We start from the raw sequence: 144,179 nt of genomic DNA on the forward strand, positions 1-144,179 counted from the left end.
CTATGATCCTTGCATACAAACATGCACCTTCCCTCCACTGAAAAGGTTACGATCGCTGACGGGCGGCATAGATCCAATCGCTCCCACCACATTAGTCACCATGGGAGAGGAGCGATACAGTCTAAAACTAAGTGTGGAGTGTGTACAAACTGTATGATCTCTCGACTACAGATCCCAGATCTGCTAGTGCAAGTAGTGAAATAGAAGTTATGAGTTCAACTGTATCTTTTGACATCTTCAGAACATGCCCAGTATTCAAAGTATACAATTTAAATTTCGAAAAAAAAAGAATCTTTGGAGACTTTTCCCTACTTAATGTTGTCTAGCCTCCTCTCTGGGAAATGGTCACGTTACAAAGTATTCAAATATGTATTTAAAAAAAACAACAACGGCGTCTTCCTTTTATTAAATTTTCTAGAAAAAAAAGTTTTAAATTAAAAATAGTTCACCAAATAGTCAATGACTTTTTTTGTTGTCAACATCTACTTCCTTCACTAACTTGATAAGACAGGTTTCTTGAACTTTGTCCTTAAGACTGTCCTTGTTGAATATGGGAATGTCAAGGGCACCTTCAAGCAGATTTCTCGAAAAAAAATTAAAACAATTGTCCATTGGCATTGAGGAGTAAATCAATAATGATGTAATATTATCACAAACATTTGTTATGGATCGATCTACATTCTTGTTGCGTCATGCGTGACGGCTTTGATTTGATCGCTTACATTTGGTGTAGGGATACATACACACACATACCTTGTTGTACATACCTTGTTGTACATACCTTGTTGTACACACCTTGTTGTACAAGACTGAAGCAGATCTAACTGTTGTAACAGTACAACAGTAGGTTAGGTCTATCAAGTGTCGTTGTACAGAAATAGGCCTGCTCTATCTATCTATCTATCTATCTATCTATCTATCTATCTATCTATCTATCTATCTATCTATCTATCCATCCAGAAATGAATAACAAGTTAAATATAAAATATAATTTTTTAAGCACTAAGCTTATATTGGGTGAAATAGCATGAACTATTTTAAATTAATCATATGATAAAATTATAATGCCTGAAAATGTAATAACATACCAACAATACTATATTTACCTGCTGTTTACAAAGAATAAATTGTTTAGTTTATCGGTGGACGAAACATTTTAGTGTGAAATCCAAAATGGTTATTTTTGTCTTTGTTTGATTACTGAAGTATTTTATCATCTTAAGGAATCTTAGAGGCAGTTTTGGTTGATCTTTATTTTGGTTGGAACTTCTTGACTAAGACATAATGTAAACTGTTACTCACATGGTCTTGCCACTTTATTACGTCTGCAATTTGGCATGTTGTCCTATTCGCCTTTTGATATAAGCGATGTAAAAAAAAAAGTTGCTTAATTCAGAATTTTAAATCGAGCGACCTTCGTTTTGTGTGAAAATTATTGTATGTTACCTTACCTTGGTTTTGTGTGAAACATATAGTATGTTACCTTATGTATAATTGCTAAATGATGTTTCAGTTTTTGTTTACAGTAATATGTGAGTTTGTTACATTATGTGAGATTTATTATATAATGTTTGAGTTTTTTTACATAATGTGTGAGTTATTACCTAATGTGTGAGTGTGTTACGTCATGTGTGAGAGTGTTACGTCATGTGTGAGTGTGTTACGTGATGTGTGAGTGTGTTACGTCATGTGTAAGTGTGTTACGTCATGTGTGAGTTTGTTACGTCATGTGTGAGTTATTACATAATTTGTGAGTGTGTTACGTCATGTGTGAGTTATTACATAATGTGTGAGTGTGTTACGTCATATGTGAGTGTGTTACGTCATGTGTGAGTTTGTTACGTCATGTTTGAGTTATTACATAATGTGTGAGTGTGCTACGTCATGTGTGAGTTATTACATAATGTGTGAGAGTTTGTTACGTCATGTGTGAGTTTTTACATAATGTGTGAGTTATTACATAATGTGTGAGAGTTTGTTACGTCATGTGTGAGCTATTACATAATGTGTGAGTGTGTTACGTCATGTTTGAGTTATTACATAATGTGTGAGTGTGTTACGTCATGTTTGAGTTATTACATAATGTGTGAGGGTGTTACGTCATGTGTGAGTTATTACATAATGTGTGAGAGTTTGTTACGTCATGTGTGAGTTTTTACATAATGTGTGAGTTATTACATAATGTGTGAGAGTTTGTTACGTCATGTGTGAGCTATTACATAATGTGTGAGAGTTTGTTACGTCATGTGTGAGTTATTACATATTATGTGAGTTTGTTACGTCATGTCTGAGGTATTACATATTATGTGAGTTTGTTACGTCATGTCTGAGGTATTACAAATTATGTGAGTTTGTTACGTCATGTCTGAGGTATTACAAATTATGTGAGTTTGTTGCATTATGTGTGAGTTTTTTACAGTGGCGTAGCCAGGGTATTTGATGCACAGTGCGGCAGCTTCTCTGATACCTTCCCCTAAAAACTAGAGTCTAGGGCACTCTAGAGGTATATTTATATAATCTAGATAGAGATGAAACAAATGTACTGAAAAATGAAGACAAAAAAAAATACCATGATAAATTTGTAGCTCATAAAAAATTCATGTAACAATGAAGTAACAACATGTAATATGTTCCTTCGAAGAAAGTGGGTGTGTAAAAGTGCGTTGCCTTGAGAGATCTAAAAAAGCCTAGTACATTTAATTCAAGCTAGTCTTTAGTTTACATTTAATTGGGTAAAGAATACAGGAGATTGACAAAGTAACTAAATAAATACATGCTTAATGTAGCCTTCATTTCATGTAGAGTAACTTGTTTGTTTACAATGTGTAGTTATTATTGAGAATGTTTATTCCACTCTGATGCCCCTCGACACGTGAGGTCCGCACCACCCGCATATGGCTAGCTACGCCTTTGGATTGTTACATAATGTGCGAGTTTGTTACGTCATGTGAGAGTTTGTTACGACATGTGTGAGTTTGTTATGATATGTGTGAGTTTGTGTTTTATTGATGCAACTCATTTTATAACATTTTCCTTTTGCAGTTGTGAACATTTCCGTGAAGCCTGTTCAATGAAGTCACGTGATATCAGTTTATTCTCTTAGCAGACGTAGATCTAGAAAACGGAGACCACTTGGCTGATAGTTTATTACTTATATGTTGTATTTAAAAACAACAACCTTATGCAAACTACCGTCATTTGTAAGTACAACCCTATCTCAACTAAAACATTTAAGGTTTATTTGTTTTTCTGACAGTCACCGGGCTCCATTAATAAAGTTCAGTGATTAGTAGATTTAATATTTGACCTAGTTATTTTATAGAATGAAGGTTGGCAGGACATTGCACTGTAGTTTTCTCAGAATATGTATTTGTTTTTGTTGTTTTTTTTTTGTTTGCTTCAGGTTTTTATTAAAGAGAAGGGTTTAACTTTTGAAAAGGGGCTAACCTCAAAGCTTTCTGGATTGGGGGGTTTAACTCAATTTTCTCTGGAGAAGGTTTTAAACTCAAAACGAGTTTGGTGACTGTAGTTTGCCTTATTTTGTTTTTGATGAGTGGAGTATAGCCTGAGCGCCAACTGGAGGGTTTCTGTAGTTTAAACTATTTTTTTTTATTGAAAAGTGGTTTAAGTGAATTAACATCAAAAATTCTCCTACAATTAAAAAAAAATTTAAACAAAGCAACAGTCTCAAAATCCCCCCCCCCCCCAAAAAAAAAAACTCTGAGAGAGGGGGATTTCATTTTGGGAGTGGGGAGGTTGAGAGACCCCCTCCGGCTACACCCATGCTTCCTAGTAATCATTACACTTTAATTCTTAGTTAAAGCACACGATTACACTGTCTATTGTTTGATATTCTGACTTGTTTATTTGTTTGTTATTATTCTTGTTCTACATCTCTCGTTGTATTGGCCATAAATCTCAAACTGGAAATTCAAATGAAAGTTGATGATTTCAAGTTCATTCAAATAAGACTATTAGTGTAGGTCTGTAGGTCTGTAGGTCTGTAGGTCAGACGTTCTTATTGTTTAGTCTTATCAAAAAGAAGAGAGGATTTATAGGAAAATCAGTGAATAATGGACGTTCAATATGTTTTTTATGGGTTTTTTTTTGCAGTGTCGGCAAAACTTATACCAGGTATTCTATGTCTAGGTGTCATGGTTGAGTGACACTACTGATCTATAAAAACTGAACCCATTTGATCTAATGAACATAGCTTCAATACTCAGAATACAAAAGAAGGTGAGCTATATACATAGTTAATAGTTTTATACAGTACATAATAGAAAATATATGTTGATGGGGAGCATGCGCACATACTTGACGTGAAACAGAATCGTCTTTGGTTTGGACGTGAAACAACACTAACTTTTAGATCGTAATGTCAATCTTTTGTTTTTACAAAGCTTTTATCAACTCACTCTGTCCGTCTGGTAACAATTGTGTACACATATAAAACTTGAGTTCATTACATATGTAGAAAGCAATGGCTTAAATATCAACTTGTTGAGTTTTGAGGAAGAACCTAAAACCTTTTGAACTTTCTGAATTGTTCATCTCGTAGAGCACTTTTTCATGAACATAGAGCTGGGGTTAGGGTTAGGGTTGGAGAGAACTTCACGTACACATACAAGGCTTGTGGATGTAGCTTTTGGTTCGCTGGTAGAGACATCATTTTTCGTTTGATTTTCTTTTCTTCCAGAACTGAGTTCATACTTTTTTTTGACTCTTTATAACTCTGAGTGTCTCTATCCACATAATGTGGTCAAGGTTTATGTCTTCACTTTATAACTCTCAGTGTCTCTATCCACATTGTGTTGTCAAGGGTTATGTCTTCACTTTATAACTCTGAGTGTCTCTATCCACATAGTGTGGTCAAGGGTGTGTCTTCACTTTATAACTCTCAGTGTCACTATCCACATAGTGTGGTCAAGGGTTATGTCTTCACTTTATAACTCTGAGTGTCTCTATCCACATAGTGTGGTCAAGGTTTATGTCTTCACTTTATAACTCTGAGTGTCACTATCCACATAGTGTGGTCAAGGTTTATGTCTTCACTTTATAACTCTCAGTGTCACTATCCACATAGTGTGGTCAAGGTTTATGTCTTCACTTTATAACTCTCAGTGTCACTATCCACATAGTGTGGTCAAGGGTTATGTCTTCACTTTATAACTCTGAGTGTCTCTATCCACATAATGTGGTCAAGGTTTATGTCTTCACTTTATAACTCTGAGTGTCTCTATCCACATAATGTGGTCAAGGTTTATGTCTTCACTTAAGTCAACATCAATGTCCACTGTTGTAATGTCACATCTACATAACAGAAGTGAAGGCGACCAATGTTTCTTGTGCTAGCCTCATGTTGGCCATAGAGCTTTATCTGTGAAATTCATTCATCCTCCTAATGGCAGACATGACCTAGTCAATGCAGGCGTCATTGTCTGAGGATGGTGAAATAAAAGCTAACAAGTTTGGTTTGAATACAAAAAACTGTCTCAAATATTACCTTTGTTTTCAGATCCCTAACAAAACGATGAGTTCCAATGAGAATGATCAGACGGATGAACCTGATGGTAAACTTACCGACCAGGAAGAGATGCCTAATTACATTTATAAGATTCAACAACTCCGTGCTTTATTTGGACAATGCAACGATGGAGTACATATAGCTAGGGCCTTCTATGAGATATCAAATGTACAAGGTAAGTGGTATGGCTTTAGACGACTCAAAGTCATGAGTTGTTTCTTGTCTGTGTTTGGACACAGATTATTAAAAGAATACCCTCAAAATAACCCTGGTGTCCTACTTTTAAATTACAGCCTATAAAGATATCAAAAAAGACGAATCACACTGAGAACTGATATGGTATCTCTAACAAGAAGAATTTGTATTGTCACTCAAGTAGGAAGAAGTGAATATTATCACTTTAGGAAGAAGTGAATATTATCACTTTAGGAAGAAGTGAATATTATCACTTTAGGAATAAGTGAATATTATCGCTCAAGAAAAAAGTAGTGAATATGATAATTTAAAAAGAAAAGATTATACTTTAACTAACAAGAAGAAAAGAATATCACTCATTTAAGAAAAGGTTATCTCTCAACTAAAAGTAAAAAGTTTCCCTTTCAGACCTTGTGGTCTATAGGGCAGATGACGTAAGTAGGGAACATTTTCACTCAAAAAAGTGAAGATTATCTCTCAAGCATGAAGAAGTGTAGATTATCACTCAAGCATGAAGAAATGTAGATTATCACTCAAGCATGAAGAAGTGTAGATTATCACTCAAGCATGAAGAAATGTAGATTATCACTCAAGCATGAAGAAATGTAGATTATCACTCAAGCTTGAAGAAATTTATTATTTTAGCTCTTTGTCACTGCCGGTTAACTTAGGACTTAGGAATTTTGAAACCTTCGTCGTTTGTAGTCCACTATGGCCCCAACGACAATATTTTATGGATGGGGCCCCTCTTCGATGAGTAACGCCCAGACTCACATTTCGAAACTAATTGTGTACGTGTCATGTTTTCATAACAGCACACCTGACCACAGTGTGACTGCCTCAAAGACATTTAAAAAAGAAAAAAAATACTGAAGAAATAAATATCCTTTAGCAATCAAAGCATACGACTGTTAACTAAATTGAGATTAAAGCCTAACCAATGTTCTTCTGTTTACCTTGTCTGTTTATTTGCTAAGCTGTATTGTTTTTCATTGAACAGTAGGCCATTCCTCACCGATTTGTCTATATTGTGGGGTGTGCCCTGAAGAGAAGCAAAACTTTCAAGAGTTGAATGAACACTTTAAAAGCACAATAGAAAACTGCACTGTGCAGAATACACATCTCAAGAAACTAGAAGATGAGCTTCAAAAATTAAAAGTAATGTAGTCACTTTCTAAATGCAATCAAATAAGTTCATGGTGAATTCATTTTGGTCAATAGTTTAATAATTAACACAAGAGTTATTTTGTTCAAAGACAATTCATTCTTTATATAACTGATCACTTTTTGTAAGAGTGATACTTTTCTGTTAATGAAGGATAGATTGTAAAAAATCAATTGTATCTTGCCCCAAGCCCCCTCCGAAAACTTTCTCATTAGGTGTATGTTTAAATAAATCTACTCAGCGTATACACATTCTAACTTCACCTTCACTTTCTCTTATCCCTTGATCTGCTGGATGGCTGGGGCACCAAACAAGATCTGTCAATCTTCTTTCTCCATTCTTCTCTGTCATTTATCTTTGATATAATTTAATTCTGATATTCTTTCCGAAAATATTGAAATTTGCTTTCTTACCTGCCTGGGTGGACCACTTCGGGGGCCGATTTTGTGTTTCCACACAAAATGTCTTTGTAACCTTGTTTTACAATGCGTCCATTAAAGTCATAACTTCATGGAGCCTTCAGGAAACATCCTGGAAGCTGATCTAAAAAAACGGCTTTAACTAATTTAGGGGGGGGGTATAAAATGTTGTTGTTTAATCTTACATTCATTAGTTATCTTGTGGAAGTCGATCCTGTGGGTATTGGTATACATGTGCTAGATAGCTAAGGCTGTTAACATTGCCAAATACCTGATACTCTGTCCTTCGCAGGACTTGATCCTTTGTGTTTAGCAGAACATTTAATTTGTGCAACTTCAAGTCAGTCAACCGAGCGCCTAATGACAAAATTTAAATTATCTTATATTAGTTATTTTAATGACCTTTTTTAAGACCTTATATATGCAATTGTAATGAATCAGTCTTTGTTATTTTAACGATTTTTTAGCTAATATTTTAATGAAATTTTTGTTACTCTTTTTATTATTAAAGCAACAATGGGGAAAGGAAACCGAAAAAATCAGACTTTTATATAATGCAAAATTGGAAGAGACCAAAACAATTAATGCTGATTTAACGAAACAAACTTCTGAGATGTCTATCAAATGGAAGTTTTTAGAGGAACAAGATTTGGAGCTGCGAGAAAAGTTAAGTCCAAAGCCAATTTCTCTTCAGCATACTTCTACAAAAATAGATGACCTTTACATCATTCAAACTTTTTAAAATAATTCCAGTGACATTTTAAATTCAGAATTTGAAAAACATTCCCGGGTCTGTACACTTGTCTTCAGACTGTACAAGAAAGTGTAGTGAGAGCTTCTTAGTGTTCTGTAACTACAACAGCCTCCAGCAATATTCTTAGACCTTTTATTTAATAGAGACCTTTTTATCATTTTCAACGTATTTCTATAATCTAGATATGTGTAGACAAAGTGATATATCTTCTAGCCAACTTACCCAATCACCCAGGATTCATTGGCTCCTACTTAGGAATACATTAAGGATGGCGGGGACGACTTGGGCTGAAAATTTTGTTTAAACTGAGGAGGATTCGAGCAACACGTCGACCTCACTCTCTTGCCCTAAAGCCCAATCTTTTCCAGAAGCACTATTTGTTCAAGACGTCCGGGGACGAGATTGGGTGCAGTGGATGACCAGAGACTTTCTGTATGTCTTGTTATGATTTAAATGCAGCTGGAAACAATAAAAACAACAGCAATCAATTGGACCAACTTTTCTTATTTGTCCACACTACAATGTCATAAAGTCGACACACAAATAATAAATACCAGAAAATAATATTTCCTGAATACAACCCCTTCCATTAACTTGTGCATTCTCTTCATGGGTTAAAAAATGGAAGCTGGAAACTGGGTGGACATTTTAAAAATGACTCCAACGACTCTATTTATTTCCTTAAAATAGACATTGTACATTTTATACATACATATCTTTGAGGGTAAATATTACTTAATTGGTAACACTGTTTTAAGTTTTTGACTGATAATTTTTCGAAATATAATCATTTTAACATTAAATTTGGCTTGGCTTTTTAACACAACTTCAACGGGAATAGCCGTACTTTTTGACAATGCATGAAATAAATTTATGTGTTCCATGAGCCAAGACTATTTGTTCCATGAGCCAAGACTTTGTGTTCCATGAGCCAAGACTTTGTGTTCCATGAGCCATGACTTTGTGTTCCATGAGCCAAGTCTATTTGTTCCATGAGCCAAGACTTTGTGTTCCATGAGCCATGACTTTGTGTTCCATTAGCCATGACTTTGTGTTCCATGAGTCAAGACTTTGTGTTCCATGAGCCATGACTTTGTGTTCCATGAGCCATGACTTTGTGTTCCATGAGCCAAGACTTTGTGTTCCATGAGCCATGACTTTGTGTTCCATGAGCCATGACTTTGTGTTCCATGAGCCAAGACTTTGTGTTCCATTAGCCAAGTCTCTTTGTTCCACGAGTCAAGATTTTGTGTTCCATGAGCCAAGATTTTGTGTTCCATGAGCCAAGACTTTGTGTTCCATGAGCCAAGACTTTGTGTTCCATGAGCCAAGACTTTGTGTTCCATGAGCCAAGACTTTGTGTTCCATGAGCCAAGTCTATTTGTTCCATGAGTCAAGACTTTGTGTTCCATGAGCCAATACTTTGTGTTCCATGAGCCAAGACTTTGTGTTCCATGAGCCAAGTCTATTTGTTCCATGAGCCAAGACTTTGTGTTCCATGAGCCAAGACTTTGTGTTCCATGAGCCAAGACTTTGTGTTCCATGAGCCAAGACTTTGTGTTCCATGAGCCAAGACTTTTTGTTCCATGAGCCAAGACTTTGTGTTCCATGAGCCAAGACTTTGTGTTCCATGAGCCAAGACTTTGTGTTCCATGAGCCAAGACTTTGTGTTCCATGAGCCAAGTCTATTTGTTCCATGAGCCAAGACTTTGTGTTCCATGAGCCAAGACTTTGTGTTCCATGAGCCAAGACTTTGTGTTCCATGAGCCAAGACTTTGTGTTCCATAAGCCAAGACTTTTTGTTCCATGAGCCAAGACTTTGTGTTCCATGAGCCAAGACTTTGTGTTCCATGAGCCAAGACTTTGTGTTCCATGAGCCAAGACTTTGTGTTCCATGAGCCATGACTTTGTGTTCCATGAGCCAAGTCTATTTGTTCCATAAGCCAAGACTTTGTGTCCCATGAGCCATGACTTTGTGTTCCATGAGCCATGACTTTGTGTTCCATGAGTCAAGACTTTGTGTTCCATGAGCCATGACTTTGTGTTCCATGAGCCATGACTTTGTGTTCCATGAGCCAAGACTTTGTGTTCCATGAGCCAAGACTTTGTGTTCCATGAGCCAAGTCTATTTGTTCCATGAGCCAATACTTTGTGTTCCATGAGCCAATACTTTGTGTTCCATGAGCCAAGACTTTGTGTTCCATGAGCCAAGTCTATTTGTTCCATGAGCCAAGACTTTGTGTTCCATGAGCCAAGACTTTGTGATCCATGAGCCAAGACTTTGTGTTCCATGAGCCAAGACTTTGTGTTCCATGAGCCAAGACTTTTTGTTCCATGAGCCAAGACTTTGTGTTCCATGAGCCAAGACTTTGTGTTCCATGAGCCTATACTTTGTGTTCCATGAGCCAAGACTTTGTGTTCCATGAGCCAAGACTTTGTGTTCCATGAGCCAAGACTTTGTGTTCCATGAGTCAAGACTTTGTGTTCCATGAGCCAAGACTATTTGTTCCATGAGCCAAGACTTTGTGTTCCATGAGCCAAGACTTTGTGTTCCATGAGCCAAGACTTTGTGTTCCATAAGCCATGACGTTTTGTTCCATAAGTCATCACTTTGTGTTCTATAAGTCAAAACTTTGGGCTTCAATTAGAAAATTATTTGTCTCTTTTTTATTGTATTCTTTAAAAAAAATATTGGAAAAAAACCAACAACTCATTAACGTACATTCAATTAATGACAGATTAGAAGAAATGCAGAGTCATCACGAGATAGACATTGAGAAAATAGAAAGGTTAGAAAAAGAAAAATCACAGCTTCAAATTGAGTTCAACTTGCACAGGACTTTGAGCGACGCCTGTAAATCAGAGAGAGACAAGCTGAAAGTGGAAGTCAATCAAAGTCGAGATGTTGTGGAGAATCTAAGAAAGGCGAGCAATAGATTATTTAATAAATACTAGTCGACCGGCAGCGTAGCATACGCCGCTATTTTGCCTTAGGTCACTGCAACCTATACGGCCGCAGTGGGCCTCGCACTTTCATAGGACCAGCACTTTCATACTATCCGCGCTAATTCAGGGTGTATAAATTATTAAATTAAACCATTTTATAACTTAAAACGAATTTCCCGCGCCGTCCTGTCAATTTACCAGGATCTCCTGGAAATCTCTCGAAATTGCAAAATATACAAAAAAGTCCTTAAAAAATACGGAAATATATAGATGAAAATTGTCATTTTGGGGTGTCATTCAATATTGAAAACGCCAATCCTACGCGCGATAAATAAAAACGGCATTATGCATAAGCCTTAATTGTGTAATCTGGTGAAAGAAGCTTCTCGCGCCTCAAACTAATGAAGAATTTCTTGAGGTCAACAATTCTCAAATATAGATTAAAACATTTAGTATTTTTTTGCTATTGAGCGTGATCAATGTAGGAATTATTATGATATACTGTATTATATTGTATGACTTTGCTACATGCAAGGCTCGTAAAGTAATTCTGTACGTAGTAAAGAATGAAAAAATGCAAAGACAAATTTGTTTTCTAATACAAACTCTTAAATTTCACTTATTATCCGCTTCCCTACCCAAACTTGGCCCCGCGAAATCCGTTTCGCAAAGGGCCCCACAATGGTTAAGTCCCACCCTGCTATTTAGTGACGGGTGAATATACATAGTAGATTATTTGTTCTCTTTCGATGATTTCTTGGCAACAATGGCCCGGCGCTGCTATTTAGTGTTTGTAAAATGTTTGTAAAATATTTTACATGTTTCGGATGTTCCTTCAGAGTTGAACTTCCTAGTCCAAACCTTTCGCAGGACGAAGGGGGATGGGAGCGGGCAGAGTTTGAACCCGGGACTATCGATGAATCTAAACGACAGTCCAGCGCGCAAACCACACGACCAGGCAGCCATCCGTAGTGACGGGTGAATACTACTTGTTCTCCACCTCTTGTTTTTCGTGGAGTAACTCTATCCGCAGAAATAAAAGAGTGATCTTTCCTTCACTTCTTCTCGTCCAAACTCTTGAGCCATGAAGAGAATTATACATATAGATTGCAATAATTTAAGGCTTACCCCCCCCTCCCTTTTATTTGTTTGGCCAGTGACTTCTAGTATCTATTTATTTGAATTGGACTGGCCTGTAAATTCGAGTATAAACATCTTCCTCTTCCCAACTCTCCGTCTTATTGACACTGGTCTTCTGATTTGTATTATTTCCAAATATCCAATAGGCTTGATCATTTTGGGTCTGGGTCTTTTTTACTTTTTGCACCATGCGAATCGTAATGCTCCAATAATAATGGGGTGTACCTTCCCCCCTCTTACACTTCGAATAAAACTTTTTGCATTTTAGAAATACCCTTTTGGCCAGTATATTCTAGTACGTTTAAAACAGCCAACGTTAAAACACCTTACCAAACACAATCATTTCTGAGCTGTCCATTGGATACCTCTTCCCCAGCCTTTTGGTTTCGCCCTGTCCCCCCTTTCAAAACCTGAATTTGAATAATCTGTTAATTGGCACGGCACGCTTTATAATGCTGCGGCACGCTTTATAATGCTAGGCACGCTTTATAATACTAGGCACGCTTTATAATGCTAGGCACGCTTTATAATGCTAGGTACGCTTTATAATACTAGGCACGCTTTATAATGCTAGGCACGCTTTATAATGCTGCGGCACGCTTTATAATGCTGCGGCACGCTTTATAATGCTAGGCACACTTTATAATGCTGCAGCACGCTTTATAATGCTACGGCACGCTTTATAATGCGACGGCACGCTTTATAATGCTACGGCACACTTTATAATGCTGCGGCACAATTTAAAATGCTACGACACACTTTATAATGCTACGGCACGCTTTATAATGCGACGGCACGCTTTATAATGCTGCGGCACACTTTATAATGCTGCGGCACAATTTAAAATGCTACGACACACTTTATAATGCTACGGCACGCTTTATAATGTGACGGCACGCTTTATAATGCTACGACACACTTTATAATGTTACGGCACACTTTATAATGTTATGGCACACTTTATAATGTTATGGCACACTTTATAATGCTATGGCACACTTTATAATGCTACGGCACACTTTATAATGCTACGACACACTTTATAATGCTACGGCACACTTTATAATGCTACGGCACACCTTATAATGCTACGGCACGCTTTATAATGTTACGGCACACTTTATAATGCTACGGAATGCTTTATAATGTTACGGCACACTTTATAATGCTACGGCACACTTTATAATTCTACGGCACACTTTATAATGCTACGACACACTTTATAATGCTACGGCACACTTTATAATGCTACGGCACACTTTATAATGCTACGGCACACATACACAAACACTTCCGGCCTGACAATTCAAATTTCACATTTTTAGCTTTCTCCGTCACCACCCTATACAAATGAACTGAACTGACCTTTCTTCGGTTTTTTTATTCATTATTTAAGTCAAGTCTCTTTGTCAAGATAAAAAACAAAACAATAAATTACCAAAAGTTAATTAACTAATTGTTTAATTTTTAATGGACTATTGTGTTGTCATGTAAAAGAAATAATTGTGCAAAATTTCCGTTTAATCCGAGATTAGGTGTGAGAGAAATAACGTGTACACACTTTTCACCAGACAGACAGTTAATAGAAGCTTTGTTAATAGTGCTTCAAACGGAAGAAAGTTTAAATACCATATTGTGTCTAAATTACGAATAAATAATCGCTAATATCAAATTTAACCGCTATGATTACGATCTTAAAAGGTCTTTAGTTGTCCTAGGCACTCGGCAACAATAACAGATTCAATTTTCGTATTTTTTTTGTCTACGGCACGTGTGAGAGTGATAGGTCAGTCAGTAGGTACCTGAATTAGTGATAGGTCAGTCAGTAGGTACCTGAATTAGTGATAGGTCAGTCAGTAGGTACCTGAATTAGTGATAGGTCAGTCAGTAGGTACCTGAATTAGTGTCCTTAGGAATATAATATAAGATTTTTATTATTATGTTAGAAACGAACGAGTATTCCTTCTCTGGCACTGCCAGGGTCGAGTTTCGCTAAAGAGAAACATAATTCTTTGTAGCCCCTTATCAGTGTCCACTCTCCATAGAGTTGTCTTTCTCTTGGGGTGTTTTTGGGACCAGTGTCTTGTACGGACCTCATGGTAAAGAGAACAGTTTTAAAGGACAGGGTCAGCCTTCTCTGGTGACACTCCACATGTGCAGTTTTCACTGCTTTCAATTTTGAGCTTCCGGTACAGATGTTGTCTCATTCTGAACTATAACTTACACATACTAAATAGAACATAATAAAAAAAAAACTAAGAAAGACACCGAGAACAAGGCACATTTCTTATACCTAATGGTAGGATAAATTCTTACAAGTGCTTCGTCTTCCCTATTGCCCTTATAGCATGGGATTAGTTGCCTTAATGAACATAGCTGAATTTAAGTCTCTAGCATGCGCAACTATTTAAAATTATGGTAGTTTGTAGATTCAGATATGTCAGCTAATATACATATATGACTCATATAAATAAACAAATAAATGAATAAATATATATATAAAATGATCTTTTCACTTTCGCGGGAGAGGCTGGGGGGTGGGGGGTTAGTTTTGTTCCAAGATCGTCTACTTAAGTCAAGTATCGGCAAAGTAAAGACAAGGTTTGAATGTCATATACGTACACTGTCTATTTGTGGATATTAACAGCATAGCAGGACCTCCCCTCAAATTTTAAACCTTGCTTGGAACCATTCCCATTTTTTAAAATGATCTTTACTTAAAAACACTCCTGAAATAATCATTCATTTTTAGAAATTCTATACAGTTAAAAGACACATAAAATTGCTACGTACAGAAATTAAACTATTTAATTTCGCTGCCTACACAAGGCGCAGAACATTTTGGAAGCATAATGGGTAAGACGTCCTTCTAGTTTTAAGTCAAACTATTTGCATATAACGCACACAAACATCGAGATAAAAAACGTCTTAGCGGAACGAAATCTGGTAGGTATTTAAGAGAGATTCCTTGTTCTGTGACCTAGCTATTATTGAACCAGGTGATTATTTCCGTCAATCCGAAACTGGAAAGTCTGGCGATTACGTCTTCCATTGTTGTTTCCTCCAATACTGAGCCTATGCACCGGGCTGCCACGGGTAAACCCGTTGCTCAACAAACAAAAACAAAAACATGGAGTATTTCTTCCATTCATAATGTTTGAAAACGAAATTGAAACCCGCGAAAGTCAATAGACCACTGTATGTGTGTGTATATATGTTTACCTGCGGACAAAGGTTATGCTAGCCCTGGATACGGCAAAATATGTAGGTCAAAGCTGGGGTTGCGTAGTTACAGGAAATACTACATTCCTCATTAATCATCGGACTCGAAGACAAGCCTTATTATATATAAATATATACTAGATAGATATTACCCGCTGCCTGAGGGGCTTAACTTGCGTATTGCTGATATAGTTAGTGCATTAGAAACAAAGAAAATAATAGTGTTATGAGTAAAGCGAATGCATGAATTCATGAATAAAAAAATATTATGAATGGAGCTAAAAATAGCTAATTGACCTGAATTCACTTTTTCTATGAAAACATTGGCGAACGAATATAGATCTATGTGAAAATGCTTTAGAAAAACAAATTTGAATGTTAATTTGATTAAAATATGAAATGAATGGACTATAATTAATATGTTCATGTGTTTAATTATAAAACTATCTTTGCGAAGAAACGTTCTATCATTCTAGAGTTGAATTAGAGTTTTAGACCAAGGAATAGAGAGATGTGTAACATTTCGTGGAATGTCTAAGGAAAGAATGTACGTCAGGACTTCTAAATTCGCAGATATAAGAAAAGAATTTATGTAAAAATGCTTTTAAAACACAAATTTAAAGCTTAATTTTATTAAATAATGAAATCAATAGACTATATTGTATATTTTAATGTGTCAAAGTAAAAAACATTCTACGCTTTCATAGAGTTGGTCAACTTTTTTTTTAGGGTCTTAAGTTTGTTTTAGGGCTACAATACATACACTACGGTCTAAGTTAAAGTTAGTACCCAAGTTTTATCAAGATTGGTGAAACGGTTTTGATTTCTTTTCGACACATACATACATAAATACATAAATACATACACCTTACTTTCTACTTTATAATATATATATATATATATATATATATTAAAGTTGACCTTTTTAGTTGCATTACTTTTATCGGTTCGGACACATAGTTAGCGCACCATTTTGGGACAAACTTTGATTCAGTTTTTCTTGGTTTCAGGATGCAATGAAGAATACTATTGAGATGATTTCTGCTAAAACTAAATGTCGTCTATTGAAAGAGAAAATCAAAATTATAACAGCTGTTCATGACAAGGTATTAGTATTAGCCATACATTTCTCAGATGTATAACTTTCTATGAGTCATGTTATAGCTTTCTATGAGTCATGAGTTATGTTATGACTTTCTATGAGTCATGTTATAGCTTTCTATGAGTCATGAGTCATGTTATGACTTTCTATGAGTCATGTTATAGCTTTCTATGAGTCATGAGTCATGTTATGACTTTCTATGAGTCATGTTATAGCTTTCTATGAGTCATGAGTCATGTTATAACTTTCTATGAGTCATGTTATAGCTTTCTATGAGTCATGTTATAGCTTTCTATGAGTCATGAGTCATGTTATGACTTTCTATGAGTCATGTTATAGCTTTCTATGAGTCATGAGTCATGTTATGACTTTCTATGAGTCATGTTATAGCTTTCTATGAGTCATGAGTTATGTTATGACTTTCTATGAGTCATGTTATAGCTTTCTATGAGTCATGAGTCATGTTATGACTTTCTATGAGTCATGTTATAGCTTTCTATGAGTCATGAGTCATGTTATGACTTTCTATGAGTCATGTTATAGCTTTCTATGAGTCATGAGTCATGTTATAACTTTCTATGAGTCATGTTATAGCTTTCTATGAGTCATGAGTCATGTTATGACTTTCTATGAGTCATGTTATAGCTTTCTATGAGTCATGAGTTATGTTATGACTTTCTATGAGTCATGAGTTATGTTATGACTTTCTATGAGTCATGAGTTATGTTATGATTTTCTATGAGTCATGAGTTATGTTATGACTTTCTATGAGTCATGTTGTAGCTTTCTATGAGTCATGAGTTATGTTATGACTTTCTATGAGTCATGAGTTATGTTATGACTTTCTATGAGTCATGAGTTATGTTATGACTTTCTATGAGTCATGAGTTATGTTATGACTTTCTATGAGTCATGTTATAGCTTTCTATGAGTCATGAGTTATGTTATAGCTTTCTATGAGTCATGAGTTATGTTATGACTTTCTATGAGTCATGAGTTATGTTATGACTTTCTATGAGTCATGTTATAGCTTTCTATGAGTCATGAGTTATGTTATGACTTTCTATGAGGCATGTTATAGCTTTCTATGAGTCATGAGTTATGTTATGACTTTCTATGAGTCATGAATTATGTTATGACTTTCTATGAGTCATGAGTTATGTTATGACTTTCTATGAGTCATGTTATAGCTTTCTATGAGTCATGAGTTATGTTATGACTTTCTATGAGACATGAGTTATGTTATGACTTTCTATGAGTCATGAGTTATGTTATGACTTTCTATGAGGCATGAGTTATGATATGACCTTCTATGAGTCATGAGTTATGTTATGACTTTCTATGAGGCATGAGTTATGTTATGACTTTCTATGAGTCATGAGTTATGTTATGACCTTCTTTGAGGCATGAGTTATGTTATGACTTTCTATGAGTCATGAGTCATGATATGACCTTCTATGAGTCATGAGTTATGTTATGACTTTCTATGAGGCATGAGTTATGTTATGACTTTCTATGAGTCATGAGTCATGATATGACCTTCTATGAGTCATGAGTTATGTTATGACTTTCTATGAGGCATGAGTTATGTTATGACTTTCTATGAATCATGAGTTATGTTATGACTTTCTATAAGGCATGAGTTATGTTATGACTTTCTATGAGGCATGAGTCATGATATGACTTTCTATGAGGCATGAGTTATGTTATGACTTTCTATAAGGCATGAGTTATGTTATGACTTTCTATGAGGCATGAGTCATGATATGACTTTCTATGAGGCATGAGTCATGATATGACTTTCTATAAGGCATGAGTTATGTTATGACTTTCTATGAGGCATGAGTCATGATATGACTTTCTATGAAGCATGAGTCATGATATGACTTTCTATGAGGCATGAGTTATGTTATGACTTTCTATAAGGCATGAGTTATGTTATGACTTTCTATGAGGCATGAGTCATGATATGACTTTCTATGAGGCATGAGTCATGATATGACTTTCTATAAGGCATGAGTTATGTTATGACTTTCTATGAGGCATGAGTCATGATATGACCTTCTTTGAGTCATGAGTTATGTTATGACTTTCTATAAGGCATGAGTTATGTTATGACCTTCTTTGAATCATGAGTTATGTTATGACCTTCTTTGAGTCATGAGTTATGTTATGACTTTCTATGAGTCATGAGTTATGTTGTGACCTTCTATGAGGCATGCTTGCATGTTTATGGAGTGACATTAATTAATCTTAATATTTCGATAAAAACTAGGAAAGAAAGGAGTGGTCTACCCTTGCTGAAGTCGACTCTGCAGTCAGAAACAAAACGCATTTCGAGACTGAACTTGTGCTAGAACTAGAAAAAGTAAAAGAGAAGTACGCTACAACTTTACATGCAAAAATAAACGAAACTAGATCTTTCTGTGCATTAAAGGTAAAGCTTGTTTCTTCCTAGCTATTCGTTACATCAAACAAACAAACAAACAAACAAACAAGCCTGATGCTACTCAAAACATATCACAATATCACAGTGACAATAGCTTTTAATAGGGTTTTTAGTTTTTAAGATTGAAAAAGGAAAAAAAGGAACAGATCAACATCACAAATACATTATCGACTTTTATCTAAATGTTGACACTATTCAATCCTTAAGTTTGAACGATCTCAAAGTCATCATGACCTAATAATGAAAACCTCGGCGCAACCAACATACAATACAAAGGTGTCCGAAGTTTGTACAAATACACACAGAGCAAGCGTTATCCTTAAAATTCTGTTTGTATTTGTTGATACTCGGATGTAAGTTTGTAGCTCTGTTACCAGCAACATTCTATAGAATGTCTGGCGTTTGGGGTGCAAAGTACGAAAGGATTCTCCATTTCCTACTTAGAATGACTAGTTCTGCTTTAGGCAAAGTATAAAATGTCTTAATTTTTAAATTTAATAAAATAATTTTTAAAAAAGCATAAATAAACATCAAGATTTCTTGAGAATAGAAATACCTTTGTAAGCCCATGTCTTCTTTACTCTGCTAGGTGCAATTTCAAGTGTCAATTAATTACGTAATTCTTTAGTTCAAATAATTATATTTTAAAATAGTATTGCACATGAGTAATTATACATTTTTATATTATAAAGTTGTTTTTTTTAACTAGACTAAAATGAGTAATTAAAAGAAGTTGGAAGAGTCAACTATCTATATTGCAAAGCTAAAGAGGTTTAAAGTAATTCATAATACTAAATACTCTTTTTTAAAATAGTTTAATTACTTTCTTCTCAAATGCAAACATAAATCAATAGAATGATGTTAAAATTAAAGGTCTCAACTTATCTCATGAAAAACTGATACTAAATCTGCGGTAAAGAAAGGTCTCAACTTATCTCATAAAAGGCTGATACTAAATCTGCCGGTAAAGAAAGGTCTCAACTTATCTCATAAAAGGCTGATACTAAATCTGCCGGTAAAGAAAGATCTCAACTTATCTCATAAAAGGCTGATACTAAATCTGCGGTAAAGAAAGATCTCAACTTATCTCATAAAAGGCTGATACTAAATCTGCGGTAAAGAAAGATCTCAACTTATCTCATAAAAGGCTGATACTAAATCTGCGGTAAAGAAAGATCTCAACTTATCTCATAAAAGGCTGATACTAAATCTGCGGTAAAGAAAGATCTCAACTTATCTCATAAAAGGCTGATACTAAATCTGCGGTAAAGAAAGGTCTCAACTTATCTCATAAAAGGCTGATACTAAATCTGCGGTAAAGAAAGGTCTCAACTTATCTCATAAAAGGCTGATACTAAATCTGCGGTAAAGAAAGATCTCAACTTATCTCATAAAAGGCTGATACTAAATCTGCGGTAAAGAAAGATCTCAACTTATCTCATAAAAGGCTGATACTAAATCTGCGGTAAAGAAAGATCTCAACTTATCTCATAAAAGGCTGATACTAAATCTGCGGTAAAGAAAGGTCTCAACTTATCTCATAAAAGGCTGATACTAAATCTGCGGTAAAGAAAGATCTCAACTTATCTCATAAAAGGCTGATACTAAATCTGCGGTAAAGAAAGATCTCAACTTATCTCATAAAAGGCTGATACTAAATCTGCGGTAAAGAAAGATCTCAACTTATCTCATAAAAGGCTGATACTAAATCTGCGGTAAAGAAAGATCTCAACTTATCTCATAAAAGGCTGATACTAAATCTGGCGGTCAAGTAAAAGCAATGACTCGTCTACCACATCTTCAATTCGTTCTCCTTTTTATTTCGTGTCCAAACTTTGTCTTTGTCTTTTCTTATTATCAATTCTCTTATGTTGAGAAGAAAACTCACTTAAATTTACCAGACACATTCAAACGTATAGGAGGATAATATAAGAGACAAAGCCTTCTTACAAACAAACAAAAAGGAAAGAAAAAAAAAGACAAAGTGACCTTTACAAAACTCCGTCATCTGCCGGCCCCAAGCCCGAGTGAGAAAGGAGGAGGTTTCGGCATGGGGCTAACGACCCCACCCAGTAAAGCCACAATTGCTACAGAAGCGGCAAATTTGACACTTAAAGAAAATTACCGATGACGGTGTTGGGCCAAACCCAACAGGATGACCAATGCCCGATACATTGCAAGCTCTTTAACGCAAAGAAACCGACCCTAATTGGTACATAGAACATAAAAACCCTAAACCAATGCGGTAAACTGGCCCAACTTTTAAAAGAGTTTGACACCTACCGACTGGACATCCTTGGGATCTGCAAGATGCGGTGGACAATAAGTGTGCAAATAATCAATGATGACAAGACCATAATATACTCAGGACACGATAAGAAACACATTGGTGGTGTAGGTATCATCATGTCTAAAATAGCAGCTTCAGCGCTAATTGCTTGGAAACTAGTCAGCGACCGAATTATTACAGCTCGACTCCAAGCAAACCAAATCAAAGTCACTACCATCCAAGTATATGCCCCTACAGAAAATAACATCAAAGATAATTTCTATAATCAACTTCATACCACACTTGATGAAACACTCACTCATGACATAATTCTACTGATGGGAGACTTCAACGCCAAAACCAACCGAACTGGCTTTGAATACGTAATGGGGCCATATGGCTCTACAGAAAACATCAGTGATAATGGCGAGCGCTTGATTTCTCTCTGCGCATCCAACAGCCTTTCAATTAAAAAGCACAAACAAAAACAAACAAAAACATGGCGATCACCAAATGGAGAGACCTTCAACGAGATAGATTACATTTGCATCTCCAAAGGATGGAGATCATCTCTATTAGAAGTGCGGACTCGCAAAGGAGCTAAGCATTCCTAGAGGCCAATACGAGGAAATCGCAAACATAGACAGACAAGTCTAAAAACATTAAAATTTGAATTACAATTTTTTTTATGAAAAATGTTAGTAGGTTATACGCTGTCAAATTAATTGTATGTTTATCCAGTTTCTCAGATAAACTTTACTTTTTAGAACTGTTCATTAGTCGCACACACACACACGCACGCACGCTCGCACATACACACACACACACACACAAGTAACAGCATGTCCGACATGTTTCCAATAGTTTTTAAGTGTCCTGTTTATTTGATCTGGACGGGACTTACTGTCACATCAATCCACATGATAGTAAGAATTAAAATGAGACAATACTTTATTAGAATTATTTTTAACATCATTTCTAGGTTGTAAACTAGCGGCCACTGAGTGGATGATAAAGTTCAATTTCAAGAAGCGTTTTTTTTTTATGTCAATAAAGAAATAATTGTCAACATTTGAGATCAAAATGAATTGAACTGAAGCGTTGATGAACATAATAAACTAACTTCTTATGTTGTTCACGGCCATCACCGCGAAACATTTTATCAGCTTTTAAATCAGATCTAGTCAAGTGGTTCCTTCTTTGTAGTCATATTTGATTTCATTACAAAATTTGACCTATTTACTTTTCACTTTTCATAGAACAACAATGAAAATTAATGTAAGCGTTATACTTTGTTCTAGCAGAACCTAAAAAAACTGGAACAAATTTCTTTTGAAACAAACTTCACCTAGAGCAGACTACTCACTACTCACCTCTGTCTAGCAGAACTTAAAAAAACTGGAACACATTTCTTTTGAAACAAACTTCACCTAGAACTGACTACTCACTACACCTCTGTCTAGCAGAACTTAAAAAAAACTGGAACACATTTCTTTTGAAACAAACTTCACCTAGAACTGACTACTCACTACTCACCTCTGTCTAGCAGAACTTAAAAAACTGGAACACATTTCTTTTGAAACAAACTTCACCTAGAACTGACTACTCACTACACCTCTGTCTAGCAGAACTTAAAAAAAACTGGAACACATTTCTTTTGAAACAAACTTCACCTAGAACTGACTACTCACTACTCACCTCTGTCTCACGTCTTGGCAGTGTCTCATCCCCAACGTTTAGTTCCCTTGATTACGTCAGACTATCTGGTCAGACTATCTGGTCAGACTATCTGGTCAGACTATCTGGTCAGACTATCTCGTCAGACTATCTCGTCAGACTATCTCGTCAGACTATCTGGTCAGACTATCTGGTCAGACTATCTGGTCAGACTATCTGGTCAGACTATCTGGTCAGACTATCTGGTCAGACTATCTGGTCAGACTATCTCGTCAGACTATCTCGTCAGACTATCTGGTCAGAAACTCTTAAAGCCTATAAAACCGAAACATCCACTTTTTCTCATATTTACAACATAAACAAGCATATACATTCCATACTAGTATTGTGCATCTTTTTTTGTTATCTATCTCTCAGTTAGAAGAGTTCATCTCAGGAGTTGAAAAGTTCAATGCAAAAAAATCTGAAGCCCGAAATGTTGAATTCAGTCAATTACGACAACAATGTGAAGAGTTGGAGAAGATAGTAAGTCAGTGATTGGTTGGAAAAGTAAGTCAGTGATTGGTTGGAGAAATAAGTCAGTGATTGGTTGGAGAAGTAAGTCAGTGATTGGTTGGAGAAGTAAGTCAGTGATTGGTTGGAGAAGTAAGTCAGTGATTGGTTGGAGAAGTAAGTCAGTGATTGGTTTCTAAACGTTACATTTGAGTTTCATGTTTAAACATAAAGTTTCGGTCACATGACTTTCCATAAGGGAACAGAAATGTTTGCTTTGCTAAGATGAAGTCAATCATTGGATGTTGCAGTGTAGAGATGCAGGCATAAAATACATTAGACCAGTGATGCTCAACCTTATTCGGGGGCGGGCCATTTTAGTTTCTAACACTCGTCTCGCGGGCCATAGCCACAAAAAGGTAAATAAAAAAATGGAATAGATAATATTTTTAAAAAATTAGAAACCCATTAATAAAGAGAGGTTAATCCTACACCAACGTTTAAATATCCGGCTGCATAGATAAGACGAAAAGCCCGAACACTCAATCTAAAATGCTAAATGTTCGACCCTGAGATGATTATGTAACTTGTTTTTTGGAGGATTTATCACTGAAAAGTTTGTCCTTACAAATAAGTGATTTTAATAATTGTTAACGATTGTTTTGGAGATTTACAAAAGTTTCTGCAAGCAACATGGAGTAGAAAACATTTGTCTGAATCACTTAAAATGTGTCAAGTAGGTATATATCTAGTTTTGTAAGTCAATCAGTTCCACTTGCAGCTCTGTCTGGGCACTGGACACATTGGCCGCTGATGGTTTTTCAATCTGAGCACGATCATCATCCCATGGTGCAGACTTGCCACATAGATTTAGTTAATGATTAACTCAATGAAGCCACAGAGGCTCGGTTCCATTCCACTGATAACAAGCTGAAAGCTCTAGGCCAATATCCCTAGCATCGTGTTTTGGGAACATTGCTGAAAGATTAACAGAAGTCTCGTTTGTGATTTGGAGGAACGCAAACTAAAGAGGGCGGGTTCAGGCAACAGTCAAAGTGCATTTGATCAAACGATAAATATAGAGGTGAAGCTAGGTGCTGAAACCAATGATCATACATACATATTAAACATAAAGAAACAGCAGCACCAAACGATCAAACGACGCATACAGTCAGAAGCTGATGGTTTCCAGGCAGGCACGGTAAGACGCAAGGGTGAATCAACGCTGACAGTATTTTTAGATCTTAAGTAGGCCTACGACAGAGTCTGGAGACAAGGATTGTTGCTTAAATTGATGAACCTCGGAGTATGCTTAAATATGTACTGGTGGCTAAAGAACTTTCAAACAGACAGGACAGACACGCTACGGATCTAGCTTGTCATGCAAAGAACATTTGAGCAAGGTTTACAGCAGGGCTCGTCATTACCATGTACGCTTTTCTTTACATAAACGATCTGACAGAATGATTGAAGTGTCGATCTCTGCTCTTCGCTGACGACCTGCTAATCTGGCAGACCGAGAGATCCGCTGCAGCTCTCACGGCGGAAATCCAACCTAGCCTCGTCACGATTTCATGCTACACCCGAATGTGGAAAATGGAAATAAACTGTTCAAAGACAGTCCAGACCCTATTCACTTTGAGAAAAGACATCCACCAAGAAGCCATAAATCAAAAAATCGATGGGACCACGCTCCAATCTGACCCACGACCCAGGTATTTGGGAGTTACCCTGTTTAGGTGAGCTGGTTAGGTCTGATCATGTGCAAGAAGTACGACAAAATATTCTCATCAATCCTCAACTCTAGGTGTAATCTAACAATCGCGTCTCAAACCAAGAACGCCGCATTATTTATTTCTGTGTTTGGTTTCATAAAGATGTTTATATTCTTTAAAAACAGCTAATCTTTCTTTATAAAATTAATATGTTGGCTTATTGTCGGTACAAATCCATTACTTGAACTTATTTTTGTGGAGAGTGGATTTTTTAACACTTTTTGGTGGGTCGGATGGAACAACGTTGAGGGCTGGATGTGGCCCGCGGTCGTATTTGGGGCATCACTGCATTAGACAACCAATGTGTTTATATGTCCCTTGTTTCTGTATTACAAAACTCAAATGAATTTATTTGTTTTCTATTTATGTATTACATTACGAAAGGTCAAATGAATAAATGGGTTCTCTATTGCTACATTACGAAAGGTAGAAAGAATGGATGATTTATAATTGCTACATTACTAACATTAGTAAGACTTAATGTTCCCTATTGCCCTATTACAGAAGATCGATTATGAAAAGTGCCGCTCTGCAAAGATTGAGCGTGAAAACGAACTGAAATTGAATAGGATAAGTCTTGAGAATCTCACTCTGGAAAGAAATAGACTGCAATACGATTTAAAATGCCATACGGAAACAAGAAAAAGTTTAGAAGATGAACTGAGGGAATACAAACACTTGCTGGAGGCTGCAGTAATAAAGTAAAATTAACAATAAAATACTTATTTAAAAAGCCTAAGGGAAATAACTATAAATTTTATAGACTTAGCTTTCAATATTGTAAGATTTATTTCCCTTTAGCAATATCAAACTAAATTATTTAATTACCAATAATTAATAACTTGGTCAATTTTCGACTGATTCATACTTTGTTAGAAATAATGAATAATTGCTCAAAGTTTCCAATTAATTCTAAGGATAGGTTGCTTTAGTTGATCTCATTGATAGGTTGCTTTAGTTGATCCCATAGATAGGTTGCTTTAGATGTGATCCCATGGGTAGGTTTCTTCACTTCAAAGGTTCCCAACTTATGGTTCAAGACCTCAGTGGTTTAAATAACTATTTACCAGGGTTGGCGAAAAAAATCGGATTTTTTTTTCTCAGTTCTATCTTAAAATTGATATTTTTTTAAAATACTAGTCGCCACATTCTTGGTCGCTGTTCATCAATGGTGTAGCACTTTCATCTGTTGACTCAATCTGATCCTGCTGGGTGTTCAGTAGCTCTTTCATCTGTTGACTCAATCTGATCCTGCTGGGTGTTCAGTACCTCTTTCATCTGTTGACTCAATCTGATCCTGCTGGGTGTTCAGTAGCTCTTTCTTCTGTCGACTCAATCTGATCCTGCTGGGTGTTCAGAAGCTCTTTCTTCTGTCGACTCAATCTGATCCTGCTGGGTGTTCAGTAGCTCTTTCATCTGTTGACTCAATCTGATCCTGCTGGGTGTTCAGTAGCTCTTTCTTCTGTCGACTCAATCTGATCCTGCTGGGTGTTCAGTAGCTCTTCATCTGTTGACTCAATCTGATCCTGCTGGGTGTTCAGTAGCTCTTCATCTGTCGACTCAATCTGATCCTGCTGGGTGTTCAATAGCTCTTTCATCTGTTGACTCAATCTGATCCTGCTGGGTGTTCAGTAGCTCTTTCATCTGTTGACTCAATCTGATCCTGCTGGGTGTTCAGTACCTCTTTCATCTGTTGACTCAATCTGATCCTGCTGGGTGTTCAGTAGCTCTTTCTTCTGTCGACTCAATCTGATCCTGCTGGGTGTTCAGAAGCTCTTTCTTCTGTCGACTCAATCTGATACTGCTGGGTGTTCAGTAGCTCTTTCATCTGTTGACTCAATCTGATCCTGCTGGGTGTTCAGTAGCTCTTTCTTCTGTCGACTCAATCTGATCCTGCTGGGTGTTCAGTAGCTCTTCATCTGTTGACTCAATCTGATCCTGCTGGGTGTTCAGTAGCTCTTCATCTGTCGACTCAATCTGATCCTGCTGGGTGTTCAATAGCTCTTTCATCTGTTGACTCAATCTGATCCTGCTGGGTGTTCAGTAGCTCTTTCATCTGTTGACTCAATCTGATCCTGCTGGGTGTTCAGTACCTCTTTCATCTGTCGACTCAATCTGATCCTGCTGGGTGTTCAGTAGCTCTTTCTTCTGTCGACTCAATCTGATCCTTCTGGGTGTTCAGAAGCTCTTTCTTCTGTCGACTCAATCTGATCCTGCTGGGTGTTCAGTAGCTCTTTCATCTGTTGACTCAATCTGATCCTGCTGGGTGTTCAGTAGCTCTTTCTTCTGTCGACTCAATCTGATCCTGCTGGGTGTTCAGTAGCTCTTCATCTGTTGACTCAATCTGATCCTGCTGGGTGTTCAGTAGCTCTTCATCTGTTGACTCAATCTGATCCTACTGGGTGTTCAGTAGCTCGTTCATCTGTCGACTCAATCTGATCCTGCTGGGTGTTCAGTAGCTCTTCATCTGTCGACTCAATCTGATCCTGCTGGGTGTTCAGTAGCTCTTCATCTGTCGACTCAATCTGATCCTGCTGGGTGTTCAGTAGCTCTTCATCTGTCGACTCAATCTGATCCTGCTGGGTACTCATCATGTTCATCATGATTCTCGTTTGATCTTTTATTGTATCTGTTTGTTCTTCTGTCTTGTTGCGCGTGGTAGCTATTTGTTCATCATCATTCATGACTTTGACCAACTGGTTAAATGAAGAAAATCTGGTGTTGATTTCTGATTCTAGGTTGGCAGATGTCAGGATTCTCATCTTCCTCCAACAGGGCTTGTCTGAGACGTGCTGTTAGCGTTTCCTTATTCCCGTTAAGCTGTAGACCTCTTTCTCGAAGCTCTTGTCTAAGTTCTTTCATGTCAAGTTCAACAAGAAGTTTCTAGCCAGAAAGATCCCACTTCTGACACCAGTTGTTACGTATTCCTGATCTTCTGGCTAAATGTACAAGAAGGCACACACATAAAATCACTGCAAATAACTTTACGACTCAACTTTCAGCTTAATATAACTTTATTGATTATTTACTCTAACAATTCGTCACTATAACATGTAGCGTAGAAGACTGTACAATATCCGTCAGTTTACAGTTAGCTATACTTCGTTGCAATTCATCTCTTTACTTCGTTGCAATTCATTTCTTCTCAACTTGCATCGAGCCGTATTCCACAAAACAGACCACCGACACACTTCCCAGTGTCGCTCCAGGTCTCCCAAAGCTGAACCAAGTCTCGCACAGTAGACAACAGTAACGACGACTCTACCGACGACTCTACCTATGACTGACTTTCACATTAACTCTCTGGCTTATATAGAGTCCCTAATCGCTCCTCCAAAGTTGCACAAACACTGCTTGTATCTTCTGGAACAACACGCGAGGAAACGTCACATCATGTCTTTGTTTATACATGTAGATTCCAGAAAAACACTCGCTGCAGTGTCATCTTGCCCGGGTCACAAGTAGTGACCTGTGTCACTGGACATTGCTAGTACCTTCTGGAACAACACGTAAGGACACGTCACATCCTGTCTTTGTTTATACATGTACATTCCAGAGAACACCCGCTCCTGTGTTGTCTCGCCGGGGTCACACGTTACCCTCTTCCTGTCACTGGTCATTTGTAACAATATCATTTCATCCCTTCTTAATTTAATTTTATTTGAACTGCTCTACTGCTCAATACAGGTGTGAGACAAAGTGTGAGACAAGGTGTGAGACAAGGTGTGAGACAAAGTGTGAGACAAGGGGTGAGACAAGGTGTGAGACAAGGTGTGAGACAAGGGGTGAGACAAGGTGTGAGACAAGGTGTGAGATAAGGTGTGAGACAAGGGGTGAGACAAGGTGTGAGACAAAGTATGAGACAAGGTGTGAGACAAGGTGTGAGACAAAGTGTGAGACAAGGTGTGAGACAAGGTGTGAGACAAGGTGTGAGACAAGGTGTGAGACAAGGGGTGAGACAAAGTGTGAGACAAGGTGTGAGACAAAGTGTGAGACAAGGTGTGAGACAAGGTGTGAGACAAGGTGTGAGACAAGATGTGAGACAAGGTGTGAGATAAGGTGTGAGACAAGGGGTGAGACAAGGTGTGAGAGAAGGTGTGAGAGAAGGTGTGAGACAAGATGTGAGACAAGGTGTGAGACAAGGGTTGAGACAAGGTGTGAGACAAGGTGTGAGATAAGGTGTGAGACAAGGTGTGAGACAAGGTGTGAGACAAGGGGTGAGACAAGGTGTGAGACAAGGTGTGAGATAAGGTGTGAAACAAGGGGTGAGACAAAGTGTGAGACAAGGTGTGAGACAAAGTGTGAGACAAGGTGTGAGACAAGATGTGAGACAAGGTGTGAGACAAGGTGTGAGACAAAGTGTGAGACAAGGGGTGAGACAAGGTGTGAGACAAGGTGTGAGACAAGGGGTGAGACAAGGTGTGAGACAAGGTGTGAGATAAGGTGTGAGACAAGGGGTGAGACAAGGTGTGAGACAAAGTGTGAGACAAGGTGTGAGACAAGGTGTGAGACAAAGTGTGAGACAAGGTGTGAGACAAGGTGTGAGACAAGGTGTGAGACAAGGTGTGAGACAAGGGGTGAGACAAAGTGTGAGACAAGGTGTGAGACAAAGTGTGAGACAAGGTGTGAGACAAGGTGTGAGACAAGGTGTGAGACAAGATGTGAGACAAGGTGTGAGATAAGGTGTGAGACAAGGGGTGAGACAAGGTGTGAGAGAAGGTGTGAGAGAAGGTGTGAGACAAGATGTGAGACAAGGTGTGAGACAAGGGTTGAGACAAGGTGTGAGACAAGGTGTGAGATAAGGTGTGAGACAAGGTGTGAGACAAGGTGTGAGACAAGGGGTGAGACAAGGTGTGAGACAAGGTGTGAGATAAGGTGTGAAACAAGGGGTGAGACAAAGTGTGAGACAAGGTGTGAGACAAAGTGTGAGACAAGGTGTGAGACAAGATGTGAGACAAGGTGTGAGACAAGATGTGAGACAAAGTGTGAGACAAGGTGTGAGACAAGATGTGAGACAAGGTGTGAGACAAGGTGTGAGACAAGGTGTGAGACAAGGTGTGAGACAAGGTCTGAGACAAGGTGTGAGACAAGGGGTGAGACAAGGGGTGAGACAAGATGTGAGACAAGGTGTGAGACAAGGTGTGAGACAAGGTGTGAGACAAGGTGTGAGACAAAGTGTGAGACAAGGTGTGAGACAAGGTGTGAGACAAAGTGTGAGACAAGGTGTGAGACAAGGTTTGAGACAAGGGGTGAGACAAGATGTGAGACAAGGTGTGAGACAAGGGTTGAGACAAGGTGTGAGACAAGGTGTGAGATAAGGTGTGAGACAAGGTGTGAGACAAGGTGTGAGACAAGGGGTGAGACAAGGTGTGAGACAAGGTGTGAGATAAGGTGTGAAACAAGGGGTGAGACAAAGTGTGAGACAAGGTGTGAGACAAAGTGTGAGACAAGGTGTGAGACAAGATGTGAGACAAGGTGTGAGACAAGATGTGAGACAAAGTGTGAGACAAGGTGTGAGACAAGATGTGAGACAAGGTGTGAGTCAAGGTGTGAGACAAGGTGTGAGACAAGGTGTGAGACAAGGTCTGAGACAAGGTGTGAGACAAGGGGTGAGACAAGGGGTGAGACAAGATGTGAGACAAGGTGTGAGACAAGGTGTGAGACAAGGTGTGAGACAAGGTGTGAGACAAAGTGTGAGACAAGGTGTGAGACAAGGTGTGAGACAAAGTGTGAGACAAGGTGTGAGACAAGGTGTGAGACAAGGTGTGAGACAAGATGTGAGACAAGGTGTGAGACAAGGTGTGAGACAAGGGGTGAGACAAGGTGTGAGACAAGGTGTGAGACAAGGTGTGAGACAAGATGTGAGACAAGGTGTGAGACAAGGTGTGAGACAAGGTGTGAGACAAGGTGTGAGACAAAATGTGAGACAAGGTGTGAGACAAGGTGTGAGACAAGGGGTGAGACAAGGTGTGAGACAAGGTGTGAGACAAGGTGTTAGACAAGGGGTGAGACAAGGGGTGAGACAAGGGGTGAGACAAGGGGTGAGACAAGGGGTGAGACAAGGTGTTAGACAAGGGGTGAGACAAGGGGTGAGACAAGGTGTGAGACAAGGTTTGAGACAAGGTGTGAGACAAGATGTGAGACAAGGTGTGAGACAAGGTGTGAGACAAGGGGTGAGACAAGGTGTGAGACAAGGTGTGAGACAAGGGGTGAGACAAGATGTGAGACAAGATGTGAGACAAGGTGTGAGACAAGGGGTGAGACAAGGGGTGAGACAAGGTGTTAGACAAGGGGTGAGACAAGGGGTGAGACAAGGGGTGAGACAAGGTGTGAGACAAGGGGTGAGACAAGGTGTGAGACAAGGTGTGAGACAAGGGGTGAGACAAGATGTGAGACAAGGTGTGAGACAAGGGGTGAGACAAGGTGTGAGACAAGGTGTGAGACAAGGGGTGAGACAAGGGGTGAAACAAGGGGTGAGACAAGGGGTGAGACAAGGGGTGTATTTTATCTCCCTTCCTCTTCCTCCTAGCCATCGACTACATAATAAGGAGAGCAATGAAATAGACTGCCTTTGGTATTCCATGGCGTGAACAACTCCGATTGACGAACTTTGACTTTGCCGGACTCGGGAATACAGAAAAATGTATACAAGAAATGACGGAGAACCTAGACAGCGAGGCACCCAAAATTGGTTTCTGCATAAACTTAAAAAAGACTACAAGTTTGCAAGTGGGCAAAGCGTGCCCCCGTCAAACTTAACGAGTCAAAGCTTGAAGAGTTGGACAAGTTCACATACTTTGGCAACATCATAACAAATGATGGGGATGCCTACCATGATGTAGCCTACCGAATAGGAAAGGCAGGGAGCATTTTCCAAAGGTTGCAGCCTATTCGGACAAGACAAGCCATTGGATAGGTTTTGAAAATACTCTTTCTTAACAAAATCGTCATCCCAACAGCAACATATACATGTGAGACATGGAAGTCATATGCCAAAATTGAGAAAAGACTAAATGTGGTTCAACAAAAATCCCTGAGACGGATTTAGGGAATCAGTTAAATAGATCGATTTTCAAACAGGGAAATCTTATACCGAACTGGGAGTCAAACACTTCGTGAAGTTGTGACAGAGCGTCGCAACAGATTTGTGTGACATGTTCTACGACAAAATGAACTAGGCATACTAAGAGTTGCGATGGCTTGGAGGCTATTACGAAGGACGTCCTCGTATAACTTGGCGCTACACTTTCATGGAGGACCTCAGAACAGTGGACACCAGGTGGGAGGAGGCTTCAGACGTTGCCAGTAACAGATGTTTGTGGAGACAGCTTGCGGCCCAATGCGCCGAACTGCGCGGGAGGAGCTAAACTAAAGTCAACTGGGTGAAGAGAAATACAACCTTGTTGACGAAGCTACTAATGCAGGAAAACGTTTGTCAATGGTCCTCCGCGCCATGCCTAGTTGCATGAGTTTACTGTACTCAACAAATTAAGAAGGGTGATTTTTTTTTAAGAAGACGCCACTAGTAAATGTTTCAGAAACACTGCATTAGTTGATCCCTTGGGTAGATAGCTTGAATTGATCCCATAAGTTATTTGAACTGCCTCTCGAATAAACTAGATAGCTTGAATTGATCCCATAAGTTATTTGAACTGCCTCTCGAATAAACTAGATAGCTTGAATTGATCCCATAAGTTATTTGAACTGCCTCTCGAATAAACTAGATAGCTTGAATTGATCCCATAAGTTATTTGAACTGCCTCTCGAATAAACTAGATAGCTTGAATTGATCCCATAAGTTATTTGAACTGCCTCTCGAATAAACTACTAATGAAGTTATTTGTGTCTCTTAGAAATGATCGGGGATGAAGTGACCGGGGATGAAGTGACCGGGGATGAAGTGGCCGGGGATGAAGTGGCCGGGGATGAAGTGACCGGGGATGAAGTGGCCGGGGATGAAGTGACCGGGGATAAAGTGGCCGGGGATGAAGTGACCGGGGATGAAGTGACCGGGGATGAAGTGGCCGGGAACCAAATAATCAGGATTCCACCCTCCATCCCCACTTTCTATGTTTACTAGCAATTGACTTTTTAGATTAGCAATGGTGGCGACACAATAAAAGAATGAGTTGAAAATGTTACTAAGTAACTTATTAGATTAGATAAAGAACTCAGTTTCTACACACAAAGTGTCGAGGTGGGGGGGGGGGAGGCGAATCTAAACCTAAAGTCAACACTGTGTAGACATGATTTTGAAGTGATAGTGTGTATGACTAGTTTGTCTAGATATTGCCATTTCAGTGACCACAGTTGTTTTCTTTACAGATTTCATTCGAATAGGATGGATCACGAGAGTCCAATTGGTAATGTTTAATTGGTGCATTCATTAATTACTTAATAAGATACGATTTATAATAATTTCTTTTGTAACAAAAACAAAATACAAATTTAACAATTACGAAATATCAATTAAATAAATATTTATTATATACGTTATGTGATTTAAATTATTCATTAATTATTTATAATAAACTATCAACATTGTCGTATCGCACATTCCACTTGCACTTTAACGCACACGCACACACCTACACATATGTTTCTTACACATCACAAACTATTGTTTCTAATGTACAGCAAGCTATAACAGAGCAAGTCATATTTATCAAAAGAAATTATATGTATTTGGTCCCATTTAGTTTATGTTCAAAATATATTTTCATTAGACATAGGGGTTCAATTTGTTTATTGACAAAATTTATTTAAATAAAACATATTGGTCCAATATATATTTATATTTGGGAATGTTGTTTGTATTTGCATCTATATTGTTAATGTAAAGTAGTTACTCTGAGGTTGTCAATTGTAGTCAAACTGAATTTCCATTTGATTGGATCAATACAAATTATCTGATCTAATATGGGGTGTAGTAGCTGAGTGGTTCATCGCTTGGCTTCCGAACCTGGGATCTGGGTTCGAATCTTGGTGAAAACTGGGATTTTTAACGTGGGTATTGTTAGGGCACCCATGAGTCCATCATGCTCTAGTGGGTACCTGACTTAAGTTAGGGAAAGTAAAGGCGGTGGGTCGTTGTGCTGGCCAGACCCTACTCGTAAACCGTTGGCCAAAGAAACCTTAAAATCATCGGCCCTATAGATCGCAAAGTCTGAAAGGGGAACTTATATATTTCTTGAAGACTTTCTCAAATGTTTATTTTCATTCTGTTTCTTGTGTGATTTCTATTTACAGATCTGACAAGTGCAAGTATGAACGAACGTCCTGCAAGTACAAGTCCAGTGGATGAGGTTGAAAGTAGGTCTCATTTTCCAAAAGCTCCTTAAAGGTAAATACCAAATCCACCTTTTAAGAAAGTTCACTGTCTGTCTGTCTGGTAAACGTTTGTACACGTTACTTCTACAAATCTCATTCTCGGATCAAGTTGAAACTTTGCATAATTATTCATTGGCATAGACAATAATAACAATTAGCCAATTAGTAAATTAATTACTGGTAAATAAGTATTTTGCATGATACCAACAAGGTAAATTAATTCAGCAGTATTCACAAATATGACTAAATATATAGGGTTAGGCCCCCTGAAATAATTGTACACCCCCACATCCAATCTCGGATCAAGTTGAAACTTTCCACAATTATTTAGTGTACTTAACAAAACAGGAATCAATGAAAAAATATTAACCTATTTGATTTTGTATACATCGAATAAAGGAAATAATTTCTACATTGCATTTTTGAGAGATATAGCTGTAAGTGCGAAGTACTCTTAGAAAAGATTTTTTTATTTATTTTTTACTTGATCATTGATGGGGTTTGTAAAAGCGTTAGGTTGAAGCATTTTTTTTTATTTCTGTGATATACTTCCAACTATGTCCTAGGCCCCTAGGGATGTATTTATGGGAACAATATCACCTTCACTCATATCTTAGTTTATTGGAACACCACACTGATTGGTCGCACCACATTGATTGGTCGCACCACATTGATTGGTCGCACCACACTGATTGGTCGCACCACATTGATTGGTCGCATTACATTGATTGGTCGCACCACATTGATTGGTCGCACCACATTGATTGGTCGCATCGTTCATACAACGGCTAAAACAATTCTTTTATTATCGTCACTAAAAATAATTTGATAGTATTGTCACAAGACGCTAGCAGTGTGCTGGCGCCTGCTTTAACTGGTCGTGGTCTAGGGTGATTCTGGAGGCCCGACTGTTGACGCTGGAACTTTGGTGGCTTTAGCCCTGTCGCGATTTTGGTGTTTTTCTATATCTTTAACATATAAAAACTGAACACCGGAATATAGTTAGAAAAACGTAGGCGTATCACTTTATTTACACACACTATAGAATCTTCCAAATCAAACGTTGACATACAGGTACATCAACAACTGGTGACTAAACTCAGATCTCTAATGACTATGAACGTTAGATTCTGCTATAAGTTTCTCTCGTACAATATTAGGAAGACAAACAGAAGCGGGAGATGTGACCGTCCGCTCTAGAAAACCCACGCTCACTGTCCGTTCGTTTCAAGAGCAAAATCCCTCCCATGTGGACTACACAGCAACACAGTGGTTACGTCCCCTTGCATCATCGGTGACGCATAACCTTGGCCTCTGACCAGTGATGTCGTAGGCCGCGATCTGGTCAGAGCCAAGGCTTTGTATCTCCAAGGCGCCGCGCCAACTGCCCCTTTTTCCCCAAATTTCCCAGGTCACCCCGCCTTCGTTGTAGCCTAGGTCCCCTGGTCACGTGACAACAAAATAAACATTAAAGCACAAACAAAATACTTATTTCCCCTTCCAATAATAAAATAAATCTAATTCAACTAATTAAAATATATTAAAAACATAAATAATTGCATCAAATCTAAAATATAAATAACAGTAAACAAACTTAAAACTTTCCACAATAACTAAGGCCATGGTAGTGGACTGCGGTTGCTCTGCTACACACACACAAACGGGTGTGGGCTCACAGCGGTTTGTGACAAGTATCAAGTCTGTCACCAAGGTCTATTTTATCTAACTGTCCTTCACATTTACTGTCATCCTAACTCTGCCAATGCTGTACTTAATTTTTGGTATTTTCCCAAAATGACCGTATTACAATTTGTTGTTCATTCATGACTTTTTGTTGTATCTGGTGTACAGACTAAAGGTAGAGTTAGCACTAGTCTTCAATAAAGGTAGAGTTAGCACTAGTCTTCAATAAAGGTAGAGTTAGCACTAGTCTTCAATAAAGGTAGAGTTAGCAATAGTCTTCAATAAAGGTAGAGTTAGCACTAGTCTTCAATAAAGGTAGAGTTAGCACTAGTCTTCAATAAAGGTAGAGTTAGCAATAGTCTTCAATAAAGGTAGAGTTAGCACTAGTCTTCAATAAAGGTAGAGTTAGCAATAGTCTTCAATAAAGGTAGAGTTAGCACTAGTCTTCAATAAAGGTAGAGTTAGCACTAGTCTTCAATAAAGGTAGAGTTAGCAATAGTCTTCAATAAAGGTAGAGTTAGCACTAGTCTTCAATAAAGGTAGAGTTAGCAGTAGTCTTCAATAAAGGTAGAGTTAGCACTAGTCTTCAATAAAGGTAGAGTTAGCAATAGTCTTCAATAAAGGTAGAGTTAGCACTAGTCTTCAATAAAGGTAGAGTTAGCACTAGTCTTCAATAAAGGTAGAGTTAGCAATAGTCTTCAATAAAGGTAGAGTTAGCACTAGTCTTCAATAAAGGTAGAGTTAGCACTAGTCTTCAATAAAGGTAGAGTTAGCACTAGTTTTCAATAAAGGTAGAGTTAGCAATAGTCTTCAATAAAGGTAGAGTTAGCAATAGTCTTCAATAAAGGTAGAGTTAGCACTAGTCTTCAATAAAGGTAGAGTTAGCACTAGTTTTCAATAAAGGTAGAGTTAGCAATAGTCTTCAATAAAGGTAGAGTTAGCAATAGTCTTCAATAAAGGTAGAGTTAGCAATAGTCTTCAATAAAGGTAGAGTTAGCACTAGTCTTCAATAAAGGTAGAGTTAGCACTAGTCTTCAATAAAGGTAGAGTTAGCAATAGTCTTCAATAAAGGTAGAGTTAGCAGTAGTCTTCAATAAAGGTAGAGTTAGCACTAGTCTTCAATAAAGGTAGAGTTAGCAATAGTCTTCAATAAAGGTAGAGTTAGCACTAGTCTTCAATAAAGGTAGAGTTAGCACTAGTCTTCAATAAAGGTAGAGTTAGCACTAGTCTTCAATAAAGGTAGAGTTAGCAATAGTCTTCAATAAAGGTAGAGTTAGCACTAGTCTTCAATAAAGGTAGAGTTAGCACTAGTCTTCAATAAAGGTAGAGTTAGCAATAGTCTTCAATAAAGGTAGAGTTAGCACTAGTCTTCAATAAAGGTAGAGTTAGCAATAGTCTTCAATAAAGGTAGAGTTAGCACTAGTCTTCAATAAAGGTAGAGTTAGCAATAGTCTTCAATAAAGGTAGAGTTAGCACTAGTCTTCAATAAAGGTAGAGTTAGCAATAGTCTTCAATAAAGGTAGAGTTAGCAATAGTCTTCAATAAAGGTAGAGTTAGCAATAGTCTTCAATAAAGGTAGAGTTAGCAATAGTCTTCACATTCTAGAAGTTGCCCTTTGCAAGACTGTAGGAACACAAGCTCTTTGGTTTCGAGCCTTTATTAGGTCGGCAACATTGAAGTTTTAATAATTTGAAGTGTGCCTGATAGAGACAACAATTCTGCACAAAAATACAGGTAGTTGGGATGAAACCCGATAGAGGCTATAAAAATAAAAGACCTGAAACTAGCGCGTGAAAGTACGCATTTACAGTACCTTATTTGATGAGTCTTTTACCCAAGATCTGTGTATTGTTTTTATGACTAACTTGTTTCAAGTACCCGGCATTTTCCGATACACAATTTCGCAAACAAAAATAATTGTAAAAATAAAAATTGTGATTTTAAAATTTAATGATTTTTTTTAAAGGTGTTTTTAAAAAGGTGTTACTGTAATCATTTCTGAATATTCGTTTCTTATGAATCTCACTGTCTATTTTGTGTCTGTTTTAATTTCTTAATGTTTTCTTGAGTTAAGTGGTCGTGTTTTCTCCTGATGTTTATACCTGATTTCTCTTATCAGCCGTTGTGAGACATTGATACAAAATAATACCAAGCTTATAAATATATAAAAAAAATCCCATGTGAATACATGAATGAACTTGTTTTAGATGAAGTCCATTAATTATAGTTGCTTTGAAAAATTGATCTCATACATGCCATAGGCCTTGTCATAATAGTCATAGATCTATCAAATCTAGTTATAATCTGTATCTATATAGTCATAAATACTCACGTTGAATTTCAATTGTAACTATATAATCAGTATAGATCTATTTCTAGAATATGTATCAAGGATATAAATATAGTAGATACAGAATCTAAGATAATCAGAATTTACTGGTACTCTAGGCAGTCTTGATCTAGAGTCTTAGACAGTCTTGATTTTAGACTAGATTTAAGTCTAGTAAACTGTATAAGCCTATATATACGCTGCCTTCGCGGACCTCACCAAGGCTTTCGACGCGGTCAATGGTTAATTGAGGATTTAGGTCAAGCTCGAATGCCCAACTACGCTCCTATCCATTCTCAATCAGTTTCATGTGGGAGAAAAAAGTCAAGATTAGATATAATGGTGACATGTTGATCATTACCCAATAGAAAATTGCGTGAAGCAAGCTGTGCTCCTACTCTATTCGCTATCTTCTTTGGCGTAATGCTGGGTCAAATGAGGCAGCGATTGCAAGGAGACATCGACATCACCTTTCGTTCGGACGGCAATCTTCAAAAGAAATGGCCATAACAGAGCTTCGCTATGCCGATACTTGCGCCCTGCTAGCCCAAAATGAAAATGATCTCCAGATGGCAGTCAACGAATTCGCATACGATCCCGTTTATCTATAAACATTGGGAAAACAGAAGTCATGTTCCAGAAGTGACCCAATAAAACCTACTCAGACCTAAAGATCAACGTAACTGGACGTCCCCTTAACGTGGTAGACCACTTCACATATCTAGGAAGCATAGTACCGAATGACACCTCGCTTTTAAGGAAGTTGATAACCATCTGGTCATGGCCAGTTGTGCTTTTGGACGCCTCCAGGAGTGAGTTGGCGGAATAGATTGCTCCAGCTGCCTACAAAAAAAAAGTGTTTACCAAGCAATGGTTCTCTCAACCCTTCTATATGGATCTGAGACATGGGTATTAAACAGAAAACAACTAACACTACTTGAACGCTTTCACCAAAGATGCTTGAGATTCATCATAAACATACGGTGGCCAGACAGCACTACAAACAGCGATGTCCTCGCGAACACCGGTATGGACTAGTATAGAGGGACTTCTTATAGTCCTACAGTTATGCTGGGCAGGGCACGTACCCCGTATGGGAGATGAACGTATGCCAAAAGCAGTCTTTTTTGATGAGCGAGACAGACAGCTGGAGGTCACTCACAAAGGCCGCTGCATGCACATTTGAAACCAAAAGGAAATCCGCTGCCGAGGACAGATGCAGACGGCAAAAAGAAAATCTTAATCGACCATAGGCGGTCAATGGTTATGCCTGCCCTGGTTGTGGGGAAATATGTAAGTTACAGCTGGCGATGCGTATCGATGGGAAATATTGCATTCATGAATCTTCGGACTCGATGACAAGCCTTGTTATTATTATATTGGCGTTGAAAAGTAGATCGATAAGATAAGATAAGATAAGATAACCTTTATTGATCCAATCAAATGGAAATTCGATTTGACTACAATTGACAACCTCAGCGTAACTACTGTACAATAACAATATAGATACACAATATTAGGGGTGCACCGGATAGTACTTTTTGATATCCGGCCGGAGCCGGATATAACCGGATAGTACAATTAGATATTCGGCCGGAGCCGGAGCCGGATACCTACATGACTCAAACAGCTCGTTTTACTGAAGTTTTTGCAAATCTTCTATATAACATACCTATATTCATATTATTTTGTTATTTACATTCTTACTTTAAACTCTATCACTGATTGATCAATTAAAATGAACAGCATTTTTTTTACAGATATGTTTATCATAAACTAATCTTTGTAACATGAGATGATGTGTGCGTATGTATTGTAAAGTAGAATGTGGGATAACTCATGCAGAATATATAAACATATATGTAACTAATGTAAATCTTTCAAAGGTAAAGTTCACTGTTGGTTTTGTAGCGTAAATCTTTCTTAAGTACAATCTATGTTGTAGCCTATAGTGGGTAGATGTTTGTGTTCATGTATTTGACACCATCAACTTGTCATTAGGCTCGTGTTTTAAAGGCCACAAACCGCTTCTGGTTTGTATCTAATACAGATAATGGCTTAGTAAATATCTTAAGTACAGCAAATTTGCAGCCGTATGCTGGCCATTAAATTTTGTACAATGCAAAACATAGCTGCTTCGGTCAAATGACTCATTCAACCAATGGGCAGTTAAACCAAAATATGATTCGGTGGTATTATCAGCTGTCCAAGTGTCCGTTGAGAAAGCGATGCTTTTAGCATCAGATAGCATTTCACGAAGCTTTGAGGAAATATTGTCGTAGATATCTGGAATAACACGTTCTGTAAAATATTTGCGACTAGGCACAGTGTATCTTTTCTCCAGTACTTTTAAAAGTCCAATAAATCCAGGCTTCTCAACTACTTGGTAAGGTTCCATGTCAGTTGCAATCATCTTTGCTATGGCCAAGTGAATGCGTTTAGCATTATCACTATTAATATCCCACAATTTAGCTTTGTCTAAGACCTCTTTAATCCCTGGTTGCTGCTTGTGTGTGAGGCTTGACGAATCACTGGAGCTCGTAGACGAACTGGCACAGGCAGTGATATTACTTGATGCTGATTTCAATGCAGTCATTTCGTTGAATAAGTCTGGGTGTTTCGAGCGTAGATGACTAATCATAGTGGTGGTTGAGAAGTCTTTAGGTTTGCCTGGTTTACCACGTGACATTACTATTTTACAAGCATTGCAAACTGCTTTAGAGTTGTCCATTGTTTTGACATTAAAGTAACGCCATATAAGTGATGACTTTTTATCAGCCATTATTATTGTTGTCCAATTTACTAAAGGCCCTTACAAGCCACTTTAATACCCGTGGCTTGTGTAACAAAATACTTGTAGGGATGTGTCCTGTAGTTCAGCGCCCTAATTGACATTTCTCTCCAAGTAAACAAACTTAGTGTCATCATCTAGTGACCTCTAGACAGTGTCAATATGTCTTAACAATTTGGTTTGTGGTCCAGACCCTTGATTGACAACCTATCTCATAATAAACAAACTCATACCAGATTAACCTTATAGAGATTTGGCTTGTAGTCCCGCCCCTAATAAAAATTCTACTCCAAGTAAACAAACTCAGTTCCCGCATAAGATGTGACCTCTAGAAAGTGTCAACACGTTGACATCTGGCTTAATGTGGTCAGCTGCCTATCCGTGAACTCAATGTTATGGACTAAACAAACAAAAGGAGGTGGGGGTGCTCATCTCTACCTCTGGAGATATACTCGCACATCTAGACAGATTATCAGCGTGACGTAGTTAAGGAATATTACGTGTTTACAAGACCACTCAAAGGTCAAGACAAGCTTTTAAAATGTGCCAGACATCGCTGCTACGTATGTAATACGAATTTATAATGTAAAGTCTAGTCCACCCCCCCCCAATAACAAACCTAGTTCCCTCGTGTGACCTCTAGAGAGTGCTTACGTCCATCGTATCTGACTTGGGGTCACCTGTCAATCAATGAACTCAATGTGATGGGCTAAACAAATAAAAGGGGAAGGGAGTTGTTCATCTAGAAATATACCTGGTTACATTAGAGGTGTGGCTCTTGTAGTCCAGCCCCCTCCTAATAAAGATTAACTACTAAGTAAACAAACTCAGTTCCCTCGAAAGGTGTGACCACTAGAGAGTGTCAATACGCTGACATTAAACCTACGTTCATCGTATCTGACTTGGGGTCACCTGTCAATCAATGAACTCAATGTGATGGGCTAAACAAATAAAAGGGGAAGGGAGTTGTTCATCTAGAAATATACCTGGTTACATTAGAGGTGTGGCTCTTGTAGTCCAGCCCCCCCCCCCCCCCTAATAAAGATTAACTACTAAGTAAACAAACTCAGTTCCCTCGAAAGGTGTGACCACTAGAGAGTGTCAATACGCTGACATTAAACCTACGTCCATCGTATTTAACTTGTGGTTACCCACCCATAAAAACTCAATGTGATGGACTAAACAAATAAAAGGGGGTGGGAGTTATTCATCTCTACCTCTGGAGATATACCCGCACAGCTAGACAGACGTCTGGTCAGCATGACGTAGTCAAGGAATGTAGCATTTTAACATGTTAACTAACTTACTCAAAGGTCAAGACAAATTGAAAAAAGTGCCAGCCATTGCTGCTCTGTATGTAAAGCGCATTTATGATGTAAAGTTTCATCTCTATTTATATTAAGTTATTAACACGCCTTGTCTTTATAATAAACGATGTTTGGTGCATATTCATAATGGCTCTATTTTTAAGCACATTTTTTGTTTTCATATAAACATTAATACATTCTATAACAGACAGTAATGGAACTAGGTCCACTTTATGCATATTAAATAGGTGTATTTTTTACTATCCGGTTTACTATCCGGTAGTGATATCCGACCGGAGCCGAATAGCACCGGATAGTAAAAAAATGCCGGATATTCGGCAGAAGCCGGAGCCGGAGGGACTATCCGGTGCACCCCTACACAATATGGATGCACATACGAACAACATTCATACACGAAGTATATTCAATATTGTATATGCTAATTTCTGGTCATCTTTGAGAATGTCTGGTTCTGTGACAGATTTATTAGGAGGAGGTTGGTGCAGCACTTCTGTCTTTTTTACATTAATGGTGAGGCCAAAATTTTTGCAGGCATTAGTGAAGAGGGACAGGCTCTTATGAAGGTCTTCTTCTTTTGCGGCATTTAGGACACTGTCATCTGCGAATAGCAGGTCTCTAATGCAGTCGCAGTTTACCTTGGTCCTTGCCTTGAGTCTCTGAGCATTGGATAAACTTGAATAGGTGCGATATCGTATGCCAACTCTAATGCTTTCTGTGCGAAAGGCATCTTTCGGCATGGTGGTGAACATTATGCTTAAAAGCCTTGGAGCCAGCACACAGCCCTGCTTCACGCCATTTGAGACAGGAAAAGGCTTGGAGTAGTCTCCGTTGTCTTGGACTTTTGCTTGCATGGCATCATGGCGGACCATCGTTATGAATTGATCCGGGCAGCGGAATTTGGACATGATTTGTCAGAGGCCTTCACGACTGACATTAGGAAAAGCTTTAGTCAAATCTATGAATGCAGTATAGAGATTTCCTGAGGCATATTTTTAATTTAAATAAGATTAGGCGATGATCGGTCAAACAGTCAGCTCCACATTGTGCTTTGGTGACTTTGACGTCTTGTCTATCAGAATGTCTGACAAAGAAGAAATCTATTTGATGGAGGGGGGTTTGAACTTTAAAACCCCTTTGGCTACGCTCATCACATTTTGATTGCGTAATTTGCTTTTTTTTTGTATTGAAGAGGTATTTTTTTTTAGCTGGAAACCCCGCTGGTGTTTTAAACACAAAACCCTTATTGGCTACGCTTATAGATTCTGGTGACTGATGAATGGATATTCTTCTATTGATGAGGGGGTTTATCGTTAATTTTGGAGAGGGTTTTAAAATCAAAATCTTCCTTAGCTATGCTCTTGGAATATGGTGATTGTCGTTTACATTATTTTTTTTTTGTTTTGTTTTATAGAAGAGAGGGATTTAACTGTAAAAAAAAACAACCTGGTAAGGGGTTTTAAACTCAAAAAAAACCTTGAGTGTGCTGGGGCAAGTGATGGTTTAGTATTAAAATCTCACCTGAAATAAACAAAATCAAAGCAAAAAATTATATATATATATATATGTGTGATTGTGTGTGTGTGATTGTGTGTGTGTATTTTTTTGTCACAAAGTAGGTGCCGGTACTCTGTGATGGAGCGCTTTACTTTTAACTAAACAACAACAAGAGTTTCGATATTTATTAGAAGTGCGATTTCAGTTATTTACCGCTAGAAGAGATTTCATAGAAATTCGAAACAATTTTGCGACGATTAGTTAATAAAGTTCAAGTAATATAGGTCAATTTCTTTTTTGAAAACAAAATTCGAAACATTATTTACCGATAGAAATTCTTGTGTGACGTGATGAAGTAAAACAAATGTCAACAAAGTTGAGAAAGTGATGTCAACAATTGGTTGGGGGTCAATGAACTTCTCGTTTTCTTATTTTGTTATTTATTTTTAAAAACGTATTATGGATCCTTTGTTTTGGCAATGTTTAAGCAATAAAATGAAATGTAATATAAGTAAGAATTGATTTGGCATTAATTTGTTTTTACTAAAACATATTGAACAATCTATTACAGATACTTTAAACTATTGCGATGTTTTTACTAAAACATATTGAACAATCTATTACAGATACTTTAAACTATTGCGATGTTTTTACTAAAACATATTGAACAATCTATTACAGATACTTTAAACTATTGCGATGTTTTGGGAGGACAATTAAAGATAATCATTTTTTAAATAGCTCTTAGTCGTTTTTTTTTGTCTAAACGTAACGGACAGACAAACCGACCGACAAGACGCACAAAAAAGTGGCTTTATCTATTTTGTTAACATACTATAAACATAATCTTTGTTAAATTTATGTTTTGTTTTAGTATTTTTATGAAAAAAAAATCCGCTTACATAATTAATTAAATAATTTAAACGGTTTGCTTGTAGAAAACAAAAAGTAAAGAATCAAACTAATGAATCAAACTAATGAATCAAACTAATGAATCAAACTAATGAATCAAACTAATGAATCAAAATAATGAATCAAACTAATGAATCAAAATAATGAATCAAACTAATGAATCAAATAACGAATGCAGACAAAATATCATTCGTTAAATTGCAATGTAAAATTCTGTTTAAAAAAAAAACAGGTTCGAGAAATTGACACTGTTCAGCTTCCAGTGGAGCTCTTCAATACTTGTATCAATTAAATCAACAACAAAATGTGAGCTACATGATCATAGCAGTGACTTCTCATTTAGTGCCAGTGTGACTAAATATATCTTGCTTCATTATTGTAGTGTGTAAGAGAGACAGGGAGAAAGAGAGAGCAAGAGAGAAACAGAGAGAGATAAGCATACACTAAAGAGAGAGAGAGAGAGCGAGAGAGAGAGAGAGAGAGAAACAAGGAAAGACAAACATACACTAAAAGAGAAAGTGACAGCGAGAGAGAGAGAGAGAGAAATAGAGAGACAAAGGCAGGATGAGAGAGAAACACAGAGAGAGAGAAAGAAAGAGAAACAGAGAAAGACACAGATACACTAAAAGAGAGAGAGAGAGAGAGATCTTTTTTTCCACATTTCTCTGTCACCATTGATTCTATTGTTGTATTGAAATGATAGCGTTATTAAATTGAGCTAAAATGCCCTTTCAATACCTCTATTCAATTCAAAATTTGTGGAATCCAAAACCTATGACCTAGGTGAATGGATACGGATCACACAAACGGTTAGAAACAAAATTTGAATACAGTTGCTGTATATCGTTGGGAAAAGAAGGATTAGCTCGTTAGCTCAACTGGGAAAACTCTGGATTGACCGTTGTCATTTTGAAAAAAAAACAAAAACAAATATACATTTCAATTTGGCTAGAGAGAACGAGAGGAAATATTTAGCTACTCCGTCTTCGGGTATTTCCACACGTACGTATTAGTCAGTCCAGAATGGAATAAATGAATGCTCAAGAACATTTAGCGCATAATCTTCTGGGTCTAGATCTAAATACTTATCATTAGAATATTATAGAATGTTTATACGTTCGCCGAAAGGGGGGGGGTAATGGGGCGGGGTAATATGTAGCGTTAATTAATTATTAAATAGAAAATTATAAATTATAAATTGTAGGGGAAAAAATAATTATTTTTTTAATGTATTTTTTGTAAAGTTTTCATTGTTTCTTGTCCTAACAATCTTTATTTTTATATTCCACCTTCCAGTTGTAGCCAATGTATCAGGACGTCTGGGCTTAGTGTCGATACTATACTGTTCATTTAGAGTGTAACCAAACAACGATCTACACTTAGGTCCTACTCTTAACATCTGGTACACTTGTGTTATTTATTGTAGAATAGATTGTGTCCTTTGTCAATCGTACTTTTAAAATGTCTTGCCTATTCAGTTTGCTCATGATTTAAGTTTAGAAAATTGTGCAAAGAATGTATTCTCTTCAATCTATTTGTATTATCATGAATTATTTCATATTCTCTAAAATAATAGAAACTAGTATTGTTACTAATTGTAAAAGATTATTTTATCATAATTAATTAAAACTTTTTGAGAGTATAAAAATGTCTACAATATTTCAAGAATTTAAAACTGAGACGACCTGAGATCGCTCTTTGAGTCTGGAAGAGCTGTCAAATGTATTTATTTATTATGTTATTATTTATTTACATTTGAGTGCTTGCCTTATACTAATTGTAATAATTCAAGAAACGATCTTCTGAAACAATACAAAACTACACTAAGCCAACCTCTACATGAACTGCTCTGCAAATGTTGGCAAGAAAGTGCTGTGCCACAGGATCTGCGGGATGCTAAAATCGTTACACTGTACTAGAACAAAGGGGACAAAAGCGATTATAAAACATACAGGGGAATTTACCTCTTAATTAATGTAGGGAAAGTCTTTGCTCGAGTGATACTTCTAAGGCTTCAAAAACTCGCTGATCGGGTCTATCCAGAATCACAGTGCGGCTTTCATTCAGGGATTGACATGATTTTCTCCATCCGCCCAAATTCAGGAAAAGTGCAGAGAACAAAGGATGCCATAGTACATCGCGTTCATTGACCTGACTAGAGCCTTCGATCTAGTCAGCAGAGATGGCCTTTTTAAAATTTTACAGGGCTAAGACTCGCTTCTTTAAGGCCGAAATGAATTCTGCTATCTTAGATTCACATTTCAAGATGACCTGTCTCTAGAAGAGGAAATTTAAAAAACGCACAACGAAGGAGGTCTCGACCTTTGCTAGACTCAGGTCAAGAGTTTGGGAAAACCAGAATCTCACTACAGTGACCAAAATAAAAAGTCTACAAGGCATGCGTTCTGAGTACACAGTGAATCGTGGACCACCTAGGCAAAGAGAGAAAACTAAACTCATTCCATTTGTGATGTCTCTGAAGGAGCTTGAAAATCACTTGGACAAAGTGTGCAATACTGAGATCCTTGCGCGTACAGGTATTCCCAGCATCTTTACAGCCCTCAGACAACGCCGTTTGCGCTGGCTTGGACATGTTCGCCGGATAGAGGACAATCGTATTCCGAAAAACATTCGCTGATGATGCGGCTCTTCTTGCCCTGCTCTCAGAGAGCTCAAACGTAAATAAGTATTTCAAAGAAATAGAACACATTGAAAAATACTGTAAAGATAATTTTGTATTATTAAATGTAAAAACCCAAACAAATGATAATCGATTTTCGAAGGGAAAAGAAGGAAAATGATATTGTTTCTGTCGCTGGAGAGACTATTGAAATTGTGCAAATCTTTAAATACCTTGGTACTATCCTAGACAATAAACTAAATTTTACTGCAAATATTGATTATATCAGCAAAAAAGGGCATCAAAGATTACGATTACTAAGAAAACTGTCCTCGTTTAATGTTAGCGAAAAGGCCTTGGCTATGTTTTATCACGCTCATATCTGCAATATTTTAAGTTTCAATATCACTGCCTGGTATGGCAATCTGAGCATTAAAAATAAAAATAAACTTTATAGAATCCTAAATGCTGCTGGCAAAATCATTGGCAAAAAACAAAACCCATTTGGGCATTGTTGGAGACAAACATCTATAAAAAAGCTAACAAGATCCTCGAAATAAAGAATCGCCCTTTGTGTCAGGATTTTGTGATTTTACCATCACAAAAGAGATACAAGACACCGATAGCAAAGACAAACAGACACAAACACTCTTTTGTTCCCCTGGCAATCAAATCATTAAGAACAATCTGGAATAAACTTTGTCACATGTAAATTATGAGTAAGTCTGGTGTGAATGTACACTTTGGTTTCTTATAGTTATAATATTTTTTGTTTGGTGTAATGCACAAATTGTAAGACAACTTTCCATACGGACAATAAAGATTATTATTATTATTATTATTACGGACACCTCTCGACTGGCTCATGAAAAACTCAAGAAAAAAATGGCCAGCTCATCTATAACCAAAGCAAAAGTCACCTTAACCTGCGATATTTGTGGACGTGAGAGTCTCTCCAAAAGCTCCACAGACACATTTCGAGATGAACCATAGTCGCTCTACGACTGGAGGAGGCAACCAAAGCATTTGGAGTGTGTAATTTGCTTTTTTTATATTGAAGAGGTATTTTTTTTTAAACCCCGCTGAATAAGTCATTTCTGCACACAACACATCCATATAAAACCACCAATGGGAAATGTTTCTTTCATGGTGGATTTACAGAACAACCAAAAAAAGTTAAACCAAGTGTGTCCCTTCATGAGATAAGAACCAGTTCCATTCCATCTATAGATCTCTTCTAATTTTATGACATAGAAGATTTCATTATTCTATAAAGGGAGATAAATGCTCCTTTTCAAAAGATATCTCTGCTGTCACCAGACGCACTAATATTATGTCACAGATTATAAATCATGTGTCCATCCTAAAAAGTGAAGAATACATTACTGTCATCTAGGTTCTGGTGTGTGTGTGTCTTTTTGTTTTTGGAGTGTGATGGGCTTTCAATCAAATTTAAATCTAAACCTGTCACGTACTTACAAACGCATATGAAAGATGTCCGAGTAATTCTGTGACATGGTAAGAAGGTAATGGACAACAGAAATGGAGGATGCTAATCTATAGAACACATGGGTCACATGAGACTATGGGACAGATGGAGAAATACAAATCTCTGTACAGAGAGGCTGAGAGAGAATGAAACGCTCCTCTACCAGCACTGTCACTGCTTGACTTGACTGAGGACATGCCACTAACCAATGATGTAGATCAGTGATTCCCAAAGTGGTCTATATAGACCCCCATGAGAGTGAAAAAGTAAATTGGGGGTCTATGAGATGTCCATGGGGGTCTACGGTGGTGGATTTCCTTTAAGCAAGTTATAACTTTAATGTTCACACTCCGTTAATGTAACTATTTCAAGCACATATAAATAATTTGTAATTTAGTTATAAATATTTGTCCTGCTATTGAAATGTAAAATGGTTGTATTTAATTTCAATACTTATCTAAATAGTTACTTTTGTCTACATGTAACTAATGTTTAACAAAAAGAAATCTAGATTTTACATCATAGATTATTTATTTCCTTGGTTAAATAAGCGGATGTCTAAGTGCCTTTTTATGACTATATGAAACCTATTACACTAAAGGATTTTTTGAGACGATGCTACCCTCGTAAAAAAATAAAGGTGATAAAAAATTTCAAAAACTCAAAAATAAAGTTCAGAATAAACCCACACAATCTTTCTTCAACATCATATAGAAAAGATGGTGATTTGTGAGTGATTTGTGAGTGTCTTATAAGATCTCTTTACCTATAGCCAAATATGGAAAACACTATAGATAAAACATTGATTTTACCAGCCATTGAAGTAGTTTTAAAAACTGTTTTACATAAACGTAAATCTGTTATTATGCAACAAATTTCTTTAAGAAACACTATAGTTCAAGGGCACATCTGTGGGATGAGCATTAAAGCTGCAAACTGCCCAATGGTCTTCTGCTCCATATTTATCCCCAGGGCTGACCCACGAAACCTTTCCCATGTTTGGCTTGGTGAGCTGCAAGCCAAGGCTAATGAGTCCCTCCTGCCAAAGCTTACTGATTTAGGCACCAGTAACTCATCTTTGACCCTTCTCATGTTAGTGAAAACAGCTCCGCGAGCCCAATATTTGAGCGAGATGTGAAAAATCAAGAAACACACTAGAAACTGCTCTTTTCGAAAACTTTTAAAATGATATTTAAGGCAAATTCATTAATTAAAAAATATTTAATGTTTGAAGGACTACTTCATAGAACAAAATATTTCTATATGAAACATAATAACCGTAATAACGAATGATGAACATGCAAAAAAAACAACAACATTTCTAGTGTGTTTGGTGATCCAGCAATACATATTTATTTATTTTTTGGTTTAAATTTTATCAGTCAAAAAAGATAGATCTCTGTAACCTTTGGTGTAGCTTTCAATTACTTTTTCACTCTTCGACTCACTACAGTTATAAATTAGTTTTAAAAATGAGTTTATAAATCTGCAAAAATTGCAATACAAGTTAAGCAGGGGGTCTACCGAAAACCAGAAAACATGGCAAGGGGTCTACGAGACAAAAAAGTTTGGAAACCACTGATGTAGATAAAGAGAGGCAGAGTCACTGCTTGACTTGACTGAGGACATGCCACTAACCAATGATGTAGATAAAGAGAGGCAGAGTCACTGCTTGACTGAGAACATGCCACTAACCAATGATGTAGATAAAGAGAGGCAGAGTCACTGCTTGACTGAGGACATGCCACTAACCAATGATGTAGATAAAGAGAGGCAGAGTCACTGCTTGACTGAGGACATGCCACTAACCAATGATGTAGATAAAGAGAGACAGAGTCACTGCTTGACTTGACTGAGGACATGCCACTAACCAATGATGTAGATAAAGAGAGGCAGAGTCATTGCTTGACGTGACTGAGGACATGCCACTAACCAATGATGTAGATAAAGAGAGGCAGAGTCACTGCTTGACTGAGGACATGCCACTAACCAATGATGTAGATAAAGAGAGGCAGAGTCACTGCTTGACTTGACTGAGGACATGCCACTAACCAATGATATAGATAGAGAGATGCAGAGTCACTGCTTGACTGAGGACATGCCACTAACCAATGATGTAGATAGAGAGATGCAGAGTCATTGCTTGACTTGACTGAGGACATGCCACTAACCAATGATGTAGATAAAGAGAGACAGAGTCACTGCTTGACTTGACTGAGGACATGCCACTAACCAATGATATAGATAGAGAGATGCAGAGTCACTGCTTGACTGAGGACATGCCACTAACCAATGATGTAGATAGAGAGATGCAGAGTCATTGCTTGACTTGACTGAGGACATGCCACTAACCAATGATGTAGATAAAGAGAGGCAGAGTCACTGCTTGACTGAAAACATGCCACTAACCAATGATGTAGATAAAGAGAGGCAGAGTCACTGCTTGACTGAGGACATGCCACTAACCAATGATGTAGATAAAGAGAGGCAGAGTCACTGCTTGACTGAGGACATGCCACTAACCAATGATGTAGATAAAGAGAGACAGAGTCACTGCTTGACTTGACTGAGGACATGCCACTAACCAATGATGTAGATAAAGAGAGGCAGAGTCACTGCTTGACTGAGAACATGCCACTAACCAATGATGTAGATAAAGAGAGGCAGTGTCACTGCTTGACTGAGGACATGCCACTAACCAATGATGTAGATAAAGAGAGGCAGAGTCACTGCTTGACTGAGGACATGCCACTAACCAATGATGTAGATAAAGAGAGACAGAGTCACTGCTTGACTGAGAACATGCCACTAACCAATGATGTAGATAAAGAGAGGCAGAGTCACTGCTTGACTGAGGACATGCCACTAACCAATGATGTAGATAAAGAGAGGCAGAGTCACTGCTTGACTGAGGACATGCCACTAACCAATGATGTAGATAAAGAGAGACAGAGTCACTGCTTGACTGAGGACATGCCACTAACCAATGATGTAGATAGAGAGATGCAGAGTCATTGCTTGACTTGACTGAGGACATGCCACTAACCAACGATGTAGATAAAGAGAGGCAGAGTCACTGCTTGACTGAGGACATGCCACTAACCAATGATGTAGATAAAGAGAGGCAGAGTCACTGCTTGACTGAGAACATGCCACTAACCAATGATGTAGATAAAGAGAGGCAGAGTCACTGCTTGACTGAGGACATGCCACTAACCAATGATGTAGATAAAGAGAGGCAGAGTCACTGCTTGACTGAGGACATGCCACTAACCAATGATGTAGATAAAGAGAGACAGAGTCACTGCTTGACTTGACTGAGGACATGCCACTAACCAATGATGTAGATATGGATGATATTAATCTATAAAACACATAGGTCAAAAGAGACTATGGGACAGATGAAGAAATACAAATCTATACAGAGAGACTGAGAGAGAATGAAACGCTCCTCTACCCGTACTCAAATGTCACAGAAATGAAATGAGACTCACACAGACACACACACACACAGCCCACAGAAATGAAATGAGACTCACAGACACACACACACACAGCCCACAGAACTGAAATGAGACTCACAGACATACACACACACAGCCCACAGAAATGAAATGAGACTCACAGACACACACACACACAGCCCATTGGTAACAAACTAAATCTCACAAAAACAAAACACGAATGTTCAATATTCTTGTCTTGAAGGTCAAGGCTAAACGTAGGCACAGCTTCGTTGGTAATAGTCTATTGAGTCATTGAATTGTAAGAAGTCCAGAAAGCTTAACAGTAACGGATTGTTCGAGTGCAGGTAGCAGCGCCCAAAGGTGGTGTCCAGCTCGAAAGACCGGCAAGTAAAGAAGGCAAAGTCCACGCAGGCCTGACCACACCCACTGGCGGTGATATATTGAGGAGCGGTCAGTGTAATCAGCTGCTTGTCTTGGATGGAGGATTGTTTTATTTTTGTGAACATTGTCCCGTATTGCTCACACCCTGGAGAAATAGAAATATACAAGTAATCCTACTACTTATTGGTCATTTAAGTAAAATAATACCTTTAACCACAAGAAGACTTACTGCTAATAGGTTATTTAAGTAAAATAATACCTTTAATATCAAGATGGACAACAGGTAATAGATCCTTTCAGTAAAATAATACAACTTTATTCAAAAATGCCTCCTGCTAATAGGCCATTTAAATAAAATAAAACCTTTAATAACAAGAATGGGTCCACTACTATTTTTAATTTACATAAATGATTTACCAAATTGCATTACTTCAGGAACAAAAGTTAGATTATTTGCAGATGATTGCATAATATATAGAACAATAAAAACAACATAGGACACAGATATTTTACAAAGAGAATTAGATGAATTACAGAAATGGGAATCATGTCTTTCCACCCAGAAAAATGTCAGTTGTTAAGAGTAACAAAAAATTTAAAACAAATTAATTCCACTTATCTTATTAGTGGCAAACCAGTAACACAGACTAAAAACGCAAAATACCTATTCGTTATAATAAATGAAAAACAGTCATGGAATCCACATATTGATGAAACTATAAAAAAATCAAACAAAGCATTAGGATTTATTAAAAGAAATTTCTATAAATCAAATAAGAACATAAAACTAAAATGTTATTTAACCTTGGTTAGGCCAATAATAGAATATGCATCCTCCGTTTGGGACCCTCAACTCAAGAAAACATTAAGAAACTGGAACAGACACAAAATAGAGCAGTGAGATTCATAACAAACGAATATTCACATTTGACTAGAGTAACACCTTTAGTAAAATCACTAAATTTAGAAAGCCTTCAGGACAGAAGACTCAAAAGTAAAGTAGCAATTATACATAAAACACTGAATCATAATCTTCAAATACAAAAACAAAATTTAATAAAATACTCTGAAAGACAAAGAGATAAAGGCACATTCCTCGTCCCATATGCTAGGACAAATTTGTACAAATACTCCTTCTTCCCTAGTGCTATTAGAGCATGGAATGGGTTGCCTGAGCTAGCCAGGAAAACCAGTGACTTGACAGAATTTAAATCATTGGTTAGCATGCATGACTAAATGCATGACGCGTAGGACGTAATCATCTTCTTTTTTGAAGTAACGTCTGTATTATATAAGATAAGATAAGAAAGCCTACTAATAGTTCATTTAAGTAAAATAATACCTTTAATCACAAGAAAGCATACTGCTAATAGGTCATTAAATAAAGTAAAATAATACCTTTAATCACAAGAATGCCTACAGCTAATAGATGATTTAAGTAAAATAATATCTTTAATTACAAGTAGATCAACTGCTAATAGGTCATTTTAGTACTATATTAACTTTAAACACATCAACTCACTTAATTTAATTCATTATTTCTTTTGATATCGAAAAAGAGAAATAGTTACTACATTAATAAGAGTTATAGTTGTAAATGTGGAGTTCTTTTCCTTAGATAGCTTTGATCTTTTTATTATAAAAGAACTATTATAACATGCTATATTATTATCGCATTATTGACTGTGGTCATAACACAAGATTGGGAAACCAAAAGAAGGTCACATAAAATAGACATCCTAGGCAGATCAGCTAACCGTGTAACATACCCCTAACATCCTAGGCAGATCAGCTAACCGTGTAACATACCCCTAACATCCTAGGCAGATCAGCTAACCGTGTAACATACCCCTAACATCCTAGGCAGATCAGCTAACCGTGTAACATACCCCTAACATCCTAGGCAGATCAGCTAACCGTGTAACATACCCCTAACATCCTAGGCAGATCAGCTAACCGTGTAACATACCCCTAACATCCTAGGCAGATCAGCTAACCGTGTAACATACCCCTAACATCCTAGGCAGATCAGCTAACCGTGTAACATACCCCTAACATCCTAGGCAGATCAGCTAACCGTGTAACATACCCCTAACATCCTAGGCAGATCAGCTAACCGTGTAACATACCCCTAACATCCTAGGCAGATCAGCTAACCGTGTAACATACCCCTAACATCCTAGGCAGATCAGCTAACCGTGTAACATACCCCTAACATCCTAGGCAGATCAGCTAACCGTGTAACATACCCCTAACATCCTAGGCAGATCAGCTAACCGTGTAACATACCCCTAACATCCTAGGCAGATCAGCTAACCGTGTAACATACCCCTAACATCCTAGGCAGATCAGCTAACCGTGTAACATACCCCTAACATCCTAGGCAGATCAGCTAACCGTGTAACATACCCCTAACATCCTAGGCAGATCAGCTAACCGTGTAACATACCCCTAACATCCTAGGCAGATCAGCTAACCGTGTAACATACCCCTAACATCCTAGGCAGATCAGCTAACCGTGTAACATACCCCTAACATCCTAGGCAGATCAGCTAACCGTGTAACATACCCCTAACATCCTAGGCAGATCAGCTAACCGTGTAACATACCCCTAACATCCTAGGCAGATCAGCTAACCGTGTAACATACCCCTAACATCCTAGGCAGATCAGCTAACCGTGTAACATACCCCTAACATCCTAGGCAGATCAGCTAACCGTGTAACATACCCCTAACATCCTAGGCAGATCAGCTAACCGTGTAACATACCCCTAACATCCTAGGCAGATCAGCTAACCGTGTAACATACCCCTAACATCCTAGGCAGATCAGCTAACCGTGTAACATACCCCTAACATCCTAGGCAGATCAGCTAACCGTGTAACATACCCCTAACATCCTAGGCAGATCAGCTAACCGTGTAACATACCCCTAACATCCTAGGCAGATCAGCTAACCGTGTAACATACCCCTAACATCCTAGGCAGATCAGCTAACCGTGTAACATACCCCTAACATCCTAGGCAGATCAGCTAACCGTGTAACATACCCCTAACATCCTAGGCAGATCAGCTAACCGTGTAACATACCCCTAACATCCTAGGCAGATCAGCTAACCGTGTAACATACCCCTAACATCCTAGGCAGATCAGCTAACCGTGTAACATACCCCTAACATCCTAGGCAGATCAGCTAACCGTGTAACATACCCCTAACATCCTAGGCAGATCAGCTAACCGTGTAACATACCCCTAACATCCTAGGCAGATCAGCTAACCGTGTAACATACCCCTAACATCCTAGGCAGATCAGCTAACCGTGTAACATACCCCTAACATCCTAGGCAGATCAGCTAACCGTGTAACATACCCCTAACATCCTAGGCAGATCAGCTAACCGTGTAACATACCCCTAACATCCTAGGCAGATCAGCTAACCGTGTAACATACCCCTAACATCCTAGGCAGATCAGCTAACCGTGTAACATACCCCTAACATCCTAGGCAGATCAGCTAACCGTGTAACATACCCCTAACATCCTAGGCAGATCAGCTAACCGTGTAACATACCCCTAACATCCTAGGCAGATCAGCTAACCGTGTAACATACCCCTAACATCCTAGGCAGATCAGCTAACCGTGTAACATACCCCTAACATCCTAGGCAGATCAGCTAACCGTGTAACATACCCCTAACATCCTAGGCAGATCAGCTAACCGTGTAACATACCCCTAACATCCTAGGCAGATCAGCTAACCGTGTAACATACCCCTAACATCCTAGGCAGATCAGCTAACCGTGTAACATACCCCTAACATCCTAGGCAGATCAGCTAACCGTGTAACATACCCCTAACATCCTAGGCAGATCAGCTAACCGTGTAACATACCCCTAACATCCTAGGCAGATCAGCTAACCGTGTAACATACCCCTAACATCCTAGGCAGATCAGCTAACCGTGTAACATACCCCTAACATCCTAGGCAGATCAGCTAACCGTGTAACATACCCCTAACATCCTAGGCAGATCAGCTAACCGTGTAACATACCCCTAACATCCTAGGCAGATCAGCTAACCGTGTAACATACCCCTAACATCCTAGGCAGATCAGCTAACCGTGTAACATACCCCTAACATCCTAGGCAGATCAGCTAACCGTGTAACATACCCCTAACATCCTAGGCAGATCAGCTAACCGTGTAACATACCCCTAACATCCTAGGCAGATCAGCTAACCGTGTAACATACCCCTAACATCCTAGGCAGATCAGCTAACCGTGTAACATACCCCTAACATCCTAGGCAGATCAGCTAACCGTGTAACATACCCCTAACATCCTAGGCAGATCAGCTAACCGTGTAACATACCCCTAACATCCTAGGCAGATCAGCTAACCGTGTAACATACCCCTAACATCCTAGGCAGATCAGCTAACCGTGTAACATACCCCTAACATCCTAGGCAGATCAGCTAACCGTGTAACATACCCCTAACATCCTAGGCAGATCAGCTAACCGTGTAACATACCCCTAACATCCTAGGCAGATCAGCTAACCGTGTAACATACCCCTAACATCCTAGGCAGATCAGCTAACCGTGTAACATACCCCTAACATCCTAGGCAGATCAGCTAACCGTGTAACATACCCCTAACATCCTAGGCAGATCAGCTAACCGTGTAACATACCCCTAACATCCTAGGCAGATCAGCTAACCGTGTAACATACCCCTAACATCCTAGGCAGATCAGCTAACCGTGTAACATACCCCTAACATCCTAGGCAGATCAGCTAACCGTGTAACATACCCCTAACATCCTAGGCAGATCAGCTAACCGTGTAACATACCCCTAACATCCTAGGCAGATCAGCTAACCGTGTAACATACCCCTAACATCCTAGGCAGATCAGCTAACCGTGTAACATACCCCTAACATCCTAGGCAGATCAGCTAACCGTGTAACATACCCCTAACATCCTAGGCAGATCAGCTAACCGTGTAACATACCCCTACGGGGAAGATCTAGTTCTTGTTTTACTCTGGACTTAATTTGGATACGCTTAAAATTAAATTAAATTCGTTTGCATAAGTGTCATTGCTCTTAAAATTAAATTAACTTAATTTGGATAGGTCTCATTTCTCTTGAAATTAAATCAATTTAAGTTGGATAGATCCCATTGCTTTTAAAATTAAATTAACTTCATTTAGATAGGTCTCATTGCTTTTAGAATTAAATGAAACTATACAATTTCGGTAAAATTGTATATACTAACAGGTGAAACATTTTTGCAGTGTCAAGAAACAGTTTTTTCAAATCTTCTATGAGACTCAATATGGTCAAATGTTCCCAGAGTCTCGGTATGGTCAGATCTAACAAGAGTTTAAAATGAGTGTACTAAGTTACCAATGTCAAGGACTAATGACTTACAATTAACACACTGAAGAGTGTTTTGGGAATAACTCCAGCCAGCATCACACTGACACATGTTGTCCACACAGATTGTGTTTTCCAGATTACAGTCGTTGTCACTGGAACAAGGCGAGCCGAAGGCGTCGGTTGCTGTGTGATACACATGTGCATTAGAACATGGACATATTCTAGTCATACACGCACATAAACATACACACATGCATGACACGACACTAAGAACACACAGCGCAAAACATGTTCACACACACACAGACCTGCCTATGTTATGTTGATTTATATGAAACCAAAGTTTGGACCCAGTTCCAAAATCTAAAACTGTACACCATTATGTCACGAAACATAATACATTTCAATGGCATTGTACATCTATGTAGTGTGTATATTATTAAGGCGTGACCACGTTTCAGACTTAAAGCTTTGTATTTATTGAAAGAAGATTTCTGTGTTGAGTTTATACTTGTGAGTCTCCGGCATCAAGATTTTGTTGGAGAATTTAAAGTTTGTTTAATCGAGCAAAGCGTACAAAATGAGAGCATCAGAAATTGTCTGGTCAAACAATCTCATCGTAACATCCACCAGCACATCGTGACGATCAGCCTCAAAAGTATCGTTGTCAGCTGGCAGTCTAAAAATCTCGTCACAACTACTCAGCTCAAATGTTGACTTAATCTAACCATTTCTGTACATAATAGTTGACACCCAAGTTTTGTGAGTCATAACAGTTTATGGACTTTTCCTAGTGAAGTCTGGTACTCAGTAAAACTTAGGCACTAAAGTCAATTTCACAATCTCATTCACCAACAGTTGATGAATTTAAAACATTTTTTAGCTGCGGAATACATTATTGGCTAATAAGTCACATTCAAAACAACAACAAAAGAAAGTGTTACGTGCGCATCTTAGTGTGAATGTGAAATGGTGCGATTGCGTGTTGAAAGGAAAGAAGGACCGAAATGGAGGAATATGAACAAGAAAGTGTTTTCAGTGTTAATAAAGATTAAAGTATTTATAAACTGTGATTAGAGAGACTCTAAAGAGTCTCATCCAATATAAAACGTAACAAGTGGCGCCCAACGCAAAGGTAAAACCCACGTATCCCTCTATACACAGGGGATCTCCTGTCAGCAGACAGTAGAGATAGTAAAGTCTAGATCTAGAGAGAACATTCGATTCGATATTATTATTATTAGCAATCGACTATGGCGGACAAGGCTGAGGTAGCAGCGTTGAAGGAAGAGGGAAGGTTGTTGGAGCTTGAAGGGGCAGAACTAAGAAAATACGTACAAGAAAGGTTGATGGAGAGGGAGAGATTAGCCATAGAAAAGGAGAGATTAGCGATGGAAAGAGACAAAGAAAAGGAGAGATTAGATAAGGAGGACAAAAGAGAAAGGGAAAAAGAAAAGGAGAGATTAGCGATGGAAAGAGACAAAGAAAAGGAGAGATTGGATAAGGAGGACAAAAGAGAAAGAGAAAAAGAAAAGGAGAGATTAGATAAGGAGGACAAAAGAGAAAGAGGATAAGGAGATAGTAGCAATTGAAAGGGAAAAGAAAAATGAATTAGTCGCCATTGAAAGAGAAAGATTAGCGTTTGAAAAGGAGACAGCAGAGAAAAATTTAAAAACAGACCAAGGAAAAGAGAATGATAAAAGAAAGAGTGACTCTACAGGGAATAAACTGGCAAAATATAAAGGTTTGATATTCAACGAAGACAAAATGGACATAGACATTTTTTTGAAGAAGTTCGAGATAGAAATGAGAGAACTGGAGTACCCTGAAGACAAATGGACATTCTTATTGTCGAGATCATTTACAGCGGAGGTGCCTTCAAAAATATGTATGAACCAGGGTAACTACAGCATTGTGAAAGAACAACTACTTCGAACTTTCGGGAAAACAGAAGCTTTCTATCGCCAACAGTTTGTTAATTGTGAGATAGAACCAGAGGATGACCCGCAGACCTTCTTGGACAAAATGAGCAGCCATTTCGATAACTGGATAGAAACCGCTGAGGTAGAAAAAACCTTTGACAGTCTTAAGACATTTCTCATGCTGGACAAAGTGATGTACGAGTGTCAGGAGGAATTAAAAATATTTCTGTTGGAGAGGAAACCGAAATCCATAGAAGACATAGTAAGACTGATAAGGGCTTATAAAGTGGCACATCCCGAGAAGAAATTATCTAGAGGCAGTGATATAGAAGAAATAGTTGCCTTTAACAGAACATGTGAGACACAGAATAACTCTCACAGAACAAGGGAGACACAGGATAGACAGTATAGAAATGGTACATATGAAAGACAAAATGATAGCCGCAACGGAAGATATCAAGGAAACAGACATGAAAGAAAGGACTGGGAGAAAGGTAGAATAGAGCAAGGCTTATCATTGTCATCTGATACTGGAACATTGGAGATTTTTCAGACATTCGTAGGGAACAAGGCAGCCAAGACCATCAGGGATACAGGGAGCACTATTATTGGAGTGAATAAGAATTTAGTGGAAGACCATGAATATACAGGCGAATCTAGGAAGTGTGTTATGTTTAATGGGAATATTGTACAATTACCGATTGCTAAAGTTAGTATAGACACACCGTATTTTAAGGGGACAGTGGAAGCTTGTGTTGTAGATCAGGGTGAGATAGATTTAATTATTGGGAATATTCATGGGGTGAAAATATGTTCAGTAAGGGAGATTGAGAATTGGAAGAAATATTATGGGATAAAGTCTACGCGAGGTAGAAATGGGGATGTGGAAGAAGACATAAGATCTCATACATCAGATGACATGGGTAGCAGAGAGCACGAGAAGAAAGAATTAACAGATAAGGTAGAAAGCAATGCAATAGGAATGGGTCCAAATCAAAGTAAAGTAAGGCAATCAGTGGTACAGGGAAAGCGATTTAAACCCACATATATACGTACAAGTCCATACATCTTATGCTTTAATTGTGGGAGAAGGGGGCATATTAGAAAACAGTGTCAACAGTTAATTAGAATTAAGGATTCAAGGTACAATAGTGAAGAGGCGTATACGAGAAAAGAGAGGGATATTAGCAGCCTAGAAAACAGTACAGCTAGAACAGTGATGCCCAACCTAATTCGACCAGCGGGCCATTTTTATTCCGACACTCGTGTCGCGGGCCACATGAACAAAACGTAGGCGATATTAACCTGAAACCTGTAGATCCTGTGCGTCATTAATTAATGGGATATTTGAAATTTATCTTTTTTTTCCCCGAGTCAGAAGATGGCTTCATTCCTCTACTTAAAATATCAGCAACATTGTAGCTAGCTTTACAACGGAGTAATTTTGTTTGGTAAATATACTCATCAATCCTCCTATTTCTAGGCTTATTTTAACAATCTTTTATTCGCGGCTCAAACCAAGAAGGCCGTCATATTTGTTTCATAATGTCGTTTATATGTTGTTAGCCACACTTTCTTTATAAAACAAAGATGTTGAGGGCCCTAAGCCCGTAACGTAAGTAAAGATACATTTTTACTTTTTTTTTTTGGAAAAAGGGGGGATTTTCAACACTTTGTGCCGACATTTCGGCGGGCCTGATGGACTCACGTCGCGGGCCGGATTTGGCCCGCGGGCCGTACTTTGGGCATCACTGAGCTAGAACATTCGGTAGTAGGATCACAATGGGACATCATTGCAAAGGAGGGAAGCGGAAAGGATGGCATGTCAATAATGTTAGAATTATATAGATATGATTAGAAAAGGTAGGAATGATGGACACTAATTATTGTTTTATTCTACAATGAATAAATATATGTGTAATGAATTGAATATTGTTGTTACAATATGCATGGAGCAAGATAGACTTTGTTTGTTAACTATTTGATTGCGACTGGAATGATGGTGTTTTGTACAGGCATAAAATTATGAGTGGGGAGTTGTATTAATAGAAATATGATTACTTATAGATATATACTAACAGAAGTTGTTTCAATTGTTCATAATAACAGTTATTATTGTGATGAATATAATTGTTATTCCATGTTGGAATTGTATTGGTATTAACATGACATTGTGTTTGATTTTGTTTAGTTATTACATTATGGTTTTATATGTTACCGATTTTTTAAAACTTGGAATAGTCTGATAATATATTCAGTGATTTGTATTTTGGACGTTCGATGTGCATCAAACTTGTTAAACAGGGGGGGTGTTACGTGCGCATCTTAGTGTGAATGTGAAATGGTGCGATTGCGTGTTGAAAGGAAAGAAGGACCGAAATGGAGGAATATGAACAAGAAAGTGTTTTCAGTGTTAATAAAGATTAAAGTATTTATAAACTGTGATTAGTCGTTTACATGTCTAAAGAGTCTCATCCAATATAAAACGTAACAGAAAGAAAAAGAAATTATTTTATAGGTGGATTGTACTAACGTCTACAGGTGTCATAATTTTTGTACTTATTTCTTAAGACATTTAAAGGTGCTATAGAACCTACTTAGCAATAAAGGTGTCACCTACTTACCTCTACAGGTGTCATAAGACTTGTATCAACCTGTACGGATATCGTAAGACTTGCACTTACCTCTACAGGTGTCACAAGACTTGCACTTACCTGTACAGGTGTCATAAGAAATGCACTTACCTCTACAGGTATCATAGGACTTGCACTTACCTCTACATGTGTCATAAGACTTGCACTTACCTCTACATGTGTCATAAGACTTGCACTTACCTCTAAAGGTGTCATAAGACTTGCACTTACCTCTACCTGTGTCATGAGACTTGCACTTACCTCTACATGTGTCATGAAACTTGCACTTACCTCTACAGATGTGGCATAAGACTTGTACCAACCTGTACAGGTGTCTTAAGACTTGCACTTACCTCTACAGGTGTCATAAGACTTGCACTTACCTGTACAGGTGTCATGAGAAATGTGTCTCTACAGGTGTCACAAGACTTGCACTTACCTCTACCTGTGTCATGAGACTTGCACTTACCTCTACATGTGTCATGAAACTTGCACTTACCTCTACAGGTGTCATAGGACTTGCACTTACCTCTACCTGTTTCATGAGACTTGCACTTACCCCTACAGGCGTCTTAAGACTAGGACATATCTCTACAAATGTCTTAAGATGAACTTACTTATACATGTGTCATAAGACTTTTACTTCAGGTGTCATAAGACTTGCACTTACCTCTACAGGTGTCATAAGACTAGGACATATATCTACAAATGTCTTAAGATGAACTTACCTAAACAGGTTTGATAAGACTTGGACTAAACTCTACAGATGTCATAAGCTTTAGACTTACCTCTACAGTTTGATAAGACTTGGACTTACCTCTACAGGTCTCAGGACTTTGTTGATTTAATTACTGAATATTCAAGTGTCTAGGTATTAAATGTAATAATTATTTGTAATGTGTGTATGTATTATAATTACTTTATAATTTTCTTTTACTTTACAAACTATTGGACCCAAGGTTCAGCTTAACAGAAACATTACACACACCCAGCTATACATAAACTAATAAACGATGTGTATGATGATTTAAATAAAACTATAAATTTAATCTAATGATATATAAACAATGAACTGATATATGAATAATGATAATAATAAATGAATATAAGTATATATAATGATATAATTCAAATTAAATACTAAATAGTATTTTGAAGAGATAGTATTGACCTCATCAATATTCCATTTCAAGACAAAGATTCTGTAATTATGTGCAATGTACTTCATATACCAACGGTAACAATCTTCTAACCAAGACGAATGCTCACCACTATGAAGACAACTAGAGTTCAGGGTAGCACCGCAACTCTCAACGTCACATCCAGACTGGATATAGAAATACGCAATCTGGAATCAGGAACCTCAGGAAAAAACAAAAACTTGAAATTTAAGACTAAGACTAAGACTGCTTTATTGATCCTTACGGAAATTTGTTTTGATTACAAGGACTCTTTTCTCATATAAAGACAACACAACAGAAAAAATACACATAAATACAACAGACAACATAAAGAGTTCATTCAGCGACTACACACAGGTATCTTGGTGCATTTCATGTTCCCTGATCAATGAGTGGCGGTGATAGAGTCAGACCGAGTGAGGTACGAACGAGTTTTTGTACCGTTCCGTTCCTGTTTTGATTGACAGCAGTCGCCCACTTCGCGACGACCTGACGTAGTTCTGATGGAGCGGGCGGCCGTTGTCTTCCAAGATTTTTTTCGATTTTTCTTAGGCACTTTTGTTCAAAAAGTTCCTTTAAATGTGGTAATGTTGTGAGTGTAATTTTTGATGCTTTTTTAATGATGTTTTCTAGATGTGCCAACAAGTTATTCCGTATGTTACCAGATTTTGTATAGTCGCGCCGTAAAAAGTCTCAAGGATCTTCTTGTTTAGTTTAAAACTATTGAGTTTGTATAGAAAAAAGAGCCTCTGGGCCGTTTTCTTTGTCAGAGTTCCAAGGTGGTCTTCCCATGAAACTCAGACAGACAGAAAACCTGATAGGAAAACTTAAGTCATGATACTAAAAATGATATCCTATAGAAAGACAAATAACATATTAGTCTAATCCTCAAATCTTTTAATCTAATTATAAAATACAAATGCGACCAAATACATATTAAGAATAACTTTACAATGTGAAAATAAAACTCACCCTAAACAGGGGTCAAAATAATTCAAGAATATATAACAAGGCCAACGCTAAGGCTGTCCATTAACGAAAACACAAGTATACTTCAGGAACTCCAAAGTTACAGCTTGGCTCTACAGCCCAAGATGGAGTCAGTCTACCAAACGATCAAGAAGAAAAGTTTGACGTCACATGAAATAATAACGTTGAAGCGACAAAGGGAGACAACTAGTACACAAGAAAAATCATCACAAATGACGTCATCGCCTATTGATAAATGTGGCGCTATTAAAATTTTTTAATATATTAACTATGCAAATAATTAATTAGTTGCGACAATAAGTTTGATAAGACTTGGACTTTACAGGTGTCATAAGACTTACTTCTACAGTTTGATCAGACTTGGACTTACCTCAACATGTGTCAGAAGACTTGGATTTACCTGTACAGGTGTTATAAGACTTGGACTTACCTCTACAGGTGTTATAAGACTTGAACTTACCTTTAAAATGTGTTACGAGACTTGGACTTACTTTACAGGTGTCTTAAGACTTGGACTTACCTCTACTGGTTTGATAAGACTTGAACTTACCTCTACAGGTGTCTTAAGACTTGAACTTACCTCTACAGTTTGATCAGACTTGGACTTACCTGTTAGAAGACTTGGACCTACCTCAACAGATATCACAAGACTTGGACTTACCTCAACAGATGTCACAAGACTTGGACTTACCTCTACAGGTGTCATAAGAATTTGACTTACCTCTACAGGTGTCATAAGACAAATATCCAGCTTCACTGGTCAATGTGTTGTACTGAGTTATCCTAGTAGAAAACAGTCTACACACTTTGGTGTTTCTGTTGACCATGTATGTGATACAACTAGGATTGGTCAAACACTGGGCAGCACAGTCCAGTTTGCTGGACACCAGGCTCTCTTGGAACATCCAGGAGGTGGTCGTTTTGTTCTTTATGCTTGAGTTTTGTTTGATGGCGCATGTTTGGGTAGCGCCTTCTACAAAGTACAAGTGGCATAGTGTCAGGTAGATAACATTGAAATAGGACGTCATTCTCTGCTACGTTAGAGTAGTGGAAATGTACAATTGACAGCATGTACCCAATCAAATGTGTTTAGAGTAGTGGGGTGGTACTATTGACAGCATGTATCCAATCAAATGTGTTTAGAGTAGTGGAGTGGTACTATTGACAGCATGTATCCAATCAAATGTGTTTAGAGTAGTGGAGTGGTACTATTGACAGCTGGTATCCAATCAAATGTGTTTAGAGTAGTGGAGTGGTACTATTGACAGCATGTACCCAATCAAATGTGTTTAGAGTAGTGGGGTGGTACTATTGACAGCATGTATCCAATCAAATGTGTTTAGAGTAGTGGAGTGGTACTATTGACAGCATGTATCCAATCAAATGTGTTTAGAGTAGTGGAGTGGTACTATTGACAGCTGGTATCCAATCAAATGTGTTTAGAGTATTGGAGTGGTACTATTGACAGCATGTACCCAATCAAATGTGTTTAGAGTAGTGGAGTGGTACTATTGACAGCATGTATCCAATCAAATGTGTTTAGAGTAGTGGAGTGGTACTATTGACAGCTGGTATCCAATCAAATGTGTTTAGAGTATTGGAGTGGTACTATTGACAGCATGTATCCAATCAAATGTGTTTAGAGTAGTGGAGTGGTACTATTGACAGCTGGTATCCAATCAAATGTGTTTAGAGTATTGGAGTGGTACTATTGACAGCTGGTATCCAATCAAATGTGTTTAGAGTAGTGGAGTGGTACTATTGACAGCTGGTATCCAATCAAATGTGTTTAGAGTACTGAAGTGGTACTATTGACAGCTGGTATCCAATCAAATGTGTTTAGAGCATTGTGAAATATATTACTTTGTTGTTGTTTGTTAGCTATTCACCAATCTATAGAAATGGAAAGTGAAATTGATTATGTTCAGATTTCAATTTGCAGAATTATACAACAACAAAAAAAATTAAAACATAATAATTAAAATGTGGAAAAAGTATGCCATCAGGAACTGTTCAAATGATAAATATGATAAGTATACCACCACGACCTGTACATAAAGTCCATAAAAGTGTTTTCTTAAATAATGACTATTTTCATGACAAAGATATAACAGAAGGTGTAGTCTAATACACGAGACACAGACATAATATGTAATACTAAAGACACAATCATTACATGTAATACTAGAGAAACAGTAAGTAAATGTAATATTGGAGACACAGTCATTACTAAGCAAACACGAATCATTTTCAAACCAAATCAGACCAAGAAAAAATAAACAAATGTAAACCAGCAAACTAAAAAAAAAATAGTCACACTCAACCATATTCAGCAAGCCACACTCGTATCGATACCGTACTAAGCCACATACATTTACAATCATCCTTACTTAGCCACACACAGTCACACCGAGTCATTCCCGCCATATTCAGTAACAATTACACTAAGTCTTACTAAGTCACACTCACACTCAGTGATACTCAGTCACATTACTCTCAGTAATACTCAATCACACTCACATTCCATCATACAAAGTCACACTCACGGTCATCCATACTCAGTCACACTCACACTCAGTGATAGTCACACTCACACTCAGTCATACTCAGTCACTCTCACACTCAGTGAGACTCAGTCACACTCACACTCAGTCAAACTCAGTCATACTCACACTCAGTGATACCCAGTCACACTCACACTCAATGATACACAGTCACACTCACACTCAGTGATACTCAGTCACACTCACACTCAGTGATACTCAGTCACATTGACACTCAGTGATACTCAGTCACACTCACACTCAGTGATACTCAGTCACATTCACACTCAGTGATACTCAGTCACACTTACACTCAGCCATACTCGGTCACATTCACACTCAGTCATACTCGTTCACATTCACACTTAGTCATACTCGGTCATACTCACATTCACACTCACACTCAGTGATACACAGTCACACTCACACTCAGTGATACACAGTCACACACACTCAGTGATACACACTCACACTCAGTGATACTAAGTCACATTCACACTCGGTGATACTCAGTCACACTCACACTCAACGATACTCAGTCACACTCACACTCAGTCATACTTAGTCACACTAACACTCAGGCATACTCGGTCATACTCACACTCAGTGATACTCAGTTACATTGACATTCAGTGAAACTCAGTCACACTCACACTCAGTGATACTCAGTCACATTCACACTCAGTGATACTCAGTCACACTCACACTCAGCCATACTCGGTCACATTCACACTCAGCCATACTCGGTCACATTCATACTCAGACACCCTCGGTCACATTCACACTTAGTCATACTCGGTAATACTCATTCCGTGATACAGAGTCACACTCACACTCAGTGATACTCAGTCACTCAATCTTATCACAGCATTAAGTATTATTTATTATTATTTATTTATTTCATTTTAATTATTTCTCCGTTCTATCCCCAATTTCTTCACTCGCCCCACATTTTCCTCTTCGCGCTAGACTAAGTCCACCACCTTGGGACTACTAGGCCACGGCTTTCACTTATCTCTCCTTGATCGGGGAAAGATAAACACACGGTCTATTTGGTCTTACCCGCCGGATGTCTGACGGTTGCAGTTGACTCCACCTTGGGTGGAATACAAATCGCTCTTTCTTCCCATCCCCTCTCCCAAATTTCTCTTTGATCTAGGAGATCACTTGGATCAACGCGCCCCTCGACACTCCAAGGTGCGACTCCCATCTCGAGTCAAATTCACCCATGCGAGAGATAATCTTTGGCCTATCGCATTTCCTGTTTCCGCCCATCTCTCCCGGACCTTTATAAGGTAGACTAAGTCCAACCAGACCCGCTCATTTCTCTCTCGCTGGCAATCGAGTCTGGACTATTTCATTTATTTTTTCTCTTAGAGGAATACCTGGTGCCTCCCTCAGGTGTCTGCGTATGTACTTAGTGCTATTCAGCAATGCACTACTGCCTATTTGTTTGGATCACCTGCCTATTTGTTTGGATCACCTGCCTATTTGTTTGGATCACCTGCCTATTTGTTTGGATCACGTGCCTATTTGTTTGGATCACCTGCCTATTTGTTTGGATCACCTGCCTATTTATTCGGCATTGTTTGACAGCCACTCGTCAACCTACTCAATTCCCTTTTTATCGGATCACTTGCCTATTTGTTATTAAGTATCATCTCCTGCCTACTGGGATCTACTCAACTATTTGTTTGGATCACCTACTTATTTCACATCAATCAACTACTTTATTTGGTGCTATTCAGCTTTGCGATCTACTACTTGGCGCTACCGGCTCTACTTGCCTGCCTATTCGACAGCCCACCTGTCAACTTATTAGGTACGACGTCCCTATAGACCCAGAGTCTGTGCGAGACCTCATAGCTCCGCCAAACCCTCCGAAACGCACTAGACATATCCAGTTAACTATACTGCCCACGGCAGATCAGCTCTGCCCGCAGTACACTTGTGCCCATGGTAGCCGGCCACCCGCCCTACTGTGCCCACTACAGATATCAGAACTTTGGATTGAGACTCCACAAGAACTGTATCACCGGCGTTCCTCTACCCGCTAGAGCGCCACATCCAACTGCAGAACCTCAGCCAGCTGCTACCCAAGCAGGACAACCAGCTAAGTTCAGAAGAAAAAGTGACATACTCTCATCTTAAGTGCAAGAGTGATGATTAAATATAGTATTGATTAGAGATAGATGCAAAACCTCCACCTTTTTATTCTTCTATGTAAATATTAATGTAAATAAATATTTGTGAGCTGGCGCTCCTAGATCTATTTTTATCATCTATTTTTGACCTAACTTTTATCTGTTGTTAATTTGTGTAATCTATCTAGGCTAGTGCTGAGTGCATGCATGTTTCCCGCCAGCTCTTTAACGTTAGAGTTAGTTTAGGTGAGTCATGACCTGGCTCTATAAAAAGAACGGATGGTGCTGTGTCTTGTCCCTTTTTCCTGTTTGGGCCACTGGTCTGTAGTAAGCTGGTCTGTGTTTGTAATTGTGTGTAATTTCAGCTGGGACCGTCTGCTATAATTCCTGCTGCTAGTGGCTTGCTGCCTGCCTTTATTGCTGCTGTCTAGCTAGTAGCCTGCTGCTTTAGTGCATAACTGCCTTTATTGCTGCTGTCTAGCTAGTAGCCTGCTGCTTTAGTGCATAACTGCCTTTATTGCTGCTGTCTAGCTAGTAGCCTGCTGCTTTAGTGCATAACTGCCTTTATTGCTGCCAAACTGTTGTATAAATATGCTGGTTGATCTAGTAGTTGTGAGGTTTAGATTAGAAAAGTCAGTTACAATAGTTTATTGTTTTGTAGGGTATTTTGGTGGATTATTGTGAATCGGGGTAACTAGTGGTTTTATTTGGGTTTGGTTTGTTGGATAGTGTTTGTAGCTGTAATAGTATAAATTAAGTAAGGTTGGTTAGTTGTTTAGTTTGTTTATTTAGTTTTATTACTGTTGTTTTGGTTTCATGTAAATAAAGTGTATATAAGTTTGTTTTATAAATTTAATTTTGGTTGTATCATTTTAGTTAGTCAGTTTAGTTTAATTGTGCTGTCTGGTTGCTTATGCGACTCTAGCCCCTTGGTCGCAGACTGAGGTGCACAGATTGGGCCCACCCAGTACAGCTACCACCTGCCCACTGTTATAAATGAATAAATGTTGAGCAGTAAATAAAAGGTTTGCCAATCAGCGCCTCCTGACCTGCTCACATATTCTTCAATTTTAACTTTTGTATCTCTCTTTCATTGCTTGTTTCGTTGCGTGCCTGCTCCCGATTTATATGCTGATGGGTCAGTGTGTGATAACTTCAAAAATAATCATCCCCTACACATTAAACACGCCAGACACATGTCACACGCAAAAACCTGTCACAACACTCACATACAATCATACTCACATTCAGCTATACTCAGTCACTCTCACATTCAGTCATATTCAGTCACACTCACAATCAGTGATACGCAGTCATAACACACATACTCAGTCACATTTACAATTAACCATAGTCAGTGACACTCACATTCAGCTATACTCATCATACTCACACTTAGTGATACTGAGTCACACTCACAATCCGCCTTACTCAGTCAAACGCACACTCAGTCATACTCAATAACTCAAATCACTCTCAGTCATAGTCACACTCACAGTCAGCCTTACTGAGTCATACTTACACTCAGCCATACTCACTCACACTTACACTCAGCCATACTCACTCACACTTACACTCAGTGATACTCAGTCACACTTACTTTCAGTTATACTCAGTCACACTCACACTCAGTCATAATCAGACACACTCACACTTAGTCATAATCAGTCACACATACACTTAGTCATACTCAGTCACACTCACATTCAGTCATAATCAGTCACACTCACACTTAGTCATACTCAGTCACACTCACACTTAGTCATACTCAGTCACACTCACACTTAGTCATACTCAGTCGCACTGACACTCAGTCATAATCAGTCACACTCACACTTAGTCATACTCAGTCACACTGACACTCAGTCATAATCAGTCACACTCACACTTAGTCATACTCAGTCACACTGACACTCAGTCATAATCAGTCACACTCACACTTAGTCATACTCAGTCACACTCACTCTTAGTCATACTCAATCACACTCACATTCAGTCATAATCAGTCACACTCACACTCAGTCATACTCAGTCACACTGACACTCAGTCATAATCAGTCACACTCACACTCAGTCATACTCAGTCACACTCACACTTAGTCATACTCAGTCACACTGACACTCAGTCATAATCAGTCACACTCACACTCAGTCATACTCAGTCACACTCACACTTAGTCATACTCAGTCACACTGACACTCAGTCATAATCAGTCACACTCACACTCAGTCATACTCAGTCACACTGACACTCAGTCATACTCAGTCACACTGACACTCAGTCATAATCAGTCACACTCACACTCAGTCATACTCAGTCACACTCACACTTAGTCATACTCAGTTACACTGACACTCAGTCATAATCAGTCACACTCACACTTAGTCATACTCAGTCATACTGACACTCAGTCATAATCAGTCACACTCACACTTAGTCATACCCAGTCACACTGACACTCAGCCATAATCAGTCACACTCACACTTAGTCATACTCAGTCACACTGACACTCAGTCATAATCAGTCACACTCACACTTAGTCATACTCAGTCACACTGACACTCAGTCATAATCAGTCACACTCACACTTAGTCATACTCAGTCACACTGACACTCAGTCATAATCAGTCACACTCACACTTAGTCATACTCAGTCACACTCACTCTTAGTCATACTCAGTCACACTCACATTCAGTCATAATCAGTCACACTCACACTCAGTCATACTCAGTCACACTGACACTCAGTCATTATCAGTCACACTCACACTCAGTCATACTCAGTCACACTCACACTTAGTCATACTCAGTCACACTGACACTCAGTCATAATCAGTCACACTCACACTCAGTCATACTCAGTCACACTCACACTCAGTCATACTCAGTCACACTGACACTCAGTCATAATCAGTCACACTCACACTCAGTCATACTCAGTCACACTCACACTTATTCATACTCAGTCACACTGACACTCAGTCATAATCAGTCACACTCACACTTAGTCATACTCAGTCACACTGACACTCAGTCATAATCAGTCACACTCACACTTAGTCATACTCAGTCACACTGTGTAGTTTATCCGAATGAATTGTTTTTGTACTCACGTGTAGTTTCCACACACAAACTGAAAACTGAAATTGTGTGGAAAAGAAATCGACATGGTTGATAGAGTTTTTGAATAAATTAAATAATAAATAATGTATAAAAGCTTTATAAGTCTTGTCAAATCTGCCCATTTGGTGTGTTACCAGAGAATGCTGACTACGTCCTTCAAAACTTCTCTTTTTATCAAGAGGCCGGAATAAGACACTGGCCCCAAAACACTACAATAGAAAGAAAGCTATATGGAGATCTCCCTGATTTGGAAACCACTGCACAGTTAATGTCATATATTGGTCTAGTCATCTGAAAGCTCTTACCTAAAAATGAGAACAAGAAAGAAGAACTAACTAAGGATCTCGGAGTGCATGATTGCAATGGAAAGAAGAGATCGATACTAAATATTTAGTTTTTAATCGATTCCGCTAATAAGAAATATTTAATTTTCTTAACGAACCATTTTTCCTGGACTGTAAAATTAATTGCTGGACCTCGTATACATTACGAGATCGTATTTATTTTTAATTGCAATCCTTTTTTTTTCAGTTCCCACAATTACCTCACAGTTTCTCCATGGATGGAAAGTGGAAGTAGGTTGGAAGTCATTGGCGTAGCAAGGTACTTGTAGGCCTGGGTTCAAGAATAGGTTCCTCCTCCCAATAAGACATAGTTAGCGTGTGACAAGTCGAGTATTGTATCTGTTTGTGTAAGTCCTATTCTCATGACGTTTGCTTCAGTTATTATTCCGTACATTTAATAGTGTTTTAAAACTCAACAAACAAATGTTTAGTTCTTTTTTCACATTCTATACATTTACATTCCGAAAATACATCTATGATAAAAACTATAAACTGGTTCTATGTCCATTAGTTACCAATTAGCCTTTAGTTCCTAGAATTGTATTTCTCTGGCCTACTGAGTATCAAAGAACTCACGCCTGTTACTCATTCAATGGAAAGAAGAGCAAAGCAAAGCCAAGCCGCTCTGTGTCACAGAACTTTTGGAATATCAATCACAACTTGGAGAACGATCGCTCTGCTAAAAAAACTGTTACAGGCAAAGTGATTGAGGATAAACGACTGAAACATGTTGACCATTTTTTAAAAGATGATATGTCATTTAATTGAGAAACAAGGACATCGAGAGTTCGGTCAAATACGTTGTTTTTGAAAGATGATATGTCATTTAATTGAGAAACAAGGACATCGAGAGTTCGGTCAAATACGTTGTTTTTGAAAGATGAAATGTCATTTAATTGAGAAACTAGGACATTGAGAGTTCGGTCAAATACGTTCTTTTTGAAAGATGATATGTCATTTAATTGACAAACAAAGACATCGAGAGTTCGGTCAAATACGTTGTTTTTGAAAGATGATATGTCATTTAATGGAGAAACAAGGACATTGAGAGTTCGGTCAAATACGTTGTTTTTGAAAGATGATATGTCATTTAATTGAGAAACAAGGACATCGAGAGTTCGGTCAAATACGTTGTTTTTGAAAGATGAAATGTCATTTAATGGAGAAACTAGGACATCGAGAGTTCGGTCAAATACGTTGTTTTTGAAAGATGATATGTCATTTAATTGAGAAACAAGGACATCGAGAGTTCGGTCAAATACGTTGTTTTTAAAAGATGATATGTCATTTAATTGACAAACAAGGACATCGAGAGTTCGGTCAAATACGTTGTTTTTGAAAGATGAAATGTCATTTAATTGAGAAACTAGGACATTGAGAGTTCGGTCAAATACGTTGTTTTTAAAAGATGATATGTCATTTAATTGAGAAACAAAGACATCGAGAGTTCGGTCAAATACGTTGTTTTTGAAAGATGATATGTCATTTAATGGAGAAACAAGGACATCGAGAGTTCGGTCAAATACGTTGTTTTTGAAAGATGATATGTCATTTAATTGAGAAACAAAGACATCGAGAGTTCGGTCAAATACGTTGTTTTTGAAAGATGATATGTCATTTAATTGAGAAACAAAGACATCGAGAGTTCGGTCAAATACGTTGTTTTTGAAAGATGATATGTCATTTAATTGAGAAACAAAGACATCGAGAGTTCGGTCAAATACGTTCTTTTTGAAAGATGATATGTCATTTAATTGAGAAACAAAGACATCGAGAGTTCGGTCAAATACGTTGTTTTTGAAAGATGATATGTCATTTAATTGAGAAACAAGGACATCGAGAGTTCGGTCAAATACGTTGTTTTTGAAAGATGATATGTCATTTAATTGAGAAACTAGGACATCGAGAGTTCGGTCAAATACGTTGTTTTTAAAAGATGATATGTCATTTAATTGAGAAACAAGGACATCGAGAGTTCGGTCAAATACGTTGTTTTTTGAAAGATGATATGTCATTTAATTGACAAACAAGGACATCGAGAGTTCGGTCAAATACGTTGTTTTTGAAAGATGATATGTCATTTAATGGAGAAACTAGGACATCGAGAGTTCGGTCAAATACGTTGTTTTTGAAAGATGATATGTCATTTAATTGAGAAACAAGGACATCGAGAGTTCGGTCAAATACGTTGTTTTTAAAAGATGATATGTCATTTAATTGACAAACAAGGACATCGAGAGTTCGGTCAAATAAGTTGTTTTTGAAAGATGATATGTCATTTAATGGAGAAACTAGGACATCGAGAGTTCGGTCAAATACGTTGTTTTTGAAAGATGATATGTCATTTAATTGAGAAACAAGGACATCGAGAGTTCGGTCAAATACGTTGTTTTTAAAAGATGATATGTCATTTAATTGACAAACAAGGACATCGAGAGTTCGGTCAAATACGTTGTTTTTGAAAGATGATATGTCATTTAATTGAGAAACAAGGACATCGAGAGTTCGGTCAAATACGTTTTTTTTAAAAGATGATATGTCATTTAATGGAGAAACAAAGACATCGAGAGTTCGGTCAAATACGTTGTTTTTGAAAGTCCTCTCTGCATTTTAAATTTTCTCTTCAACCTAGTCAGTGGTAGTCAATTTCTACTTTCACTTTCCGCTATCTCCTGGGATGAAAAAACTGGATCAAAGATGAAATCAATCCAGCAGCCTCATTTCTTACATTCTCAAAGTCATTTATTAAATGATTTACTTCATTCTAGATCTTCTCCAGTTGACTTTCAACTTTAGGTACATCTTGATGCTCACTTTCCAACATTTTTGACACAGGGTTACAATTTTGCTCCTGACAATAAGCAGAACAATATTCTCAAATGTTTCTAATTTTCTCTTTATTGCTGCAGCTTCCAGACGTTCTTTTTTAATTGGGGAACATGACGTAATTTGTGTTAACATCTTTAATACATCAAGATATCTGGATCTCATTGCTGTTTGAACTTCATTCTTTGATGACCACTTGTAGAGAACAATTCGTGATAAACTATTATTTCCTATTGGATTTAAGAAGCGCCCATCTTGATATGTTGTGAGCAAAAATACTAAGTCAAAACAATCTGAAAACTTCTTAATAAACTTAGCTGACGACATTATTAACAACTAAATTTAAGATATGGATAGCACAGTGAACATAATGTGTAAGAGGAGACTTTCTTGATGCGATGTCTAGAGATTTGTGTATTGTCCATTCATATGGCAAGCACCGTCATAGCATGGCCTCACAATTTATTTAAAGATGGTGATTTTTATTTACTAGGAGTAATTATTCAAACAATTCTGCTGACTTCTGGTTCTCACAAATATGAGAATCTAGAAATGACTCTATGATTACAAAACTATTTCTGTGAGTATTCCGTCATCAAAAGTCACAAAACAGTGCCATGGAATGATGCTCTAGTCAGCTTTTACAAAAGTGCTATTATATTTTTCCCACTTTGGTGCTACCCCCAAGGGCTCATGTGGGTCCTAATTGGTCATGACCCATCATCACAAGTGAAAAAACAACATCGCGCTATGCTTCCTACGCCACTGGTGCTAGATGGTTAGAAGGCAAGTCAAAAACCTGATTAAATCATTTGTTTCAAGCTAAAATAATTAAATAATTAAATCATTTGTTTCAAGCTAAAATAATTAAATAATTAAATCATTTGTTTCAAGCTAAAATAATTAAATAATTAAATCATTTGTTTCAAGCTAAAATAATTAAATAATTAAATCATTTGTTTCAAGCTAAAATAATTAAATAATTAAATCATTTGTTTCAAGCTAAAATAATTAAATAATTAAATCATTTGTTTCAAGCTAAAATAATTAAATAATTAAATCATTTGTTTCAAGCTAAAATAATTAAATAATTAAATCAGTTATTTCAAGCTAAAATAATTAAATAATTAAATCAGTTATTTCAAGCTAAAATAATTAAATAATTAAATCATTTGTTTCAAGCTAAAATAATTAAATAATTAAATCAGTTATTTCAAGCTAAAATAATTAAATAATTAAATCATTTATTTCAAGCTAAAATAATTAAATAATTAAATCAGTTATTTCAAGCTAAAATAATTAAATAATTAAATCAGTTATTTCAAGCTAAAATAATTAAATAATTAAATCAGTTATTTCAAGCTAAAATAATTAAATAATTAAATCAGTTATTTCAAGCTAAAATAATTAAATAATTAAATCAGTTATTTCAAGCTAAAATTTCCCACATAGTAGAATGGAGGGATATCTAAATAAATTTAGCGGCTCGATAATAAAGCAAATGTCGCGGGTTCGATCCCTATGCTGTCACAGTTTTACAAAGCTTATATAAATTCACTATGTCTGGTACAAATTTGGACACATTATTTCTCCATCTAATTCAGCTTATACCACTACTTTAGTCAAGTACAATTTCTTTCCCCTGTTAGAGATGCCAAACAAAACAATTAACCTAAGTAACCTAACACAACTACACCAAGCTGCATTCAACTTTCAACAAACATTCTTAGTAGAAAAAGACATTAACCAACCAGTCGATGACCTCTGGAATTTCATTAAAAAACATCTTAAAAGCATTATAGAAAATCAAATACCAACTATATATATATCAGACAAAATAAATAAATGCTGGTTTAATAATAGACTAAAGAAGCTTTGTAAACAGAAGGAAAACCTATATAGAAAATTTAAAGAAACTAATGCAGAAAGAGTTTACAAAAAGTATATAAAAATTAAACACTTAACCCAAAAAGTAAGCAGACAGCTGCAGAGTGAATACATAAACAATGTAATATCTAAAGACAACAACAAAAACCTATGGTCATACATTAAGTCTAAGAAAATGGAAACAACAGGCGTAGCGCCATTAAAAGATGAACATAACATAATACATAATGATAATGAAACTAAAGCAAACATTCTAAACAAATACTTTGCATCAGCATTCTCAGCCCCAGGAGACAAAGACATATTACTGAATTTGAACCAAGTAGACAACATAGAAGATATAGTAGTACAAGAAAATGGAATTCAAAAACTATTAGCCAACACCAAACCAAATAAAGCTTCTGGACCTGATGGTATTCCAGCTAGATTACTCAAAGAACTAAGTAATGAGCTAGCCCCAGTGTTCAAAATACTCTTTCAGGCTTCACTTAACCAGGGCAGAGTACCAAAGGACTGGAAAGAAGCTAATGTCACCCCCCTATTTAAAAAAGGAGAAAAATCTGACCCAGGAAACTACAGACCAGTATCACTTACCAGCATCACATGTAAAATCCTAGAACACATAATATGTAGCAACATCATAAACCACTTAGACAAACAAAATGTCCTCACACCATACCATGGCTACCTGGTCGTGCGGTTTGCACGCTGGACTGTCGTTCAGATTTATCGATGGTCCCGAGTTCAAAACCTGCCCGCTCCCATCCCCCGTCGTCCTGCGGGAGGTTTGGACTAGGAAGTAATTATCTTCAACTCTGAAGGAACATCCGAAACATGTAAAACATTTTACAAACATGTTACCAAGATGGCTTTAGGAAATATAGATCATGTGAAACACAACTAATAGGACTAATTGATGATTTTTCAAAAGGTTTAGATAATAGTGAACAAATAGATGCTATCTTACTACATTTTTCTAAGGCTTTTGACAAAGTTCACCACCATAGTTTGCTTAAAAAATTAAAATATTTCGGCATTTATGGTCCACTGCATCAGTGGATTAAAGACTTTCTGATAGTGAGAGAACAAACTGTAATAATAAATGGCTCTAAATCAACACCGATAACAGTAAACTCAGGTGTACCTCAAGGAACAGTCTTGGGTCCACTACTATTTTTAATTTACATAAATGATTTACCAAATTGCATTACTTCAGGAACAAAAGTCAGATTATTTGCAGACGATTGCATATATATAGAACAATAAAAACAACACAAGACACAATATTTTACAAAGAGAATTAGATGAATTACAGAAATGGGAATCAAATTGGATCATGTCTTTCCACCCAGAAAAATGTCAGTTGTTAAGAGTAACAAAAAAAACTAAAACAAATTAATTCCACTTATCTTATTCATGGCAAACCAGTAACACAGACTAAAAACGCAAAATACCTAGGTGTTATAATAAATGAAAAACTGTCATGGAATCCACATATTGATGAAACTACAAAAAAATCAAACAAAGCATTAGGATTTATTAAAAGAAATTTCTATAAATCAAATAAGAACATAAAACTAAAATGTTATTTAACCTTGGTTAGGCCAATAATAGAATATGCATCCTCTGTTTGGGACCCCTCAACTCAAGAAAACATTAAGAAACTAGAACAGACACAAAATAGAGCAGTGCGATTCATAACAAACGAATATTCACATTTGACTAGAGTAACGCCTTTAGTAAAATCACTAAATTTAGAAAGCCTTCAGGACAGAAGGCTCAAAAGTAAAGTAGCAATCATACATAAAACACTGAACCATAATCTTCAAATACAAAAACAAAATTTAATAAAATACTCTGAAAGACACAAAGATAAAGGCACATTCCTCGTCCCATATGCTAGGACAAATTTGTACAAATACTCCTTCTTCCCTAGTGCTATTAGAGCATGGAATGGGTTGCCTGAGCTAGCCAGGAAAACCAGTGACTTGGCAGAATTTAAGTCATTGGTTAATATGCATGACTAAATGCATGACGCGTAGGACGTAATCATCTTCTTTTTTGAAGTAACGTCTGTATTATATAAGATAAGATAAGAATTAATTACCAATAGTTAATTTATTCATTGTTTTAATTTATTGATTCCTTTGTTGTCAGGTAAAAGAAAAAAGTTTGCAAAATGTCAGCTTGATCCGAGATTGAATGTGTGAGAAATAGCGTGTACCAGACAGACCGAGTAAGTGGATATAAGCTTTGTACAAATAGTTCTAATCTCACAGATGTATTGTTGTTGGTCTAGATCTAATACAAACATAATTACATGACTGATCCTAACTAATGGAAATGTCTACAGCTCGTCTCAAATTTTATTTTTAAAGAATTGTATATGTTTTTCTTGTTTGTTATTTTGTTATTCTTTTTGTCTTCCTACTGAAGCTCCTGTGCCAGGAAAAAAGATTTTAGAAACCACATTTTTTTTTAATGAATGAATTCAAAAACTAAACAGTCGGACCAATCAATTGTTTCTGAAATAGAACACCCTCGATTTTTTCTATACATCTTTATTTACATAACACAGTGGTCCTCAATCTCTTTTGGCCTACCGCCCCATTTTCGTTTTTTTTACTTGAAGCTATGCATCTTTCTAAGAGGCCACTGAAACATATCCTGACTTGCGGTTGTTTTTTTTTTTGTTTTTTTTTTTATTTTTTAATAGTACATTCTTATAATTGTTCATGAATATTCTTAAATTATTTTTGGATATTGCTATATGTTCGTGAAGCCGACTCGGTTTCATAACCTCATCTGAAAATGCCGTCATTCCAAGTAGAACATCGGAATACTTTCTATCTAGTGGCAATTCACTAACACTCTTAGCAATATGCCTTTACATACCAGCGAGCTTTCGTAACATCACTTTGTCAATGTTTGTTGTTTAAAACAGGTTCAATTATTCTTTTTAATGTTAGCTTTAACAGTTTTTTTTTAAATTAACATTTACATATCAATATATTAACATTTATAGATAAAAAAAATCTAAAAGGCATATTATTTAGTTTGTTTATCAAATCATTAACGTTTACGCTCAAAATCTACGGACAATAGAAACCTTCCGATTAAAGCAACGGAAGCGTGGGTCGAGAGGCTAAGAGCGCTTGAACTTGGCTTGTCTTGGCCACCTAGAAGGGTTCGACACCCGACTCGGGCAGAGTTGCATTTACTGAGCGCCTAAAGGCAGCACGGAAAACCAACTCCTAGATACCCCCTCCCCCCACTGGTCCACAAATGAGATTGGACAAAGCGCTCTGAGCATGCTATAAGCATGAAAGTAGCGCTATATAAAAGCTATAATAATAAAAACGGAGTAAGAATTTAAAAATAGAAAATGGGATTCCCGAATCCCCGTTGAAGACCACTGGCCTAACAGGCCAATGAATCTAGTCGACATGTTACATTGAAGTTACTTGTTCGAAGTCGAAGATGAACTTAATCTTATCGTCCATACACATTTATGCAAAGACCATGTAATGTCTAATTCACTTATTAATTTTTGTCTTTTTGCTTTGCAATTTATTTTGTGCAAACTCCATGGTCACAAACTCCAGCGGTCACATCTTCCAGTCTTTATTCGCCCTACAGTATCTGATACAACACGAGTACAAGAACAGATCTTCCAGTCTTTATTCGGCCCTACAGTATCTGATACAACATGAGTACAAGAACAGATCTTCCAGTCTTTATTCGGCCCTACAGGATCTGATACAACATGAGTACAAGAACAGATCTTCCAGTCTTTATTCGGCCCTACAGTATCTGATACAACACGAGTACAAGAACAGATCTTCCAGTCTTTATTCGGCCCTACAGTATCTGATACAACATGAGTACAAGAACAGATCTTCCAGTCTTTATTCGGCCCTACAGGATCTGATACAACATGAGTACAAGAACAGATCTTCCAGTCTTTATTCGGCCCTACAGTATCTGATACAACACGAGTACAAGAACAGATCTTCCAGTCTTTATTCGGCCCTACAGTATCTGATACAACATGAGTACAAGAACAGATCTTCCAGTCTTTATTCGGCCCTACACGATCTGATACAACACGAGTACACGAACAGATCTTCCAGTCTTTATTCGGCCCTACACGATCTGATACAACACGAGTACAAGAACAGATCTTCCAGTCTTTATTCGGCCCTACAGGATCTGATACAACACGAGTACAAGAACAGATCTTCCAGTCTTTATTCGGTCCTACAGGATCTGATACAACACGAGTACACGAACAGATCTTCCAGTCTTTATTCGGCCCTACAGGATCTGATACAACATGAGTACAAGAACAGATCTTCCAGTCTTTATTCGGCCCTACACGATCTGATACAACACGAGTACAAGAACAGATCTTCCAGTCTTTATTCGGCCCTACACGATCTGATACAACACGAGTACAAGAACAGATCTTCCAGTCTTTATTCGGCCCTACAGGATCTGATACAACACGAGTACAAGAACAGATCTTCCAGTCTTTATTCGGTCCTACAGGATCTGATACAACACGAGTACACGAACAGATCTTCCAGTCTTTATTCGGCCCTACAGGATCTGATACAACACGAGTACAAGAACAGATCTTCCAGTCTTTATTCGGCCCTACAGGATCTGATACAGCACGAGTACATGAACAAATCTTTCAGTCTTTATTATTCGGCCCTACAGGATCTGATACAACATGAGTACATGAACAGAATTGATTGGAACAATGAGGAACCAAAACAAAGGATCTCTTCTTTGAAATTCTGTTTTGACCGAATCTTTTGTTCTAACTGGCCACTGATCCCACAAAAACAAACCAGTGGTCACAAAGAATGTTATCTGATACACTATTCAATCTGGACATAAAACAATTTTGAAACATAGAATTGTGTTATTGACTAAACCGTTATTGGGTAGTAATTGCCCTCCTGTTGTCTGACTTGAATTTCACATTGATTACATTGCTCCGATACTGACTTTTAGATATTGTTCTATTGCATTGGGTTGTTGGAATTTGTTCATTAATTTAGTATTAGTTGTAACAAAGGCACGACCCCCACTCAAAAAAAAAAAAAATAAATAATAATAATAAAATAAAAACAACAACATTCAGACAGTATCCAAAGTAAAAGCATAATATCAGCTCTTGATAACAAGGGAGGCAAGCTTGTAACAGACGCATAAAAAAAAAACAGATTTAAACAAGAAAAGATAAATACACTTGTACTAAACAATTCGATATCTGCACTGTCATCAGTTGACAGATCCTATAACAGTAACTCTATATATCAGTGGCTCACTAGGGTCGGTGTCACCCGGTGCGGTATGCCTAGGGTGTCACCCCCAGACCCCGCTATCAACTTTATCCACTTTTCCCAATAGAAATTCATTTTGTTGAATCAATACAGTAAGATTTTTGCAAAAGAAATATATAATTGACCAATTCTATTTGAAAGTCCTATTGTTGATCACATTTGTTCCCTAGTTTTGCCTATTTGACAATGTATATTTATTAACATCTCTCAACGTTTCCTGCGTTAGACTTTTACACGGAAACAGCATTTTTTGAGCATTTTTTGAGCTTTATTAACTCATTTTACTCAAGTCTATCAAGTACGATTTCTATGAGAAACAAGTTTGAAGGTGAAAACAAATTCGATTAAGAAGAGGTGAACGGGCCGTATCTGAGACAGTGTTTCTCAAACTTTTACCGTTGGCGCCCCCGCCCACTAAACCCTTTTTTTTCAGTCAAAATTTTAGACTGTTTTGTATAACCGAAAAAGTTCTTTCTGGAGATAGTATTAGAGAGGCATCAGTTTCCCTATCCATTTATCAAGGTGGTCTGTTGAAGCGTTTTCTTTCGTTCTGTGCTTGTGTCGTCTTCAACGTAATTTTTCTTCCCGTAAAAAGAAGCGCCCATGTCAGTGTTCAATTAGAACGGAGTGGGACGTTCTGATATAGAAATATTGTCTTGGAACCTGAGCACACTAGTTATAGTAGTTTTTTTTTTAAAGTTGCTCAAATTAAGTCTATAAAAGGAGGCAGCATTGGCCAATACTGTTATACAGGGGATGTTCAAGGTACATTTAGTGCACGTATGTCGTAAGATCATCTTCATGTTCAGTAAGAAGCCTTGCCGCGAACTTTTTAGTTTCTGTCACATAAAGGTTTTCAACATAACGATGTTTAATACGAGAGAATTTCGACCATTCTGACTAGAGAACTTTGACCATTCTGACTAGAGAACTTTGACCATTCTGACTAGAGAACTTTGACCATTCTGACTAGAGAACTTTGACCATTCTGACTAGAGAACTTTGAACATTCTGACTAGAGAACTTTGACCATTCTGACTAGAGAACTTTGACCATTCTGACTAGAGAACTTTGACCATTCTGACTAGAGAACTTTGAGAATTATGACTGGAGAACTTTGAACATTATGATCTTTAAAAAAAATCGCGTCAGTAAAGGTCTTATTCAAAAAGTTTTTAATTGATTTTTTTTGCAGACGCCTCACACATAAACGGTAAAAATTTTAAAAGATCCTAATTAGTAAAAGATACAAAGTCTTTATCTTACAATATTATAACTTTTAAACATTGATAATGTCATTTTAATGTGTAATATTAAAAATTTGATTGATAACTACAATGAACAGACAACTTTAATTATACCCCTGTAAAATAATTTGAATTGTTTCACTCTCTTCCAATTGGTCAGGGCGTCGCGCCCTCAGGGGAGAACGTCAGCCCCCTTTCCAACGGGCCCTTCCCCGATCACAGCTTGAGTAAAGCTGCAGTAGTTCAAGTGAGTTTGTAATGGGCTTGTTGTCCTCAGATCATCCTCATCTTTAGAAAGGCGTCCTGTAGCGGGCCTGTTCTATTCTAACAAAAAAAAAAAACTCAATAGTACGATGGTACGTTAGTCAGAGAAGTTGGTTTGTACTGCCGTAATGACGGGATAGGCTCTAAAATCACGTGGCTGAAGAGGCAATAAAATGTTTTCTCTAAAAGAACCTTTGGAATCGATGTTGTTGGTAATGTAGACAAGTTCTACTTGGACGATAAAACCACGTCACATCATTAATAATTTAATTTGTCTTAATTAAGTATTAAAGTCCCTTTGCCTAATTACAACTAAAATATAAAATAAATACAATGCAAATACAAACAATGTTTGTTCTTTAAAAAAAAGTCTCACGTAACTGACCGAGTAATAGAACTATTGTCTGCCCCACCGAGTGACTTGAGTTTGTATCTCTTTCCTGTTTACGTTACACCAGACAGGTATTGCTTGCTGATATCTGCCAAGTACTAATCAACTCATTCAATAGGTCATACAATAGGTCCACAAATATTAATCTCTCTTTCTCTCTCTCTTAAGTTGTGCACGCTACACCAGACAGGTATTGCTTGCTGATATCTGCCAAGTACTAATCATCTCATACAATAGGCCCACAAATAATAATCTCTCTCTCTTTCTCTCTCTTCATTTTCCAGACCTAAAACATTTCCATAGACCTAAAACATTTCCGTAGACCTAAAACATTTCCATAGACCTTTCAAATTTCCCCAGGGCTACACTATTTCCATAGACCTAAAACATTTCCATAGACCTAAAACATTTCCATAGACCTAAAACATTTCCATAGACCTAAAACATTTCCTTAGACCTAAAACATTTCCATAGACCTTTCAAATTTCCACACGGCTACACTATTTCCATAGCCCTAAAACATTTCCATAGACCTAAAACATTTCCATAGAACATTCCGATATGCCTATAACATTTCCATAGAACAACGGTTCTGAACCTTTTTAATGCCGCGACCTTACTACCATTCTCCTTTAGGCAGCGACTCCCAACCGTAATGTTGTTTTTCTTCGTTCCTAGGCCGAGGTAAATGTACATTGATAATGTTCTAAAATCGTTCTCGTAATGTCTAAATCTGATCTAGGACGTAGGTATTGTTAGTAATTGAACTCGAACACAGAAAAAAGCTTTAATTCTAAATAGCGTCAAATAAATGTGTTTTAGAATTAAAATGCTCACAAAAAATGTATCTTTATAAGTTGCATTTATGAACGTTTCTAATGCTGTTCACCAAATTCATGTGTATGTGTGTCACAATGTGAAAGGTATGGCGAAACGTGGAGGAGGATATCCAATAAGCTCAACTCCATTACTACAAATTTGTACATACGCCAACGTGAATTCGAAGGTTGGGTTCTTGTGTCTCCGTACGAGCGCAATGAATGTCATCTTCAGCATCAACAGACAACATGCTACACCACTTTTAAGAAGAACATTAAGACCTATCTGTTTAAAACTTTTTTAGATTAACTGTCACTTTAGCTCTCGTGTTTTTATTTGTAATGTTGTTACAGCGCCTTGAGCCTACATTCTTCATTTAGACTTGATAAATAACATGCTGGAAAACCCTGATTCGCAAAGTTAGAAATACACGAAGAAGGCGCAACACAATCTCAAACTAAGATCAAGCATTGTGTAACTGACGGAAAATCTTCAACTTTGACTTCTAGAAAGTGTAAACAGAATGTCATGTAGACTTGGGAGTTTAGTGAAATATCACTTGCACGCTAGGGCAAATATTCTTTGACATAAATTACCTTTGTAGTCGGTGTGTCACACTCAATGCCCCTTTTTTCCTCGTAGAAATAGACACCATTAGTTTTGTGTCCGTCCGTCTGTCCCGTTTATATCTCGTAAATTAGAATAGATAGTGAAATTCCAACATCCTACAATTTTAGACCATTGAAAGTTCTGATGCAACTGCTACTTTTTTTGTTTTCTGAAAGCGAAAAATAATAATAATAATAGTCTTTATTGTCCGTATGGAAATTTGTCTTACAATTTGTGCATTACTCCAAATAAAACATTATAACTATAAGAAACCAAAGTGTACATTCACACCAGACGCACTCATAATTTACATGTGACAAAGTTTATACCAGATTGTTATTATTTAATGATTTGATTGCCAGGGGAACAAAAGTAACAAACGCGGGATGCTTCCAAGTAGGAGAGATGACGATTAACCAAATTTTTAAAGCATATATGCAAACGGTTTTAGATTTTTTGTCAAAATGTTTTTTTACACTTGTATTGCTAAGTTAGATAAGTTCTGTTATACTAACTACTACATTTACACAAAAAGATGTTTACCGTTTTTTTAAGAGAAAAAATCTATTTAGTATGCATATAAGCTGGACATAATTTAGAGCGATAATTAATCAGTAGTTTTTCATATTATTGAGTAAACTGCAGCGTTGTTGCATGGCGTTTGTATACTGAATTAAAGGATTTTTTTTTTTACGGATATGTCTTTTTTCTTGAGGAATAAGAGATGGTCCCTTTACAAAATAATTAAAGCAATTATATATTCATTATAAGACATAAGTTAGGCCAGGTTCACATTCACTTTTACTTATCCTTTGGTCTGTGGACCGCTGGTGCAGCATACAAGATCCGTCAATCTTTTTTTCTCCATTCTTCTCTGTCATTTGTCTGTAATAAAATTTTATTTGATGTTCTTTCTGAAAATATTGAACCTGCATTTTTACCTGCCTGGGTGGAATACTTCGTGGTTTGTAACCTTTTTTCATCCAGTTTTATTGGCCAAAGTTGAAGTTTAATTTCGACGAATGGATCTTTTCACACAAATCGAGGCATTGAAACATTTAATTATTCAAGGCAACAACGATGTCTACTAGGTCGGATATTTTCTGTATTTTTACTTTCTAATAATAAAAAAAAACTTCTTCAAGAAGATTAAAAACAACACTTTTAGAAGTATGCCCTTCGACAGCCCTGTCACATCAATGTGAAATAACTGAACATATTGAACTCATCAAACTCATTACGAAGAAGTAACTATCATTGAAAAAAAAAACTGTGTACCTTCAAAAAGTATTGTTATACTCACTAACTCCAAGTGCCATCTGTATCCATTAACAAAATATTTGTCTTCCTAAATATTTCACCCTCATCTTTTATTTTATTTACTTCATGTTTCACCGTTGACGGTCGTTTCATAATTTGTAAAATAAAAATCATTCAGAGTAATGTCCCTTTGTTTTGTTATCAGAAATGAAAGGTCTCTAACTTTAGTACAAGTATGCTTGCTAGAAAGGTCCAAAAACAATTCTGAGGATACATAGACTCAAAGGGGTCGGTCGCGACCCACTTGTTGAGAACACCTGCCATAGAACATTTACATAGGCCTAGAAGATTTTCATAAAACATTTACATAAGTTTAGAAGATTCCCATGGGCCTAAGACCTTTGCTTAGATGATTTTCAAATGCCTAGAAGATTTACCTAGGTCTAGAACATTTCCATAGGCTTGGAATATTTGTATAAGTTCAGAATATTTCTATAGGCTTAGAACCAGATCCACCAAACCTATTGTACAATGTGTATATATTTCACGCAGGGGGGCGGCCAAATCATTATTCCAAGGTTACCTTTTGTTTTAAACTTTAAGTTTTATTTAAAATAAACTATTTAACTATGATATTTGATATCGATTGTAATTAGTTCAATATCATTTGAAGATATCAATTATGGGCTTAGACAGGATTTCACTACTTCAAAGCATGGAAGAACCAACACAATACAAGACAAAAACAACAAATGCTTAACCGAGGACAAAGATGTGTTGAAAAGATGGACGGAATACTGTTCAGAGTTGTATAACTTTGAAATCTCAGGAGATCCAGAGATACTAAATGTCCCGACAGTTTCCAACATTGACGACTATCCGATTCTTCGCTCGGAAGTAGCAGCAGCAGTAAAAGCCCTGAAAAAGGGAAAATCGGCCGGAGTTGACAACATTCCTGGCGAACTTCTTCAGGCGGGAGGAGAAACTATGATAAACGCACTCTATATGATTTGCAACAAGATCTGGCAATCAGGAGATTGGCCCAAACCCTGGACCCAATCACTCATAATAACCCTTCCAAAGAAAGGCAACTTACAACTCTGTCAAAACTATCGCACCATCAGCCTCATAAGTCACCCCAGCAAAGTTTTGTTAAAAATCATATTAAACCGGCTAAAACCGATAGCAGACAACATCATATCAGAAGAACAAGCAGGTTTTAGACAAGGTCGCAGCACAACAGAGCAAATCCTAAACCTCAGAATACTCTGTGAGAAATATCTCCAACACCAAGAGAATCTTTTCCATGTCTTTATTGATTTCAAGAAAGCTTTCGATCGAGTATGGCACGGAGCACTCTGGGCGACAATGGAAAAGTACAACATTAATAAAAACATAATCAAAGTTATCCAGAACCTCTACAAGGAGGCCACCAGTGCGGTGTACTTCAACAATAATATTGGGGACTGGTTCAAAACCACAGTTGGAGTAAGACAAGGCTGCCTACTGTCACCAACACTCTTCAATATCTTCCTTGAAAGGATAATGGAAGATGCCCTCGAGGGCTATGAAGGTACTGTTAGCATTGGAGGAAGAAGAATTACTAACTTGCGCTTCGCAGATGACATTGACGGCCTAGCAGGGACAGAAGAAGAACTAGCTGACCTGGTGATGCGCATTGACAAGACTTCTGCAGCATATGGCATGCAAATAAATGCCGAAAAAACTCAAATTATGACCAATAGCCATCAGGGCTTTAAAAGAGGCATCAGTATTGGAGGTGAAAAGCTAACTAGTGTTAACAGCTTCAAATACCTCGGAGCTATTGTCTCAGATGAGGGAACAAAACCCGAATTATTGGCTCGAATAGCACAGTCCACAGCAGCCCTTTCAAAACTTAAAATAATATGGAAAGATAAGGGCTTAGCCCTCGGCACCAAAATTAGACTGATGCGCTCTCTGGTCATGGCCACATTTTTATATGCTTGCGAGTCGTGGACGTTGAATGCAGAGCTTGAGAGGAGGATCCTAGCAATGGAATTGAGATGCTACAGAAGGATCCTAGGCATCACATTCAAAGACCGCATCACAAACCAAGAAATCAGAGACAGGGTTACTGTAGCGATCGGAGCTCATGACGACCTGCTTACTATTGTGAAAAAACGAAAGCTTAAAACCTTTGGCCACATTACAAGATCTACGGGGCTCGCAAAGACCTTTCTTCAGGGAACAGTGCCAGGAAAAAGAAGAAGAGGCAGACAGAAAAAGCGATGGGAGGACAACATTAAAGAATGGACAGGCCTGCCATTGAGAGAGGTTCTGATCAAGGCAAAAAAAAGGGAGGAATGGAGAAAGACGGTCGACAAATCTTGCCTGGTGCCCCAACGGTCCAACAGACTAAGGGATAGGTAAAGGTAAAGGTAAAGGTAAAGACAGGATTTTCATTCCGAGTGGCTTTAGGGTGAGTGATATTTTTAGCACGCACAAATGCACACACACACCGACATATATATCTATATCTATCTATCTATACATCTATAGCCACTGAAAATACTCAATCCTCGTTAATACACACACAACTTTGACTCAACCTAGACTCAGCGTAGAGTTGATGTAGACTAAACCTAGACTCAGCGTAGAGTCGATGTAGGCTTAACAAAGACTCAGCGTAGAGTCGATGTAGACTTAACCTAGACTCAGCGTAGAGTCGATGTAGACTTAACCTAGACTCAGCGTAGAGTCGATGTAGACTTAACCTAGACTCAGCGTAGAGTCGATGTAGACTTAACCTAGACTCAGCGTAGAGTCGATGTAGACTTAACCTAGACTCAGCGTAGAGTCGATGTAGACTTAACCTAGACTCAGCGTAGAGTCGATGTAGACTTAACCTAGACTCAGCGTAGAGTCGATGTAGACTTAACCTAGACTCAGCGTAGAGTCGATGTAGACTTAACCTAGACTCAGCGTAGAGTCGATGTAGACTTAACAAAGACTCAGCGTAGAGTCGATGTAGACTTAATCTAGACTCAATGTAGATGTAACGTAAGAGGCACGGACAACTAAACCTAAACATTTGTGTTGTTTCATTTGTTTTTCAAATGCTAGTTTACGGGGTTTTTTAAAATGAGGGCTAGTTAGTATAGTTCCATGGGCTAGTTAGTATAGTTCCATGGGCTAGTTAGTATAGTTCCATGGGCTAGTTAGTATAGTTCCATGGGCTAGTTAGTATAGTTCCATGGGCTAGTTAGTATAGTTCCATGGGCTAGTTAGTATAGTTCCATGGGCTAGTTAGTATAGTTCCATGGGCTAGTTAGTATAGTTCCATGGGCTAGTTAGTATAGTTCCATGGGCTAGTCGTTGTACATTTCTAGGTAATAAATTAATGTCATCAATAACTCTGTAATTAATGGTTTCTAAGTGTTTGTCAAATTGTCAAAATTATTAATTTAAAAATAACACGAACCAAACTACTTACCAGCACTTTGAAAAATGTTTATTTTCTTTTCAAAACGTCCAAATGAAAAGAATTTTAACTCTAAACTTAATGGTTCGAATGCGCTTTGAATGATCTTGTACTTTTAGTTCTGATAATATTGATCTAGAAATTGTAACACAGCATTTGTCATGGCATGAGTTGCAGAGAGTTAAACTTTGAGTAAATGAGAATTCTTACATTCTTACAAGTGATTCTCATTTCCTTACAACTGAACAGACAAATAAAAAGTATTTATGTCCATAAAATATTTTAACAAACAATATCTTTAACACATTAAGGAAGAACACATTAAATTCACCACTAAGTGCATTACGTTCTAAAAAGCATACTTGGATCTACACTAGTCACCCAGGAAATCAAGACAAAACTTGAGTCGTCTAAGTTACGTTTGAAGTAGCGCTCTACAAGCCAGACTACCACCCACTCCAGAGCTTGTATTGAATATCCACCGATCGAATTTGCTGGCGAACTATTTCTGACCATGAATTGAACATCTATCTATCTATCTATCTATCTATCTATCTATCTATCTATCTATCTATCTATCTATCTATCTATCTATCTATCTATCTATCTATCTATCTATCTGTCTGTCTGTCTATCTATCTATCTATCTATCTATCTATCTATCTATCTGTCTGTCTGTCTGTCTATCTTTCTATCTATCTATCATCTGTCAAATATGTTTTATGTACTATATCTATGTGAAAAAAAATGGCGGCGATTGAGCTATAAATTCTAGGACTAACATTTCAGCCAATATATACCTTTGATCTTTAGTTTTGAAAAGTGCAAAACTGCCATATTCCCAATATTTTGTCTTTGTTTTACAATCATAGACATAGGCAAATATATATAGGTTTGTGATGTGGATCTACAAACTTTTCTTTTCCCAAATATTTCCGATAATAATTTGTTCTTTATCGTCCAGTCTATATATATATATGTCTATGATGCCGGCTTATTTCGTTGAATCAAACTAGATCTAGAACAAATTGACATTCTGTGGTTTGTGTGTGTTCTTTATTTAATTATTAAATGCTTATCTATATTATCATTAACCTGTTGAGTGTTTTCCTGGAAATTTATAGCAATATATATATATCTACCTGTCTGTCTGTCTGTCAGTTCTATGAGTTACCACCTTTATTTACTACATGATAGTTTCATTAGTACAATTCTTATTTACTTTTTATATATTTATTCCAATGACGAATGAGAGGTTACAATTTTCTACCAATGGCTGGGCTCTTATAATAAAGTGCAATGAATAGTCATCTGCCGAAATTGAAGAAGACTAAAGTAATAGAGATCAGGTCTCAATCAAGGAAATCCTAGGCCGAACTGGGAGTCGACCCCTAAGTAAAGTTGTGACAGAGCGTCGCATAAGGTTTGCGGGACATGTTCTCCTACAAAATGAACTATACATACTAAGAGTTGCGATGACATGGAGGCCATTACGAGGAAAGCGCAAACAGGGACATCCTAGTATAACTTGGCGCCACACTTTTAAGGAGGTTCTCAGAGCAGGTGTTAATTGGCTTCAGACATTTGCCAGTGACTGATTTTTGTGGAAGCAGCTTGCCGCCCAAAGCGCAGAACGGCGCGGGAGGATCTAAGTAAGTAAGGATTGCAGATTAGGTTTTTGAAATAGAACTTTTTAATAGCAGGATAATGCACTGTAGATGCCTCAGAATATGCACTTTGTTGGCTTTTAATACTACCAGCACTGAGGAAGCTCCCATTTTTTCCACTAACTCCAGGAAGAACTCATTCTAGGGTATAATAAACGTCTTCCAGAAGAATGAAGGGTCAGAATGTAATAAAGATTAATTATGTGTGTGTGTACACACTTTGACACTCATGATCATCGCAAACAAAAAGAAGAATTGCAAAGACAAAATCTAGGTAATTTCAGGGAGTTTGTGAAACAAGTAATCCAAATCATACTGGTTCCAGACAGATTTTATAAATGTCCACACAAATGCTAAACAAACTTATTGTGACAACGAGCCAGATATTTCTAGATAATTCTATATATTTTCCCAAATGTTAAGGCTACGATGTCTTGGATAATGACGGTGTACTAATTCTTTGCGTACCGTTTATACACCTTTTGATCAAATTCAGCACTCCGCTAGAACGTCCTCGACAAAAGAAAAAAAAACGGAACTAGCCTTAAACGATTGAAACCCAAATGGAGGGCTAGAGAAGAAGTCGTCAAGATGGTTATGGTTTAATTTTCAAAAATTATAGAATTTCTAGAGACATTGACTAGTAAAGATGAAAAATCTTCTACTAGATCTAAAGTAGGCAGTTTGTCAGTTACTACGCAGACTTCATTTATTTTCTCACATTGGCATTTTCGTCGCTGTATTAACTAAAATGATGGACACGCAAGTCTACCTTCAAGAACAAGAGAGTTCCACTTCGAGAGTGTGCACTTCAACGGAAACCATTCCAACCATTCTGAACTACTAGTCGGGAGGACCTCGTGTTACCTTTACTGAAAGCATGGGCACAGATCTGAAGATTTGGCAGACCTCAAAGACGTATTGGCCACAAGAAAAAGGGCGAAAAATAGGTGAAGATTCTGCAGTAACACACAGGAAAGAGCTACGGATGGACATTTATTTTTCTTTAGACGGGATAATTCAAGAAATTCCCCGATATGAGCAATGTCCTGATGTGGTAAGTAAGCAGGAATTTTGGTCGCCATCCCAACTATTGAATGGAAGTATATGTAAACAACGCTAGAAACAATGGCGACTATCTTTGCCACTCACGTAAGATGTAGTTTTAGTTCGTTGTTTTTATTTTATTTTTATTTTTTTAGGGGGGGGGGGCCTCCTCACAAGCTGCCGCACTGGGCATTGTCGCGTAGTTTAGACAAGTGTCTTTTGGCTTTGTCCCAACTCTGTTTTCCTCTACTCGTATTACTTGTATGAGGCGAGAGTGCCTTGTATTTTTGTTTTGAATTGTTTTTGCTACATCAAAAAGTCCGGTGACATTTATTGGTCATTCGTTGTCCTGAGACAGTTCACCCTCTGAATTTGGTTAAAACGGACGGTGTGTTAGTCCGTAAAAGATTATTAGTCTGTAATAGTTTCTTGGACTTGTATGTACTGAGCTCGAGTCTATGCCAGTGTTGGAGTTGTATGTACTGAGCTCTAGTCTATGCCAGTGTTGGAGTTGTATGTACTGAGCTCGAGTCTATGCCAGTGTTGGAGTTGTATGTACTGAGCTCGAGTCTATGCTAGTATTGGAGTTGTAGGCTATGTACTGAGCTCGAGTCTATGCCAGTGTTGGAGTTGTATGAACTGAGCTCAATTCTATGCCAGTGTGGGCGTCGCTTGTCGTCTCCGAAATATATTGTACAGTCTTGAGTGCCATTTTCAGATTGGCGATCGTCGAACGCGTTGAGTGTCAGGGCCGTTACACATCAGTTGGTATCAGCTGAGGTCTAACTTTATTAATACCGACAGTATTGTGACGTCAGTCGGTCAGATTCTGGTTGACTACGAAATCACGGTGACAAGTGGTAGCAGTAGAAGGTGTTTATGTGAATTATTGAATAATATCTATCTATATATCTATATTATAAAGTAGAATGTGAGGTGTATGTATGTATGTATGTATGTATGTATGTATGTATGTATGTTACTTATAGACATCAAAACCGCTTGGCCAATCGTGATTAAACTAGGCAGGAATGTTCCTTGGGTACTAACTTAGACCGTAGTGTATGTATTTAAGCCCTAAAACAAACTTAAGACCCTCAAAAAAAATAAAGTTTTCTGACTCTATTACAGCTATAGTATTTTATGGATCTAGGCCATATCTACAATATTGACATGAGAAAAGATAGAAAGGGTTTAGACCTAGATCTAATTTTAAGAAATACACTTTGCGCAGATAGTTTTTTACTTTGACACATGAAAATACAAAAGAAGATCCATTGATTTCATTATATAATAAAATTAACCTTCAATTTTGTGTTTCAAAAGCATTTTTTACATAAATTAGTTCCTTATATCTGTGACTACAGATTTCCTGACGAACATTCTTTCATTAGACAATACCATAATGAATCGCGTACTAAATATTTATTCGTTTAATTGTTTACTTTATAATCCCATCCCTAGATCTAAAACTCTAATTCAACTCTTTGTGGATATAGTCCCCAATAAACACAATCCTCACATAGACCCCTAAGTACGCTGGCATCACATAGTCCGATGTATACACAGGCAGCATATGGTCCTATAAAAAAGCGGGCATCACATAGTTCCATCATGGCAACCCCAAACACTTGTGCACAACACATTTTCACTTGCACATGGCGACCCCCCACACACGTGCTGCTCCCACATCTAGCAGTCCACTGACCGACACCACACTTATGTACTCCTCCCAATCCTCCCAAACCCCACTTATGTACCTCCAACACATACCACACCTACCAAACCACACTTATGTACACCTCCCACACCTAGCAGCCCAATTATGTACACCTCCCACACCAACCAGACCCACTTATGTGCACCTCCCACACCCCACTTATGTGCACCTCCCACACCCCATTTATGTACACCTCCCTAACCCCACCACTTATGTACACCTCCAACAACTACCAGACCAACTTATGTACATATCCCACATCTACCAGACCCACTTATGTACACCTCTCTAACCCCACCACTTATGTACACCTCCCACACCTAGCAGCTCACATATGTACACCTCCCAAACCTAGCAGCCCACTTATGTACACCTCCCTAACCTAAAGAACCCCACTTATGTACACCTCCCACACCTAGGAGCTCACTTATATACATCTCCCACATCTAACAGCCCACTTATGTACACCTCCAACACCTACCACAACAACCAAACCCCACTAATGTACACCAGCCTAACCCCACCAATTATGTACACCTCCCACGCCTTGCAGCCCACTTATGTACACCTCCCACACCCCACCGCTTATGTACACCTCCCACACCCCACCGCTTATGTACACCTCCCTAGCCCCACCACTTATGTACAACTCCCACACCCCACCGCTTATGTACACCTCTCACACCCCACCGCTTATGTACACCTCCCACACCCCACCACTTATGTACACCTCCCACACCCCACCGCTTATGTACACCTCCCACACCCCACCACGTATGTACACCTCCCACACCCCACCGCTTATGTACACCTCCCACGCCTTGCAGCCCACGTATGTACACCTCCCACACCCCACCGCTTATGTACACCTCCCACGCCTTGCAGCCCACGTATGTACACCTCCCACACCCCACCGCTTATGTACACCTCCCACGCCTTGCAGCCCACGTATGTACACCTCCCACACCCCACCGCTTATGTACACCTACCACGCCTTGCAGCCCACGTATGTACACCTCCCACACCCCACCACTTATGTACACCTCCCACGCCTTGCAGCCCACGTATGTACACCTCCCACACCCCACCGCTTATGTACACCTCCCACGCCTTGCAGCCCACGTATGTACAACTTCCACACCCCACCGCTTATGTACAACTCCTACACCCCACCGCTTATGTACAACTCCCACACCCCACCGCTTATGTACACCTCCCAAACCCCACTAATGTACACTTTCACACCCCACCGCTTATGTACACCTCCCACACCCCACCGCTTATGTACACCTCCCACACCCCACCTCTTATGTACACCTCCCACACCCCAATCAATTATGTACAACTCCCTAGCCCCAACAATTATGTACACCTCCCAAACCCCACTAATGTACACTTTCACACCCCACCGCTTATGTACACCTCCCACACCCCACCGCTTATGTACACCTCCCACACCTTGCAGCCCACGTATGTACAACTTCCACACCCCACCGCTTATGTACACCTCCCACACCCAATCAATTATGTACAACTCCCTAGCCCCAACAATTATGTACACCTCCCAAACCCCACTAATGTACACTTTCACACCCACGCCTTGCAGCCCACGTATGTACAACTCCCACACCCCACCGCTTATGTACAACTGCCACACCCCACCACTTATGTACACCTACCACGCCTTGCAGCCCACGTATGTACACCTCCCACACCCCACCACTTATGTTCACCTCCCACGCCTTGCAGCCCACGTATGTACACCTCCCACACACCACCGCTTATGTACACCTCCCACGCCTTGCAGCCCACGTATGTACAACTTCCACACCCCACCGCTTATGTACACCTCCCACACCCAATCAATTATGTACAACTCCCTAGCCCCAACAATTATGTACACCTCCCAAACCCCACTAATGTACACTTTCACACCCCACCGCTTATGTACACCTCCCACACCCCACCGCTTATGTACACCTCCCACACCCCACCTCTTATGTACACCTCCCACACCCCACCGCTTATGTACACCTCCCACACCCCACCGCTTATGTACACCTCCCACACCCCACCGCTTACGTACACCTCTCACACCCCACCGCTTATGTACACCTCCCACACCCCACCGCTTATGTACACCTCCCACGCCTTGCAGCCCACGTATGTACAACTCCCACACCCCACCGCTTATGTACAACTGCCACACCCCACCACTTATGTACACCTCCCACACCTTGCAGCCCACGTATGTACAACTTCCACACCCCACCACTTATGTACACCTCCCACACCCCACCGCTTATGTACACCTCCCACACCCCACCGCTTATGTACACCTCCCCCGCCTTGCAGCCCGCTTATGTACACCTCCCACACCCAATCAATTATGTACACCTCCCACACCCAATCAATTATGTACACCTCCCACACCTTGTAGCCCACTTATGTACAACTCCCACACCCCACCACTTATGTACACCTCCCAAACCCCACTTATGTACACTTTTACACCCAACCGCTTATGTACACCTCCCACACCCCACCGCTTATGTACACCTCCCACACCTTGTAGCCCACTTATGTACACCTCCCACACCCCACCGCTAATGTACACCTCCCACACCCCACCACTTATGTACACCTCCCACACCCCACCGCTTATGTACACTTATCACGCCTTGCAGCCCGCTTATGTACACTTTATGCTCACCTTCCACACACCTTATGCACACACACCTCCCAAACTTAGCAGACAACTTACACCTTCCTTTTACTTATTTACCACCTCCTAAACCCTACTGCTATGTACACCTCCACACCTTACCTAGCGGCCAATTATGTACAGATACTAATCACTTGAATTATTTGAAATTTTTAATCTGATAGCACTATTTTATTTCATTTATTTTTCTTACATTTTTCTCTACATTTTAGACATATTTTTCTTATTATTATTTTATATTTATTACAAATTAAATATCGGCCTGCTAGAAGTGGGATTCGTACCAGTGACCACTAGATTGAAATTTGATTAAGAGGCAAACGTCTATACCACTAAGCCACACGTCCATGTAAGAACTGTCATAAAAACAAAATAAGAAGAGATGGACTTTGAATCAACTTAAAAATGAACTGCTGACTGATTACGATAGGAAAGTTTGGGCTAGAAACTTTCACTTTTATTGAAGGCAAATTAAAATTCAAGATATATTTATAGTTTACATTTCTATGAACATTGAATTAAATCTTATCAGATAATTTGAAAAAAACAACGTGGTTCTGCGAGATGGTCGAATACTGGGTGGAGAATGTCAAGATTTCGTCCAACCATTCTATTCATAGACTCTAGTATCGCGCAGGTTGTGAAACTGTTAAGATCTATTAGTTTAAAACAATACAAGTAACGATACATTTAAAATCAATCAACACACTCAATGCATCCTATGTTTTTATACGTAAAGTAATGGTAAGTAGTAATTAAAATTAAAAATATTTAGTTATAAATCAAAGCGCTCAATGTCCAATTTATATTCAATGGCATATGATTTAATTGACGAATAGGATTCTTGCTTTATTCATACCAAGTGTCAGCCTCATTTTTATCTCCATTGATCCACACTTAGCTCCAGAATAAGAAGACTATGTTATACAGTTTATACATTCTCTACTGACAAATTGTTTCTGAATTTTTACTATATGTGCACGAAAAGAATCGCTCAGGCATATCATATTAAAAGTAGTTCCAAACGTTTTATAATAAGATAAAAAAAATAGATCAAGAAGTTCTGCAACCAGTCAGACTAATACTAGAAGACCAAAAGTTGTCCCACAAGGTAGCTCAGACAAGTGCTAAGCAAGATTAAGTCTAATTTACATGAGAAATATATGAAATATTATATTTAAATATATATATCAAACAAATTGCCTACAATATATTCACTATATTTCAAATATAATATTTGTCATTGCAATATAATTAATGTTATTGAAAATCTAGGAAGTAAACTATCGTCAACTCTGAAGGAACATCCGAAACATGTAAAACATTTTACAAACACTAAATAGCAGCGCCGGACTTAACCATTGTGACCAAGAAATCATGGAAAGAGAACAAGTAATCTACTATGTATATTTACAAGTCACTAAATATCAGGGCCGGACTTAACCATTGTGACCAAGAAATCATGGAAAGAGAACAAGTAATCTACTATGTATATTTACAGGTCACTAAATAGCTGGGCCGGAGTTAACCATTGTGGGGCCAAATGCGAAACGGATTTCGCGGGGCCAAGTTTGAGTAAAGAAGCGGACAATAAGTGAAATTTAAGAGTTTGTTTTAGAAAAAAAATTCGTCTTTGCATTTTATTCATTCTTTACTACGTACAGAATTACTTTACGAGCCTTGCGTATAGTAAAGTCATACAGTATATCATAATAATTCTGTTTCCTACATAGATCACGCTCAATAGCACGAATTACCAAATGTTTCAATTTATCTTTGAGAATTGTTGACCTCAAGTAATTCTTCATTAGTTTGAGGTGCAAGAAACTTCTTTCACCAGATTACACAATTACGGCTTATGCATAATGCCGTTTTTATTTTTCGCGCGTTGGATTGGTGTTTTCCATATTAAGTGACACCCCAAAATGACAACTTTTGTCTGTATATTTTCATATATTTTATGGACTTTTTCGTATATTTTCGTGTAATTTCGGGAGATTTCCAGGAGCTCCTGGTAAATCGACAGGAGGGCGCGGGAAATCTGTTTTAAGTTATAAAATGGTTTAATTTAATAATTTATACACCTTGAATTAGCGCGAGCCCTATGAAAGTGCGGGTCCTACTGCGTTCGCTTAGGTTGCAGTGGCTCAAGGCCGGCCCTGAAAAATAGCGGCGTGTGCTACGCCGCCGGTCGATTATATATATAGTTCGTCCATCGTGATTCGATGATGACCACTTTGTCATCCAGGGGGCTGAGGGCTTTGCACTGGGGTTTTATGCCTCCTCATGTGGCTGGTGAGACCTATGTGAGCCCGGAATGTTCGGCCGCACACTGGGCATGTGGAAGTGGTTTAGTTTCTTTGCATGTACACTGTCCATGTTTCTGAGGCATAGAGCAATGTAGGGAGGATGACGGCTCTATAAACCCCTATCTTGGTGTTTGTGGTGATACCACGTCTGTTCCAGACATTTGTAGACAGTCTGCCGTCGGATGCACTGGCCTTGGCGATACGCAGGTCGATTTCACTATCGATTTTTCCATTTCTGGAGAGTGTGCTGCCAAGATATGTGAATTTGTCCACTGCGTTTATATCCTGTCCATTTATAGTAATGCTTGGATCCAAGTAGGCTTTCCCAGGAGCAGGTAGATATAAGACTTCAGTCTTGTTCGTATTGATGGTAAGGCCAAAGTCTGAGTATGCTCTTGAGAAGTCACTGACGATGCTCTGCAGATCGTTTTCAGAGCAGGCATTTAGGGCACAGTCGTCAGCAAATAGCAAGTCTCTGATTACTGCTGCGTTTGTTTTTGTTTTAGCTTTAAGCCGCCTCGGGTTGAATAGGCCACCATCAAATCTGTATGATATATTTATCCCGTTGTTTTCTCTATTTGTGAATGCATCTGTCAGCATAGCGGAGAACATGATACTGAACAGTGTAGGTGCTAGGACACAGCCTTGTTTTACCCCATTTGATACTTCGAAGGGCTCTGATGGTCTCCGCTTTCTTGGACACGAGCCTTCATGCCATCATGAAATAGTCTCACCATGCTTATGAATTTTTGTGGACAGCCATACTTTGACATGATCTTTCAGAGTCCTTCTCTGCTAACAGTGTCGAATGCCTTTGTTAAGTCAACATATATTGAGAACATATTAATATTAATATATTGTTACGATCTCTCTTCCTTATCAGGCCTTCTGTAAACACTGCTAAACACAACACAATACATCAACACATCAAGAACTTGACAACAAGAGCTCCACAATATCGGGTACTTTAATAATGAGTGAATAAGTAGGTAACAGCCTATTGGCATCAAACACATCAACAACTAAAATGTCACTCTGTACATCACTGTACAAAACTCTACTGTCTCTCTTTCTGGACTTGTACATCAACACATGAGGACTCAACCAGGACCGACTTCATGGCCGACTAACAGTCCCGGTCTCGACGCTCTCCGGTCTTGAACCGCCACTTTCCTACACACTGTGTCCTCGTACACGCAGACTTTCGATCACATGACCATAACATTGGTCATATTTGCGTGTAATCGTGTAATCGTAGTACTGTCCCTTGTCCATGGCCCCGCTGACCTGAGTGATTCACGTGTGTGTCAGCAGAGCCTATAGTTAACCCTTTTGCGCCTCCAATAGGGTCATAACAATATTAATATTGTAAAATATATTGATACAAAGAATACAACTATCTCTTTAGTTTGCTGATGTTTCAATGTTTATATGCAAAGGAAATTCGATGGACATTTTTAAAAGCACAAGAAATCATTCTGTTTCAATGTTCATTGCTAAAACTCACATTCATTTTGTCCTTATTCCACGATCTCTAGATAGAAAATTATTGGATCATTTTTGTCTTTTTAAATTATTTCTGTTAAATATTGGATTCCTGGCAAAATGTAGAAATACCATTGGCAGAATGTAGTTATTATACCTCTGACAGAATGTAGTTAGGTGGGGCTAGTTGTCACAATTTTCAAATTTTGATGTTTTAAAGATATTTAGAATTCATTGACTGTCACCAAACTTAGCATGTTGTAACTTAAACATTCAGACAACAACTAGAGCAAATGAAATTAACTTAATCTCCTTATTTACCAGAGTTATAAAACAGAAACGTGGTTGGGTTAAGGTTGTGACATCTTGCCCCACCCCGGGGTACGTTGTCACAGGGCATGGGGTAAAATGTCACACATCGCCATATCTCTACAAGAAATAAAACATATTTAGTCAAGATTTTGTTCTTGTAGTAGTTTCCTTGTCGTCCTGAAAGAATCGTGATTCGATGATGACCACTTTGTCATCCAGGGGGCTACATCTACAGTACTGGCTGGGGGTAACATAGTCACTCAGGGGCGTGTAATACGGAGGATGACCTCAATTTCTGTGGCTTTGGATATGTTGCTTAAATATTGTGTTAAGGTGGGCTTTTTCTGGTCATGTGTTTAGTTAGGCTTTTTCTGGTCTTGTGTTTAGGTAGGCTTTTTCTGGTCTTGTGTTTAGGTAGGCTTTTTCTGGTCTTGTGTTTAGGTATGCTTTTTCTGGTCTTGTGTTTAGATAGGCTTTTTCTGGTCTTGTGTTTAGGTAGGCTTTTTCTGGTCTTGTGTTTAGGTAGGCTTTTTCTGGTCTCGTGTTAGGGTAGGCTTTTTCTGGTCTTTTGTTTAGGTAGGCTTTTTCTGGTCTTGATAATGTGTTATCTGATCCCCTCTACTCCCAACAGACAAAACAAAGCCGTGTGTTGTCATCGACTATAAATAATTGTGCGAAATTTTAACTTGATCCAAAAATGGGAGGAAAAACGTCATAAAACGTAATAAGGCGAATGAATTCATGTAGACATTTAGTAGCATTTATTCCCCTTATTTCCATAGTTAACAAAATAAGTAATTATCAAGAATTTTTAAAATAATCAGTTAATTTGTATTTATTTATTCATGTTTTGTCAGGTATTAGGAATAATCGTGCAAACTTTCAACTAGTAGGTATCAATATTTTCAGAAAAAACATCAGAATTACATTCTATCAAAGACAAATGACAGAGAAGAATGGAGAAAGAAGGTTGACAGATCTTGTTTGGTGCCCCAGCGGTTCAGCAGACCAAAGGATAGGTGAAAGTGAATGTGAAATTAAATGCGAACCTGGCCTAACAGAATACGAGATATAAACGGGATGGACAGACGGACAGAATTTCACACAAAACTAATAGCGTCTTTTCCCCTTTCGGGGGCCGCAAAAACTAGAGGTCATGCCTTTTGTTTGTGTCAGTCATGGTTGGGCCATGAAAAGAATTATATATATAGAAGATTCTTTTAAAAAGCATAGCTAATCTTAGGGAGATAACTCCACATTTACAGCCATACTGTCGGAATAATTCCCCTTGTAATCTCTAACAAAATTAATTACCACCATTTGATTAAATATTTGGTCATTTTTTTAAATTAATTCATATGTTGTCTTAGTTGTTTCCACTTGATCCGATCACGGAAAGTGGTAGAGATAAGGTGTTCAAAATGTGTATCAGACAGAGCGAGTGGACAAGAGTTTGTAACAATATCTTCCTTTCTAGTATTCCATAAGCCTGACAGTTCTTTTCTTTCTGCTGTTGTTGGATGCTGTTAATGCCCGACCATCTGGCTTTAGATTTATCAACATCTAATAGAGGGCTTCAGATTTATCAACATCTAATAGAGGGCTTCAGATTTATCAACATCTAATAGAGGGCTTCAGATTTATCAACATCTAATAGAGGGCTTCAGATTTATCAACATCTAATAGAGGGCTTCAGATTTATCAACATCTAATAGAGGGCTTCAGATTTATCAACATCTAATAGAGGGCTTCAGATTTATCAACATCTAATAGAGGGCTTCAGATTTATCAACATCTAATAGAGGGCTTCAGATTTATCAACATCTAATAGAGGGCTTCAGATTTATCAACATCTAATAGAGGGCTTCAGATTTATCAACATCTAATAGAGGGCTTCAGATTTATCAACATCTAATAGAGGGCTTCAGATTTATCAACATCTAATAGAGGGCTTCAGATTTATCAACATCTAATAGAGGGCTTCAGATTTATCAACATCTAATAGAGGGCTTCAGATTTATCAACATCTAATAGAGGGCTTCAGATTTATCAACATCTAATAGAGGGCTTCAGATTTATCAACATCTAATAGAGGGCTTCAGATTTATCAACATCTAATAGAGGGCTTCAGATTTATCAACATCTAATAGAGGGCTTCAGATTTATCAACATCTAATAGAGGGCTTCAGATTTATCAACATCTAATAGAGGGCTTCAGATTTATCAACATCTAATAGAGGGCTTCAGATTTATCAACATCTAATAGAGGGCTTCAGATTTATCAACATCTAATAGAGGGCTTCAGATTTATCAACATCTAATAGAGGGCTTCAGATTTATCAACATCTAATAGAGGGCTTCAGATTTATCAACATCTAATAGAGGGCTTCAGATTTATCAACATCTAATAGAGGGCTTCAGATTTATCAACATCTAATAGAGGGCTTCAGATTTATCAACATCTAATAGAGGGCTTCAGATTTATCAACATCTAATAGAGGGCTTCAGATTTATCAACATCTAATAGAGGGCTTTAGATTTATCAACATCTAATAGAGGGCTTAAGATTCCTGCTGGTAAAGTTACTTATGCACCAATATTTTACATGGTGACCTTTGAAGGTTATGACCAAAATTTGTTTAGATTTGTTAACATCAGATGTTTTAAAGGACAGGAAGTCTGGAATAAAAGCTTTCTATCTTTCACGTGTTCTTATTGATTATAACGCTTGCTGGTATTGGTGTTTTTTTTTTAGCTTTAATTCATAGGCGGCTTAGGGAGGGGGTCTTTACCTTGAAGATGACCACAAAAGTTTTTTTGTATATTTATGTCTAACTGAGATGATTATATTGCGCTGTTCTCTTTCCCACAGTGTGTGGTTTTGAACTAATTCTTGGAGCCGTGATTGACCATTGATTAGTTTGAGATTTGCACCTACGTATTTGGAGATACCAGGCCGTGTGGCCGGAACTGAGTGTGCGTGCTTGAGGTGTGTTCAAGTGACTGGAACTGTCACACCCCTATTTAAAAATGGAGATTGCCTTCAATAAACGTTAATACCATAGCTTGTTAAAACTATTCAAATACGTTGGCCTTAGTGGACTCAGGATTTCTTGATAGTGAAAGAAAAAAACTGCAATAATAAATAGCTCCACATTTTAAAGCTCCAATAGTATAATGATACATATTTGGAGTTTGTCTTGTTAACATGAACTTTAATTCATTTTTGGTCAAAAAAAAATATTTCTCACCATTTATCTTATGTACAAAAGGTGAATGTAGTAGTGAATATTACTTTTCTATTTCAATACACTATAAAATATTCTGTGACTACAGGACGTGTATACGTGTTTCCTTTTTTGATTTCCTCAGGAGATGATCCAAAATGATGCCTCTCCAGGAATCTAACAAATACACGATGGAAGCATTATAAAAGCTAGTGACAGTCCAAAAATGTATTTTCAATGGCTTGAATGTTACAAGCTATGTCAAGAAAGCAAATTATTTATGATGTACAAAGAAAAAAAGTTAAAATTCCCCTTTCACACCTTGCGATCAATTGGGCAGAAGATGTAAAGGTCATCTGTTTTTTTTTCCTCCTTTGTTTTTCCCCGACTAATGTCAGGTATCCATTAGAGCTGGATGGACTCAATCACATCCTAAAGATCCCAGTCTTTACCAGGATTTGAACCCAGGACCCCTGATTCAAAAGCCAAGCGCTTTTTTACTCAGCTACTGCACCTCCTATTTATGATGCAAAGAACAAAAATTATTGAAGACATTTTGTGTGTGTCTTAGAAAATAATAGCCTATTCTTCATTATAGGAGGACATTTCAATAAAAAGACTAAAGCATTATGAATAGTTGATAGTGTTAATTAATGCTTACAAAAGGCGTGGAAGTGACAGATAGAGTGTGTGAGTTAATAAAATGGTGGTCACGTTTCTTGTATTAAATGATTGTTAAATTACTTTTAGGTACAAGTAGCAATAATGCTATGTAATGTTAAAATGTAGAAATCACTGTAATATTTTAAAAAAGTTATTTAGTGATTGAAGGTCTTTCTGTGTAGTGAATAGACTGCACTCTTTCTGCCAGTATATTCTGTCATTTATGAAATGATATTAAAGAGCTTCCAAATAAATATGTCTTAATATGATTCTTTACTTTTTATTTCATAATACCAGTAAAGGTAATAATAATCTTAATTGTCATGGAGGAAATACATTTACATTTACTAGGCTAGAAATATATTTGATATGAAGGTCCCATAAAGAAGAGCTGTTACATTATATTCTAAAAAATGCATTACATTTGCTTATAACTCTAAAAATATTTGAAAAATTGTTTTGCACTAAACAATTGTTAAGATAAAACTTGAAATTCTACAAATCACTAAAATGCCAAATAATAAACAATATTGTGAGAGACATACTGCAATGTAGGCCTATATTCTTAGATAAGAAAGGTTCAATGCACAATGTCCCTGCTGCTAAGGGTGTCTGGACAGAGGATGTGAAGGAGTTTACAAGGTAAAAAAAAATTGTGCTTTAGTGATGACAGTATAAATTGTTTTCAGCTATATCTCAATTCCAAATTTATCATATAGCAAATTTTTAAGTATAAATAATTTTTTTTGACAAACAAATCTCTCTTGAGCTAAATGGGGGACATTTTCATCTATGATACTTCACTTGTTGGTTACAGATTCTTCTCTCATCCAGAGTAATAGATTGTGTGTTAGTCACCGTGTTATTATGATCTTGTAAATTAGTGAAATTAGATATTTTTTCAGCAGAATGTCCAAATAGGTTAAAATTAAAACAGTTTTAGAACAAAAAGTGAACATTATGATTAATTAACATTATAATAGGATTATAGGCTCGCTTAGAGAGTTACAATAATAGTGACAAGATTGTCAGACATCCAGTGATGTACGTGCATTGGCCTACCCACCAGCATTTCCTCCCACAGGACTGTCAATGACAGGTTGAATGGTGTAACGTTGCAGAATGCGAATGTCGTGTAATGCTGGGTTCTTGCTTCCTGAAGTACTCTAGACACGTGACAAGACAAATACTATAAACTAACTGAAGTCCGTTTCAGCAGACAAACATGAAGTTTATTTTACTACAATAATAATAATACTGCACTCGTTGTTAGTGCTACAATTCAAGAAATAATAAACAATCCTATCCGCATGACAGCGGTATCAAATATATCCAATATATGTTAGTTACAAATCACGTCCGCATCTCAACGGGTAACACTGTGCAGAAATATGTATTAACTAATACATATCTCAAAAGGAGCACTGGCAACAACTGCCCACAAGTTACTTTTTAACTGCAATTACAACTCGACTTTTCCAAGTCGCTACTGTCCATCCTGGAAAGAAATATACTAGACTGCCTCGTACAGAGGATAACAATTTACTTGACTGCTTGACTTGACTGATTGCACTCAAAGTCAACTTTATTCATTCTACTTCCTGTTTTCTACATCAGGTATTCCACGTGTCTTTTAAACTCTTAACATGACGTGAACATTAGATCATGCAATGTCAACTAAGACTGTGACAAGGCACAACCCTAACCCAACCTCACATCCTCACATCCTTTCCAGTCAAATCCAACTCTCATATGTGTACAAGCACATTTTATTCATCCATGTGCCACCTCCAATTTTCCCCTGCACATCATAATCATAATGTATGTAAATTAGAAGTATTAATGAATATGTCAAATATAATAAATGTACCACAGCGCACTGATAGAGTGAAACAGATTTTTAAAAATAAATTATTAGCAACCATGAAACATAACTCTGCCCAAATCGGGATTCGTATTGGAGACGACTAGAATCAGATTTGATTGAGAGACAAAAGATGTATCCATAAAGCCACACATCCATGTGAGAAGTGACAAAAGATGTATCCACCAAGCCACATATCCATGTGAGAAGTGACAAAAGATGTATCCACCAAGCCACACATCCATGTGAGAAGTGACAAAAGATGTATCCACCAAGCCACACATCCATGTGAGAAGTGACAAAAGGTGTATCTACCAAGCCACACATCCATGTGAGAAGTGACAAAAGATGTATCCACCTAGCCACACATCCATGTGAGAAGTGACAAAAGATGTATCCACCAAGCCACACATCCATGTGAGAAGTGACAAAAGATTTATCCAGAAAGCCACACATCCATGTGAGAAGTGACAAAAGATGTATCCATAAAGCCACACATCCATGTGAGAAGTGACAAAAGATGTATCCACCAAGCCACATATCCATGTGAGAAGTGACAAAGGATGTATCCACCAAGCCACACATCCATGTGAGAAGTGACAAAAGATGTATCCACCAAGCCACACATCCATGTGAGAAGTGACAAAAGATGTATCCACAAAGCCACACATCCATGTGAGAAGTGACAAAAGATGTATTCATAAAGCCACACATCCATGTGAGAAGTGACAAAAGATGTATCCATAAAGCCACACATCCATGTGAGAAGTGACAAAAGATGTATCCATAAAGCCACACATCCATGTGAGAAGTGACAAAAGATGTATCCACCAAGCCACACATCCATGTGAGAAGTGACAAAAGATGTATCCACAAAGCCACACATCCATGTGAGAAGTAACAAAAGATGTATCCACCAAGCCACACATCCATGTGAGAAGTGACAAAAGATGTATCCACCAAGCCACACATCCATGTGAGAAGTGACAAAAGATGTATCCACAAAGCCAAACATCCATGTGAGAAGTGACAAAAGATGTATCCATAAAGCCACACATCCATGTGAGAAGTGACAAAAGATGTATCCACCAAGCCACACATCCATGTGAGAAGTGACAAAAGATGTATCCATAAAGCCACACATCCATGTGAGAAGTGACAAAAGATGTATCCACCTAGCCACACATCCATGTGAGAAGTGACAAAAGATGTATCCACCAAGCCACACATCCATGTGAGAAGTGACAAAAGATGTATCCATAAAGCCACACATCCATGTGAGAAGTGACAAAAGATGTATCCACCAAGCCACACATCCATGTGAGAAGTGACAAAAGATGTATCCACCAAGCCACACATCCATGTGAGAAGTGACAAAAGATGTATCCATAAAGCCACACATCCATGTGAGAAGTGACAAAAGATGTATCCACCAAGCCACACATCCATGTGAGAAGTGACAAAAGATGTATCCACCAAGCCACACATCCATGTGAGAAGTGACAAAAGATGTATCCATAAAGCCACACATCCATGTGAGAAGTGACAAAAGATGTATCCATAAAGCCACACATCCATGTGAGAAGTGACAAAAGATGTATCCATAAAGCCACACATCCATGTGAGAAGTGACAAAAGATGTATCCACCAAGCCACACATCCATGTGAGAAGTGACAAAAGATGTATCCATAAAGCCACACATCAATGTGAGAAGTGACAAAAGATGTATCCACCAAGCCACACATCCATGTGAGAAGTGACAAAAGGTGTATCTACCAAGCCACACATCCATGTGAGAAGTGACAAAAGATGTATCCATAAAGCCACACATCCATGTGAGAAGAGACAAAAGATGAATCCACCAAGCCACACATCCATGTGAGAAGTGACAAAAGATGTATCCACAAAGCCAAACATCCATGTGAGAAGTGACAAAAGATGTATCCATAAAGCCACACATCCATGTGAGAAGTGACAAAAGATGTATCCACCAAGCCACACATCCATGTGAGAAGTGACAAAAGATGTATCCATAAAGCCACACATCCATGTGAGAAGTGACAAAAGATGTATCCACAAAGCCACACATCCATGTGAGAAGTGACAAAAGATGTATCCACAAAGCCAAACATCCATGTGAGAAGTGACAAAAGATGTATCCACCAAGCCACACATCCATGTGAGAAGTGACAAAAGATGTATCCACCAAGCCACACATCAATGTGAGAAGTGACAAAAGATGTATCCACCAAGCCACACATCCATGTGAGAAGTGACAAAAGGTGTATCCACCAAGCCACACATCCATGTGAGAAGTGACAAAAGATGTATCCACCAAGTCACACATCCATGTGAGAAGTGACAAAAGATGTATCCACCAAGCCACACATCCATGTGAGAAGTGACAAAAGATGTATCCACCAAGCCACACATCAATGTGAGAAGTGACAAAAGATGTATCCACCAAGCCACACATCCATGTGAGAAGTGACAAAAGGTGTATCCACCAAGCCACACATCCATGTGAGAAGTGACAAAAGATGTATCCACCAAGTCACACATCCATGTGAGAAGTGACAAAAGATGTATCCACCAAGTCACACATCCATGTGAGAAGTGACAAAAGATGTATCCACCAAGTCACACATCCATGTGAGAAGTGACAAAAGATGTATCCACCAAGTCACACATCCATGTGAGAAGTGACAAAAGATGTATCCACCAAGCCACACATCCATGTGAGAAGTGACAAAACAACATTTTAAGAAGAATCAAATTAATAATGAACTGGTGACAGACAAAAAGTCATTCTATGCATGGGCGTAGACAGGATGGTTGTTTTTTTTTTCAAAATAAAAGCTATTAAATATTTTAGTTCAATAAACAAAATGCTATTCACTGCATGGCTGTAGAATGACCGCCCCATCCCTAAACGACTCTTGTATAGCCAACTAAGCGAAGGAAAGCGCTCGCAAGGCGGTCAAAGAAAACACTCCAGGGACACCCTCAAAACTTCTTTGAAGGTGTTCAGCGTAGACCCAGCCACCTGGGAGACAGAGGCACATGACAGAGCATCATGGCGTTGCGCTGTGAAAACTGGCGCACAGGTTGCTGAGGAAAAAAGAACAACACTGGCAGAAGAAAAACGCCAGAGAAGAAAAGCAAGGCCAATGACACTAGCTCCAGCTGGAATAACCTGCGCAGTGTGCAGCCGAACATTCCGGGCTCACATAGGTCTCACCAGCCACATTAGGAGGCACAAAACCCCAGTGCAAATTTCTCAGCCCCTGGATGACATCATCGAACCACGATGGACGAACTATATGTATTAATGGAGCTCAGTGACTGGTAGAGATTTCTAACCCCTCTTGGCTACGCTCATGGATTATGGTGACTGTAGCTTTCTTTAGAGTTTATACACTGTAGGGGCGGGGGGGGGTTAAACTCAAAACCATCTGGAGGGGGGTTAAACTTAAAACCTCTCTTGAGAATTTGTGTATTTAGTTTTTTTTTTTTACTTCATGCTGCAGAGGTGGTTTTTAGCTTTAAACCCCATTGGAAGGGGTTTTCAAACACAAAACCTCACTTGGCTACGCTCATACAATATTGTGATTGTTGTATTCTTTAGTCTTATATTAAAAAGAGGGTTTTATTATAAAAAAATATGTTTGGAGGGGATTTTAAACTCAAAATCCTCCTTAGCTACGCTTATGGAACTTGGTAACTGCCGTTTGCATTATTTTTTATTGTATAGAAGAGATAGGTTTAACCTAAAAACCCTCATTGTCTACGATTGGGCAACTGATGGCTAACCCTTAAAGTCAAGTTATACACTTCAAAAATATCCGTACATCATATTTGCGCCTTTGAAGTTAAATCCGGCCTTGTATGTGTATAAATAGATGTAGGTCCAAATGAATGTTTGGCTTATAAAAACCAATCGATGTGTGTGCAGGTTGATATAAACTTTTTGTTTTGTTCTGATTTCTAACTCTTCAATAATTGCACAACTAGCACGAGCAGTAGGTCAATGTCTAGTAGAGTCTAGGTCTAGAAGTTTTGGACGTCATCTTGACATTCTCTGTCTATTATATTAGCCCATCTCGTTGAATCCCGTATTTTTGTTTTCAAATTTACTGATTAAATTGAATTCAAATTCTTAATTTTCATAGAATTTTAATTTATTATTGAATTTATTTAAGAAAACCCGTTAATTTGCCTTTTATAAATGTGCAAAACTTTAAAACCAAACATTTGTCACAGGTTCAAAGTCTGTTTCTTCTTAAGTTGTTGTTCTGTCACTTCTCACATGGATGTGTGGCTTAGTGGATACACCGTTTGTCTCGCAATCAAATCTCATTCTAGGGGTCACCAGTACGAAACCCAATTAGGGCAGACTTATATTTCATTGTTGCTTATAATAAATTTAAAAAATTAAAACCTTCTATCAATGGGCTCTGGTACATACATGGGAGAGTTAAATAGGTTGTGCGCATAGATGGATACAGAATAAGTTGTACAGCTGCACATGGGAGGGTGCACATGGTTATATAGATGGATACAGAATAAGTTGTACAGCTGCACATGGGAGGGTGCACATGGTTATATAGATGGATACAGAATAAGTTGTACAGCTGCACATGGCTGTATAGATGGATACAGAATAAGTTATCTAGCTGCACATGGGAATAAAACAATCACAATATTGTATGTGCGTAGCCAAGAGGGGTTAGGGTTAGTGTGAATTTTGTGAAGCTAAAAACCACCTCTGCAACATAAAATCCAAGAAGTCATCTGCACATGTCCGAAGCATACCTACCCATCACACATGCAAACCACATGTACGCACCACAACTAATTCCCCCAGATGTACATACCTAAACATATTACATGGTATTTTATTTAAATTTATTAATTATGTTATTTTTAGCACATTTTATGTTTTAGCACACCACCCCTCCGAAAGGGGAAAAGTTTTGTTTGAAATGTCAGTCCGTCTGTCGCATTTAGATCTCGTAAACTAGAAAAGATAGTGAAAATCCGACATCACAATATTTTAGACCATTCAAAGTTCTGATGCAACAGCTACTTTTTTTCTTTTCTGAAAGCGAAAAATCTATTTTTTTTTAATCACTTATGCAAGCAGTTTTTTTCATAAATTACACCACTTTTTTTTCATAAAAATACACCACTTTTATAACTATTAACTATTAAACACGCTTAAAACATTTGAGGCTCTTTATTAGGGGAGACCATATTTTTCCATGTTTTTTAACACATTTATGCAAACAGTTGAAGATGTTTATGTAGTTCTGTTATACTAAGTACTATATTTACACAGTACAGTAGCAAGACAACGTACGAACCAAAGACTAGATATGTTCCCGCTTTGTTGACTGTAAATATCCCAGAAGAGCTTTTGAAACTGATCATTGAGTTGAGAGATTCACTAAACACTTTGACTGGCAAAGATTCGGGTGAATAGGATCAAATTACATTAATATCAGATTTATATTTAGAATGAAATAAAAACTAGCGCACGTGCACGAAATGTGGCGTCACCAGACAAGAGTAGCTGTAATAGTCATGTAAGTGTTATATTTATAAACAAGTCAATGAACAATGTAAATACTTATTATTAGTATGTAATATAATAACAATGAAGTGAAAATAGCGTAAATTCATCAAACAGATTTAGACTTCCTTTGAGTGTTTCTCAAAATTAACACATGTTTAGTGTGTGTGTGTCTGTGATAATAATGCCAATATAGCTGTTTGAATAACTTTGAGACAGGTGTTACATTAATTTTGAGAATGGTGCTACATTGAAAATGGTGTTACACTAACTTTGAGACTGGTGTTACACTAACTTTAAGGCTTATGTTACATTAGCTTTCAGACTGGTGTTACATAACATTGAGACTGGTGTTACATTAGTTTGAGACTGGTGTTACATTAGTTTGAGACTGGTGTTACATTAACTTTGAGATTGGTGTTACATTAACTTTGAGACTGGTGTTACATTACTTTGAGACTTGTGTTACATTAGTTTGAGACTAGTGTTACATTAAGTGAGGCTGGTGTTACGGTAGCTTTGAGACTGGTGTTACACTAACTTTGAGGCTTGTGTTAGATTAGCTTTAAGACTGGTGTTACATTAGTTTGAGACTGGTGTTACATTAGTTTGAGACTGGTGTTACATTAGTTTGAGACTGGTGTTACATTAGTTTGAGACTGGTGTTACATTAACTTTGAGACTGGTGTTACATTAACTTTGAGACTGGTGTTACATTAACTTTGAGACTGGTGTTACATTAACTTTGAGACTGGTGTTACATTACTTTGAGACTTGTGTTACATTACTTTGAGACTAGTGTTACATTAGCTCTGTTACTCGAGTTACATTAGCCACCGTAGCTAAGTATTCGTATTCACTTATTTAATAAACATAGCCTTTAAATGTTTTACATTTATGTTCGATATTCATGAAGCGCTATGTGCATTCGCTTATACGGGACATATGTAACAATATATTTAACAATGTCAAAATCTACATCTATATACTTATACTTCTTAATAGTATATAAGTTTAACCCTCTTGGTATCCAAAAATAAAATCTAGAAATTCGGCAATTCTAAATAAGTTCGTTTCAAAGATTTATTAATGGTTCAAATGACAACAAAATAAAGGCATATATTTACATAAATTCATTTTGTTTTTTTTGTTACACAAGTCCATACCATGGTCTTGAAACTCTAGCGTTCGGGAGAAACACCATTTGTCTTGAAACTCTAGCGTTCGGGAGACACACCATTTGTCTTGAAACTCTAGCGTTCGGGAGACACACCATTTGTCTTGAAACTCTAGCGTTCGGGAGACACACCATTTGTCTTGAAACTCTAGCGTTCGGGAGACACACCATTTGTCTTGAAACCCTAGCGTTCGGGAGACACACCATTTGTCTTGAAACTCTAGCGTTCGGGAGACACACCATTTGTCTTGAAACTCTAGCGTTCGGGAGACACACCATTTGTCTTGAAACTCTAGCGTTCGGGAGACACATTATTTATCTTGAAACTCTAGCGTTCGGGAGACACACCATTTGTCTTGAAACTCTAGCGTTCGGGAGACACACCATTTGTTTTGAAACTCTAGCGTTCGGGAGACACATTATTTATCTTGAAACTCTAGCGTTCGGGAGACACACCATTTGTCTTGAAACTCTAGCGTTCGGGAGACACACCATTTGTCTTGAAACTCTAGCGTTCGGGAGACACACCATTTGTCTTGAAACTCTAGCGTTCGGGAGACACACCATTTGTCTTGAAACTCTAGCGTTCGGGAGACACACCATTTGTCAGGAAACTCTAGCGTTCGGGAGACACACCATTTGCCGGGAAACTCTAGCGTTCAAGAGACACACCATTTGTCGGGAAACAACTGTTCCTAGAACACAGTTTGGATCTAGTTCTGGAATTTGGAAATCCAACAATAAATTGTAGAAATATAAATATACAATTATTTTACTCTAGCTTAAATATAAATAATGAAGTAATATAAATTTGACAGAATAAAGACACATTTTGTTTCCAAAAAAAATGTTTTCTGTGTCCTTGGTATAAAAAAAGAAAGTTTTCCTTTTCAGATCTTTTTATCTAGGGGGCAGATGATGTCAAGGTCATCGCTTGCTATGGCCCACCGTTAACGAGGGTGTCATGTGGCTAGCACAACGATCAACGGTTAAACAAAGTCAGGTACCCATTAGAGCTGGGTTCGGAAGTTGAGCTTTACCACTCTGTCACCGCGCCCGCTGTCCTTTGTATAACTTGATAAAAAGTGTTTTTTTTTTTTTTAATATGCAAAGTAAACCTAATCTTATGATATAGCTGTTCGTCAAACATGGTGGGAAAAGTAACTGCAACAAATGTTATCACTAATAACATACGCCATTTTCAATCCTTTTGTTTTTAAAGATACAAACATTTGTCATACAAATATAATACAAAAAATAATACTTTAAATTGCACATAGTGCAGCGAGGGTTGTCCCAGCACACACAGTCTGGCTCCATGCACTCCGGTCTTTGGCTATGTTTTCCCACATACTTTCGTTGATACCTGTGGCTCTTGTGTCTCGCTCGCTATATGTTAGTCTTGGGCGGCCCTTGAGTCTGACTCTTTCCTCAAGCTCAGCATATAAGATATCTTTCGGGATTCTACCATCTGGCATGCGGGTGACATGTCCGAGCCAGCGTAGTCTTCTTTGTGTAAGGAGAGCATACATGCTGTTCATATGGACAATCTCAAAACTTCCTGATTCTCAGGCAGCGCAAGTGAAAGCTATTCAATCTGTGCTCTTGGTACATGTATGTTGACCAGCTTTCACTGCCATAAAGGAGAGTGCTCACAACACAGGCGTTGTAAACTAGGATTTTGGTCGCTGTGGTCAATTTAGCATTTTCCCAGACGCGCATAAAATTAGTAAATTTTTAAAAAGTAAAGTTTCCCTTTTCAATAGGGCAGATAATGTTAAGGTCACCTGTTTCTTTGGCCAACGGTTAACGAGCAGGGAATTTTGTGGCCAGCACAAGGACCAAACGCCTTTAACTTTTTCCTAAATAAAGTCAGGTAAATCCTCATCATCAAACTCCATTAGAGTGAGGGCTGGAGAGGCTCAAATCTTCTCTTGCAAAAGTCCTGGACAGAAACCCTGCTGTCTTGCGTAGTGCATACATGTCGCCATACAGGTCGAGAATTTTGGGTTTCCCAGACCTGTCGAGACGGAGATCAGCAAGTCTGGGGCAGTCAAACAGAATATGAGGCACGGTTTCCTCTTCTTCCCCGCAGCGGGGGCACCGTGAATCAAAATTTGTCCATAGCCGCGAGAAAAATGAGCCAACAGGACAGTGGCTGTGCTATAATAGCTTGCTCAGGCCTGGACAGCCTCCACCACGGGGAAGTGCGGTCAGGGCGCCTCATGCGCTCCCAGACTCCACTGGCTTTTTGGGACTTGTCCCAGCGCTCAAACCATTTTTCCATTTCTGTTTTTTTGTATTATAGCCAGGGCTTGATGAAAGCTTACAGCCTGATCAGTGGGTGGAATTTGCCCTCCCTGGTGGGCCAAAGAGTCTGCGATTGTGTTGCCAGTCACACCTATGTGACTCGGTACCCACTGCATTATTACAGGGGTGCCATAGCGTTGTTTGATGTTATGTGAAGCCATGATGACAGTGTTGATATTGGGGGGCCATGGCCCGGGGCTTTGCAAAGCCTGTAATACAGATTTTAAGTCAGTGACCACAACAATCTGTGTTGCCCTCAAATGTCCCTCGCCGCGTTGAGAGTCAATGACTTTTAAGGCTTCACAGACTGCCATGGTCTCTGCATCAAAACTGCAAACACTACTACATGGTCCAAAGATTTTGACTGTGTAAGAGCCAAGAAAGTCGATGTAGGCTCCATAGCCTGCTCTTCCAGAATCTATTGATGCCGACCCATCAGTGTATGCAAAAATAGCACTGGGCTTGAAGGTATTAATGGTCCCCAGAGCTAGGATTTGAAGGTCGTTAGATGAACGGCTTTGCTTAGTGGCATTAGGGTCTACTAATTTCAAGCGCATGTCTGGGGTCATGGGCGTAGCCAGGATTTGGTTTCGGGGAGGGTTTGGGGGGGATCCCCCCGACCCCCCCCCCCCCCGGCGGAAAAAAATTATATGTATATACATATGTGTGTGTGTGTGTGTGTGTACATAATTAATCTTTATTACATTCTGACCCTTTCGGAAGACGTTTATTGTTTATTGTAGACTCCCCGCCCTTGCTAGCAAGGGGATCTGGGGGAGTTCGCAGCGCTCCCCCAGCGCGGGGCGAAGCCCCGCCGCCGAGTACTATTTCTGGTATTGAAAGCCAACAAATGCATATTCTGAGGTATCTACAGTGCATTATCTTGCTATTAAAAATTTTTATTTCAAAAACCTAATGTGAATGTGCTATTCTTACTGATTTAGACCCTCTCGCGCCGTTCGGCGCATTTTCCGGCAAGCTGTTTCCGCAACTCTTATTTTGCGTAATTCATTTTGTGTGAGAACGTCCCGCAAAACCTCATGCGACGCTCTGTCACAACCTTACTAAGGATTCGCCTCCCAGTTCGGCATATGATTTCTTTGATTTAGACCCGATCTCTATGACTGACTCCTAAAATCTGTCTTAGCCATCTTTGTTGAGACACATTTAATGATTTTCAATTTCGGCAGAAGACTAGTCACAATTTATTAATGGAGCCCAAGCCACTGATAGAAATTTGTAACCTTTCTTGACTACGCTCTTGGAATTACATGCCTGTATTTCGCTTTAGATTTTATATCGAAAAGGAAAGTTTTTTTCGTCAAATCATCTGTTGAGGGGTTTTAAACTAAGAAATCTCTGGAGTTTTTTGTTTTGTTTTTAATTCAAAACCCCATTTAGCTACGATCTTAGAATTTGGTGACTGTAGTTTGCTTTAAAATAATATTGAAGAGAGAGGTTTTCAACTCTAAACGCTCTGTATGGGAATTTTAAACTCAAAACCATCTGGAGGGGTTTTAAACTTTAAAGAAAAAGCCATCTGGAGGAGGGGAATTTAAACTCAAAACCCCTTTGGCTACGCTCATAGATTTTATAGTGTGTTATTTGCTTTTTTTTTATATTGAAGAGGTACTTTTTAGCTTCAAACCCCAACTGATGGGGGGGGGGGTTTAAACTCAAAACCCCTTTGGCTACGCTCATAGAATTTTGAGTGTGTAATTTGCTTTTTTTATATTGAAGATGGGGTTAATTGTAAATTTTGGAGGGGGTTTTAAAATCAAAATCTTCCTCAACTGTGCTGTTGAAATTTGGGGATTGTTGTTTGCATTTTTTTTGTTTTGTTTTAAGAAGAGGGGGATTTAACTGCAAAAACCTCTACCCCCTGGTAGAGGGATTTGTATCTCAAAACCCCCTAATAGGGGTTTTTTAAATCTCAAAACCCCCTGGTAGGGGGATTTAAACTCAAAACCCCCTGGTAGAGGGTTTTTAACTCAAAACTGCCTCATCTGTGCTGTGGTAAGTGATGATTTAGTATTAAAATCTCACCTAAAATAAAGAAAATGAAAAGCAAAAATCAGTCACTTAATTCCGTTCCCCCCGCCCCCCAACAGGGGGGGGGGGATTTCATTTCGGGGGGGGGGGGTTTGAACCCCAAGAACCCCCCCCTGGCTACGCCCATGTCTGGGGTTGTTGGGCGACACCAAGGGGGAAGGGGATGAAAGCGTTGAATGTTTGTCGGTTGGTGGAGAGGCCAGCTTCATCAGATAGTCTAGTGGCTCGATGCATAAAAGACTGCATCTGGATACGTCTTCTGCATCTCCAACCATCCACTAGTTTTCTAGCTGGGAGATATTCATCCAGCCTTTTATACCGCTCATAGCAGGTCAGTACTGACCTTTCCCTCCTAAGGTTTAGTGGACCTATATTAGCCATTATTTCAGCCGCATTCACTGGACTTGTCCTAAAGGTTCCACAGACAAATCTTAGTGCTTGGGACTGTATTTTATCAAGTTGTTCAAGAGCAGTCCTAGAGCCAGGTAATTAGAGTTGGGTGCCCTACAAATCCCGAAATTCAAAATCCTAGACTTAACCGAGATTCGAACCCAGGACCCCTCGGAAGTCACATTTGAATTTCTCTTATTTGCTTTGTTTACAATAAATACACATCCTACATAATCCTCAATATAGTCTTACACTAAATCGCTTTTTTTAATTATATCTATTTTGTTTCGCAAATTTTTTTTTCTAATTATATACACAGCCTAAAATAAAAATTCAAAGATGTATTGAAAAGCCATACAAATCTAGTAGAAACTTAAAGGCAGCGAACAAGTAGTTTACTTTCATTTAAATTACATACGTAATATAGTTCGTCCATCATGGTTCGATGATAGCCCCTCCAGGTGGCTTAGGGCTTTGCACAGAGGTTTTGTGTATACACCTCTAATGAACTAGAATAACAGATTATCCTCCTTCGTGGTTGAAGATGAGCACATTCCTCATATCCTATGGACTCGAAGCTTGTAGACAAAGGTAGTTTGTTCATTACTCTTCCCCCACATTTCTTTTTTTTTTTGGGGGGGGGGGGGGATATAGGAATGATTTTCATTTGGTTCATTTATTTGAACTGTATTTTTTAACCTAACTACAAACATCATTATTTTCAATTTCGCTATATTTCAATAATTAGCTCTATCTCACAGGAATTATTTTCTGCCCTCCAAAGGAATTATTCAATTTTTGTATTTGTATTTCACAAGCCTGTCAGCATTAAACTTCGAAATGTTTTTCTTTTTTTTTTATAGAACACAAATCAAGGTTTAGGAACACAAAAATAAAGTTCATTTAATGAGGTCAAATCACAAACAGGAGAGAAAGAGTTTATAATAATCTTTCATTGTGTCATGTTATTTGTGAATGTATCCACTGAGATCATTTAGTTATTTTTTTTTTAATTGATTTACTTTTTTTTGTGTGTGAGTAACAAAATATTTTTTTAAACAAGCTACACGTGTTTGCAAAATATTTAATTATATAATATAATAAAAAATTAATACGATATAATTAAATGACAAACAAAGATGGATAATTTCATTCATTTAATATTTAATAATTTGTAGACATTTTCAAAACAATAAAACATTAGTGGTCAAAAATATACAATTCATTTAATATCTAATAATTTGTAGACATTTTCAAAACAATAAAACATGAGTGGTCAAAGAATTACAATTCATTTAATATTTAATAATTTGTAGACATTTTCAAAACAATAAAATATAAGCGGCCAAGAAATTACAATTCATTTAATATCTAATAATTTGTAGACATTTTCAAAGCAATAAAACATGAGTGTTCAAAAAATTACAATGCATTTAATATCTAATACATTTGTAGACATTTTCAAAACAATAGAACATGAGTGGTCAATTCATTTAATATCTAATAATTTGAAGACATTTTCAAAACAATAGAACATGAGTGGTCAAAAATATACAATTCATTTAATATCTAATAATGTGTAGACATTTTTAAAACAATTAAACATGAGTGTTCAAGAAATTACAATTCATTTAATATCTAATAATTTGTAGACATTTTTAAAACAATAGAACATGAGTGTTCAAGAAATTACAATTCATTTAATATCTAATAATTTGAAGACATTTTTAAAACAATAGAACATGAGTGTTAAAGAAATTACAATTCATTTCATATCTAATAATTTGTAGACATTTTCAGAGCAATAAAACATGAGTGGTTAAGAAATTACAATTCATTTAATATCTAATAATTTCAAGACATTTTCAAGGAATAAAACTTGAGTGGTCAAGAAATTACAATTCATTTAATATCTAATAATTTCAAGACATTTTCAAGGAATAAAACGTGAGTGGTCAAGAAATTACAATTCATTTAATATCTAATAATTTGTAGACATTTTCAAAGCAATAAAACATGAGTGGTCCAGAAATTACAATTCATTTAATATCTAATAATTTGAAGACATTTTCAAAGCAATAAAACTTGAGTGGTTAAGAAATTACAATTCATTTAATATCTAATAATTTGAAGACATTTTCAAAGCAATAAAACTTGAGTGGTTAAGAAATTACAATTCATTTAATATCTAATAATTTGAAGACATTTTCAAAGCAATAAAACTTGAGTGGTTAAGAAATTATAATTCATTTTATTGTTAAATTCCTTTCTCTTCCATGATAACACTATGGCCTGAGGGGAAAAAAAATAATTGTACTCTGTGCTGCAAACTGCCTAGTGGTCAACAGCTCCTGGTTTTTCCTTAGGGAGGACTCCCAATTCTCATGCTGGAGTATGGTTGTAAGGCAGCAGAGGTTTGAACCCTTCTTCTAGTTTGGTAGCCGGTCAAAGCCTTCCTGCATGAAGCTTACTGGATTAAGTTACTCATGCTAATGATAATAGTTCTGCCAGACCCAATATCTGAGCCACACATGAAGGCCAGGAGTTGCGCTGTATGTCAAAGGCTATTAGAGATGCATGCCATTAAGAAGCATTTTATATTCTTTACGAGTGACATAAAAATAAATTGATATTAAATAAAATAAGGAATTACAGAATTACACAAATGAAGCCAGAATAAAAAAAACTCCTTGATTTAAGCAGAATGCAATGATTAAAATTAGAACAAGCATTACTAACAAGGTTTTACAATTGAATTAATCATTAATAATGTAATTGTTTTACAATCTCATATCTTATCAATTATTAAAACAATAAAAAGCTGGCCTATGTAACATAAGCAATCTAAATTTTTTATAAATAACAGTGTTCACCAGAAGTGTCAGTCTTTAATTTGTGTCAGTTTCCACAAGAAGGAATACTGCACATAACTTGTGAATTCAAAAATTGTGTAACCATACTAAGTTATTTTCTTCTTTTAAAACCCGGTACATAAAAACATAAAGCATTATTACAAAACATCCTTTTAAAAAAATGGTAGTACATTTGACACTGAAAATTTTGATCAGTAAAAAACAGATTTCACTCGTGTATTTAGACAGTCAGCCAAGACTGTTGTCCAGGGTGTGGCACGAGGAGCCATACATGAGCTAGGTAAATGGGAATTTTAAGCTTTTGACTATTCTAAAGAATATTGTTGTCAAGTCACCTTTAAGGCTTCTGACTATTCTAAAGAATATGGCTGTCAATTCACTTTTCCCATCACCCAACACCCCATGTCACAAACAGTCTGTCTCCCTAAATGTTGCAAATGATGCGAGGTCAATATGCGTCACAGAGGTCAACATACACTAAGTCACCAACAAAACCTTGGATATGTTCACAAACATTAACAGAACAAGTTGAAGAAGAACAAAACTAGACACAAACAAACAAACATTAAAATAGGGTCTAATAACTTAAAACTAATTCCACCTTAATCACAGCATCTCAGCAACATGCTGAGTTCTCTATGGACGACTTCATCCATTCTTGCTAAGACTTGAAATGGGAACAACCTCATCTGAAAATATACTTTCAAGCTAAAAGAATAAGAACTATTATCATAGAGATTAAAACCAAAAAACTACAATAGATTATAGAACTAAACTAGAAGAAAAACAACTAAATCCACAAAACATAAACTGGACATGTCTTGGTCAACATACACTAAGTCACTGCGGAAGTGTATTGTCAGATCAAAATTCAGTATGTCACTAGGTCAACATAGAAAATAGTAATCTAATCTTAACTAAATAGGAAAAAGTAATCTAATCTTAACTAAATAGGAAAAAGTAATCTAATCTTAATTAAATAGGAAAAAGTAATCTAATCTTAACTAAATAGGAAAAAGTAATCTAATCTTAATTAAATAGGAAAAAGTAATCTAATCTTAATTAAATAGGAAAAAGTAATCTAATCTTAACTAAATAGGAAAAAATAATTTAATCTTAACTGAATAGGAAAAAATAATTTAATCTTAACTAAATAGGAAAAAGTAATCTAATCTTAACTAAATAGGAAAAAATAATTTAATCTTAACTAAATAGGAAAAAGTAATCTAATCTTAACTAAATAGGAAAAAGTAATCTAAACTTAACTAAATAGGAAAAAGAAATCTAATCTTAATTAAATAGGAAAACGTAATTTAATCTAAATTATATAGGAAAAAGTAATCTAATTTTAATTAAATAGGAAAAAGTAACAGGGAGAAATATAGTTTAGTTTGAAATAAACAGAAAGATTGGAAAACAGAATGACACACAAATGTTGAGGAAATTGAGAAACACTTAAGCGTTCTTATCTATTCTGTGTTTTTTTCATAACCTTCAGAGGTCCCCATCCAAAATACTGGTGCATAAGTAACTTTACCAGCAGGAATCTTAAACCCTCTATAAGATATTGATAAACCTAAAGCAGTGCTCAGCCAGATGGTCAGGCACCAGCCAATCAATGGTCATCTTCTTGAGAAAGTATAAGTTCATACATCATGCACTACAAACAACACTTACCATGGCCACTGATGGGTGAGGAATGATTACATGCTGAGGACACCCAAATTTTGGACATCTTGAATTGTCACCTGGCACCGAGTATGTGGTGGACACGTCAGGTGAAATATATTTTGTTTTGGTTGTTCAACATTCATGCCCTTTTTTTTTTATTTTAAATTAAATCAACAAATAAATTTCAAGGCAAATTCAAGACTGTTTCCATTGACAGCCTTTTTGGTTACATTATTCCATATTTATTTTTTATTTATTGGTATAAATTAAATGGCTGCTAAAATAAGAATTCTCAAGTTTGAATCCTAAGAGTGGTTAGTAATTTAAATTCATGATTGAAGTTAAGATGTTTTTCAAGCATTTAAATTCAGCAGAAAATATTGTCACAAGTTTCCTTTCAACTAGAATGTTAAAGAACTCCAGTCAGAACTCACATTACAAGCTATAACAGAGTGAAGGCTTACAGCCCAAAAGAAAAATTCAAATGTCAATGTTTTACCAAAACATGGTCTGGACAATGAGAGCAAGCAGTTAGATTTATGTTCTGGAATTTTTATTAAGTCCTTAAAATAAATTTTGAATAAAAAGAAAATTGAATTGAAAGTTGTAGTTTTTTAAATGAGCCAAAAAAATATTTATTTAATAATTTTTTGGCTTTTTTTTTTGTAAATCCCTAAAATTCTGCAGATTACTGCACATAAACCCTTCTTTCAGACATGATTTCTAATGACTCTTTCTCTGACATAAATTATGTATTTATTTCTATGATTTAGAATTTAGACTATTCACATTAAATTGTCACTGTAAGAAAATACAATAAAATTTGAAGTACAAGATGAGAATGTGAAAAGTTTCCTGATAACAAAGAAAGAAGTATAGAATAGACCATGTTGAAAGGGAATGCCTTGAAAATAACAGAAACAGCAAATAAGAAAAAATTAATTAAGAAAAAACACTGAGTAAAGTTCTAGTATGATGACATGTTTAATATTTCCTTTGAGAAGTGCTCAGCATGACAAAACTAAAACTAGAGAAAAGAAATTAATGTTGAAAGAAAATGTCATGAAAATAACAGAAATACTGAATCTTTTTACAAGAGTAAATCAAAGAGATATAGTATATGGAGGAAATGCTTTAGACAATCAATATATCTAGAAAGTATATGATTCTTATTAGGTGGATAGTACGGCTAAAATAAAAGTATTTTAGAGTTAACTGGCCTTGAACTATTTTTTATCAGTAAGAACTTGTGATAGTCAAGAAAGTAAGAAAGAACAAAAGTAACAATTCTCTTCAATAGGGTAGTGCAGATAGTTATGAAAAGTGATTAATGGACTTTAGATATTTTCTAATTTAGTTCTAAAAATACCAATAAATTTCCACACCCTAAAGAAAAGCAGAAAATTAATTCAGACATTTTTTATATTTATTGAATAAACTAGTCCTCCAGGTAAGACCTGTGGGTTATGAAATAAATATTCTGTTTCACAAATTTCTTTTTTTTAGAAAAAAAAAAAAGAATCACTTGATTTTTGCATAAACTTCATCAGGTCAGCACTTTAAGTGCGTAGCTCCTAGCTTTCATAAAGACTTTTTAGTTTTGGCTCTGAAAAGAACCTTTGTTTTGGAATTTATATAACCTGTTCTGGGTTCTAGTTGGATCACAGTAAATGGTTTTCTTGTGGCCCTGAAAAGGACCCTTTTAATTTCTGTAGTTGTTAATAAATATATTTCAATTTATTTTGTCAGTCTTTATTTTAACTTGATCAGCTTCAAATGCATTGAGCCCTCAAAAGGACTTGTTCAACTTCTGTAGTTGCTATTGTATATATTTCAATTTATTTTCTCAAGTCTTTATTTTAACTTGATCGGCTTTGTATGCATTGAGCCCTCAAAAGGACCTGTTTAACTTCTGTAGTTGTCTTAATTATTCATAAAGAGATGTACATTATCAGTTGTTACATTATGATGATAGACTGGATCTTTATCAGTTTTTTCTGTAAGGGAAAGTATGCTCTATATGGGTCAATTACATAAAATATATCATGATCCTTAAAAGGCCATATTGTTTAAGTTAGTCAGAACTACTCCTCCCCAAGAGAAGAAAAGATCAACAAAGAATCTGTCAAACAGTAAACATTTTTTTTAAATACTGAAGTTAGCAATTGTAATAAATAGAATAATAAACTCAGATTTGAAACATAGTTTATGGCATAATGATAGAAACAAGGCCATTTCAATCAGCAGAAATGATCCTAAAAAGGCAGAATTGTTCTTTTAAAGTCTAAGTTGATCAGAACCACTCCTCCCCAAGAGAAGAAAAGATCAACAAAGAATCAGTCAAAGTGGAAAAAAAAAGAAATGATGTAGTTAGTTGTAAAAAAGTTTAGTTTTGGAATACACTTTATGGCACATCTATAGAAAAACCAGAACAAAGAATCAAGAACAAAGAATCAAGAAAAATGAATAAATTGAAATAGAGTCTAAGTTGGTCAGAACCACTCCTCCCCAAGAGAAGAAAAGATCAACAAAGAATCAGTCAAAGAGGACAAATAATAAAAGGATGTAAATAGTACTAAAAAATCAAATGATTAGTTTAGTTTTGAAATAAGGCACAGAAACAGAAATCAGCCAATTCACTTACAAGAAAACGTTGAGAAGAATGAATAGATTAAAATTCACATATACAAACAATATATATTATCTAATCTGCATTTAAAGAACTCTTACAGACAAGAGTCAAAACATATATTGAAATGCTGAAAGGCTTTAATCTATCAAGAACAAAGTTTATCATCAAACATATGCAATTCTGACAGCAAAATACTGAAATTCAGAATAAAACAATACTCCATGTTAAACAGATTTATCATTTAAGAGTTTTTAGTTAGAACTGACTGCAAGCAAAAGAACTGAGGAAGTCATAGACAAGAGGAAAGAGTACACAGCCATATCTTATAGCCAGGAGACAAAGTCAGTATTATGTATAAACTGAAGAAATATTAGCCATACCAGAATTGGTTTGTTTGGCCACAGCAGAGTCTGCCCTGATTCAGAAGAGGCAATCAGCACAGCAATTATCTGTATGCACCCATTGTTTTTCAAGACACACTAGAGAACTGTTTTAGTTCTGTTAAGAATCCTCAGTAAAATTTCTTTAACTTTTTTTTTAAAGAACTAAATACAAATAAATGTAATAGAAAAGTCTAATGACAATGATATAGTAAACCATGTTATTAAATCCACTATATCTAATAAATTAAGTGCCTTAAAAACAATAATTTAAGTCTGATTGTTCATTTAATGCTTTCATAATTGTACTCTTAAGTTGCCTTTTTAAAAAATAAAATAGCTTGTTCATATAATAAAGTAAACCAAAGTTAATAACCCTTCCAAAGCATTCCTTCAACTTCTATTGTCTGATTTTGGTTAGAAAAACATCAATTTTGCTGCCTGATGACATTATGATGATTGTCCAATAACTGTACAAGAATTAAGAGACCCTTAGGGCTTGCAAAGATTTTTTTGTGGATAAAAAGGAGAGGCAATCAGAAGAAGCAATAGACTAATGGACAGGTGAATGTGAGTTGATCAGAACACCCTCAGAAATGATGTCCACCAAACTAATGGACAGGTGAATGTGAGTTGATCAGAACACCCTCAGAAATGATGTCCACCAGACTAATGGACAGGTGAAGGTGAGTTGATCAGAACACCCTCTGAAATGATGTCCATCAGACTACTGGACAGGTGAATGTGAGTTGATCAGAACACCCTCAGAAATGATGTCCACCAGACTAATGGACAGGTGAAGGTGAGTTGGTTAGAACACCCTCAGAAATGATGTCCACTGGAGTGATGGACAGGTGAAGGTGAGTTGATCAGGACACCCTCTGAAATGAAGTCCACCAGACTACTGGACAGGTGAAGATGAGTTGACCAGAACACCCTCTGAAATGATGTCCACCAGACTACTGGACAGGTGAAAATGAGTTGATCAGGACACCCTCTGAAATGATGTCCACCAAACTACTGGACAGGTGAATGTGAGTTGATCAGGACACTCTCAGAAATGATGTCCACCAGACTAATGGACAGGTGAATCTGAGTTGATCAGGACACCCTCTGAAATGATGTCCACCAGACTAATGGACAGGTGAATGTGAGTTGATCAGAACACCTTCTGAAATAATGTCCACAGACTAATGGACAGGTATAGCTCATATCATGCTCTTACATAATGCTTTAAATAATTCACATTTTTGTTCTTATAGCCAACAATGAACAAAGTATTAGGATTCAAACTTGAGGTATTCAGTTAAAGATTTTTTCTCTTTACAATTTACAAACATTCACAAAATAGTTTACAAATTCGATTATTGAGACCTGTTGTAAACATTATCTTTATTTTTTCTGTACCTATCTCACATAACACTGATATTGGAGAATTTTTTTTTACAAAGGTCAAATTGCTTAATTCTCTATTGAATGGTGTTTCAAATTATTCAATAATTAATGCTTGATTTAGGTTTACAAAATAAAATATAAAAGTTTTATAAATGATTGCACTTTTGACTTGCATAATAGCCATGCAATAATAAAGTTCACCAGTTTTTCGGATCAGTTGCTACAGTTCCTACCCCCATTACGTTATCAGGAGAAGAAAACCAGATCATATATATTCTACTAACTGCAGAGCCTTTTGATAAGGCTCTTGGTTAGCCCTCTATTAAATGACTTTAATCTAGACTCTACATATTCAAAAAATTAAATAGCCAACAATGAAAATATACATCCTTTCAAAAGTAGTCCATGTGGTGTAGTGGTAGGACAGATACCATTCAGGTAGGTATTATCAGCAGCCTTTGTATGAGCATTCACTCAGCTGTGTTATTAAGTCATTAGAACATTTCTTTAAGATCAACTCCTGTCTGTACAATATCTCCTCCTAATGTCTACTAACTGACTGTGCATAGGGTTTCTGACTGATTTGTTTACTACCTCATAACTGTAAGGCCACAAGCATTGTTCAAACACACCATCTACCTGGAACATTTTTTTTTTCATTTTCATGGTGCTGATGAATCATTTCTTCCAATTGTCACTGTTAATGCCAAAGCAATGACAAAATGTATATGTTGATTCAAGAATGTTCTTTAGATAATGTACAAGTCACTGGTCTCCCTCCAGTAAAGAATTATGAAAAAAGGAAAAGACTCTAAATGCTTGTGGTTTTAGAGTTTTTTTAGTGTGAAACTTGCTCTCTAACAATCTTGATCTATATACCTTTACATCAGTGATGCCCAAACTATGGCCCGCGGTCCATATCCGGCCCATGACGTGGCTTCATCTGGCCCGCCGAACATCGGAACAAAGTGTAGAAAATAAAAAAGGTGAAAAAAGTATTTTCCCTATGTTAGAGATGAATGGATTTCATTCGATTATAGTCTAGTCTAATACCGTAGTCATATAATAGCCATATTTAGTTTTCTAAAGAACACAACGTTTATTTGTTGACGACAATAGTTGACAGTTATTTCTATTTTTGGACAATGTCACTGCTGTTGAGCTGGCTGTGTCCTTGACATCTTGGGTGTGTAACACAGTGAAGAATTAGTGCATTCGATTGGTTCATGTTCTTTTGGTATCAATGTGAGGAGACTCTAAATGTAGAAGCTTCAAGAAAAAGTGGACAGAACTTTGCTTTTTTGATAATAATCCAACATTGATTTGATTTGTACAGTACATGTGGCTGCTTTTAATTTTGAGCTGCTTTTTAAGAGCATAACATACAAATGCATAGTAAACCAAAACATTAAAAAATATGCAGATATTGTTGGCTTGAGCCGCAGAGAAAAAAATTGTTAATTTACGCTTAGTTGAGTGATTTGAGTCAACGATGAAACTATTTACCAAAAAGAGACAAGAAAATGAGTTGGTGGTAAGGACGAACTACAGAGCTGCTCGCATCAGAGTTCAGAATGTGCTTGCTAGCAGTGATAAAAGAAATTAATTCTAAAAAAATGCAGTTAAAGCCGTCAGTCTTTCTCACATGACAATAGCAAAACGAGTGAAAGATATGGTACAAATCACCATTCAAAACTAAATGAGGCAATGCTTGTTATGACAGAGAAGCTGATTTTGAAATATTTTTTTTTACTGACTCTGAGGAGTGCCCCGACAGATCTGCAACTGAAACTGATTGACTTACAAAGCCAGACACCCATGCATGAGAAATTTCAAGCGATGCAGACAGTTGTTTTCTACATTGCGTTGCCTACTAGAGCCACGAGTTTGCAATAATCTATTTAAAATAGTTTATTTCATTTTTTTCATCTTTTCATTGATGTGGCCCGCGACACAAGTGTTGGAAATTAAAATGGCCCGCAGACCGTACAAGGTTGGGCATCACTGGTGTCTAGTCTTCCATAAGCCTGACAGTTCTTTTCTTGTTTTCTTTTCTTTCTTCTGTTGTTGGATGTTGGTGCTAATTGATGCCCGACCATCTGGCTTTAGAGTTATCAACATCTAATAGAGGGCTTAAGATTCCTGCTGGTAAAGTTACTTATGCACCAATATTTTACATGGTGACCTTTGAAGGAAATTAAAATGGCCCGCAGACCGTACAAAGTTGGGCATCACTGCTTTACATAAATCTTGGTCATTCTTATTTTATGCAAGGAATCATTTTTCTCAAATGTCTTCATAAAATTCTATCTTCCCTAATGTGGATCCAAGTTCTCTATTCAGCTAAGCCTCATGTAGCATTTTTTTTTTCATTCACCACTGTCCTTTAACATTTTGGTATTCAAGCAACCAATGTATGGAACTTGCTCCTCAACAAGCTCAGGCCAACCATATTTCTTTACAATGTACCTTGGAAATAATTGTATACATTTGCTTCTATGGTACCAAAGATTTTTTTTTCTCTCATCTTTGAAATCCCCAAGATGTCTTGGCTATTAAGAACTAATAAACTGAGAAACTGGTTTCAGAGGCATAGCTAGGGTGGGGGAAGGGAAGGGGAGAATTTGAAAATCCCCCTCAGACCCCAACTTGAGGGGGGCCCAACTTGAGTGGGGCCCCAACTTGAGGGGGCCCAACTTGAGTGGGGCCCCAACTTGGAGGGGGGCCCCAACTTGGAGGGGGCCCCAACTTGAGGGGGCCCAAACTTGAGGAGGCCCCAACTTGAGGGGGGCCAACTTGAGGGGCCACCTTAACTTGAGGGGGGCGGGCACCTATCGTTTTTTTTTTACATTAAATATTTAATATTATGCAAATGCAGGGGCCCCTAAATAGGTCAAGCTAGCGGGCCCCCAAATGATGGCTAATTCCTAGCTACGCCACTGACTGGTTTTCTTCTCCTGAGCTGTTGGACAACAGACTCTAAATACACTGCACCCTATATGTACCCACCACTAGCTCAGCAACAGGTTACAAGACTTGATATCCAAAACAGATGTTGACAGCATGCTCTCAATCCTTATCCAAGAGTGACTATGATAATAGTCACTGAGTACAAAATGTACTACCACCTTCATCAAGAAAAAAATACTGATGATCTTTGAAGGGTTGGCTCCCATCTAGTCTGCCACTGCAGGTTCATCAATACCCACAGAGGGTAAAGACCCTTACTGATAAAGCCACTATATGCTACCAGCATTAAGGATGGTTCCCTCATATCAGATTATGAAAAAACACCCAAAAAGATAAGACAAATATTAAGTGAGTCTCTACCTGGGCTGATCAAACTTGATAACAAAGAAAAGGAAAATGACAAGTGATAGAAAAGAATGACTAATGAAGAATTAAATGGAAGATAGTAGTATGTGTTTGCAGTTAGTATAACATTTAACACTAAAGAAATTAAAGTTAACAACCCTAGATACTATGTGTTAGTACAACAACCCAAGCACTAGAAGTTAGTGAAATGACCCTTAACACTAGAGCAATTAGTATTAACAACCCTAAATACTATGTGTTAGTGCAACAACCCTAGACACTATGTGTTAGTGCAACAACCCTAGACACTATGTGTTAGTGCAACAACCCAAGACACTATGTGTTAGTGCAACAACTCTAGACACTATGTGTTAGTGCAACAACTCTAGACACTATGTGTTAGTGCAACAATCCTAAATACTATGTGTTAGTGCAACAACACTAGACACTATGTGTTAGTGCAACAACACTAGACACTATGTGTTAGTGCAACAACTCTAGACACTATGTGTTAGTGCAACAATCCTAAATACTATGTGTTAGTGCAACAACACTAGACACTATGTGTTAGTGCAACAATCCTAAATACTATGTGTTAGTGCAACAACACTAGACACTATGTGTTAGTGCAACAACCCAAGACACTATGTGTTAGTGCAACAACACTAGAAACTATGTGTTAGTGCAACAATTCTAAATACTATGTGTTAGTGCAACAACACTAGACACTATGTGTTAGTGCAACTACCCTAAACAATAAAAGTAAGCACAATAAACTTTAAGTTACTGCAATAAACTAAAGCACAAGTAATTAACACAATAAAATTAAATGTATGCAACAACCTAAACCTGTGTCAAGGGATATGAGAAATAGCAAACAGAAAGAAACAAGATAAATAGTTTGATCAGCTCAACAAACACTTGTGTGCCAAAATGTAGCAATCTTCAAAGAAGAAAAGCAGATAAAGCAGAAAGAATAAAGATAGGAAAAGTGTTCAAATTAGTAGAACTTATTCTAAAATTAACTTTAATTTATATAGAAAATGTTTAACATGACCTTTTGAAAAGTTCCAAACATCTTGTCATAAGGATCCTATCAACTTGGGTAGATCACCATCTTGTCATAAAGTTCCTATCATCTTGGGTAGATCAACATCTTGTCATAAAGTTCCAATCATCTTGGGTAGATCAACATCTTGTTATAAAGTTTCCCAAGGCTTCTGAAATATGAAATATTAAAATTAATTTTGTGATTTTTTCGTGTAACCTTCCACATACACAATCATTAAAGAGGTTAACAAATCTGTAAAGCAAGCAAGTTTTTGTGGTAAGCCAAAAAAAATAATTTCAAAACAAAATTTAGATTTGAGTTTATAGAGGCTTGAAATTAAAATACTCCATAATAAAATAACCACACACCTACACTCAAAATAATGATTTAATAAAACAAAATCCCCTTGATCTAGGAACATAGATGTACTCCTAGATTAAAACATATCAATATGTCTTCTTATTTAAAAAAACACAGATGCTACATCAAAAAAGAAAAGGATTACGTCTTATGTGATTCCCTAAGCCAATCTAGTCATGCATGTTAATCAATGAGTTAAACTCTGACAAGTCATTGGTTTTCCTGGCTGACTCATATTAGTACATAAACTTATCCAAAAGTACCCCAGTTTCTAAATCAGTACTATAGGATTGTATTAGAATGTTGAAAAATGTTAAAATAACTTCACCTTAATGGTAATGACACAATGACATGTTCAGTCTTGGAGAGTCCACTTCATTTTCTTGTTTCTTGATCTGAACCAGAAAAGAATATTTATAAATTTTAAAATAATTATAGTTTGAATTCATGAGGCTAACTAGTGTCTACAAATATTTCAATATATAATTTCTAAAAAAAAAAAAAAAAAGGAAATAACAAAACGATAAAGAAGACTGATAACCACTTTAAAAAATACTTTCAAACTAAAAGAAATAGGCTTTTTTCTCCAATAGATTAAATAAACTGAAAGGATCAAACTAAACATAACTAAACTATAAGATAGCAAATTCAAAACAATATAAAAGGCAAGCATGGTACAAGACGTAAAACAAAATCATTCTTCACATGGCAGACATGACAAAATACTTCACAAACAAAACAAGACATTTTACAAATGTTTAAATAACTTCACCTTAATGGTTATGTTGCAGTGACATGTAGAGTTCTGAGGAGCTCTCTTCACTTTCTTGTTTCTTGATCTGAAACAGAAAAGACAAGTTTTTGTGATGAAACCAATATAAAGATATTTATTTGCACTTAGACAATAATTTTATCTCAAAATACTTTTAATGAAATCATGGGGCTGACTAAAGACTTAAAAAAAAAAAGTAAGTTTCCCCTTTCAGACATTGCAATCTATATAAGGGCAGGTAATATTAAGGTCATCTTTTTAAATTGCCCAACAGTTTATGAGCAGGGTATCATGTGGTCAGCACAATGACCAACTGCCTTAAATTTCCCAAAATAAAGTCAGGTACCCATTAGAGTTGGGTGGACTCAGGCTTGCACTTCAATATACTGTGATTTTAAATCCCATTGTTCACCAAGATTTGAACCCAGGACACTAGGTTCTGAAGCCATGCACTTAACCATACATTTTTCTAGAATAAAAAAAGGAAAAAAACAAAAAGATCTCACCTGTTCCACTTCCATATAAGAATGTCTTGGACTAAAAACTTCTGAAAAAATACTTTCAAACTAAAAGAATTAGACTTATTCTCCAAAAGATGTAAACATAAGCAACTACACTTAGTATTAAATTTAAAATAGTTTACATCTACTTTAAACCTGCACTTATTTGCTAGTTTTCTATTATGCTAACATTTTAGTTTGAACATGTATTTAAATTCTTCTACATTTAGGTTTAAGTTAATTCTACATTTAGTTTTTAAAGTAAAATAGTTTACATCTACTTTAAACCTGCAATTATTTACTAGTTTTCTATTATGCTTATATTTTAGTTTAAATCTGTTATTATTTCTACTACATTTTCATGTAAGTTAATACTACATTTTATTTTAAAGTTAAAATAGTTAATGTCTACTTTAAACCAACATATTTTAACTAGTTTTATATTATACTAACATTTAAGTTTAAATCTGAATTTTTATTGCTACTTCATTGGTTAAGATTTTACAATCTGTTTTTCCATCTATTTTCCAATAAGTTTATGTATTAAATTAGTGCTAGCAATTAGACATTTTAAAAAAAGTAAATTTATAAATTAACTACTGTTTACAGCCCAAACAAGCAGAGGCATTATTAAAAAAAAACATGAAAATGTAGATATGCCTACTAGGCTATTAAGCTTATAATTCTACTATGTTTAAATTTAAGTTAAACTACATTTAGTATTAAATTTAAAATAGTTAATGTCTACTTTAAACCTGCACTTATTTACTAGTTTTATATGATGCTTGCCTTTTAGTTTAGATCTGTATTTTTAGTTCTACTACAATTAGGTGTAAGTTAATTATACATTAAATTTTAAAGTTACTATAGTTAATGTTAACTTTAAACCTACATATATTTACTTGCTTAATATTATGCTACATTTTAGTTAAAATAACATTTATAAAGGAGGCAGACATGATGACAGAAAAGAAGAAATGCACTTTTCAGCTCCAAAAGTGCCAAACAAGAGGAGCGCAGTTTAACGTCATGTCTCGGGACTTTTAAATCATTTTAATGTTCACTATCATATTTGTTTTTATTTTGAATATTAGTTTTAATCTACAGTTTTTATAAGTATTTTATGAATATTTTGTTTCTTCTTAAGTTTAAATGTAGTATACATTTAGATGAAACCCTATAGACTACTTTGAATGTTAGGGGAAATTAGTTTAAGCTAAATTTATGCATAATTTTAGTTTTGTTCTTTTTAAGTTTATGTTCTAAATTTATATTTGGAAATTTTATGGATGAAATGTCATTGTATTGCTTAGGCTGTCCAACACAATGACATTTCAGAATTTAGGTTTAATACATTTATTAAAAGGATTTAATTCTACTACATTTATGTGTATGTTAATATTACTTTTATAGAGGAGGCAGACATGATGACAGAAAAGAAGAAATGCACTTTTCAGCTCCAAAAGTGCCAAACAAGAGGAGCGCAGTTTAACGTCATGTCTCGGGACTTTTAAATCATTGTAATGTTCACTATCATATTTGTTTTTATTTTGACTATTAGTTTTAATCTACAGTTTTTATAAGTATTTTATGGATATTTTGTTTCTTCTTAAGTTTAAATGTAGTATACATTTAGATGAAACCCTATAGACTACTTTGAATGTAAGGGGAAATTAGTTTAAGCTAAATTTATGCATAATTTTAGTTTTGTTCTTTTTAAGTTTATGTTCTAAATTTATATTTGGAAATTTTATGGATGAAATGTCATTGTATTGCTTAGGCTGTCCAACACAATGACATTTCAGAATTTAGGTTTAATACATTTATTAAAAGGATTTAATTCTACTACATTTATGTGTATGTTAATATTACTTTTATAGAGGAGGCAGACATGATGACAGAAAAGAAGAAATGCACTTTTCAGCTCCAAAAGTGCCAAACAAGAGGAGCGCAGTTTAACGTCATGTCTCGGGACTTTTAAATCATTTTAATGTTCACTATCATATTTGTTTTAATTTTAAATATTAGTTTTAATCTACAGTTTTTATAAGTATTTTATGAATATTTTGTTTCTTCTTAAGTTTAAACCTAGTATACATTTAGATAAAACTATAGACAAATTTAAATGTTAGGGGAAATTAGTTTAAACTAAATTTATGCATAATTTTAGTTTTGTTCTTTTTAAGTTTATGTTCTAAATTTATATTTGGAAATTTTATGGATGAAATGTCATTGTATTGCTTAGGCTGTCCAACACAATGACATTTCAGAATTTAGGTTTAATACATTTATTAAAAGGATTTAATTCTACTACATTTATGTGTATGTTAATATTACTTTTATAGAGGAGGCAGACATGATGACAGAAAAGAAGAAATGCACTTTTCAGCTCCAAAAGTGCCAAACAAGAGGAGCGCAGTTTAACATCATGTCTCGGGACTTTTAAATCATTTTAATGTTCACTATCATATTTGTTTTAATTTTAAATATTAGTTTTAATCTACAGTTTTTATAAGTATTTTATGAATATTTTGTTTCTTCTTAAGTTTAAACCTAGTATACATTTAGATAAAACTATAGACTAATTTAAATGTTAGGGGAAATTAGTTTAAACTAAATTTATGCATAATTTTTTTGTTATGTTATTTTTAAGTTTATGTTCTAAATTTATATTTGGAAATTTTATGGATGAAATGTCATTGTATTGCTTAGGCTGTCCAACACAATGACATTTCAGAATTTAGGTTTAATACATTTATTAAAAGGATTTAATTCTACTACATTTATGTGTATGTTAATATTACTTTTATAGAGGAGGCAGACATGATGACAGAAAAGAAGAAATGCACTTTTCAGCTCCAAAAGTGCCAAACAAGAGGAGCGCAGTTTAACGTCATGTCTCGGGACTTTTAAATCATTGTAATGTTCACTATCATATTTGTTTTTATTTTGACTATTAGTTTTAATCTATAGTTTTTATAAGTATTTTATGGATATTTTGTTTCTTCTTAAGTTTAAATGTAGTATACATTTAGATGAAACCCTATAGACTACTTTGAATGTTAGGGGAAATTAGTTTAAGCTAAATTTATGCATAATTTTAGTTTTGTTCTTTTTAAGTTTATGTTCTAAATTTATATTTGGAAATTTTATGGATGAAATGTCATTGTATTGCTTAGGCTGTCCAACACAATGACATTTCAGAATTTAGGTTTAATACATTTATTAAAAGGATTTAATTCTCCTACATTTATGTGTATGTTAATATTACTTTTATAGAGGAGGCAGACATGATGACAGAAAAGAAGAAATGCACTTTTCAGCTCCAAAAGTGCCAAACAAGAGGAGCGCAGTTTAACGTCATGTCTCGTGACTTTTAAATCATTTTAATGTTCACTATCATATTTTGTTTTTATTTTGACTATTAGTTTTAATCTACAGTTTTTATAAGTATTTTATGGATATTTTGTTTCTTCTTAAGTTTAAATGTAGTATACATTTAGATGAAACCCTATAGACTACTTTGAATGTAAGGGGAAATTAGTTTAAGCTAAATTTATGCATAATTTTAGTTTTGTTCTTTTTAAGTTTATGTTCTAAATTTATATTTGGAAATTTTATGGATGAAATGCCATTGTATTGCTTAGGCTGTCCAACACAATGACATTTCAGAATTTAGGTTTAATACATTTATTAAAAGGATTTAATTCTACTACATTTATGTGTATGTTAATATTACTTTTATAGAGGAGGCAGACATGATGACAGAAAAGAAGAAATGCACTTTTCAGCTCCAAAAGTGCCAAACAAGAGGAGCACAGTTTAACGTCATGTCTCGGGACTTTTAAATCATTTTAATGTTCACTATCATATTTTGTTTTTATTTTGACTATTAGTTTTAATCTACAGTTTTTATAAGTATTTTATGGATATTTTGTTTCTTCTTAAGTTTAAATGTAGTATACATTTAGATGAAACCCTATAGACTACTTTGAATGTTAGGGGAAATTAGTTTAAGCTAAATTTATGCATAATTTTAGTATTGTTCTTTTTAAGTTTATGTTCTAAATTTATATTTGGAAATTTTATGGATGAAATGCCATTGTATTGATTAGGCTGTCCAACACAATGACATTTCAGATTTAAGGTTTAATACATTTATTAAAAGCATTTAATTCTACTACATTTATGTGTATGTTAATATTAATTTTATAGAGGAGGCAGACATGATGACAGAAAAGAAGAAATGCACTTTTCAGCTCCAAAAGTGCCAAACAAGAGGAGCGCAGTTTAACGTCATGTCTCGGGACTTTTAAATCATTTTAATGTTCACTATCATATTTGTTTTTATTTTGAATATTAGTTTTAATCTACAGTTTTTATAAGTATTTTATGGATATTTTGTTTCTTCTTAAGTTTAAACGTAGTATACATTTAGATGAAACCCTATAGACTACTTTGAATGTTAGGGTAAATTTGTTTAAGCTAAATTTATGCATAATTTTAGTTTTGTTCTTTTTAAGTTTATGTTCTAAATTTATATTTGGAAATTTTATGGATGAAATGCCATTGTATTGCTTAGGCTGTCCAACACAATGACATTTCAGATTTAAGGTTTAATACATTTATTAAAAGGATTTAATTCTACTACATTTATGTGTCTGTTAATATTACTTTTATAGAGGAGGCAGACATGATGACAGAAAAGAAGAAATGCACTTTTCAGCTCCAAAAGTGCCAAACAAGAGGAGCGCAGTTTAACGTCATGTCTCGGGACTTTTAAATCATTTTAATGTTCACTATCATATTTTGTTTTTATTTTGACTATTAGTTTTAATCTACAGTTTTTATAAGTATTTTATGGATATTTTGTTTCTTCTTAAGTTTAAATGTAGTATACATTTAGATGAAACCCTATAGACTACTTTGAATGTAAGGGGAAATTAGTTTAAGCTAAATTTATGCATAATTTTAGTTTTGTTCTTTTTAAGTTTATGTTCTAAATTTATATTTGGAAATTTTATGGATGAAATGCCATTGTATTGCTTAGGCTGTCCAACACAATGACATTTCAGAATTTAGGTTTAATACATTTATTAAAAGGATTTAATTCTACTACATTTATGTGTATGTTAATATTACTTTTATAGAGGAGGCAGACATGATGACAGAAAAGAAGAAATGCACTTTTCAGCTCCAAAAGTGCCAAACAAGAGGAGCACAGTTTAACGTCATGTCTCGGGACTTTTAAATCATTTTAATGTTCACTATCATATTTTGTTTTTATTTTGACTATTAGTTTTAATCTACAGTTTTTATAAGTATTTTATGGATATTTTGTTTCTTCTTAAGTTTAAATGTAGTATACATTTAGATGAAACCCTATAGACTACTTTGAATGTTAGGGGAAATTAGTTTAAGCTAAATTTATGCATAATTTTAGTTTTGTTCTTTTTAAGTTTATGTTCTAAATTTATATTTGGAAATTTTATGGATGAAATGCCATTGTATTGATTAGGCTGTCCAACACAATGACATTTCAGATTTAAGGTTTAATACATTTATTAAAAGCATTTAATTCTACTACATTTATGTGTATGTTAATATTAATTTTATAGAGGAGGCAGACATGATGACAGAAAAGAAGAAATGCACTTTTCAGCTCCAAAAGTGCCAAACAAGAGGAGCGCAGTTTAACGTCATGTCTCGGGACTTTTAAATCATTTTAATGTTCACTATCATATTTGTTTTTATTTTGAATATTAGTTTTAATCTACAGTTTTTATAAGTATTTTATGGATATTTTGTTTCTTCTTAAGTTTAAACGTAGTATACATTTAGATGAAACCCTATAGACTACTTTGAATGTTAGGGTAAATTTGTTTAAGCTAAATTTATGCATAATTTTAGTTTTGTTCTTTTTAAGTTTATGTTCTAAATTTATATTTGGAAATTTTATGGATGAAATGCCATTGTATTGCTTAGGCTGTCCAACACAATGACATTTCAGATTTAAGGTTTAATACATTTATTAAAAGGATTTAATTCTACTACATTTATGTGTCTGTTAATATTACTTTTATAGAGGAGGCAGACATGATGACAGAAAAGAAGAAATGCACTTTTCAGCTCCAAAAGTGCCAAACAAGAGGAGCGCAGTTTAACGTCATGTCTCGGGACTTTTAAATCATTTTAATGTTCACTATCATATTTGTTTTAATTTTAAATATTAGTTTTAATCTACAGTTTTTATAAGTATTTTATGAATATTTTGTTTCTTCTTAAGTTTAAACCTAGTATACATTTAGATAAAACTATAGACTAATTTAAATGTTAGGGGAAATTAGTTTAAGCTAAATTTATGCATAATTTTAGTTTTGTTCTTTTTAAGTTTATGTTCTAAATTTATATTTGGAAATTTTATGGATGAAATGTCATTGTATTGCTTAGGCTGTCCAACACAATGACATTTCAGAATTTAGGTTTAATACATTTATTAAAAGCATTTAATTCTACTACATTTATGTGTATGTTAATATTACTTTTATAGAGGAGGCAGACATGATGACAGAAAAGAAGAAATGCACTTTTCAGCTCCAAAAGTGCCAAACAAGAGGAGCGCAGTTTAACATCATGTCTCGGGACTTTTAAATCATTTTAATGTTCACTATCATATTTTGTTTTAATTTTGACTATTAGTTTAAATCTACAGTTTTTATAAGTATTTTATGAATATTTTGTTTCTTCTTAAGTTTAAACCTAGTATACATTTAGATAAAACTATAGACTAATTTAAATGTTAGGGGAAATTAGTTTAAACTAAATTTATGCATAATTTTTTTGTTATGTTATTTTTAAGTTTATGTTCTAAATTTATATTTGGAAATTTTATGGATGAAATGTCATTGTATTGCTTAGGCTGTCCAACACAATGACATTTCAGAATTTAGGTTTAATACATTTATTAAAAGGATTTAATTCTACTACATTTATGTGTATGTTAATATTACTTTTATAGAGGAGGCAGACATGATGACAGAAAAGAAGAAATGCACTTTTCAGCTCCAAAAGTGCCAAACAAGAGGAGCGCAGTTTAACGTCATGTCTCGGGACTTTTAAATCATTGTAATGTTCACTATCATATTTGTTTTTATTTTGACTATTAGTTTTAATCTACAGTTTTTATAAGTATTTTATGGATATTTTGTTTCTTCTTAAGTTTAAATGTAGTATACATTTAGATGAAACCCTATAGACTACTTTGAATGTTAGGGGAAATTAGTTTAAGCTAAATTTATGCATAATTTTAGTTTTGTTCTTTTTAAGTTTATGTTCTAAATTTATATTTGGAAATTTTATGGATGAAATGTCATTGTATTGCTTAGGCTGTCCAACACAATGACATTTCAGAATTTAGGTTTAATACATTTATTAAAAGCATTTAATTCTACTACATTTATGTGTATGTTAATATTACTTTTATAGAGGAGGCAGACATGATGACAGAAAAGAAGAAATGCACTTTTCAGCTCCAAAAGTGCCAAACAAGAGGAGCGCAGTTTAACGTCATGTCTCGTGACTTTTAAATCATTTTAATGTTCACTATCATATTTTGTTTTTATTTTGACTATTAGTTTTAATCTACAGTTTTTATAAGTATTTTATGGATATTTTGTTTCTTCTTAAGTTTAAATGTAGTATACATTTAGATGAAACCCTATAGACTACTTTGAATGTAAGGGGAAATTAGTTTAAGCTAAATTTATGCATAATTTTAGTTTTGTTCTTTTTAAGTTTATGTTCTAAATTTATATTTGGAAATTTTATGGATGAAATGTCATTGCATTGCTTAGGCTGTCCAACACAATGACATTTCAGAATTTAGGTTTAATACATTTATTAAAAGGATTTCATTCTACTACATTTATGTGTTTGTTAATATTACTTTTATAGAGGAGGCAGACATGATGACAGAAAAGAAGAAATGCACTTTTCAGCTCCAAAAGTGCCAAACAAAAGGAGCGCAGTTTAACGTCATGTCTCGGGACTTTTAAATCATTTTAATGTTCACTATCATATTTGTTTTTATTTTGAATATTAGTTTTAATCTACAGTTTTTATAAGTATTTTATGGATATTTTGTTTCTTCTTAAGTTTAAACGTAGTATACATTTAGATGAAACCCTATAGACTACTTTGAATGTTAGGGTAAATTTGTTTAAGCTAAATTTATGCATAATTTTTGTTTTCTTATTTTTAAGTTTATGTTCTAAATTTATATTTGGAAATTTTATGGATGAAATGCCATTGTATTGCTTAGGCTGTCCAACACAATGACATTTCAGAATTTAGGTTTAATACATTTATTAAAAGGATTTAATTCTACTACATTTATGTGTATGTTAATATTACTTTTATAGAGGAGGCAGACATGATGACAGAAAAGAAGAAATGCACTTTTCAGCTCTAAAAGTGCCAAACAAGAGGAGCGCAGTTTAAAGTCATGTCTCGGGACTTTTAAATAATTGTAATGTTCACTATCATATTTTGTTTTTATTTTGACTATTAGTTTTAATCTACAGTTTTTATAAGTATTTTATGGATATTTTGTTTCTTCTTAAGTTTAAATGTAGTATACATTTAGATGAAACCCTATAGACTACTTTGAATGTTAGGGGAAATTAGTTTAAGCTAAATTTATGCATAATTTTAGTTTTGTTCTTTTTAAGTTTATGTTCTAAATTTATATTTGGAAATTTTATGGATGAAATGCCATTGTATTGCTTAGGCTGTCCAACACAATGACATTTCAGAATTTAGGTTTAATACATTTATTAAAAGGATTTCATTCTACTACATTTATGTGTATGTTAATATTACTTTTATAGAGGAGGCAGACATGATGACAGAAAAGAAGAAATGCACTTTTCAGCTCCAAAAGTGCCAAACAAGAGGAGCACAGTTTAACGTCATGTCTCGGGACTTTTAAATCATTTTAATGTTCACTATCATATTTTGTTTTTATTTTGACTATTAGTTTTAATCTACAGTTTTTATAAGTATTTTATGGATATTTTGTTTCTTCTTAAGTTTAAATGTAGTATACATTTAGATGAAACCCTATAGACTACTTTGAATGTTAGGGGAAATTAGTTTAAGCTAAATTTATGCATAATTTTAGTTTTGTTCTTTTTAAGTTTATGTTCTAAATTTATATTTGGAAATTTTATGGATGAAATGCCATTGTATTGATTAGGCTGTCCAACACAATGACATTTCAGATTTAAGGTTTAATACATTTATTAAAAGCATTTAATTCTACTACATTTATGTGTATGTTAATATTAATTTTATAGAGGAGGCAGA

General features: G+C 36.7%; 2 protein-coding genes and 1 long non-coding RNA gene across 4 annotated transcripts; 2 read left to right on the forward strand and 1 right to left on the reverse strand.

Moving 5' to 3' along the window:
- Positions 1-4,117: 4,117 nt before the first annotated feature.
- On the forward strand, positions 4,118-49,801 carry LOC106056749 (60 kDa neurofilament protein-like). Its single transcript, XM_056041885.1, has 12 exons — positions 4,118-4,239; positions 5,519-5,702; positions 6,723-6,880; positions 7,818-7,972; positions 10,799-10,985; positions 16,379-16,474; positions 18,746-18,907; positions 23,283-23,390; positions 25,637-25,833; positions 33,458-33,495; positions 34,382-34,475; positions 46,296-49,801. Exons 1-11 carry the CDS (start codon positions 4,204-4,206, stop codon positions 34,471-34,473), a joined length of 1,413 nt encoding a protein of 470 aa, XP_055897860.1. The 5' UTR covers positions 4,118-4,203; the 3' UTR covers positions 34,474-34,475; positions 46,296-49,801.
- Positions 49,802-50,314: 513 nt separating this feature from the next.
- On the reverse strand, positions 50,315-65,166 carry LOC129928268 (uncharacterized). Of its 2 annotated transcripts, none has more exons than XR_008779854.1 (4): positions 65,044-65,166; positions 64,062-64,252; positions 58,387-58,518; positions 50,315-53,101 (listed from the first exon to the last, which is right to left on the reverse strand). It is a non-coding gene; the product is annotated as an uncharacterized LOC129928268 (long non-coding RNA). The 2 variants fall into 2 exon arrangements; XR_008779853.1 differs by having other exon boundaries at positions 64,062-64,217; positions 65,044-65,157.
- Positions 65,167-96,334: 31,168 nt separating this feature from the next.
- On the forward strand, positions 96,335-98,569 carry LOC129928384 (uncharacterized). Its single transcript, XM_056042606.1, has one exon. It carries the CDS (start codon positions 96,335-96,337, stop codon positions 98,567-98,569), a length of 2,235 nt encoding a protein of 744 aa, XP_055898581.1.
- The last annotated feature ends 45,610 nt before the right edge of the window (positions 98,570-144,179 follow it).

The sequence above is a fragment of the Biomphalaria glabrata genome, chromosome 9, assembly GCF_947242115.1.
Source record: "Biomphalaria glabrata chromosome 9, xgBioGlab47.1, whole genome shotgun sequence".
Classification (NCBI taxonomy): Eukaryota; Metazoa; Mollusca; class Gastropoda; family Planorbidae; genus Biomphalaria; species Biomphalaria glabrata.

Excerpts from the sequence above, each read along its gene's own strand:
- LOC106056749 (XM_056041885.1), top strand. The coding sequence starts at position 4,204 with ATGAACATAGCTTCAATACTCAGAATACAAAAGAAG. Across the intron at positions 7,973-10,798 it reads GATTTGGAGCTGCGAGAAAA|ATTAGAAGAAATGCAGAGTC; the intron begins GTTAAGTCCAAA and ends AATTAATGACAG. Across the intron at positions 18,908-23,282 it reads GATCTTTCTGTGCATTAAAG|TTAGAAGAGTTCATCTCAGG; the intron begins GTAAAGCTTGTT and ends TCTATCTCTCAG.
- LOC129928384 (XM_056042606.1), top strand. The coding sequence starts at position 96,335 with ATGTACACCTCCCACACCCCACCGCTTATGTACACCTCCCACACCCCA.